Here is a 144,179-nt window from a genome sequence, read left to right as displayed (position 1 = left end):
GACCAAGAGCAGTTTGTGGGGAAAAAAAAAGAAAAAAAAGTGTTTATTTTGGCTTACAGACTCGAGGGGGAAGCTCCTTGATGTCAGGGAAAACCATGACATGAGCAGAGGGTGGACATCACCCCTTGGCCAACATAAGGTGGACAACAGCAACAGAAGAATGTGCCAAACACTGGCAAAGGGAAACTGGCTATAACACCCATAATCCTGCCCCCAACAATGCACTTCCTCTAGGAAGCTTTAATTTCCAACTGCCATCAACTGGGGACCTGTATTCAGAACACCTAAGTTTATGTGGGACACCTGAATCAAACGACCGCAGGGAGCAATTGTGACGTTTCTCTTTCTTGTAATGTTACCAGGGAAGTAAGAGGCTGGTCCTATCCTTCAGTGACTACCAGGCCTAAAGTCTGCCTAGACACTTACAACCAGGAACGGAATCCAAGGCCTTATACTTGCTAGGTAAGTGCTCTACCTCTGAGCTAAATCCCCCACCCTAAAGACGACTGCTGACTAATGACCAGAACTGGAGAAAGGGTTAGCTAAGCAGAGAGAAGAAAAAGGACATGCATGTTGGAGTCTTATTTCAAGTCTACTATGAACTATTTCTTTGTACTGGGAGATCACATGAATGGAGTCATCAATGACAAAAATGTGAAGTATGTACTTTTTGTTTTTAGTGAAAAACAACTAAAAGCCATATAGAAGTCTTAGTGTAATGGAGAAATTGAGAATTCTTGGGTGCTTCCTGGAACCCCAAGCCCTGAGTTCATACTGCAAGAAACCACAAAATTGGCAATTCCAGATTTGGGAAATGACTTTCAAATCACCACATCTAGCCGGGTGTGGTGGCGCACGCCTTTAATCTCAGCACTCGGGAGGCAGACATAGGAGGATCACCATGAGTTCGAGGCCACCCTGAGAATACATAGTGAATTCCAGATTAGCCTGGGCTAGAGTGAGACCCTACCTCGAAATACCAACCCCCCCCCCAATAAAAACACCACATCTTATTCAGATATTGCAAAGATGTGAGGAAGGGAAGGTGAAGTGGGAAGAAGAGAAATACAACACATGGAGCCCATGTAAATGAACATGGATTTTAGATTTAAAAAGAATAAATGTGAGCTGGAGAGATGGCTTAGCAGTTAAGCGCTTGCCTGTGAAGCCTGAGGATCCCAGTTCGAGGCTCGATTCCCCAGGACCCACGTAAGCCAGATGCACAAGGGGGCACATGCATTTGGAGTTCGTTTGCAGTGGCTGGAGGCCCTGATGTGCCTATTCTCTCTCTCTCTCTCTATCTGCCTCTTTCTCTCTCTGTCACTCTCAAATAACTAAATACAAATAAACAAAAAGTTTTAATTTAAAAACAAAGAATAAATGAGGCTGAGTGTGGTAGAGCACACCTTTAATCCCAGTACTTGGGAGGCAGAGGCAGGAGGATTTCTGTGGGTCCAAGGCCACCCTGAGACCACATAGTGAATTCCCAGTCAGCCTGGGATAGAGTGAAACCCTACCTTGAAAAACAAAAACAAAAACAAACAAACAAAGTATATATATAAAAGAAAAAGGATTTTATTTTTCTAAGATTATATTTATTTATTTACTGGAGAAAGAGAGGCAGAGAGCAAGAGAGAGGGAGAAAGAGAGATAATGGGCACGCCAGAGCCTCCAGCCACTGCCAACAAACTCCAGATGCATGTTCTAGCTTGTGCATCTGCCTTATGTGAGGGAATCGAATCTAGGCCCTTAGGCTTTGCAGGAAAGTGCCTTAACTGCTGTTGCAGTCCGGTCCGCATTGCTGGTAGAAATCACCCAACCAAGCGCAGCTTCTGGGAAAAAGAGATTTATTTTGGCTTACAGGCTCGAGGGGAAGCTCCACGATGGCAGGGAAAAACGATGGCATGCGCAGAGGGTGGACATCACCCCCTGGCTAACATAAGGTGGACTACAGCAACAGGAGGGTGTGCCAAACACTGGCATGGGGAAACTGGCTATAAAGCCCATAAGCCCACCCCCAAAAATACACCCCTTCCAGGAGGCATTAATTCCCAAATATCCATCAGCTGGGAACCTAGCATTCAGAACACCTACGTTTATGGGGGACACCTGAATCAAACCACCACAACTGCTAAGCCATCTCTTGAGCCCTGAAAAAGGATTAAAAAAAAAACAACGTGCATTTCCAAAACGATTAAAGGTGAAGAAGTAATGAAAGGTAAAGTGTCTCTTTTTTGGGTGCAAGGACCCAGAGCATTGCTGCCACAGTTCTGGAAAGAGAGAGCACCCCTGTCTTTCTGTGGGATAGAGAAAATATACTTTAGAATTTGTTTGCCAGCACTCCTGGACACAGCTACCCCAGGCGTCCCAGCCAATTGACCTGGGCTCAGAGAGAAACCCACCCATACCTGGGCAAGGTGGCCACTCAAAAGAGATCTGATTGGGTGAGATGGAGGTACACGCAGCTGTTTTTTGGGAACTTTAGTTCACAATGTTTTACTCAAGAATTGCGGCGGAGGTGGGTGGGGAGGGCTGGAGAGATGGCTTAGGTGCTTGCCTGCAAATCCTAAGGACCCAGGCTCAATTCCCCAGTACCCACCTAAGCCAGATGCACAAGGTGGCACGTGTGTCTAGGGTTTGTTTGCATAGGCTAGAAGCCCTGGCATGCCCATTCTCTCTCTCTCTCTCTCTCTCAGTACTGATACTGAAAACCTACAAGAGGGGTACTCATGAGCACTAGGGGTGTAATGTCTGCTGGTGTCTGGATAAATGCATATATTATGCTCACCAAACTGCCCAGTAAGCACTTTTCTTAATGTTCATACCCATATATTAACACGACTCTCACTTTTGGTTAGAGAAGCTTCTCTTTTCAAATGGCAGTGACCTTAGAATGACTCAGAAGGCACCATGGTGCTGAGAAGTGGCAAAGGAGTGCTCAGCACTGAAACATCTCTATCACATCTTCCAGGGCTCAGGGTCCATTGTGGAAGAGGTGGCAAGAAGAGTGTAAGAGCCAAAGGAAGGATAGGACTCCTTACAGTGTGCTCTTCCAGACACAAAATGGTTTGGATACATGACCTCACAGCACCTACCTACACAAGACCAGCATAACAGGAGGAAAAGATGGTGACATCAAAATAAAAGACTTATTGAGAGGGGAGGGAATAATGAAGGAGATTGGAGCTATGGAGGGGAAAAGGGGGGAATTATTATGGTTTATTATGTATAATTATGGAAGTTGACAATAATAAAAATAAACAACATTGCTTACAAGGGAGTAGAGCTGTTGTCTCAGAGCCACTGGAAGCACCATCAGCTAGAATAGCAGTGAGGATACTGTGGTGGGCACAAAGCAATCTTTTTTTTTTTAAAGATTTTTTTTAGGGCTGGAGAGATGGCTTAGCGGTTAAATGCTTGCCTGTGAAGCCTGAGGATCCCGGTTCCAGGCTTGATTCCCCAGGACCCACGTTAGCCAGATGCACAAGGGGGCGCACGCGTCTGGAATTCATTTGCAGTGGCTGGAAGCCCTGGCGCGCCCATTCTCTCTCTCTCTGTCTATTTGCCTCTCTCTCTCTCTCTCTCTCTGTCACTCTCAAATAAATAAATAAAAAAGAACAAAAAAGATTAAAAAAAAATTTTTTTTTAATTTATTTATTTGAGAGTGACAGAGAGAGAAAGAGGCAGATAGAGAGCGAGAGAGAGAATGGGCGCACCAGGGCTTCCAGCCACTGCAAACAAACTCCAGACACGTGCGCCCCCTTGTGCATCTGGCTAACGTGGGTCCTGGGGAATCAAGCCTCGAACCAGGGTCCTTAGGCTTCACAGGCAAGCACTTAACCGCTACGCCATCTCTCCAGCCCCAACGCAATCTTTGTAGGAGTTTAGTATCTTACACGTTACTGTGACTCATGCTGGTAATCACAGCATCTGGCAAGTGTAGGTAGAAGACTCACCATGAGTGAGGTCAGGGCTGCAGAGTGAGCCTGGGCTGGAGTGATAATCTACTTTGAGAACAATAAACATAAAGCCACAAGAAAAAAGAAGAGTAAAAGTGGACTCATTTATTTAATATCATTTTGTATATATGGACCTTTGCAGTTAATTTTCTCACCATGCACTATACCATTTCTTCCTTCCTTCCTTTTTACTTCCTTCCTTCTTTCCTTTCACCTTTTCTTTTTCCCTCCATCCCTCCCTCCTTCCCTCGGTCTTTCTTTCTTTTTTTAATTTTTTAAAATTTATTTGAGAGAGAGGGGGGCAGATTGAGAGAGAGAATGGGTGTGCCAGGACCTTTAGCCACTGTAAACGAACTGCAGACACATGTGTCCCCTTGTGCATTTGGCTTATGTGGGTCCTGGGGAATCAAACCAGGGTCTTTAGGCTTCACAGACAAATGCCTTAACTGCTAAGCCATCTCTCCAGCCCTTTTCCTTCCTTCCTCCCTCCCATCCTCCTTTCTTTCTCTCTCTTTTTCTTTCTTTCTTTCAACAGGGTCTGTTTTGTATCTCAGGCTTGTCTTGACCTTACAGTATAGCTGAGGAAAACTTTAAGTTTCCGGTCCACCTCCCAAGTGTTAGGATTACAGGCATATGCCACTATGCCAGCTAATTGTATTATGTGTGGAGCTGGAAATCAAGCCCAGGACCTCATGCATGCGAGGGAGGTGCACTGCCACATCTCTAGCTTTATTTTCATTCTAATCTTCAAGATTTACCACAAACGCTCATCACATGCACACACACACACACACACACACACACACACACACACACACACACGTCCCATGGCATGCATGTGGTCCATGCATGGACCACTTCAGAGTATTTCACTCCTCCTTCCACATTCTTGAGATCTCTTGCCACTACTGTTTGTGAGCTTCTGAATTCTCCTGACTCCGTTATAGAAAGCTGCAGTTTGCTCCATTTCAAGTGCAAATGCCAAGGCAGAAGATGCAGGATGACTCTGTACCATGCTTGTGCAGGTAGCCAGCCACCATGTATCTAGCATAAACCACAGCATAGACTGATAAATAACTTATTTACACGAATAAGAAATTACCACTGATGAAACCATCAAACTAAATCAGGAATATATGGTCATATGAATATAACAAAACCATATCAGAGCCTGGAATGGTGGCCATGCCTTCAATCCCAGATCTCTGGAGGTAGAGGTGGAAGAATTGATGTAAATTTGAGGCCAGCCTGAGACTACATAGTGAATTCCAGGTCAGCCTGGGCTAGAGCGAGATCCTACCTCAAAAACAAAAGCAGCTGGGAGTGGTGGCTTATGCCTTTAATCCCAGCACTTGGGAAGCAGAGGTAGGAGAATCGCTGTGAGTTCAAGGCCAGAGTTAGACTACATAGTGAATTTCAGGTCAGTTTGGGCTCAAGCAAGACCAAAAAACCCACAGAAAACCCAGGGGCTTATCATACACACCAGACCACAAACAATGGAAGCCCTCCCATGGGCTGTATGAAAGGAAGGTGCCTCTTGTAGTTGCCTTTGCACCATGGGGACAAAACACTTGACCAAAAGCAGCTGATGGGAGGAAAAGGTTTCCTTTCGATTGCAGTCTTGAGGGGAAGTTCATGCACCTCACAAGCAGTGGTGGGACGTCCCCAGCGGGCGGACAACAGCAGGCAAGTGAGCCGAGCTCTGGCTGGCAAGGGGGGGTGCTGGCTATAATACCTCAATGCCCACCCTCACCATCATACCTACTCCTGCTCCAGCCAGGGTTTACCTCCCAAAGTGCCAGCAGCTGGGCACCAAGCATTCAGAACACATGGTTTTATGGAGGATATCAGATTGAGACCACCACAGTAATTAACATTTTGGTATGGCAATACCCATCCAACTCACTATTGGGCTGCCTGGTGGATGTCTTGGGGTCACTGAATTGCCCACTCTGCCTTGGGGCTTCAGCTCAGCCTGCTGCTTGGTGGAACTGTCCTGTGTCTGAACTCACTGTGCCTTGAGCCAACTTTGCACCCATGCGGCCCTGTTCCTGGTCTGCTTTGTGGCTGGGTTCATTATGTGAGTATCTTATCCAGCTACCTGCAATGACTGTGTGTGTGTGTCAGCTTGTGCCTCTGCCTGCAGTGAGGCCCCTTTGAACCCTGCAGCTACTTTGAACCTTTTATGGCCATTCAATAATGTGTGCAGGTGCATGCTTATGCATGTGCGCATGTGTGTTCTAATATTAGTGATTAATATTGGAAGGGATGAAAGAACCCGTGTTGAGCAATGGCCACAAGCACCAAATGAAATCAAGAGTACTTGCTGAAGCCGGGCGTGGTGGCATGCGTCTTGAATCCCAGCACTCGGGAATCAGAGGTAGGAATATTGCCATGAGTTCGAGGCCACCCCAGACAATGTAGTGAATTCCACGTCAGCCTGGACTAGTGCCAGACACCCTTGGGGGGGAGGGAAGGTGGAGAGCTACAGAGAAAGACACATACATACATGTACAAACATACACATGTATTCATACATGTGAACATGCACACCACACATGTTATACATCAGAAATGTTCTAGTGACTATAAGCCAACAAAATTGGCATCGCCTTTTTTTTTTTTTCATAAAGTAGGGTCTCACTCTAGCTCAGGCTGACCTGGATTTCACTATGTAGTTTCAGGGTGGTCTTGAACTCATGGTGATCCTTCTACCTCTGCCTCCCAGCTGCTTTCATATTTTTAGAACATGTGTTTCAGAAAGAAACAAATGATAAAATCAACAAATGATAAAAATCTATATGTATTGTCAGTAAATAGTATAAGTTAAGTGTGCTCTACTCTTTTATAAAACATTATTTCAAAAAGCCTTTTAAAGACAAAAAACCACCTAAATGGTCATATTAAAAGGTCTTGTGATAAGGGTTAGAAGTTTTGCTTGTCATTATAATGAGATAAACTAGATAAAAGATAAAAAACTTCAAATGTTAGATATTAAATATTTGATAAAAATTGTTACAAAATGGCTACAGAGATTGTAAGGTAAAAGTATGTAGATAAAGGTATGAGTAAACAAATAAAAAGACTTAAAGACAAAGTTGATTAAGTCTTAAAGTGCATGATCAGATTACAGACTACTTGGGGTTAAGATAACTATTAGCCTAGAATTTATATCAGACTAACAAAAAGTGGCCTTAACTGGCTACAAGCTGTTATGATATTCAAGTTGTAAATTTAAAACTTTACTGATGGGCTGGAGAGATGGCTTAGCGGTTAAGTGCTTGCCTGTGAAGCCTAAGGAACCTGGTTTGAGGCTCGATTCCCCAGGACCCACGTTAGCCAGATGCACAAGGGGGCGCACGCATCTGGAAATCGTCTGCAGTGGCTGGAAGCCCTGGCGTGCCCATTTTCTCTCTCTCTCTGCCTCTTTGTCTGTCACTCTCAAATAAATAAATAAAAAAAAACCAAAAAAAAAAAAAAAACCAAAAAAACTTTACTGATGTGAATCTGGTCATAATAATAGTTCTAAGGTTGTAAAAGACTAAACGTTAAAATGCTCAACCAGGGGCTGGAGAGATGGCTTAGCAGTTAAGATGCTTGCCTGCAAGTCCAAAGGGCTTCAGTTCCATTCCCCAGGACCCAGATGCACAAAGGGGCGCAAGCGTGTGGAGTTCTTTGGCAGTGGTTGGAGACCCTGGAGTGTGCATTCTCTCTCTCACTCTCACTCTCTCTCTCAAATAAATAAAAATAAAATGCTCAACCAAATTATGTTTTCCTATTTGTCAACCTTTTAGTATTTAGTAAGGTTATTATAACTAAAAAAAAAAAAAAAAAAAAAAAACTAATCTTTTTTTTTTTTTTTTTTTTGGTTTTTCGAGTTAGGGTCTCACTCTGGCTCAGGCTGACCTGGAATTCACTATGTAGTCTCAGGGTGGCCTCGAACTCTTGGTGATCCTCCTACCTCTGCTTCCCGAGTGCTGGGATTAAAGGCGTGCGCCACCACGCCCGGCTCCAAACACTAATCTTAAACTGGTTCTTGTATCTGGGTGTGATGCATGCCTTTAATCCCAGCACTCAGGAGGCAGAGGCAGTAGGATCACTGAGTTTGAGGTCCCCTGAGACTACATAGAGGATTTTAGGTCAGCTTGAGCTAGAGTGAGACCCTACCTCGAAAAACAAACAAACAAGAAAAGATGGTTCCTGTCTTGTTCATGCTATTTTACTGGGTGATTATCACTAAAATTATTGTCTATGTTTTATGAAAGGTCGTTTAGTCATTGTGACTTTGTTCTTAAGAAACTAAGAAAGGGTCTGGAGAAATGGCTTAGTGGTTAAGCGCTTGCCTGTGAAGCCTAAGGACCCCAGTTCAAGGCTCCATTCCCCAAGACCCATGTAAGCCAGATGCGTTAGCAGTGGCTAGAAGCCCTGGCATGCCTATTCTCTCTCTCTCCATCTGCCACTTTCCTTCTCTCAAATAAATGAATAAAATTAAACAAATTTTTTTTAAAAACTGAGAAAGCACCTCATATCTTAAAAAAAACAGCTACATACAAATAATGTAAATATAGCGTATCTAAGCTTCATATATTCTAACAGTTGTAAATACTGCATTGTAAATATTTATGTTAAACTTAAAAATGGTTCAATGAAGCTGGGTGTGGTGGTGCATGCCTTTAATCCCAGCACTCAGGAGGCAGAGCTAGGAGGATCATTATGAGTTTGTGGCCACCCTGAGACTACACAGTGAATTCCAGGTCAGCCTAGATTAGAGTTAGATCCTGCCACAGAAAACTAAATAAATAAACAAATAAATACATAAATAAAGTCCCTTTAAACTTTATTCTCTGGTCTGTGAATTTCAATTCTTTGAATTCATTAGACAAGCATTGGGAAAACCCTAAAACTTATTGGTGCATTGGTGTATGTTGGTGCATTGGTGAAGACCCCCCCCATTCTAGTTTTATATTGGTGCATTGGCATATATAGATGCATTGGCAATGGACCCCAAAATTCTGGATTCACTGGGGAGATGGCTCAGCAAAGCCTGCTGGCCTGGGTTCAATTCTCTAGCCACTGTTATAAAGCTGGATAGATATTTTTTTGCAGCAGCAAGAGACCTTGGTACACACACTCATGCACACACACACACACACACACACACAGTTTTAAAAAGTGAACAGGAAGTTGCACCAACCCAAATAACCTCAAAGCCCAGTGAGCCATTCCTATACTGTGTCTCCACCTCCTAAAGGTTCTGTTGACTTCCAGAATAGTGCCCCAGCTCAGAAACAAGCATTCAAATTCGTGATACTATGGGGACAGTTTACATTCAAACCATAACACAACACCCTTTAAGTGAGTTGTTTCTTTTTCTTTTCTTTTTTAGGCAGGCTCTTACACTAGCCCAGGCTGACTGACCTGCAACTCACTGTGTAGCTCGAAGATGGCCTCAAACTCACAATTTCTCCTCCCTTAGAGTGTTGGAATTATAGATATGAGCCACCATACCTGCAAGTGAGCTTTCTCTCTCTCTCTCTCTCTTTTTCTGAGGTAGTCTGCTCTAGTCCAGGCTGACCTGGAATTCACTATGTAGTTTCAGGGTGGCCTCGAACTCATGGCAATTTTCCTATCTCTGCCTCCCGAGTGCTGGGATTAAAGGCGTGCCAAACCACTCCTGGCTTTGTGTGTGTGTGTGCAATCCTCCTACCTCTGCCTCTGGAGTACAGAATTAAAGATGTGTGCCACTATACCCGGCTTTTGTGAGATTTTTCTTTCTTTCTGTTTTTAAATTATTTATTTATTCATTTGAGGTGGGGAGAAGGAGGAAGAGAGAAAGAGGCAGATAGAGAGAGAATGGGCCTACCATGTCCTCTAGACACTGCAAATGAATTCTAGATGCATCCACCACCTTGTGCATCTAGTTTTTTTATTTTTTTAATTTTTTAAATTTTTATTAACATTTTCCATGATTATAAAATATATCCCATGGTAATTCCATCCCTCCCCACCCCCACACTTTCCCATTTGAAATTCCATTCTCCATCATATTACCTCCCCATTACAATCATTGTAATTACATATATACAATATCAACCTATTAAGTATCCTCCTCCCTTCCTTTCTCTACCCTTTATGTCTCCTTTTTAACTTACTGGCCTCTGCTACTAAGTATTTTCATTCTCACACAGAAGCCCAGTCATCTGTAGCTAGTATCCACATATGAGAGAGAACATGTGGCGCTTGGCTTTCTGGGTCTGGGTTACCTCACTTAGTATAATCCTTTCCAGGTCCATCCATTTTTCTGCAAATTTCATAACTTCATTTTTCTTTACCGCTGAGTAGAACTCCATTGTATAAATGTGCCACATCTTCATTATCCACTCATCTGTTGAGGGACATCTAGGCTGGTTCCATTTCCCAGCTATTATAAATTGAGCAGCAATAAACATGGTTGAGCACGTACTTCTAAGGAAATGAGATGAGTCCTTTGGATACATGCCTAGGAGTGCTATAGCTGGGTCATATGATAGATCAATCTCTAGCTGTTTTAGGAACCTCCACACTGTTTTCCACAATGGCTGGACCAGATTGCATTCCCACCAGCAGTGCAGAAGGGTTCCTTTTTTTCCACATCCCCGCCAACATTTATGATCATTTGTTTTCATGATGGTGGCCCAATCTGACAGGAGTGAGATGGAATCTCAAAGTAGTTTTAATCTGCATTTCCCTGATGACTAGTGTCGTAGAACATTTTTTTAGATGCTTATATGCCATTCGTATTTCTTCCTTTGAGAACTCTCTATTTAGCTCCATAGCCCATTTTTGATTGGCTTGTTTGATTCCTTATTATTTAACTTTTTGAGTTCTTTGTATATCCTAGATATTAATCCTCTATCAGATATATAGCTGGCGAAGATTTTTTCCCATTCTGTAGGTTGCCTCTTTGCTTTTTTCACTGTGTCCTTTGTGGTGCAAAATCTTTGTAATTTCATTAGGTCCCAGTGGTTAATCTGTGGTTTTATTGCCTGAGCAATTGGGGTTGTATTCAGAAAGTCTTTGCCAAGACCAATATGTTGAAGGGCTTCCCCTACTTTTTCCTCTAGCAGTTTCAGAGTTTCTGGTCTGATGTTAAGGTCTTTAATCCATTTGGACTTAATTCTTGTGCATGGCGAGAGAGAAGAATCTATTTTCATCTTTCTGCAGATATATATCCAGTTTTCAAAACACCATTTGCTGAAGAGGCTGTCTCTTCTCCAATGAGTACTTTTGGCATTTTTATCGAATATCAGGTGGCTATAGCTACTTGGGCTTACATCTGGGTCCTCTATTCTGTTCCACTGATCTACATGTCTGTTTTTGTGCCAGTACCATGCTGTTTTTGTTACTATGGCTCTGTAGTATAGGTTAAAATCAGGTATGGTGATACCACCAGCCTCTTTTTTGTTGCTCAGTATTATTTTAGAGATTCGAGGTTTTTTGTGATTCCAAATGAATTTTTGGATTGTTTTTTCTATTTCCATGAAGAAAGCCTTTGGAATTTTGATAGGGATTGCATTAAATGTGTAGATTGCTTTAGGTAAGATCGCCATTTTCACAATATTGATTCTTCCAATCCAGGAACAAGGGATGTTTCTCCACTTTCTAGTGTCTTCTGCAATTTCTCGCTTGAGTGTTTTAAAGATCTCATTGTATAGATTCTTTACTTCCTTGGTTAGGTTTATTCCAAGGTACTTTATTTTTTTTTGATGCAATTGTGAATGGGAGTGATTCTCTGATTTCATCCTCTCTGTGTTTGTTGTTAGCATATATGAAGGCTACTGATTTCTGTGTATTTATTTTGTATCCTGCTACATTGCTGTAGGTTTTGATCAGCTCTAACAGCTTGCTAGTAGAGTCCTTAGGGTCCTTTATGTATAGAATCATGTCATCTGCAAATAATGATAACTTGATTTCTTCCTTTCCAATTTGTATCCCTTTTATGTGTGTCTCTTGCCTTATTGCTATGGCTAAGACTTCCAATACTATATTAAATAAAAGTGGGGACAGTGGACACCCTTATCTTGTTCCTGATTTTAGTGGAAAAGCTTCCAGTTTTTCCCCATTTAGTAATATGTTGGCTGTAGGCTTGTCATAAATAGCCTTTATTATATTGAGATTTGTTCCTTCTATTCCCAGTCTCTGTAGGACTTTTATCATGAAGGGATGTTGGATTTTGTCAAATGCTTTCTCTGCGTCTAATGAGATGATCATGTGATTTTTGTCCTTCAACCCGTTTATGTAATGTATTACATTTATAGATTTGCGTATGTTGAACCATCCCTGCATCTCTGGGATAAAGCCTACTTGGTCAGGGTGAATGATCTTTTTGATATACTCTTGTATTCTGTTTGCCAATATTTTGTTGAGAATTTTTGCATCTATGTTCATGAGGGAGATTGGTCTGTAATTTTCTTTTTTTGTTCTATCTTTGCCTGGTTTTCGTATCAGGGTGATGCTGGCCTCATAGAAGGAGTTTGGTAGAATTCCTTCTTTTTCTATTTCTTGGAAAAGCTTAAGAAGTAATGGTGTTAGCTCTTCCTTAAAAGTCTGGTAAAATTCAGCAGTGAATCCGTCCGGGCCTGGGCTTTTTTTAGTTGGGAGATTATTGATAACTGTTCGGATCTCCATGTTTGTTATAGGTCTATTTAAGTGATTAATCTCATTTTGATTTAATTTAGGTAGGTCATATAGATCAAGGAAATCATCCATTTCTTTCAGATTTTCATACTTTGTGGAGTATATGCTTTTATAGTATGTCCCTATGATTTTTTGAATTTCTCTGGAATCTGTTGTGATGTTACCTTGTTCATCTCTGATTTTATTAATTTGTGTCTCTTCTCTCTTTCTTTTGGTCAGATTTGCTAAGGGTTTATCAATCTTGTTTATCCTTTCAAAGAACCAACTCTTTGTTTCATTAATTCTTTGGATTGTTCTTTTTGTTTCTATTTCATTAATTTCTGCCCTAATCTTTATTATTTCTTCCCGTCTACTGATTTTTGGTTTGCCTTTTTCTTCTTTTTCCAAGGCTTTAAGGAGAAGCATTAGGTCGTTTACTTGTGACCTTTCTAATTTCTTAATATAGGCGCTCAAGGCTATAAATTTATCTCTTAGAACTACCTTCATTGTGTCCCAGAGATTTTGGTATGTTGTGTTCTCATTATCATTTGACTCTATAAATTTTTTGATTTCCTTTTTGATTTCTTCATTGACCCATTCATCATTTAGTAGTGTATCATTTAGTTTCCATGATTTTGTGTATGCTCTATAGCCTTTCTTGCTACTGATTTGTAGTTTAATTCCATTGTGGTCAGATAGAATGCAAGGAATTATTTCAATTTTCCTGAATTTGTTAAGATTTGCTTTGTGTCCTAATATATGGTCTTTTAGAGAATGTTCCATGTGCTGCTGAAAAGAATGTATATTCTGCAGCCTTTGGATGAAATGTCCTGTATATATCTGTTAAGTCCATTCCTTCTATGACCTCATTTAGTCCAGAGTGCATCTAGTTTTCATGGGTCCTGGGGAAGGGAACCTGGGTCCTTTGGCTTGGCAGGCAAGTGCTTTCACTGCTCATCCATCTTTCCAGCCCAGTAAGCTTTTGCTTAATAGACATTTTTGCCACTGCAAACAAAATCAAGTTGCATCCACCACTTTGTGCTCTGGCTTTATGTGTGTACTGGGAACTCAACCCAGGCCATCAAGTTTGCAGTGGCAAGTGACCCTGGTGTACCCATTCTTTCTCCTTTTCCCCTTTCTCTGATTACAAGTAAATAAAAACATTTAAGGGTTGGAGGGATGGCTCAGCAGTTAAAGGCCCTTGCTTGCAAAGCCTAAAGGCCTGGGTTCAATCCCCCAATACCCATATAAAGCTAGATGTGGCACATGTGTCTGGAATTCATTTCCAGTGGCACTAGGACTTGGCACACCTGCCCTCATTCCCGCTTTCTGCTAGCAAATAATAAATAAAATAAAATTTGGGCTGGAGAGATTACTCAGTGGTTAAGGTGCTTGTCTGTAATATCTAACAACCCAGGTTCAATTCACTAGTATCCACATAAAGCCAGATGCATAAATGTATCTGGAGTTTGTTTGCAGTGGCTAGAGGCCCTGCTGTACGCCTTCTCTCTTGCTCTCCTTGCAAGTAAATAAAATATTTAAAATGATTTATTTATTTATAATAAAATAAAATAATTTATCAATCTTTACTCAGTTTTCCTCCAACTTATATAAAATATTAAGAATTTGGAAGCTGGGAGTGGTGGCACATGCCTTTAATCCCAGCACTTGGGAGGAAGAGATAGAAGGATCACCATGAGTTCAAGGCCACCCAGAGACTACATAGTGAATTCCAGGTCAGCCTGGAATACAGTAAAATCCTACTTCAAAAAAAAAAAAAAAAATTAGGGCTGCATCAGAAGTAGATGTTAGGGTTTTATTGCTGAAAACATCATGTGCTTGGGCTGCAGGTCACTGAGAAATCAAGCTGGAACTGAGCTGGAAACCAACTTCCTCTGGACCAACTGTCAGAAAGCTGGAAAAAGCTATGTAGATGCAGCTCTGTGGGAGAGAGAAGTCATCACCAGACCCTGCAAGCCTTACGACTGGCCAGCCAGGCCAAATGTACCAACTGGTGCGATAGTGGCATTTCTCTTATGTGGAAAAACAATTGCTTTCTGAGTAGAGGCCCACTCCACAGGAGGGAATACATGCCTGGTACTAAAACCCTAGTTAAAAGCCCATGGCTAGGAGCTGGAGTGATGGCTCAGTGGTTAAGGTGCTTGCCTGCCAATCCTAATGACTTGAGTTTGATTTCCCAGTACCCACATAAAGCCAGACGCACAAAGTGGCACATGCATCTGGAGTTTGTTTGCAGTGGCTAGAGGCCCTGGTGCACCCATTCTCTCTGTCTTTCCCTGCTTGCAAATAAATAAAATTTATCTATTTATTTATTTTACTTTTTTCTTTTTCAAGATAGGGTCTCTCGCTAGCCCAGGCTGACCTGGAATTCACTATGTAGTCTCAGGCTGGCCTCAAACACACAGTGATCCTCCTTCTTGAGTGCTGGGATTAAAGTTGTGTGGCACCATGTCTGGTTTATAATAAAAATTAAAACAAAAGCCCATGGCTAGGAAGGTCATAATCTCTGAGGGAGTAATAGTACTATTGTAAGATATACAAATAACTCAAAAAATTAAATAATAAGAAATCAAAAAAACCAATTAAAAATGGGCTATGGAACTAAGAAGAGAGTTCTGAAAAGAAGAAATACACAATGGAGTTCTACTCAGCAGTACAGAAAAATGAAGTTATGAAGTTTATGGGAAAATGGATGGATCTGGAAAGGATTATACTAAGTGAGGTAACCCAGGACCAAAAAGCCAAATGTCACATGCTGTCTCTCATATGTGGATCCTAGCTACACATGATTGGACTTCCATGTGAGTAGGAAGAAAACTCAGTAGCAGGGGCCAGTAAGCTAGAAAGGAGATATAAAGGGAATAGAAAGGAAGGGAGGGGGGACTTAATAAGACGGTATTGTATGTATGTCAGTAGAAGAACAGATTAATAGGGGTGGAAAGGCCTAAGTGAGGTCAGGGGAAGAGATTGAGTAAGGAAAGGTGGAGGGAGGGCTAATCAAAATCTACTTTTTTGGACAATGGAACACTCAGGAGCCACAGATTGTAGCTAGAAAGTTTTCAGAGCCAGGGATGGGATATTGCCCAGTGAGTTGTTGGCCAGGGAAGTCCCTGGTGCCCCAAAAACATTATAGTCCATTGCCAAGGCCCTTGGTTTCCCACCAGGAATAGATGGTAATCCCTTATTGATGATGACTCCACATACTTGGGCTACAAGGTCACTGAGAGTTCCTGCTGAAACTGAGCTGAAAACTTCCTCCATGTAGACCAGCTGACAGAAAGCTGGGAAAAGTCACACTGCATGCAGTTCAATGGGAGAGAGAGAAATCACCAGTGAAGATACTCAACAGTGACACTGCAAGCCTTAGACTTAGCCAGCCAGGCCAAATGAGTCAATGGGTGCAATAGTGACATGTCTATTATGGGAGAAACCAACTGCCCTCTAATATGACTTGAGGCTAGCCCATGGGTGGGAATATATCGCTGATACTGAAAATCTACAACAGGGGTAATCATGAGCCCTAGGGATGTAACGTCTGCTGCTGTCTGGCTAAAGGAATATACTGTGTTCACCATTCTGCCCAGTAAGCACTTATCCTAATGTTCATACCCATATATTAATGCTACTCTCAGTTTTGGTTAGAGAACCTTCTCTTTTCAGATGGCAGTGACCTTGGGATGACTCAGAAGGCCTCATGGTGCTGGGAAGAAGTGTCAGAGGAGTTCTCAGCACTTATGTCTCTATCACACCTTCCAAGGCTTAGGGTCCATTGTGGAAGAGGTGGCAGAAAGAATGTAAGAGCCAAAGGAAGGGTAGGACTCCTTACAACGTGCTCCCCCAGACACAAAATGGCCTGGATATCCATGGCCTCACAGTGTCTGACACTACCTACACAAGACCATCATAAGAGGAGGAAAAGATCGTGACATCAAAATAAAAGAGAGACTGATTGAGAGGGGTTGGGGATATGATGGAGAATGGAGTTTCAAAAGGGAAAGTGGGGGGAGGGAGGGACTTACCATGGGATGTTGTTTACAATCATACAAGTTGTCAATAAAAAATAAATTATTTTTTAAAAAGTGAGGAAGGAAGACAGGAAGGAAGGAAAGGAAACAGAAAGAAACACTTGCTTCTTGGTAGGATTTAGCTCTTAGGAATACTGAAAATCTAAAGCTTCCAAGTGGTAGGGTAACATGGCTCCAGTGACAGTTTCTGAAGTTTGTCAAAATTCCCATTCCAATGTCTAGAGAGAGTCAGGCATGGTGGCTCACAGCTGTAGTTGAGAGGCTTAAGGTGGAGGAATACTACGAGTTCAAGGCTGTTCTGAGACTACATAGTGAATTTCAGGTCAGCCTGGGCTAAGACAGACCCTACCTCAAAAAAAAACCCAACCAGACAAACAGAACAAATAAACAAACAATAGAAGCAGAAGGGACAGTTAGTGCTCATGTTGGTCCGCCGTGGTGGGCCCTGCTGGTTTGAGGTGGCATTGTGTCTTTTGTGTGTTTGTTTGTTTGTTTGTTTGTTTTTCGAGGTAGGGTCTCACTCTCGCTCAGGCTGACCTGGAATTCTCTATGTAGTCCAAGAGTGACTTCGAACTCATGGCAGTCCTCTTACCTCTGCCTCCCCAGTGCTGGGGTTAAAAGCATGTGCCACCATGCCTGGCTGGTACTGTGTCTTTACTGCTGGAGTGGTCACATGATATCCTGCCTTAATACAGATGCTCAGTTGCACCAGCCTATGGCCACTTTGCAGGTCGCCTGTTGTTCTCCAGATCCTACCTAGCTTACCTCGAAATGAGGAAGTAGCCTGTGGTGGAAAAAACCGTGATAAGTGTTGACGTACAAAGTACATATTGAAGGAGCACATATCCTTTTCCTCATAAGTCTCTTCACTGTAAGGAATGTATTAGTGTTAGGGGATGACAAAAGATTATGAGATGAATAAGAGAGGGAATGCTGGCCATTAAATCTCTTTTTTATTTTGCTGTTATCTTTTCCTCCTATTATGAGGGTTTTGTGAAGAGAGTGCTAGGCACTGTGAGGTCACGGGTATCAAGACCAACTCTGGTCGATTGCAATGTAAGCAGTCCCACCCTTCCTTTAGCTCATACATTCTTTCCAATCCTCTTCCACAATGGACCCTGAGCCTTGGAGGGTGTGATAGAGATATTTTTAGTGCTGAACATTCCTCTGTTACATCTTCTTAGCACTATGATGCCTTTTGGGTCATCCCAGTAGTCATCACCATCTGAAAAGAGAAGCTTCTCTAACCAAAAGTGAGAGTAGCATTAATATATAGGTATTAATATTAAATAAAGTGCTTACAGGGCAGTTTAGTGAGTACAATATATACATTTAGCCAGACAAAAGCAGGCGTTACACTCCCAGTGCTCATGACCTCCCCACAATAGCCTTTGATTAGGTTTTCAGTACCAGGCATGTATTTCCTCCCATAGAGCAGGTCTCCAGTCCAATTAGAGAGCAGTTGGTTTCTCCCATAACAGACATGCCACTATTACACCTGTTGGCTCATTTGCTGAGGCTTATAGTGTCCATTGCTTTTACCACTGTTGGCTTCTTTCTCCCATAAAGCTTCATGCAGTTCAGCTTTTCCAGCTTTCTGTCAGCTGGTCTACTGGGAAAAGGTTTTCAGCTCAGCTCCAATTTGATTTCTCAGTGACCTTGCAGCCCAGGCATGTGGAGTCTTCAGCAATAGTGTCTTACCATCTATTTCTGGTGGGGAACCAAGAGCCTTATCAATAGCCTGTAATATTTTGGGGGCATTAAGGACTTCCCTGGCCAACAACTCACTGGAAGATATCTCATTCCTGGCACTAAAAATGTTCTAGTAACAGTCTATAGCTTCTGGGTGACACACCCAGAAAAATGTAGGTTATCATGTGGTTTATACACAATATGCTGATTTTGATTACTCCTTCCCTTACATTCCTTTTACTCAATATCTTCCCCTGACCTCGTTTAGGCCATTCCACCTGCAGTAATCTGTCCAATATACTTACATATATAAAGTAGAATTCCCTTAAGTATACCTCTCTCCTTCCTCCCTTATTGCCCTTGTCTAGCTTACTGGCCTCTGCTACCAATTTTTACTCCAACTCACACACAAGTCTGAACATTTGTAACTAGGATCCACATATGAGAAAGAACATGCAATGTTTGGCTTTCTGGGCCTGGGTTACATCACTTAGTATAATCTTTTCCCAACCCATCTATTTCCCTGCAAATTTCATAAATTCATTTTTCTTTACCACTGAATAGAACTCCATTGTTTAAATGTATCACATCTTTATTATCCATTCATCTGTTGAAGGACATCTAGGCTGGTTCCATTTCCTAGCTATTGTGAATAGAACAGCAATAAACATGGTTGTGCAAGTATCTCTAAGGTAGTGAGAAGAGTCATTAGGATATATGCCTAGGAGTGCTGTAGCTGGGTCATATGGTAAATCTATTTTTAGCTGTCTCAGGAACCTCCACACTGATTTCCACAATGGCTGTACCAGAATACATTCCCACCAACAGTGTAGAAGGGTTCCCCTTTTTTCTGCATCCTTGCTAACATTTATTGACATTTTTTAAAAGCAATCAGTGTTTATAACTCATTGAAGCAATCAATTCATCACCTTCAAATGATCAATTAATCAACTTATTTACTCATTTTCTTTTTTTTACAGAGAGAAAGAGGGAGAGAGAGAGAGAGAGAGAGAGAGAGAGAGAGAGAGAGAGAGAGAGAGGGAGAGAATGGGTATGCCACGGCCTCCAACCACTGCAAATGAACTCTAGATGTATGCACCACCTTGTGCATCTGACTAACGTGGGTCCTGGGGAATCCAACCAGTGTCCTTTGGCTTTGCAGGGAAATGCCTTAACCACTAAGCCACCCCTCCAGTCCTCATTTTTTTTTTTGTTCAACTTAAAAAAAATTTTTTTTATTGACAACTTCTATATAATTTGTTTTCGTGATGATACCACTCTGACAAGAGTGAGATGGAATCTCAAAGGAGTTTCAATTTGCACTTCCCTGGTGGCTAAGGACATAGAACACTTTTAAAGATATTTGTATGCCGTCTGTATTTCTTCTTTTGAGAATTCTCTAATTCCATTTTTAAAAATTTTTAATGTTTTTTTAAAATTTTTTTAAATGGGTTGTTTGATTTCTTATTGTTTAGTCTTTTGGGTTCTTTGTATATCCTGGATATCAATCCTCTGTCAGATGTATAGCTGGCAAAGATTTTCTCCCATTCTGTAGGTTGCCTCTTTGCTTGATTCACAGTGTCCTTTGCTGTACAAAAACTTTGTAATATCAAAAGAAAAAAAAAAAAAAGCTTTGTAATCTCATGAGATCCCAGTGGTTGATTATTGGTTTTATTTCCTGAGCAACTGGGTTATATTCAGAAAGTCATTGCCTATGCCAGTATGTTGAAAGGATTTCCCCTACTTTTTCCTCTAGCAGTTTCAGAGTTTCAGGTCTGATATTAAGGTCTTTGATCCATTTGGACTTGATTCTTGTGCATGGAGAAAGACAAGGATCTATTTTCATCCTTCTACATATAGATATCCAGTTTTCCCAGCACTGCTTTTTGAAGAGGCTGTTTTTTCTCCAGTGAATGTTTTTTTTGGCATTTTTGTCAAAAATCAGATGGCTGTAGCTGCCTGGATTAACAGCTGTTTATCCAATTTTCTTACTATGAATATATATATGGAGACAGAGACACAGAGAGAGAAACAGAATGGCAGAATGGGCAGAATAGGGCTGCTTACCAACGCAAATGAAGCCCACAAACAGGCGGCAAGCAAGTCTGAGCCATCCCCCAGTACTCATGTAAGCCAGATGCATAAGGTAGCATATGTGTCTGGAGTTCATTTGCAGTGGCTGGAGGCTCTGGCATACCCACTCTCTCTCTTTCTCTCCCATTCTCTGTCTATCTACCTCTCTCTCAAATAAATAAATAAAAGATAAAGTGTAAGAGAAAAACAAAAGAGAACACCAGGTTTGATCTCTACAGAAAGACTGTTTATTGAGAGGAACAGTGAGAGGCAGCCGCCTTCCTGAGAGATGAAGGCTGAAGCACTGAGCCAGGCTGGGGTTCAAACTTATAAGGAGGATCCTAAGAAAAACAGACTATAAACCAGGCCTAGCTGCACACGCCTTTAATCCCAGCACTTGGGTGGCAGAGGTAGGAGGATCGCTGTGAGTCCAGGGCCACCCTGAGACTACATAGTGAATTCCAGGTCAGCCTGAGCTAGAGCGAGACACTACCTCGAAAAAAATCGAAAAACAAACAAATAACAAATACCAGACTGTACCTGGTGTATTAGATAAGGAACTTATAGCTGTTTATGTCCTTATTCAGAACAGGCTTCTTCAGCCAGGATTGTCTAGGGGAGGATACCTAGATGGTTTCTGGTCCTGTAAGGCCTTCTAAGCTAAGGGGAGTACATCAATCAGGGGCGGTGTCAGGCTTATCTGGGGCTTAAGGCTTCCGCTTTATCTTTATGGCCTTCTAGTCTTAGGGATAGTTATTAACTCTCTGGTTTTCAGGGAAAGCTATTATTAACCCTTCATTAACGCCATAAAGATAGTACAAACAGAATAATCCTTTCCTACTCTGGAGTGGGAAGAACACTTTCTTACCAGTATTGGGACCCCTGAGACTCGTGTGCTAAGGAATGAAGAACCAAGGAGCCCAAAAACGATTAGCCCATGTACACCCCGCCCACCATCTCTGTTCATTGGGGTCAGGACACTGTCTGCGAATGAGGTTGGCACATCTGGGCAAGGTGCGAGAGAGAAAGCTGACGGGGTGAGACCGGTGCAGCCTCTTCATTCCAGTTCTGCGGGTGCAGAGGGCTTGTGTGGCTGCAGCAGAGCTGGGTAATGTAGGGGGGAAGGAATGAGGAGCCGCTTGTGTTCCAAGCGGCAGGCAGAGAGATCAGCTTAAGATTTCTCTAATGAGCCTTGCCCTATCTGCCTAAAAAGAATGCTATCTAAGTCCCTCTTATTATGAGCCCAAACAAATCTTTCTTCTCTGGATTATTTTGTCACAGCGAGCAGGAGGCCAACTAACACACCAACTAAGTCAATATTGATCACTTGGCTGTAGCTGGGCAATCTTATTTGCCATAGCGTCTATTACTGGACTATTGCAATGGCTCGAAGCTTTTTAGCCTAAACTCTGCTTGCAGTTGTCACAAGTACTATCACAGCAGGAGCTTGAAGAAGATATGAATTCAGCACAGCAAGTTCACAGACCTGGTCTGGCTCTTTAGAACCAACTCCTCCTTTTACCACTTCTTGATTATTCTTCTTTTATTTTATTTATTTTATTTTTATTACTTTTTGGTTTTTCGAGGTAGGGTCTTGCCCTGGCCCGGGCTGACCTGGAATTCACTATGCAATCTCAGGCTGGCTTGAACTCATGGCAATCCTCCTACCCCTGCCTCCCGAGTGCTAGGATTAAAGGTGTGCGCCACCACGCCCGGTATTTTTTTGTTTTTGTTTTTTTGAAGTAAGGTTTCACTCTAGTCCAGGCTGACCTGGAATTTGCTATGTAGTCTCAGGGTGGCCTCAAACCCTTCTTGATTTTTGAAACTCATCTGGGACTTGGTAGCCTTTTTTTCTGGGGGGGGGGGTTGGTTTTTCGAGGTAGGGTCTCACTCTGGCCCAGACTGACCTGGAATTCACTATGGAGTCTCAGGGTGGCCTTGAACTCATGGCGATCCTCCTACCTCTGCCTCCCTAGTGCTGGGAATAAAGGCGTGCGCCACCATGCCTGGCTTGGTAACCTTTTGTTATCAATTTAATATGAGCCTGCAGCCACCTGGGCTTTTGTCAGAAATTCAGAATCTTGACCCCATCCAGCCTTTCTGGCTGAAAACCTGCATTTTAGCTAGAGCCTTAAGGAGTTTTGCATTAAAGTTTAAAGAAGACTTTCCGACCAGGTGAATTTCGTTCCTGCCCTTTGCTGCGGTTGGTGGCAGCCACTGAGCCAAGACGCTTGCAGAACCTGCTGGTCCTCGGTCAGGTTACGCAGAGGACCATCAGCACTGCCTCCCACAGGCATCTTGAAAACAAAGTTCCAGAGAAACAAAAGGCGTTTCAGGGGGATAATGGGCTCCGGAGCATCTGAAGGGTGGGTCATGGACGCCCTCCTGCAGAGAGCCACCGTGATTCTCACACTGGTGGAACAGTGCATGCCTCATACCTGTTGACTCTGGCTTCTTTCCCCAAGGGGCACGTTGACTTCAGTCATCCCAGCCATCACTGGGCCTTCGGCTTCATTCCGCTCTCTATGGACCAGTAATCCGATGAGTGACTGAGGTCTTCTTTTGGGATCAATATTTATTTCCTTGTACTAACTGCCACCAAGAAAGCAATCTTAAAAAATAACAAGAGCCAGGCATGGTGGTGCACTCGGGGAGGCAGAGGTAGGAGGATCACCATATGTTTGAGGCCACCCTGAGACTACATACCTTGAAAAAAAGAAAAATGTTTAGGGCTGGAGAGATAGCTTAGTAGTTAAGGCACATGATGGCTAAGCCTAAGGACCCAGGTTCAATTCCCCAGTACCCGCGTAAGCCAGATGCACAAGGTGGCACTTGTGTCTAGAGTTTGTTTGCAGTGGCTAGAGGCCCTGGCTTGCCCATTCTATGTGCCCCTCTGCCACCCCATCTGTCTTTCTTTCTCATAACTAAATAAATAAAATATTAAAAAAATGTTTAAACTGGGTGTGGTGGCACACACCTTTAATCCCAGCACTGGGGAGGCAGAGGTAGGATTGCCATGAGTTCAAGGCCACCCTGAGACTACATAGTGAATTCCAGGTCAGCCTCGGCTCCAAAAACGAAAAAATAAAAAATAATAAAAATTTAAAGAAGTGCCAGTCCCCATTTTCAGTCTTCTATACCATGCTATTTGGGTTCAGGTGTTGACAAGGGTCTCCAAATCCAACTTCAGTTTATTGAGAGGAGAGCAGTAACAAATTGGACAGTCTTCACTGTGAGTTTTGTCAAATAATCTAGTATTTTAGGGCTGGAAGGGATATTAGAAGCTATGAAAGCATCAAAAGAGTGATGGATTGCTGGGTGTAGTGGCGCACGCCTTTAATCCCAGAATTTAGGAGGCAGAGGTAGGAGGATTGCTGTGAGTTTGAGGCCAGCCTGAGACTACATAGTGAGTTCCTGGCCAGCCTGGGCTAGAGTGAGACCCTATCTCGAAAAACAAAAACAAACAAACAAACAACAACAAAGAGTGAAATGGAGTACCATTAAAGTATCTGGCTGGGGCTTGGAGATATGGCTCTATGGCTTAGTTGGCCAAGCAAGTACTCAGTTAGCATGCTTGAAGGTGTGAACAGCGAGCCCAGCACTGCATTCGAAACTGGGTGGGTACTGCCAGGTGTTTAGTCAGACATTAATTTGGAGGGCAGATTCAAAATTTTGGTTCCCATGAGTTGATAATGAAGATGTGGCACATTTATACAATGGAGTTCTAATCAGCGGTAAAGAAAAATGAAGTTATGAAATTTGCAGAAAGATGGATGGATCTGGAAAGGATTATACTAAGTGAGGTAACCCAGGCCCAGAAAGCCAAGCGCCACATGTTCTCTCTCATATGTGGATCCTATCTGCAGATGATTGGGCTTCTGCGTGAGAATGAAAATACTTAGTAGCAGAGGCCAGTAAGTTAAAAAGGAGACATAAAGGGAAGAGAAAGGAAGGGAGGAGGGTACTTACTAGGTTGATATTGTATATATGTAAGTACAATGATTGAGATGGGGAGGTAATATGATGGAGAATGGAATTTCAAAGGGGAAAGTGTGTGTGGGGGGAAGGGAATTAACATGGGATATTTTTTATAATCATGGAAAATGCTAATAAAAATTAAAAAAAATTTTGATTCCCTGCTAACATTAAAAAGGGAAACAAGCCGGGCGTGGTGGCGCACGCCTTTAATCCCAGCACTCGGGAGGCAGAGGTAGGAGGATCGCTGTGACTTCAAGGACACTCTGAGACTACAGAGTTAATTCCAGGTCAGCCTGGACCAGAGTGAGACCCTACCTCGAAAAACCAAAAAAATAAAATATAAAAAATAAAATAAAAAGATTTCAGACCCGTGAGAGGCTGGTCCAAGGCTACCTTGGGGCAGACATCGGGTCTGCGGAAAAAAAAAAAATAGGGAAACAAGGGCTGGAGAGATGGTTTAGCAGTTAAGGCACTTGCCTGCCAAGCCTAAGGACCTAAGTTCAATTCCCCAGAACCCATGTAAGCCAGATGTACAGGGTGGCGCATGGGTCTGGAGTTTGTTTGCCGTGGTTAGAGGCCCTGGTGCACCCATTCTCTCTCTCTCTCTCTCTGCCTCTTTCCCTCTCTCTAATAAAAAATAAATTATAAAAAAAGAAGAAAGGGAAACATCACAGTTGATTTTCCATAGGTTTAAAATATATTGTAGCTGGGTGTGGTGCATGGTGGCACATGCTTTTAATTCCAGCGTTTAGGAGGCAGAGGCAGGAGGATCGCTGTGAGTTGGAGGCTAGCCTGGGACTACAGAGTGAATTCCAGGTGAGCCTGGGGTATAATGAGACACTACCTCAAAATGAAATATAGAATATAATAAAATAATAAAAAAAATATATTGTAAGGCTGGGGAGGTGGCTCAGTAGTTAAAGGTGCTGGCCTGCAAAGCCTGCCAGCTCAGGGTCATTACTCCAGAGCCCACATAAATCCAAATGCACAAAGTGGCATATGTGTTCATTTGCATTGGCAAGAGGCCCCAGAATGCCATCTGGTCTGTCTTTCTTTCTCTTAAATAAATAAAGAAATGAATTCCTTATTATAAAGGAAGCTGGAAGTATCAGAGCTTTTGTTGAGGGAACATTCATTTTTTGTTGTTGTTGCTGTTTTTGTTTTTCGAGATGGGGTCTCACTCTAGCTCAGGCTGAGCTGGAAGTTACTATGAAGTCTTAAGGTGGCCTTGAACTCCTAGTGATCCTACCTCTGCCTCCTGAGTTCTGGGATTAAATGTGTGTGCCACCACAGCCATCTTTTTTTTTTTTTTTTGAGGTAGGTTTCACTCTAACCCAGGCTGACCTGGAATTCACTATGTAGTCTCAGGGTGACTTCGAACTCATGGTAATCCTCCTATCTCTGCCTCTCGAGTGCTGGGATTAAAGGTGTGCGCCACCATGCCTGGCTGGGAACACTAATTTGATTTTTATCTCTGGCCCTGGGTGGGGACATGATATTTGATACTTCTATTTATTTATTTATTTATTCTATATTTTTATTTATTTGAGAGAGAAAGAGAGAGAGAGGCAGATAGAGAGGGAGAGAGATTGGGCATACCAGGGCCTGTAGCCACTTCAAACAAACTCCAGATGCATGTGCCACCTTGTGCATCTGGCTTACATGGGTCCTGGGGAATCGAACCTGGGTCCTTTGGCTTTGTAGACAAGCACCTTAACCACTAAATCAACTCTGCAGCCCGGGACATGACATTTTAAATAACCCTGAACATAAGATTATGGGTCCCTTCCTCAAGAGTTAGTCTCAGCATTTAAAAGAACTTGCTTGCAAAGTATGTTGACCTGGGTTCAATTTCCTTGCCACCCACTCTTAGCTGGACACAAAAAGTGATGCAAGGGGCTGGTGTTTGTTTCAGCAAGAGGCCCTGGCACACCCATATGTAGACACACATATGTAACTAACTAACTAACTAGCTAACTAACTATTTTTATTTTATTTTTTGTTTTGTTTTTATTTTTTCAAGGTAGGGTCTCACTCTAGCCCAGGCTGACCTGGAATTCACTATGTAGCCTCAGGGTGGCCTCGAACTCATGGCAATCCTCCTACCTCTGCCTCCCAAGTGCTGGGATTAAAGGCGTGCGCCACCACGCCCGGCTCTAACTATTTTTAAAAAGGGAGGGTGGGGTTGGGGAGATGGTTCCAAGACACTTGCTTGCAAAGCCTGTTTGCCTGGGTTCTATTATCCAGTACCCTAGTAAAGCCAGATACCAAAAGTGGTGCAAGCATCTGATATTCCTTTGTACCAGCAAGAGAAACTGGTATGCTTATACATACGCATGTGTGTGTAAAAAAAATACGTGAATGAAATATTTTTATAAAAGGTTAATTCAACTGAGCCTCTCTATCACTTGGCTAAGAGAAGCCCACTCACCTATACACATGCTGAAGAGGCGGGAGGAATAGTTGTCCCTTTAATGAGACAAGATACTTAAATGTGCAGAACCACCCCCGCCCCCTACTTGGAGCAGTTGCTCATAGGCTTTCACTGTTGAGCCTGCTTTTCTGAGTTCTAACTTAAAAGCATAACGTTTCTCCTCCTCCCCTTTTCTTCGGATACTGGCTAATATCCTAAGCATGTTTACCCTGATACTCTGGGGTTTCTCCACCTTTTGCTCAAGACATCTTCTTTGCCTTACCTGTGCCTTGTTCATGTCCTAATTTCTTTGTGGATGAGATTTAAAAATAAAACACACACACACACACACACACACACACACACACAAAACTCTATTGTGTGAAAATCTGGACCAGTGGAGCACACTTGTAATCACAGCACTTGGAAGGTGGAGGCAGAAGAACCAAAAGTTCAAGAATATCTTCATTTTGTCTATATAGTGGGTTGAGGCCAGTCCGGGTTACATGACACACACTGTCTCTCTCTCTCTCATTCTCCTAAAATAGCAGGTGAAAAAAATAACTTTCCTATTGAGCATTTATGGTCACCTGAATTTTTTATTGTTGTTGTTTTTATTTATTTATTTGAGAGTGACAGACAGAGAAAGAGGCATATAGAAAGAGGGAGAGAGAATGGGTGTGCTGGGCCTCCAGCCATTGCAAACGAACTCCAGATGCGTGTGCCCCCTTGTGCATCTGGCTAACGTGGGTCCTGGGGAATTGAGCCTCCAACTGGGGTCCTTAGGCTTCACAGGCAAGCGCTTAACCGCTAAGCCATCTCTCTAGCCCATGAATTTTTTAAAAAATTATTTATTTATTTCAGAGAGAGAGAGAGAGAGAGAATGGGCACACCAGTGCATTGAGCCACTGCATACAAACTCCAGATGCATGCACTACCTTGTGCATCTGGCCTATGTGGGTCCTGGGGAATTGAATCCTGGGTTGGCAGGCTTTGCAAGCAAGTGCCTTTAATTACTGAGTCATTTCTTCAGGCCTGAGGTGTACATTTTATTTTATTTTGGTTTTTCGAGGTAATGTCTCACTCTAGCTCAAGCTGACCTGGATTTCTCAGGGTGACCTCAAACTCACTGTGATCCTCCTGCCTCTGCCTCATGAATGCTGGGATTAAAGGCGTGCACCACCACACCTGGCTTAAAAACATGCTTTTTTATTTTTACTTATTTGGGAGAAAGAAATAAGCAGATAGAGAGAGAGAGAATGGGCATGTATGGGCCTTTGGCTGTTGCAAACAAACTCCAGATGCATGTGCCCCCTTGTGCATATGGCTTATGTGGGTACTGAAGTATTGAACTTAGGTCCTTTGGCTTTACAGGCAAGTGCCTTAACTGCTAAGCCATCTCTCCAGCCCTGAAACATAAACTTTATTTATTTATTTATTTTTGAGAGAAAGAAAGAGAGAAAAATGCATGAACCATAACCTCTAAGCCCCTGCAAACAAACTCCAGATACGTGCCACCTTATGCATCTGGCTTTGCATGGGTACTTGGAAATCAAATGCAGGTCCTAAGGCTTTGCAGGCAAGTGCCTTAACCACTGGGAAATCTCTCCAGTGGTACCCCCACTTTTTTAAAATAAAAAAGCAGCCCTAAAGATGTAGACAGGCAACAGCAGGTTTGGAGTCGAATGAGGATGGACTCCTCCCTTATGATCAGCTTTGGACTCCACCTCTCCTTTTCCTGGTAAAGGAAGAAGGACCAGCTGACAGAAAGCTGGAAGAAGCCATTCTTACATGTAGTTCAATGGGAGAAAGAGATACCACCAGTGAAGATACTCAACAGTGGATACTGCAAGCCTTATAATTGGCCAACCAGCCCAAATGAGCGAATGGGTGCAATAGTGGCATGTCTGTCATGGTGGAAACCAACTGCCCTCCAATTGGACTGGAGGCCCCCTCCATGGGGAGTAACACATCCCTGATACTGAAACAGGGGTAGTCATGAGCCCTAGGTGTGTAACATCTGCTGATGTCTGGAAAAATGTATATACTATGTTTATCAAACTGCCCAGTAAGCACTTCTCTTAATATTTATACCCTTATATTAATGCTACTCTCACTTTGGGCAGAGAATCTTCTCTTTTTGGATGGTAGTGACTTTGGGATGACTCAGAAGGTATCATAGTGCTGGAAAGAAGTGACTGGAGTACTGAGTAACATCTCAATCACACCTTCCAAGGCTCAGGGTCTAATGCGGAAGAGCTGGCAGAAAGAATGTAAGAGCCAAAGGAAGGGTAGGACTCCTTACAATGTGCTCCCTCCAGACATACAATGACCTGGATATCCATGACCTCATAGTGCCTGACACTACCTACACAAGACCATCATAAAAGGAGGAAAAGATCATGACATCAAAATAAAAGAGAGACTGATTGAGATGGGGAGGGGATATGATGGAGAATGGAATTTCAAAGGGGAAAGTGTGGGGGGGAGGGGAAGAGAGGGTATTACCATGGGATACATTTTATAATCACAGAAAATGTTAATAAAAATTGAGAAAAAAGAAGGAAGAAGGAAGGTGGAGGTTCCAATTGTTGAGGTGGAAAGCTACTTTGTCTTGGTCAAAACAATAGAATTCAAGTTTTACCTCTGGCCTTTAGAGGAGACAGGGCATTCTAAACTACCCAAACCATTAAGAGTTAATCCAAACTGGGCGTGGTGGCGCACGCCTTTAATCCCAGCACTCGGGAGGCAGAGGTAGGAGGATCATTGTGAGTTCAAGGCCACTCTGAGACCACATAGTGAATTCCAGGTCAGCCTGAGCTAGTGTGAGACCCTACCTCCAAAAAAAAAAGACTTAATCCAATTGAGCCTGGGGCTCTCCCAGCCAAGAGAGCTGTGCCTCGCTTATAAGCAGACCAAGGAGGAAAGAATAGCTCTCTCCTTCATGAGACAGAAAACCTGCAGCAGGCCCTCTCTCCTGGCAGACCTTCACTGCCTGTCTACTTTCCTGAGTTCTAACTCAAATAAACGTGGCCTTTCCTTTCTGTCCCTCTCCTTTGTATCCTGGTCAAAATCCTAAGCATGCTTGCCAAGGCACTGGGATTTCTCACTTTCGCTGAAGACCGCCCTGCCCTGTGCAGCTGCTTGGTGACCTCCATTGCTGAGCCTGCCTCGTTTCTGAACCCTAACTCAACGGGCGCATCTTTCTCTCTTCCTATTCCCAACGTCTTTCTTTCCAGCAGCTGCAGAGGTTTACAGCTTGCCCACTCTGCTGTTTTCTCCCAACACTAAAAATCTTCTTCAGCTTTCATCTGAGTCAGTTCCTAATTTTTTTTTTTTTTTTTTTTTTTTTTTTTTTTTTTTTTGAGGTAGGGTCTTACTCTAGCCCAGGCTGACCTGGAATTCACTATGTAGTGTCAGGGTGGCCTCCAGCTCATGGTGATCCTTCTACCCAAGTGCTGGGATTAAAGGTATGCTCCACCACGCCTGGCTTTTAGTTTCTAAATTTTTAAATTTTATTTTATTTATTTAAGAGAAATAAAAAGAGGGAGGGAAGGGGAGAGAGAGAGAAAAAAAGAGAGTGAATGGGAGTCCCAGGGCCTTCATCCACTGCTAATGAACTCCAGATGCATGGGCCACCTTGTGCATCTGGCTTACATGGGTACTGGGGACTTGAACATGGATCCCTTTGGCTTTGTAAGCAAGCACCTTAATCAGTAAGCCATCCCTCCAGTCCCAATTTCTAATTATTTTTTAATTTTTATTTATTTATTTGAGAGAAAGAGGTAGATAGAAAGAATGGGCCCACCAGGTGCCTCCAGCCCAGCCTCAGCTCCAGCAAATGAACCCAGATGCATGCGCCACCTAGTGCATCTGGCTTGTGTGGGTCCTGGGGAATTGAACCAGGGTCCTTTGGCTTTGTAGGCAGAGTCTTAACTCCTAAGTCATTTCTCCAGCACAGTTTCTAAATTTTTGTGTTAATGAAACTAAGAACCCATGAAAGGGAATTGTGGTTACTTGCTAACACTAAGAAATAAATGAAGTGCCCGGCATGGTGGCACATGCCTTTAATCCCAGCACTTGAGAGGCAGAGGTAGGAGGATTGCTGTGAGTTTGAGGCCACCCTGAGACTACATAGAGTGAATTCCAGGTCAGCCTGGGCTAGAGTGAGCCCCTACCTCAAAACAAACAAACAAACAAAGAAATAAGTGAAGTAAATTGAGCGGAGTCCTGACAGCTGGAGGGGAGGGAAAGCAAAATAAGAGGGAGGACAAGTGAGAACTCCTCTCTCACCATTGCCATGGTGAGCCCATTTCCCTTGGGAGTGTATTTTGGCTCTTTGGTGTGTGTGTGTGTGTGTGTGTGTGTATTGAAGCATGGTCTCCCTGTAGCTCAGGCTGACCTGGAACTTACTCTGTAGCCTAGGTTGGCCTTGAACTCACGATGATCCTCCTACCTCAGCCTCCTCAGTGCTGGGATTAAAGGCGGGTGTTACCACATCTGTCCTGTATTTTAGGTGAGAAGGAGAACCTCTGTCCTTGAGCCAGGTCGCCTTCTATTCTCAGTATGGGGCTTTGTGGTTTGTAAAGACATTTCTAAACAAACTCAAAGCAAAGCCAGTTCACAGAGTTTGGTTATAAGCAATGAAAACTTCTGTGCACAGTAAGTGGCTCAGCAGAAATGCAGTCACCTGTCCAGTTGCCTCTGCAGGATGGACTTTGGTCCAGTCAGTCATTCAGCATTCCTCTGTCATTTAGCTCTGAAAAGATAAAGGAGGGTAAATGTTTTGCCTGAACATACAGTAGAGACCAATGCTCTGTGCTAAATATGTACTATACATATATACATACATGCACAAAGATCTTGGAGTGCTTTCAGCAATTGTATTGTTCTTTTTTCTTTATTTTCATTTATTGAAGTTTAGAAATATTTTAGAGTTTAATATTTATTATAGAGTTTCAGAGAAGGCAGGGCCTCCTGTGAAGCAGGAGGGTGTCCCTAGAAATGTGAAACCCTCTCTCTCTCTTTCTCTCTCTCCTCTCTTGACCACTTAAAAAATATATTTTATTGATTGATTGATTTGAGAAAGAAAGAGGCAGAAAGAAAGTGAGTGAAAGAGAATGGGCGCCCTAGGGCCTCCAGCCACTGCAAAAGAAAGTCCAGATGCATGTGCCTCCTTGTGCATCTGGCTTACATGGGTCCTTGAGAGTCGAACTTGGATCCTTTGGCTTTGCAGGCAAACACCTTAACCGCTAAGCCATCTCTCCTCCCCTCTTGGCCCGTTTTTTGACAGGATTTTACATAGCCCAGGCTGGCCTTGAATTCCTGATCTCTTGCCTCTATTTTCCAAACCATGGTCCCCCACCCTCTGTAGATGGTTCATTTTGAAAAACTTTCACTGATAGCTGATTTCCCTTTTCTTATTTGGGAGGAGTTTGGAACCTACCTGGTAGGAGGTGAAGAGGGAAAACTTATTCTTTGAAGATAGTTTTCCTTTCCTCTTCTTAAACTTCTCATTCTGTCCATACTCTTGGCAGGGCTAGTTTTGTCTGCCAAAAGTTTGTTTCCAACAGTTTCAGTTTGCTGGCCCTGCACTTTTACCTGAATACTCTCTGTAAGAGATTTTTCCTCCCATTTAGATTTAGAGCTGGCTCAATGGTAATCAGAGTGCCGCTCCTCAGCATTTTATAAAAGCTGAGGGCTGGAGAGATGGATGATGGGCTAGAGAGATGGCTTAGCAGTTAAGGCTATTGCCTGCAAAGCCAAAGGACCCAGGTCCAATTCTCCAGTACCCATGTAAAGCCAGATGCACAGGATGTCTGGAGTCTGCAGTGGCTAGGGGCTCTGGCGTGTCCATTCTCTCTCTCAAATAAATTATATGTATATATATTGGGTTTCAAGGTAAGGTCTCACTCTAGCTCAGGCTGACCTGGAATTCACTATGTAGTCTCAGGGTGGCCTCAAACTCATGGTGATCCTCCTACCTCTGCCTCTGGAGTTCTGCTATTAAAGGCTTGCACCACCACGCCTGGCTCAATGAAATTTATTTATTTATTTATATATATATTTATTTATTTTTTCGAGGTAGAGTCTCACTCTGGTCCAGGCTGACCTGGAATTAACTCTGTCATCTCAGGGTGGCCTTGAACTCATGGCAATCCTCCTACCTCTGCCTCCCGAGTGCTGGGATTAAAGGCATGCGCCACCACACCCGGCGAAATATATTTAAAAAGAAAGTTAAGGAGATGAGCTTTATTCTCCTCAGAGATTTCTTTCTCTCTTTTTCTTTCCTTTCTTTCTTTCTTTTTTTTTTCGGGGGGGGGGTATCGAGGTGGGGTCTTGCTCTAGCCCAGGCTGACCTGTAATTCATTATGTTGTCTTGGGCTGGCCTTGAACTCATAGGAATCTTCCTACCTTTGCCTTCTGAGTGCTGGGATTAAAGGCCTGCACCACCATGCCCAGGTTGTTTTTGAGGTAGAGTATCACTCTAACCCATGCTGGCCTTGAACTCATGGTGATCCTCCTACCTAGTCCATAATGTATTTTGAACAATCCAATCCTATTACTTTCTTCTGCTCCCTCCCCATCTGGTGAACCCCTCCCCCCTTTTTTTTTCCCAACTGGACCATCTATTAAAAAAAATTTTTTTTTTTTGAGGTAGGGTCTCACACTGGCCCAGGCTGACCTGGAATTCATTATGAAGTCTGAGGGTGGCCTTGAACTCACAGAGATCCTCCTACCTCTGCTTACTGAATGCTGGGATCAAAGGCTTGTGCCACCACGCCTGGCTTAAATATATATATACACACACGCTCACACACACACATATATATATACATATATATGTATTTATTTATTTATTTTTGGTTTTTTTTAATATATTTTATTTATTTATTTAAGAGCGACAGACACAGAGAGAAAGACAGATAGAGGGAGAGAGAGAGAATGGGCGCGCCAGGGCTTCCAGCCTCTGCAAACGAACTCCAGACGCGTGCGCCCCCTTGTGCATCTGGCTAACGTGGGACCTGGGGAACCGAGCCTCGAACCGGGGTCCTTAGGCTTCACAGGCAAGCGCTTAACCGCTAAGCCATCTCTCCAGCCCTATTTTTGGTTTTTTGAGGTAGAGTCTTACTCTGGTCCAGGCTGACCTGGAATTAACTATACAGTCTCAGGGTGGCCTCAAACTCATCGTGATCCGCCCGTCTCTGCCTCCTGAGTGCTGGGATTAAAGGCATGTGCCACCATGCCTGGCTAAAAATATTTTTAAGTTATTTGAGACACACACACATACACACACACACACACACACACACACACACACACACGGGAGGGTGGGAGGGGATGAATGAGCAGGTCAGGACCTCTTGCTATTGCAAATGAATTCCAGACACATAAGCCACTTTGTCTGGCTTTACATGGGTACTGGGAAATTGAACGTGGGTCAATAGGCTTTGCAAGCAAGTGCCTTTAACTTGTTTTGCCCCCCCCTTTCTATTTTGGGGGGGGGTAAGGTAAGGTCTCACTCTAGTCCAAGTTGACCTGGCATTTACTATGTAGTCTCAGGGTGACCTCAAACTCATGGTGATCCTCCTACCTCTGCCTCCCTGAGTGTTGGGACTAAAGACTAAAGGCGTGCACCACCACACCAGGCTCCCCTTCTATTTTATTTTATTTATTTATTTTTTTTGGTGTTTCTAGGTAGGGTCTCACTCTGGTCCAGGCTGATTGGAATTAACTCTATCATCTCAGGGTAGCCTTGATCTCATGGCAATCCTCCTACCTCTGCTAACTGAGTGCTGGGATTAAAGGCGTGCGCCACCACCAGCTGCCCCTTCTATTTTGATGTTACTCTTTTTTTTTTTTTTTTTTTTTGCCCTTCTCCATTATTCATGGCGGTGCAGGTCTTAGAGCACTGTGAGGTCATGGATGCATGTGGCTACTCCGTGTTCAGATGACAGTGTTCAAAGCACTCATGCCCATCCTTTGGCCCTTACATTCTTCCTGGCACTTTTGCAATGTCCCATCAGCCTTGGAGGGTGTGACAGGGAGGTCTCATTCAGTGTTGAGCATTCAACTGTCTAGTTTCAGCACTTTGACAAATTCTGAGGGTCTCCCGTAGTCACTGCCATCTGCAGATAGAAGTTTCTCCGACCTCAAGTGAGAGCTCCACTGATCCACGGTAGTAAACAGACTCATTCTTCCCCGCAGGCAGGCGAGCTGCCGCTGCACACCTTCACGCGCAGGGTTTTCTGGGCATCCCTCTAGAGAATGCGCGGGGACTGGACTCTTGCTCCTGCCAGCTGGGTGAAGGGTAACACTTGCCCAGCATTTTTTTTTTTTTTTTTTTGCAGCAATGCACTGAGTGTTGATGGACAGAGGAAAGATAGTGTTGGAATCTTCCCCCCAGGGAAAGGAGTGACAGATAATCTCTGGTTTCCTCCTTTACCTCTTCCCCCCCGCCCTTGTTTTTTTCAGACTGGGTCTAATTTAGGATCTCCTGGGTGGCACAGGCTGGCCCGTTGGGATTTCAGAATCCTCCTGCTTCAGCCTCCCAAGTGATGGGATTGCCGGAGTGGGCCACCGCTACTCCAGACCTCTGGGTTTAGTCGGGTGTCAGGCAGGTGGCGGCTCAGTGGCCTCGGTGACTTGCAGAGAGAACCTTCCTCGTTCCTGCCGGGGGAAGATCCAGGCCCGAAGCTCGGTAGGGGAGGGACCGGCGGCCTGGCTGCTGCCCCTCGCGCGGTTCTGATCCCCAGGTTCCTGGAAGCCCTTCCCAGGAGGCGTTTTCCTTCGCCAAGGTCCGGGCGCTGGACCTTTGCTGGGCGTGCGGTGGGGGGGGGGGGGGGGAGGAAGGAGGGGCGCAGGGAGGGGCGGGGAAGCGGGGTGGCTGCCGGGGAGGCTGCGGCGCCCGGGGACCAGGTCGCTGCCCCGGAGCTCCCCGCTGGGTGGAGAGGGAGGTGGGGCCTCGGGCGGCGCAGAAAAGGGCACCGGGCGCCCGCGCGCCTCCAGCCACCCGCGCAAGCCCTGCCGGCCGGGAGCGATCCGCGCTGCGGGAGGGCCTCGGTGAGTCACCGCGGGCTCGTCGCCGTCGTCACCCGCAGGAAATTAGGCGCGGGGTGGGGCGCATTGCATTCCCGGCCGCGTCCGTGCGCTCCGACCGCGGCCGGGGTGTCCCCATCGCCCGCCCTCGCCCCGCTCAGCTCTGCGCCCGGGTGGCTCCGGCGTCGCCTGGGCCTCTGGCCGAGGAGGGAGGGAGGAGGAAGGAACCCGCCGTAGTTCTAAAAGTTTTTCCCTTTCCGCCCCTTTTGCCCGCAGAGCCGAGGGCCATCGGGTGGCGCGGGAGCCCGGCTCCGGGCTGGCCAGAGCTGTGCGGGGACCGGGGACAGCTGTCGCTCTCGGACTCTACACCGCGGACCTCTGCCCGAGGGCGCGTCGAGCCATGGAGGGCGCAGACCTGGCGGTGAAGGTCCTGTCCACCTGGCTGACGCTGGTGCTCGGCCTCATCCTGCTGCCTTCGGCCTTCGGGGTGTCCCTGGGCATCTCCGAGATCTACCTGAAGATCCTGGTGAAAACCTTGGAGGTGAGCCCCAGGCAAGGTCACCCAGCGCACACGCCTGAACCTGGGGTCTAGTTCCCGAGGTCAGGGGTCGGGGGTGTGCGTTAGGGGGTGATGAGGATGTTGGTGGTGTTGAGGGGCTGCGGGGTGTTTCGTTTTCCGGTCCATTTAGCGTGGAAGGACAGCACCTCGGAAGGGTTTCCTGTTGAGACCCCTGGACCCCCCCTTACTGGAACCACTCCACCTGGGCTCTGGGCATTTTGACATTAACCAAATGAGTGTCGCATCAGAGATTTATTATCCAGGCTGCTGCTGTTGGGGCAGGCTCTTCACTCGGGTTTTATAGCCCCAAGTTTCAGAGGTCCTTTAAAGTGCGCTAAGGTTTCCTGGCCAGAAAGGCATGATGTTCTTTATGTCCAAGATAAGAACTCAATGGCCCCGTGATAGGCAAAGAATCTGATTTGATTTTCCTGGAAACATGGAAGTTTTATCTAGCTGGTTGCACTCGAATGCTGTTGCAAAGGTATCTCCTTTGAGCCCAGCTTGGCTTGTTTCCTGTCTCCAAATTCTGCAGACAAAGATATTAGATGCAAGTGAACCTAGTGCCGAAGTTTATGCTGGGCTCCCGGGATAAATTTCTAATGGCCTTGCCTGGTATGAAGGCTAGTCCTGTTTATCCTCATTAACATACCTGGAGGCTGAGACTCAGGCTCAGTGGTTTGTTTGGATTAAGCATGGGAAACTGTTTCAGCTGAACGGTGGCCTTGTTGGCTGTACAGGTTTGCCTAGATTTGGTACCAGAATCCTTGCTTCTCAATATGTGACCTTAGCCAGGTCACCAGCTCCTTTATTTTACTTATGTAGAGAATAGGGGTAAAGGGAAAGATGGTTCTGTAAAGGTGCTTGGGAAACTTGCTGGCCTGGGTTTGATTTTCCAGTACCCAGGGTACAGAGTGAGATCCTGACTCAATAATAAATAATAATGTGTATGTAAATAGATACTGTTATTCTTATTTCTCTATCTATCTATCTATCTATCTATATTTATTTATTCAGGTGGCGGATTTACCAGGGCCTCTTGCCACTGCAAATGAACTCCAGATGCACGCGCAGTTACCTTGTACATCTGGTTTACATGGGTAGTGGGGAACTGAACCTGGATCCTTAGGCTTTACCTTAACCATTAATCCATCTATCCAGCCCCCTAATTTTTTGTTTGTTTGTTTTGCGGTAGGGTCTTGCTGTAGCCCAGGCTGACCTGGAACACACTATGTAGTCTCAGGCTGTGAGTTCAAGGCCACCCTGGGCTACATAATGATTACAGGTCAGTCTGGGCTAGAGTGAGACCCTGCCTTAAAATGGAAAAGTTTAGGTAGGGGCTGGAGAGATTGCTCATGGGTTAAGGTGTTTCTCTGCAAAGCCTGGCGACCTGGGTTCTGTTTCCCAGTGTCCACATAAAGCCAGATGCACAAAGTAGACCATACATCTGGAGTTTGTTAGCAGCAGCTGAAGACCCTGGTGCACCCATTCTCTCTGTCCTCGTCTTTGCTTGCAAATAAATAAATACATAAATAAATACAATATTTTAAACACTGAAAAAGTATTTAAAAAAAAGTAAAAGCCAAAATAATATAGGAGTAACTCAGTGTGCTAGATGTTCTTCTCTGACCCCATCTTAGTTTATTTACCAGTGCATATGATATACTTATTAAGCACCTACTGCATAATACCGTCTCTGGTGCTGGGTGTCTCTAGATATGTACGTAATTCCCTGGTGTAGCAAATTGCTTAATAACAACTCTTGAGTACTTGGCTTAGGATAAGTATAGCGAGTCTCTAAACCAGGGATTTCCAAGGAGTATATAATGATTTGTTAGGCATTGTGTCAATATGATAAGTTAATATTGGGGGAAATTAATTTAGGAATACAAACTATGAAAAGTAACACTTCTGGCTGAATGAGTATATGTAGAAAAGTCCTCCTAGATGGTTGGGTGCATGGGTCACAATCCTGCAAGAGCATGTCTGAAGAATCCATGTTTATCTGACAGGAGTGTGGATTAAACACTGCAAGGTGTTGCCTTCAGTCCTGGAAGTTACCTGTAAGGTTAAGCATTAGGGTGTGAGCAGAGAGGTAATTTGTTGTTTGTTTGTTTTGTTTTTTGAGGTATTTGCAGCTCTTTATCTATCTTTAGTCAATTTTTTTTTTCCAAGATAGGGTCTCACTCTAACGCAGGCTGACCTGAAATTCACTATGGAGTCTCAGGGTGGCCTTGAACTCGCAGTAATCCTCCTACCTCTATTTCCTGAATGCTGGTATTAAAGGCGTGTACCACCACATTTGGCAACCTTTATTCTTTTCAAAATTTTTTTTTATTAACACCTTCCATGATTATAAAAAATATTCCATGGTAATGCCCTTCCTCTCCCCACTTTCCCTTATGAAACTCCAATCTCCATATCTCCTCTCTCTCTCAATCAGTCTCTCTCTTATTTTATTTTTTGGATTTTCGAGGTAGGGTCTCAGTCTTGCCTAAGCTGACCTGGAATTCACTATAGACTCTCAGGGTGGCCATGAACTCATGCAATCCTCCTACCTCTGTCTCCCGAGTGCTGGGATTAAAGGCGTACGCCACCATGCCTGGCTTCTCTTTTATTTTGATGTCATTATCTTTTCTTCCTATTATGATGGTCTTGTGTAGGTAGTGTCAGGCACTGTGAGGTCACGGATATCCAGGCCATTTTGTGTCTGGCGGTGGGGGGGGGAGCACGTTGTAAGGAGTCCTACCCTTCCTTTGGCTCTTACATTCTTTTCGCCACAGACTCTGAGCCTTGGAAGGTGTGATAGAGACATTGCAGTGCTGAGCACTCCTGTTACTTCTTTCCAGCACCATGATGCCTTCTGAGTCATCCTAAGGTCACTGCCATCTGAAAAGAGAAGATTCTCTACCAAAAGTGAGAGTAGCATTAATATAAGGGTATGAACATTAAGAGGAGTGCTTCTTGGGCAGTTTGATAAGCATAGTCTATACATTTAGCCAGACAACAGCAGATGTTACACCCCTAGGGCTCATGACTACTCTAAGTTTTCAGTATCAGGGATGTATTCCTTCCAATGGAGCGCACCTCCAGTCCAATTGGAGGGCAGTTGGTTTCCACCATGTCAGACATGCCACTATTGCACCCGTTGGCTCATTTGGCCTGTTTGGCCAAATATAAGGCTTGCAGTGTCCACTGTTGAGTATCTTCACTGGTGGTATCTTTCTCCCATTGAACTACATGTAGAATGGCTTCTTCCAGCTTTCTGTCAGTTGGTCTACATGGAGGAGGTTATCAACTCAGTTCCAGCAGGAGTTCTCAGTGGCCTTGCAGCCCAAGTATGTGGAGTCTTCAGCAATAGGGTCTTACCATCGATTCCTGGTGGGAAACCAAGGGTCTTGGTAATGGCCTATAATGTTTTGGGGGCATCAGGGACCTCCGTGGCCAACAACTCATTGGAGCTATCCCATCCCTGGCACTGAAAATTTTCTAACAACTATCTATGGCTCCTGAGTGTTCCATTGTCCCAAACCGGAGGATTTCCATATGATTTATTTGCATCCTCTTAGATTTTGATTAGCCTTCCCTCCACCTTTCCTTTACTCAGTCTCTTCCCCTGACCTCACTTTGGGCCTTTTCACCCCCGTTTATCTATTCTTCTAGTTACATATATACAATACCAACCTATATTTATGACAAGCCTATGCCAATACTAAATGGGGAAAAACTTGAAGCTTTTCCACTAAAATCAGGAAAAACACAAGGGTATCCACTGTCGCCACTTTTATTTAATATAGTTCTGGAAGTCTTAGCCATATCAAAAGGCAAGAGACACTCATAAAAGGCATACAAATTGGAAAGTAAGATATTAAAGTATCATTATTTGCAGATGACATGATTCTACACATAAAGGACCTTAAAGACTGTTTCTGCAAACTATTAGAGCTGATAAACACTTACAGCAATGTAGCAGGATACAAAATAAACACACAGAATTCAGTAGCTTTCTTTTTTTTCCTCAAATTTTATTAACATTTTCCATGATTATAAAAAATATCCCATGGCAATACCCCCCCCCGGCAATTTTTTTTTTTTTAAAGTAGGGTCTCATTTTAGCCCAGGCTGACCAGGAACTTACTCTGTAGCCCAGGCTGTTCTAGAACTAATAATCCTCCTACTTAAGCCTCTGGAGTGCTGGGATTAAAGGCATTCACCCTGCACATTCAGAGGTCTTGGTGCTATATCCTGTTTTCTTACTCTACATCTTTCACAGCCTTTTCAAAAATGGTTTTTTAGAGCACAGGTGTCTTTAGAGGGCATCATCAGTGACTATTGCAGCATCATGTATAGGACTGATAGATAATACTTCTACGTCAGATTCACTGGGGTTCTCAGAAAGGGCCAGGACCTTTCTTTCTTTTTTCTTTTTCTTTTGGTTTTTCAAGGTAGGGTCTCACTCTAGTCCAGACTGACCTGGAATTCACTATGTAGTCTCAGGCTGGCCTCGAACTCATGGTGATCCTCCTACCTCTGCCTCCCGAGTGCTGGGATTAAATGTTTATTTTCATTCTGTATAAGCATGGCTAAATATTTTACATTGTGTCAGGAAGAGTCTAAATGAATCTTTCTTGTTTTTGAACAGTGGGCCACCTTACGAATAGAAAAAGAAGCTCCAAAGGAGTTGGTTCTTAAAAACTCAGCCTCTGTGGGTAAGTCTTTCATTTTGTCGTGGTGGTTTGAAGATGCCAATTGCACTTGTTTATATCTGCCCACTTCTGAACTTCATGTATGCCGAACAGTGCCTTGTGTAGGCCTTGGATCACTCCTAATTGTGCCTTTCATGAAAATGAGCCTCTGCCTGGGTGTGCACTGACCTTTTCTCATGAAAGGTGGAACTCTGCACTCGTTCTGATGTGTGTTCGTACAAGTATTGGTCTACTTAGGGCCTGCATTGAAGATGGGCACCCATGGTTTTATGGATGTTGTCTATGGTTTAAAAGGCCAGGGAGCGGGGAAGGCAGGACTGTAGTTTTCAGTTTTCCATCATTGTAACAGGTTACTAGTTTTGGTGACATGGCTCAGCACTGGCTCAGCTCCGGTGAGGGACTGCTGGACGTTGGAACAGGAAGCTGATAGTGACTCACAGGTCAACCCCAAACTCTTATAACCACTCGTCCGTACAAGTGCTACCACAGGGCTACAGGGGCCTTACCTTAAGCTCTTCTGAGGACAGCACCTGCAAAACCCAGGACCTCAGTCTCGTGTCCACCTCCTGAAGGTCCTCAGCATTTCACCACCGAATCCAGGACCAAGCTTTAGGAAGATACATTTAAACCCTAAGCAAGCCATCGGAGGGGCTGATCAGTGTACCCGGGAGTTGAAGTCTGTAAGTGAGGTTTTCTATTTTTATATTTTATTTACTTATTTGAGAGAGAGAGAGAGAGAGAGAGAGAGAGAGAGAGAGAGAGAGAGAGAGAGAGCACCAGGGCCTCAAGCCAATGCAAACAAACTCTAGACACATGTGCCACTTTGTGCATCTGGCTTTACATGGGCACTGGGGAATCAAACTCAGGTCCTTTGGCTTTGCAGGCAAGTACCTTAACTGCTGAACCATCTTTCCAGGCCCTAGATGAGATTTTTTTTTTTTTTTTGAGTTTTTGAGTTTTTTTTGAGATAGGGTCTCACTCTAGCCCAGGCTGACCTGGAATTCACTATGGAGTCTCAGGGTGGCCTCGAACTCATGGCGATCCTCCTACCTCTGCCTCCTGAGTGCTGGGATTAAAGGTGTGCGCCACCACGCCCGGCTAGATGAGATTTTAATTAGCACTTCATCCTAGCTTCTAATTTGAGGTTCTCCAAGTATGCGCTTCAAAGTCTACTTTATTGTTGAGGGCTAATTGGTAATATTGTTCAACGGGGGTAAAAACCCCCTCTCACTGGCCTTGGAGGGAGTATCCCTCAGTGGAAGAGTCTGTATACATCATTATATGTGAAGCTCTTGGTTTCATGTCTAGAACTGAAAGTTCTGGGGCTGGAGAGATGGCTTAGCAGTTAAGTGCTTCCTGTGAAGCCTAAGGACCCCGGTTCGAGGCTTGGTTCCCCAGGTCCCACAGATGCACAAGGGGGCGCATGCGTCTGGAGTTCTTTTGCAGAGGCTGGAAGCCCTGGCGCGCCCATTCTCTCTCTCTCCCTCTATCTGTCTTTCTCTCTGTGTCTGTCGCTCTCAAATAAATAAATAAAATATTTAAAAAAAAAAAAAAAAGAACTGAAAGTTCTGCTACTACTACCACGGCCGGCCTGGGGGCCATCACAGAACATCTCTTTGTCGTGGAGAGTGACTGCACGGTGGTAATTGTCCAGAAAACTTGTTAGCTGGGCCTGGTGGCACATGCTTGTAACCCCAAGCCCAGATCTCTGGAAGCTGAGTCAGGATTATTACATGTTTGAGGCTACTCTGGCTTCATAGCTGATTTGAAATTAGTCTAGTTTGTGTTAGTGAGACTTTTTTTTTTTAAACTTGCCGGGCATGGTGGCACACGACTTTAATCCCAGCACTCGGAGGCAGAGGTAGGAGGATGGTCGTGAGTTCGAGGCCACCCTGAGACTCCATAGTGAATTCCAGGTCAGCCTGGGCTAGAGTGAGACCCTACCTTGAAAAAACAAACAAAAAAAATGTGCAAAAAAAGAAAAGAGCAAGAGAGAGATTTACTTTTCTTTTTCTTTCTTTTTTTTTTTTTTTTTTTTGTTTTTTGAGCTAGGGTCTCACTCTAGCCCAGGTTGACCTGGAATTCACAATGTAGTCTCAGAGTGGCCTTGAACTCATGGTGTTCCCTCCTACCTCTGCCTCATGAGTGCTATGATTAGAGGCATGTGCCATCATGCCTGGCAGAGATCTACTTTAATTATTAGTGTAGTGTTTTGCTGACATTATTTTCCATGATCTCCTTATTCTATGTAACATCTGTGATAGCTGTTAGTTTGGGTAGAAGTGAACTAACAGGTCAACTGAGTTAACTAGTACCCTTCTATTTGTGTGTTTTGACTTGGTCCAAAGAAACCTTTTCACTTGGATTTAGCATTTAGGATTAAAAAAAATTGTCCAACAGGACTGGGGAGATGGCTCAGTGGTTAAAGGTGCTTTCTTGAAAGCCTACCTGCCCTGGTTAGATTCCCCAGTATGCATGTAAAGTCAGATGTAGCAAAAGGACCCATCTTCTCTTTTACAGATGAATTTAAAAAATGGTCAAATGGTCAGAAATTTCACTAGTAGGGATTTCTTTCTGAATGTTTGTCTGAAAGGAATTGAAGAAATCATATGTTATTGTGAGTTTAGGAAATAACAAAGCAGCTAGTCCATTTTCATGGTCTATACTTAAAAACCAAAGAACTGTTACCAATAGCATTTAAAAATTTTTTTAATTAAAAAAGTATATATTTTTATAGCCAGGCATGGTGGCGCACGCCTTTAATCCTAGCACTCAGAAGGCAGAAGTAGGAGGATCACCATGAGTTTGAGGCCAGCCTGAGACTACATAGTGAATTCCAGGTCAGCCTGGGCTAGAGTGAGATCCTACCTCCAACCCCCCCCCTCCCAAAAAGAAGTATATATTTTTATTTGAGAGAGAAAGGTGGAGACATATATATATATATAGAGAGAGAGAGAGAGGGAGGGAGGGAGGGAGGGAGGGAGGGAGGGGGAGAAAATGGGTGTGCCAGTGCCTCCAGCCACTGCAAATGAATTCCTGATGCATGTGCCACCTTATGCATCTGAATTACATGGGTTCCTGGGGAATCTAACCTGGGTCCTTTGCCTTTGTAGGCAAATGCCTTAACCACTAAGCCATCTCTCCAGCCCCCCTTTTTTTAAAAAAAATATTTATTTATTTAAGAAAGAGAGGGGGGGGCAGGCATATAGAGAGAGCATTGTGCACCAGGGCCTCTAGACACTGCAACTGAACTCTAGATGCATGCACCACCTTGTACATCTGGCTTATGTGGGTCCTGTGGAATTGAACCTGTCCTTAAGCTTTATAGGCAAGTGCCTTAACCACTAAGCCATGTCTCCAGCTCCCCCTCACCTTTTTTTTTTTTGTTTATTCTTTCTTTCTTTTTTATTTTTATTAAATGTATTTTTTCCCAATTTTTATTAACATCTTCCATGATTATAAAACATATCCCATGGGAATACCCTCCCTGCCCCTACTTTCCCCTTTGAAATTCCATTCTCCATCATATCTCTCCCCCCCTTTTTTGTTTTTGTTTTTTCTTTTCTTTTTTTTTTAATTTTTATTAACATTTTCCATGATTATAAAATATATCCCATGGTAATTCCCTCCCTCCCCACCCCCACCCTTTCCCCTTTGAAATTCCATTTTCCATCATATTACCTCCCCATTTGTTTTTGTTTTTTCAAGGTAGAGTCTTCTAGCCCAGGCTGACCTGGAATTCACTATGTAGTCTCAGGGTGGCCTCGAACTCACAATGATCCTCCTACCTCTGTCTCCCGAGTGCTGGGACTAAAAGTAAGCGCCACCATACCCGGCTATCTTCCACCCTTTTTTAAAAAATATTTTTATTTATTTATTTAATATTGGCCATATTTCATTCAGAGTGACCGCTCTTCCTGCAGTCTGTGAAGTTGGAACTTGGCTCTCAGAGTTACTGATCATTTGTGGTATCTCATGTTGTCATAGGAGCCAAAGTTGATTCAGATGTGGTTTCTGTGGGGACAGTCACCAACAGGCCACTGTGATAACTGCTATAATAACTGAATAAGCAAAGGAAAGCATGGCATCAGGGCTGCATTCTGCCTACTTCCCCCCTTCATTCTCCGCACTGTGGTAGCCCTTGCTTTGGGGTGTATGCAGTACAGACACATCCTGGGTTTGGCGTCACTGGGGAAGTGGTGTCACAATCCTAGACAGATGACAGAGGGTGATGAAACACCAGGCTCTGTGTGCCTGGCTGGTGCAATCTTCTGCCTTCAGAGCATCATGCCTCTGTAGCTCAGCCAGTGATGGCACAAGTCAGGGTGAAGCCAGTCAGCTTAGGCAAGGGTCACGCGCAGCCCTGCAGCCCCAGGGGTGCGGTGTAATTCTGACATGTCTCTGAGTGACATCATCCTGACAAGAGAATTGAGAGCGCCTAGAGGCACAGACTGGCCAAGCAGGGATGATAACTATATTTTCTGCAAAGCACATAAAATTTCTTCTGCTGCCCTTTCACTCAGTGAAGCACATGTTATATAACACATTTCACATCTCTCTTCCCAGTTACATCCCTCTTGCATTACACTTTGGTGCTTTGATGAAATAAGCCCTCTACAAGCTGGACATAGGAAATTATCTCTGTGTTTACATAACTCCTAACTTTTTTTGTGTGTGCGTGTATATTGAGGTAGGCTCTCTCTCTGTAGCCCAGGATGACCTAGAATTCACTATGTAGTCTCAGGATGACCTCAAACTCACAATTGATCCTCCTACCTCAGCCTCCCGAGTGCTGGGATTAAAGGTGTGCACCACCACGCCTGGCTGTTAATATTTTTATTGGGGGCTGGAGAGATGGCTTAACAGTTAAAGTGCTTCCCTGTGAAACCTAAGGACCCAGGTTCAATCTCCCAGTACCCACATAAGCCAGATGCACAAGATGACACAGTGGTTGGAGGCCTTGGTGCACCCCTTCTCATTCTATCTGTCTCTCTTCTATGTCTCTCTGCTTGCAAGTAAATAAGTATTTTTTTAGTTTTTAAAAATATATTTTATTTATTTATTTGAGAGAGGTAGAGAGTGAGAATGGGCATGGCAGGGCGTCTAGCCACTGCAAATGATGCATGCACCACTTTCTGTATCTGGCTATATAGATGCTGGGGAATTAGACCTGGGTCCCTAAGCTTCATAGGCATGTGTCTGCCTTCACTGCCAAGCTACCTCTCCAGCCCCATAAATAGATATTTCAAAAATAATTTATTTATTTATTTGAGAGAGAGAGAGGGAGAGAATGGTCATGCCAGGGCTTCCTGCCACTGCAAATGAACTCCAGATGCATGTGCCATTTTTATGCATCTGGCTTTATGTGGGTACTGGGGAACTGAACGCAGGCCTTCAGGCTTTGCAAGCAAGTGCCTTTAATTTCTATGCCATCTCTTCAGCATACAAATGGTCTAATTTGTTTACGCTCTATTGTTGAACTTCATCGAGGGTTTTCCTTATTGCCAATATGTCGATGAAGGTAAGTTTCTCCTGTGCCTTTCAAGTCTCACTGTTATATTGTACATTAAGGTGCTATGGAACTGTAATTACCCTCCTACCCTTGTTCTTCACTAAGAACACATTTGCCGCAGCCACAGCATGGACAGGTAGGGTAGGGACAAGAGAGTGCTAATGGCGTCTTTGCTCCGTTTCTCAACTGTGGGACAAATGTTACCTTGGACTCTAGGGTGTAGTCTAAGAAGTTTTAGCAACTTTCTTTTTAGCTTGTAAATAGTGCATGAGGCCATTGGAAGAGGTTGAATATTTTTACTTGTTTCATTTTATTTATTTATTTGAGAGAGACAGAGAGAGACAGAGAGAATTGGGTGCTCGAGGGCTTCTAGCCACTGCAAATGAACTCCAGACACATACGCCACCTTGTGCACTGGGCTTATGTGGGTCCTGGAGAATCGAACCTGGGTCTTTGGTTTTGCAGGCAAGTGCCTGCGAACCGCTAAGCCATCCCTCCTGCCCTTACTTGTTTCTTATTAGCTGGTGCAGCATATTGTCAAATTAAGGTAGCATTGTCCATCTGACGCTGGACAGCCAACACTTTCCTCCAGTTCCAGGCATTTGAATGAGAAGGTCACTAAGTCTTTTGACTGAATTTGACATTATATAAACATGTTACAATATTATGAAGACTTATGATCAAAATGTTATCCTGAAATAATCAATTTGTGTAACCATTGTTTACCGCTGAGTACCACAGTTTAATATGCCTAGTCTAAATACCTCGTCTAGGGCTGGGGAGATGGTTCAGCACTTAATGGCACTTGCTTGCAAGCATCCAGCCAGGGTTCAATTCCCCAGTATTCATATAAAGCCAGACGCACAAAGTGGCTCTTGTGTCCAGAGTTCGTTTGCAGTCGCAAAAAGCACTGCTGTGTCCATATTTGCACTTTCTCAAATAAATAAATAAAATCCCTAGTCTGTGGTATCGTATTTATCTGTGACCATTAGGAAGTTGACGGGGCTTCTTCTGGTAGTTGTGTTGAATTATCTTTTTCTCTAGTATTGCTGTCAGGTATTTTAAGACTTCTGTCCACTAATTTAAGATAGCTAGGGTACAGGAAATTACTTTACACTAGTTTATTTGGGGTTGCCATGTTTACTCCTCAATGGACTTCATGCATTTCTCATACATTCCTTCCCTCATTAGCTCGTTCAGTTTGGAAGTGTTGCTCAGTATCATCATCGCGCCACCATTTGTTGACAAGATTTGTTGGCAGCCTTGGATTTCCCACAGGTGCTTTATCCAGCGACTTGCATGACCTCTCATGATGGAGAGCAGAGTTCACTCCCACTTTCCAAAGCTCTGACCTCATCTTGTGTTTTCTTATTTTTTTAAACTTTTTATTTTATTTTATTTGTTTTGAGGGGGGGGAGAGAGAGACAGAGAGAGACAGAGAGAGGGGGGAGAGGGAGGGAGGGGCAGGTCTTCAGCTGCTGCAAATGAACTCCAGATGCATGCACCACCTTTTGCATCTGGCTTACATGGATACTGGGTAATCAAACCTGGGTCCTTTGGTTTTGTAGGCAAGTGCCTTAACTGCTAAGCCTTCTCTCCAGCCCTCTTTTTCTTATTTCTTTCTTTTCCTTTTGGTTTTTCGAGGTAGGGTCTCACTCTAGCCCAGGCTGACCTGGAATTCACTATGGAGTCTGAGGGTGGCCTCGAACTCACAGCAGCCTCCTGAGTGCTGGGATTAAAGGTGTGTACCACCATACCCAGCTTCTTTTTCATTTTTTAAAAAAACATTTTTAAAAAATATATATTTTATTTGTTTGAGATGTAGAAAGACAGAGTCAGATAAATAGGGAGAATGGGTGCTCCAGGGCCTCTAAGCCACTGCAAATGAACTCCAGATGCTTGCGCCACCTAGTACATCTGGCCTTATGTGGGTACTGGGAAATGGAACCTGCTTTGGCTTTGCAGGCAGGTGCCTTAACCGCTAGTCCACCTATCCAGCCTTCATCTTGCTCTTTCAATTTTGTCCCAACTAAAGGCAGATTCCAGTAAATGACATCTTTCAAAGCTTCCTGTGCAAAGTTGATGGTTCCCACTGTTCCAATTATGTTTTCTGTTGATACCCATTCAGTTTTCTCTGAATTTACACTCTAGAGCAGACATTCCTGCCAGGGCCACGTGCTGGGCCAGGCTACATCCTGCACACTCCTCGTCTTTGTAGCACCATGCTCACCCATTTGACTTTTTGAAGTTTTATTTGAAAGGGAGAAAGAGAATGAGCACACCAGCCATCTTGCCACTGCAAGCAAACTCCAGACATGCACGCCTCTTTTGTATCTGGCTTTATGTGGTACTGTGGAATTGAACCCAGGCAGTCAGACTTTGCAAACAAATGCCTTTAATTGCTAAGCCTCTTCTCTGGCCTCTATTTGATTTTCTTTTTCTTTCTTTCTTTCTTTCTTTTTTTTTTCAAGGTAAGGTCTCACTCTAGCACAGGCTGACTTGGAATTCACTGTGTAGTCTCAGGGTGGCCTTGAACTGATCTCACGGTGATCCCCCTGCCTCTGCCTCCCAAGTGCCTGGCCCATTTGACTTTTTTAAAAAAATTCTTTATTTTGTTTTATTTATTTGTTGAGAGAGAGAGAGAGAGAGAGAGGAAGAGGCAGAGAGGAAGAGAGAATTGGCATTCCAGAGCCTCCAGCCACTGCAAACAAACTCCAGACACATGTACCCCTTGTGCATCTGGCTTACATGGGTCCTGGGGTTTTGAACCAGGGTCTTTAGGCTTCACAGGCAAATGCCTTAACCACTAAGCCATACCCCAGCCCCCATTTGATTTTTTTTTTTTTAATTTTTTTTGGTTTATTTTATTTTATTTTTTTTATTTTAAAGTGACACAGAGAGAGAGAGAGAATGGGTGAGCCAGGGCTTCCAGCCTCTGCAAACGAACTCCAGACGCGTGCGCCCCCTTGTGCATCTGGCTAACGTGGGTCCTGGGGAATCGAGCCTCGAACCGGGGTCCTTAGGCTTCACAGGCAAGTGCTTAACCGCTAGGCCATCTCTCCAGCCCCCCATTTGATTTTTAATAGCTGTTGTCCTTATCGTTAGGTTCTTTGACTGATTTCCAGGACGCTGCTAGGCTGGAGTCCGGAATTGTGGATTAATATAATTATGTAATTTTAGTGACTGCAGAGGGATTGCACTGTAATTGCTTGATAATACTTGGACACTGGAATGATTACCCGGAGAGGTGAACAGGCATGAAGACAGGCCTGCATTGCCCCGAGAATGAGTCATACTGTACATAAAGGCGGCTCGGCCATGCTGGCCTTGCTCCCTGAGCGCGCTTCTGGCCCGAGCCGGCCTTGCTGGCTGTGGGGAGTGGATGCTGTCTGTACAAAGCTGCCTTCAGATGGCACTGCTCGGGTCGTGTGGCTTGCTGCTGATTTAGCTGTGGGGATGTACTGCTCCAGGCCAAGTCCACGTCCCTTTGCCCATGCAAACACTCAGCAAGATCAAAGTGCTGAGGTGAAGCTTCTTGTTGTTCAGAGAGAACTCCTTACCTAGCATTTCCTTCTGATTTTATCTAGGAATTTTTGTTGTGAGCTATTTGACTATCTGCATTGATATCCTGATGCCAGGGGTTATTTCAACATTAATTAAAAAATTTTTTTTCGAGGTTAGGGTCTCACTCTAGCCCAGGCTGACCTGGGATTCACTATATAGCTTCAAGGTAGCCTTGAACTCATGGTAATCTTCCTATGTCTGCCTCCCAAGTGCTGGAATTAAAGGAGTGTGCCATCATGCCTGGCCTTGATGGCCTCAAACTCATAGTGATACTTTACCTCAGCCTCCCAAATGCTGGGACTTAAAGCATGTGCCACCATGACTAGCTTAATGAAATCTTTTTTAGAAAATATTTTTATTTATTTGAGAGAGGCAGATAGAGAGAAAGAGAATGGGCATGCCAGGGCCTCTATCCACTGCAGAGAAACTCCAGATGTGTGTGCCACCTTGTGCATCTGGCTTATGTGAGTACTGGGGAATTAAAGCTGGGTCCTTAGGCTTCATAGGCAAGTGCTTTAACCACTAAGCAACTTCCCTATCCCTTTTTATTTATTATCTGAGACAGGAGGGGGAGGGAGGGAGGGAGGGGCCTCCAGCCATTGCAAACAAACTCCAAATGCATGTGCCACCTTGTGCATCTGGCTTATGTGGGTCCTGGGGAATCAAACCTAGGTCCTATGGCTTTGCAGGCAAGTGCCTTAACTGCTCAGCCATCTCCCCAACCCCCTCCTATTTTTTTTTTTTAAATCTTTTAAACTCAGAAGATGTGGGGTATTTTGTTATTAAAAATTTTGAGCTGAAGGGGTATAAAGTAGTGGCAGAGTACTTGTCTAAGTTCAATTCCAAGCAACACACACACACACACACACACACACGAAAAGTTAAACTTTACCACCACGCAGTAAGTAAGTAAGAGTGAGCTGAGCTCTGGCAAGGGGGAGTTGGCCAAAACACCCCAAAGCCTGCCCCCATCAATACACCTCCAGCAAGGTACCTTCCCAAATTGCCCCCAGCTGGGGACCAAGCATTCAAAGCATGTGAGTTTATGGGAGACATCTCATTCAAACCACCCAGAATCACTGAATGGAAAATCTAGCTGGTTATTCTGTAAGCATCCCATTCTTCCATAGTTTTCTCACTATTATGTCCACCAGACAAAATCCCAAGAATCCCAGAGCTTCTCTATTTTGTCTCTATTTTATAGACAAGAACCTACTGTTGTTTATTTTAGTATTATTATTATTATTTTAAATAGGCAAGCCCAACAGACAGACTGGCTTTCTTTGGTTTTTCGAGGTAGGGTCTTGTTCTAGTCCAGGCTGACCTGGAATTCACTATGCAGTCTCAGGCTGGCCTCGAACTCACAGCAATCCTCCTACCTCTGCCTCCGGAATGCTGGGATTAAAGGTGTGTGCCACCATGCCCGGATTTTTTTTTTTTTTTTTTAATTAGAACGAGAGTGAGAGCTAGAATGTGAGAGAGTGAATTGGCATATAAGGGCCTCTAGCCACTGTAATTGAACGCTAGACAGATGCGCCACCTTGTGTGCATGTGCGACTTTACACTCACCTCACCTTGTGCATCGGCTTATGTGGGCACTGGGGAAATCAAACATGGATCTTTAGACTTTGCAGGCAAGCGCCTTAACTGCTACGCCATCTCTCCAGCCCTGTTGCAGGTTTTGAGAGCTATGGAGCCTTTCTCAGCTCTGGTTGGGCTTAGCTTAGGGGTCAGAATGCCAGACACTCAACGGTCACTAGTAGTCCCCAAGCCAGTGGATCTTATGAGTCGGTTGTCTTACAGAATTGGCAGGTGTAGACAAAGCAAAAGGGTGAGTTAGGCTGAGTTGTATTCTTTTTTTTTTTTAATAAATTTTTTTATTTATTTGTTTGAGAGAGACAGACACAGAGAGAAAGACAGATAGAGGGAGAAAGAGAGAATGGGCACGCCAGGGCTTCCAGCCTCTGCAAACGAACTCCAGACGCGTGCGCCCCCTTGTGCATCTGGCTAACGTGGGACCTGGGGAACCGAGCCTCGAACCGGGGTCCTTAGGCTTCACAGGCAAGCGCTTAACCGCTAAGCCGTCTCTCCAGCCCTGAGTTGTATTCTTGGAAAGTGAAGTACATAGGTTGGAGAGATGGCTCCATGGTTAAAAGCATGTGCTTGTAAATCCTGCCTGTCTGGATTCAGTTTCCCAGTGCTTACTTAAACCTGAATGCACAAAGTGGTACATGTGTCTGGAGTTCTGTTGCAGTCACAAGAGGACCCACTGTGCCCATTCTCTATTATAAATAAAAATTTAAAATATTTTTATTTTCAAGTAGAGAGAGAGAGAGAAAGAAAGAATGGGTACTCCAGGGCCTCTAGCCCCTGCAAACAAACTTCAAGTGCATGAGCCACTTTGCGTATCTGGTTTTATGTGGGTTCTGGGGACTTGAACCCAGGTCACAAGCGCCAGCCCCACTTGTACATCTTTAATAGAATAATTCTCTCCTTCTTGCATGTAGGGTCCTGGGTGTGTGTGTGTATAGATGCCTATGTATATGAGGGTCAAGTTAATGTGTGTGGGGATCAATTTAACCTACTCTACCTGGGAGGTGGATAAAAGTCTAACACTCTGGCCAGTTGGTCATCAAACTTATTCAGAGGCTATACAAAACCCACCAATCATCCCATCAGCATATCAAAGATATCTCATACCTAAGAGATTGCAAGAATTAATCATATGCTAAGTGTCAAGGGGTAGGGAAGCCAAATACATATTTCTATCAGGTCACAATGACAAAAGCAACACTTAGCAGAGGAGCTGCCATTATTCAACAAATCTATATATGGAAGAATGAGAAAGTGTTTCTGGGCATGTAATCCCAGCACTTAGGAGGCAGAGGTAGGAGGATCTGTGAATTTGAGGCCATCCTGGGACTACATAGTGAATTTCAGGTCAGCCTGGGCTAGAGTGAGACTGTATCTCAAAACAAACAAAAAACAAAACAAAACACACACACACACACACACACACACACACACACACACACACACACACACACAAAAGGGCAGGAGAGATGGCTTAGTAGTTTAGGTGCTTGCCTGCAAAGCCTAAGGACACATATTTGATTCCCCAGTTACCCATGTAAAGCCAGATGCACAAGGTGACACATGCATCTGGAATTCATTTGCAGTGGCTGAAGGCTTTGTGTTTGCAGTGGCTAGAGGCTCTGGCATGCCCATTCTCTCTATCTGGACCTTTCTCTCTCAAATAATAAATAAATCAAATATTAAATTTTTTTTTTACTGACAACTTCCATAATTATAGACAATATACCATTATAATTCCCTTTCTCCCTCACTTTCCCCTTTGCAATTGCACTCTTTATCAAATCCCCTCTCCCTCTTAGTCTTTATTTTGATGTCATCATCTTTTCCTCCTATTATGAGGGTCTTGTGTAGATAGTGCCAGACACTGGCAGGTCAGGGTATCCAGGCCATTTTGTGTCAGGAGGAGCACATTGTAAGAAGTCCCACCCTTCCTTTGGCTCTTACATTCTTTCTGCCACTCCTTCCACAATGGACCCTGAGCCTTGGAAGGTGTGATTGAGATATTAAAGTGCTGAGCACTCCTCTGTCACTTCTTAGCACTATGGTGCCTTCTGAGTCATCCCAAGGTCACTGCCATCTGAAAAGAGAGAGTTCACTAACCAAAAGTGAAAGTATCATTAATATATGGGTATAAGCATTAAGAGAAGTGCTTACTGGGCAGTTTGGAGAGCATAACATATGTACTTAGTCAGGCACCAGCGGGCGTTAGGTTCATGACTTTCCCTGTCATAGATTTTCAGTATCAGGCATGTATTCCCTCCCATGGAGTGGGCCTCTAGTCCCAATAGAGAGTGGATAATTTTCCCCATAACAGATATGCTGCTATTGCACCAGTTGGCTCATTGGGCCTGGCTGGCCCAACTTAAGGCTTGGAGTGTCCACTATTGTTATCTCCAATGATGACTTCTCCCTTTCCCATGGAGCTATAGGGTCTTACCATTTATTCTTGGTGGGAAACCAAGAGCCTCAGCAATGGCCTGCAATGTTTTGGGGGCATCATCAGGAAACTCCCTGGCCAGCTCACTGGAAAGTATCCCATCCCTGGCACTAAAAATTTTCTAGTAACAATCTATGGCTTCTAGGTGTGTCATTGCCCAAAAAAGTAAGTAACCATAAGGCTTATTCATTCCCTCTTATATTTTGATTGATCCTCCACCTACCTTTCCTTTATTCAATCTTTTCCCCTGACCTCATTTAGGTCTTTTCAGCCCCAGTAATCTCTCCATGTTCTTACATATATACAATACCATCCCCTTTTGTCCTCCCCTCTGCAACTGAATTTTATTCCAACTCACATACAAGTCCAATCATTTTTATCTAGGATCCATATGAGAGAGAACATGGGATGCTTGACCTTCTGGGCCTGGGTTCCCTTACTAAGTATAATGTTTTCAGGTCCACCCATTTCCTTGAAAATTTCATAACTCATCAGTTGAGGGACATCTAGGTTGGTTCTAGTTTCCTAGCTATTGTGAATAGAGTGGCAATACACATGGATATGCAAGTATCTATAAGGTACTGAGAAGAGTCCTTAAGATATATGCCTAGGAGTGGTAAAGCTGGGTCATATGGTAAATCTATTATTTTAGCTCTCAGGAACCTCCATACTGATTTCCACAGTGGCGGTACCAGTTTATATTCCCACCAGCAGTGTAGAAGTGTTCCTCTTTTTCTGCAGCCAGCATTTATTGTTATTTTATTTCCTTTTTTATTCTTATTTTTAAATTTTATTTGAAAGAGAGAGAGGAAGAGAGAAAGAGAACAAGCGTGTCAGGGCCTCTAGCCACTGCAAATGAACTCCAAATGCATGAGCCACCTTGTGAAACTGGCTTACGTGGTCCTGGGGAGTCAAACCAGGGTCCTTTGACTTTGCAGGCAAGTGCCTTAACCGCCAAGCCATCTCTCCAGCCACATTGTCATCTGATAGGTCTCACTCTGGATGATTTCTTGACAATAGCCATCTGATAGGAGTGAGATGGAGGTGGAATCTCAAAGTAGTTTTATTTGCATTTCCCTGATGGCTAAGGATATAGAACTTTTTTTTTTAGATGTTTATAGGCCATCTGTATTTCTTCCTTTGAGAAGTCCCTGTTTAGTTCCATAGTCCTTTTTTTTTTTTTTTTTTTTTTGGTTTTTTGAGGTAGGGTCTCACTGTAGCTCAGGCTGACCTGAAATTCACTATGTAGTCTCAGGGTAGCCTTGAACTCATGGCAATCCTCTTGCCTTTGCCTCTCAAGTGCTGGGCTTAAAAGTATGTGCCGCCATGCCCAGCTATAGTCCATTTGTTAATTGGGTTGTTTGATTTGGGGAGGTTTCAAGGTAGGGTCTCATTCTAGCACAGGCTGTCCTGGCATTCACTATGTAGTCTCAGGGTGACCTCGAACTCATGGTGATCCTCTCACTTCTGCCTCCCAGGTGTTGGGATTAAAGGTGTATACCACCATGCCCAGCTTGTTTTCTTATTATTTAGTTTATTTTTTTCCTTGAGGTAGGGTCTCACTCTAGCTCAGGCTGACCTGGAATTGACTCTGTAGTCTCAGGGTGGCCTTGAACTCACTGCAATCCTCCTACCTCTGCTTAGCAAGTGCTGGGATTAAGGGTGTGTGCCACCATGCCCTACTTATTTAGTTTTTTGAGTTTTTTGTGTGTCCTGGATATTAATCCTTTTTCAGATGTATAGCTCATAAAGATTTTCTTCTATTCTATAGGTTGTCTGTTTGCTCTATTCACAGTGTCCTTTGTCTATTTGGGGGAAATTTTCTTCTATGATTTTGTTGAAAATACCTACTATGTCTTTGGAGTGAAAATTTTCTACTATGCCCTGAAATTTTTTTATGGCTTTAAAAGAAATTTATTTCAAATTTTTATTAACAACTTCCATGATTATAAAAAGTATCCCATGGTATTACCCTCCCCCCCACTACTTTCCCCTTTGAAACTCCATCCTCCATCATATCCCCTTCCCATTTCAATCAGTCTCTCTTTTATTTTAATGTCATGATCTTTTCCTCCTCTTATGATGGTCTTGTGTAGGTAGTGTCAGGCACTGTGAGGTCATGGATATCCAGGCTATTTTGTGTTTGGGGGGAGCACATTGTAAGGAGTCCTACCCTTCCTTTGGCTCTTACATTCTTTCTGCCACCTCTTCCACATTAGACCCTGAGCCTTGGAAGGTGTGATAGAGATATTACAGTACTGAGCACTCCTCTGTCACTTCTTCCTAGCCCCATGATGCCTTGTGAGTCATCCCAAGGTCACTGCCATCTGAAAAGAGAAGATTCTCTACCAAAAATGAGAATAGCATTGATATAAGGGTATGAACATTAAGAGAGGTTCTTGGGCAGTATGATAAGCATAGTATATACATTTAGCTAGACAGCAGCAGACATTACACCCTTAGGGCTCATGACTACCCCTGTTTTAAGTTTTCAGTATCAGGGATGTATTCCCTTCCATGGAGCAGGCCTCCAGTCCAATTAGAGAGCAGATGGTTTCAACCATGAGAAATGTGCCACTATTGCACCCATTGGCTCATTTGGCCTGGCTGGCCAAATATAAGGCTACAGTATCCACTGTTCAGTATCTTTACTGGTGATTTCTCTTTCTCCAATTGAACTGCATGCAGAATGGCTTCTTCCAGCTTTCTGTCATCTGGTCTACATGAAGGAGGTTATCAGCTCAGTTCCAGCAGGATTTCTCAGTGGCCTTGCAGCCCAAGTATGTGGAGTCTTCAGCAATAGGATCTTACCATTGATTCCTGGTGGATGCCCTGAATTCTTATGTTTAATCTCTTTAGTGTCCTGAATGTCTTGAAATTCCCATTTATGCCTTCCTATTAGTTTGTCTTTCTCTTTGTTGAACTATATTAGATCTGCCACTTGGTCTTCAAGTTGATACATTCTGTTTTCTCCTTGATTTATTCTACTTGTGAGACTATCTAGTTTTCTATTTTACTTACTTTGTTTTTCATTTCTAGTATTTCTGATTGCTATTTTTTTCATTATTTCTGTTTCCTTACTCATGGCTTGTATTGACCTCCTTATTTCTTTAAGTTGGTTTCTTGTGTTTTCTTCTTCTTCTTCTTTTTTTTTTTTTTTTTTTTTTTGGTTTTTGGAGGTAGGGTCTCACTCTGGTCCAGGCTGACCTGGAATTAACTCTGTCATCTCAGGGTGGCCTTGAACTCATGGCAATCCTCCTACCTCTGCCTCCCAAGTGCTGGGATTAAAGGCGTGCGCCACCATGCCCAGCTTTTTTTTTTCAAGGTAGGGTCTCACTCTAGCTCAGGCTGACCTGGAATTCACTATGTAGTCTCAAACTCATGGTAATCCTCCTACCTCTTCCTCCAGTGTGGTGGGATTAAAGACATATACTACCACACCCAGCTTTGTTTTCTTCTGTGATTCCTTTGGTTTCCTCTTTGATTTCTTTGAGCATGGATATAACCATTTTTATAAAAATCTTTGTCAAGCATTTCATCTAAAACAGTCTCACTGGAAGTCATTTCTGATGGGTTAATAATTTTTGGTGGAATTGTCGATTTTTTTCTGTTTCTTGTATTATAATATAGAGACTTTTACATCTCGAGTTGATTTGATACTTGGGTTTCCAATTATCTGCAGTGTTCCTAGCTGTGTAAATCCGACTTTATATATTTTCAGTGTAGGAGTTTAATGTGTCAGATGTAGCTCTTATACTCCCAGAGTAACAACAGAAGTGACCCTAGGTGTTGAGTTTACCTGCAATTCAAGTATTCTAGTAGGCTGGTTGGAGCAAATTACTGGCAAATTCTAAAATACAGCTGAGCAACATACACATTCAATCAAAACCAGCAGAGTATTTACATAATAGTAGTGATTCAAACAAATGGATAATATAATAAAGCCAAAGTCTCTGTGGGTGTGTGTTGCCCCACATCCTTAATCTTGTCAACTGGGAGGTTGAGATTTCTGGTCTGAAATGGGTGCCAGGTCAGCCTGGGGGCAAATCAGACCCTGCTCCCCACCAGAATTACAGAAGAAAATACAAAGGCCCTATAAATCAGGAAAGCAGCAATAGTCAACACCAATATACAGCTTACTTGAGAATGGTAAAGCCGACCAAGAACACATAGCCTGCCTGACATGGAAGATGAGATTAGCACTTCCAGTGCAGGCCTGTGTACCTGGCTTTGTGTGAGTAGGCCCTGTTGTTACCTTTTGGGATAGCTTCCAATGTCATCAATGCTGAGTGCCCGCCTTGATCCCTCTCTGTTGCACTGTGGGCTTGGTTAGGCTGCTAGGGTTGCTGGGTCTGGTGTTTTGTTCAGCTGTGCTGGATGTTGTGTGGCCAGGGGGTAGATGAGTTCTTTGGTGGTTGGTGGCATTGGCGATTGAGGGAAGGGAGGCTGTGCCGGAAGCCTGGAGTTGTGCCAGAGCTGCTTAGCGGGTTCCATTTGTGTTCTCCTTCAGCAGCTGCTCAGCTGGTCCCTGCTGTCTTCCCCTTCAGGTTTCTTGACTTCGTGAGGAGGCTAGTGTGAGTGGAAAATCCCTCTACTTGGCTTCTGCAGCTCTGTGCCTGGTGGGCAGGCAGGAGGATTGGGGCCACAGGCACCTCGGTGGAATTCTGGCTGGTTTTTTGCTAGCTAGAAGACTTGAGTCTCTCGTGCTTCTCTACTGTGGTTGATAATAACTTACACACCTTCACTTTTCAGTAGAAGAGTATATTTTTCTGTTTTCCTGCTTATTTCTCTCCCCAGGCTGCTTTTGGGTGGCTATTATGCTCCCATCTTACCCAAAACTTAAATAAAATATTTTATTTATTTATTTATTTGAGAGGGAGAAAGAAGTGGGGAGAAGCCGGGCGTGGTGGTGCACGCCTTTAATCCCAGCACTCGGGAGGCAGAGGTAGGAGGATCACCGTGAGTTCGAGGCCACCCTGAGACTACATAGTGAATTCCAGGTCAGCCTGAGCCAGAGTGAGAGCCTACCTTGAAAAACCAAAAAAAAAAAAAAAAAAGAAGTGGGGAGGGAGAGAGAGAATGCACACCAGCGCCTTAGCCACTGTAAATGAACTTCAGACTACTGCACCCCCTTGTGCATCTGGCTTACGTGGGTCCTGGAGAGCAGGACGGGATCCTCTGGCCTTGCAGGCAAGCGCCTTAACAGCTAAGCCAGCTCTCCAGCCCCAAATAAAGTATTTTTTTTAAAGTTTTAAATAATGAGAAAATATTTACCATGAAGAAAGAAGGTAGGGTTATAGAGTAAGACATGGTGACAGGGTCTTTTGCATAGAACAGAATTTCCTTTTCAGACTGCCCTTGATAGGTAATATGATCTGAACCAAGTTACTTGAACTTCCTCTCTCAGTTTTCTCATCAATAAGTAGAATTAATAGGATGATTTATTTATTTATTTATTTATTTATTATTTATTTATTTATTTATGAGGGGGTGGGGGATAGGTGTATCAGGGCATCCTGCCACTACAAATGAATGTGAAGGCCAGAGGTCAACCTTGGCTGTTATTCCTTAAGGAATACCACTTACCGTTTTTTAATTTTTTTAAAAAATATTTTATTATTTATTTGTTTGTTTATTTTTTGGTTTTTCAAAGTAGGGTCTCACTCTGGCCCAGGCTGACTTGGAGTTAACTTTGTAGTCTCAGGGTGGCCTTGAACTCATGGCGATCCTCCTACCTCTGCCTACTGAGTGCACCACCATGCCCGGTTTTTATTTTCTTTTTTAAGAGAGAGGAGAGAGAGAGAGAAAGAGAAAGAGAGAAAGAGAGAGAGAGAGAGAAATAGGCATAGCAGGGCCTCCACCTATTGCAAACAAACTCCAGATGCATGCACCACCATGTGCATCTTGTTGACATGGGTTCTGGGGAGTCAAACCTGGGTCCTCAGGCTTCGCAGGCAAGTGCCTTAACCACTAAGCAACCTCTCCAGCCCACCACTTGCACTTTTTAGTGACAGTGTCTCTCATTGACCTGGAACTCACCAATTAGGCTAGACTGTCTGGTCAGGGAGCCATAGGAATCCACTCATTTCTGCCTTCCTGGCTGTGTTACAAGCACACGCACAGGGCCCTACCCAGCATTTCTATGAGAGTTATGGCGATGAAACTCAGGCAGGCCATTTACCAAGGGAGCTATCTCCCCAGCACAAGATCTCTATCATATAATTTTTTTTTTTTAGAAAGAGAGGGAGAGAGACAGGGGAGAGAGAAATGGAGAACTGGCATGCCATGGCAAAAGCTCGGTGTTAAAATTAGTGATTATTATTAGTGATAATGATAGGAATTAGGAGTAGTTAGTCCCCATTTTGTAGGTAGGTGGTTAGGGTTACAGCCCAAAAGGAATATTACTAATGACAAGCCCAGAGAACAGAGTCCAAAGACTGAATTCCAAAAGGCCCTGATTCATCATGACTCACCAAGAAGTTGGCTTACCACCAGCCCTTGTGCCCTTGCTCCTTTTTTATCACAAGCTCCCATGTACATATTCATTCAGAACAACCAATCCAGCCCACCCTGACCTGATACCTAATTTACATCACTCCATGCACATTCAAAGTAACCAAGCTACCTGGCCCTGCCCTGATGCCTAATTTAGATCCCTGAAGGTATAAGAACCCCTGGTCCCGATGACCAAGTGGGTTATTTATTCACTTGGAGCCTCTCCCACTTTGGGAGCTTTCTGCTTGTCTTAAACAAAACAAAACAAAACAAAACAAAACAAAACAAAACAAAACAAACACCAGAGGAACTGGAGAGCTGTTGGGATTAAAAGTATGCTCTACCATGTCCGGCTTCGAATAGGGATTTAGAGGGACATTTATTAAAGTAAAGAATTTACTTCTATCTTTACCAGATAGTAGGGATGACAAAGCCTCTTACTTGACAGACATTGCTAGTTAGTGCTTGGGAGATGGGGAGTGCTAGAGGGCCTGATTTTTACAAAGTTTGGCTCCTCAGAATGACACAAAAGGGTGTGGGTGGCTATGCACCCCTATAACCACAGTCTTGTGGGGAGCAGAGACTAGAGAATTCCTGGGGCTCATCTGTTAGTCAATCTGACCAAAAACGTCAGTTCCGGGGTCAGCGAGAGACTTCATCTCAAGGAAACGTGTGTAGGACATTGGCATTTTCCTCTGACTTCCACTTGCCCCAATTGTTTAATTTCAACTTAAGCCAATCATTTTATTTCATCTTTTAGGGATGTGAAAAAAACATGAAGTTCACTTCCTCTAATAACCATTTTTTAATGAGTCATCCTTTATTTTTCTCCTGAATTTGACAAATAGCCCTCAAAGGTCTTGTTTCTTGCTGTATTAAATATTTTAACAGGGTTCAGAATCCTTTCTAGGAACAGTATGCCTGAGCTTGTCAACACCTTTCATCAAATCTCAGCTGTTGCTTTTCTCAAAATTTAGGTTTGGGTCTATCAGCGTTTCATTTATGGCCCGTTCCCTTTCTCGTCTGCAGTGACGTTGGCACAAACCTGCTTAGCCAAGTGCACTTCCTCTTGCATTTAGTCACTAAGGTGTGGCTCAGGCCACGTGCCCCTCGGCAGCAGCCGTGATGCTGGTAGGTCTTGCGAAATCTCAGCCTGTGAGACTGCGGCCTTTGATGCCCACCTGGCTTTCTGTTCCGTGAATCAATGTCCAAGATTGCTAAGTGCAAGAGAAGCACGGGTGTCAGGGCTTTTGTGCAAGGAGGAAGACAGGTGATGGGTGATGATAACAATTAGTAACTTTCAGCTTTTGTAAATTTACAAAAAGGAGGGCATTGTTTTGCTTCTCCCCTCTTACCCACATGACGCACATAGCAGAAGTCAACCCTTATGTCTTTTAGTCAGTCTTGATTTAACTTGAGATTGTGAACTAATACTTCATAATTTCATATAACTTGGCCTTTTTTGTTGTTGTTGTTGGTGGTGTTTTTTGAGGCAGGGTCTCACTCTAGCTCAGGCTAACCTGGAATTCACTATGTAGTCTCAGGGTGGTCTCGAACTCATGGCGATCCACCTACCTCTGCCTTCCAAGTGCTGGGATTAAAGGCGTGCGCCACCATGCCCACCCCTTCTTTTTGTCTTTGGTTTTAATCAGCTAAATTAACCCACCCCCAAGGCAATGAGTGGATGATGTTTCATAACCTCCAAGAGAAAAAGGAGTGGAGTACTGTTAATGTGCCTTTAGGAAAAGGGCTGTCAGGGAGATGAAACTAAGCAAAGGCAGGAGAGGAGGATTGCTCAGGAAGACGACGTGCCCAGTGGCTGATTTAGTTTGGCTGGAGGGAGGGTGAGGGAAGATGAATTGGGGGTGCTAGGACTTGACAATGGGTATTCAAGGCCGTGAATGAATACTAGGCTCAGGCATTGGTTTTCCAGGTGGCGGGATCCTGAAGCTTTGAGGGGAGTCTGAAAGTGTTATAGAAAGTGGGATTAGCCAGGGTGGAACCATTGACAAGGTGGTAGGGGAGGATCTGTTGTGGAACATCGTAGAGGCTTGGGCCTGAGCACTGGGGCTGCTGGAGTTTCCAATAGCAGAATGGAAGTGGGAGCCTTGGGAAGCCAGGACTATGGATGTGCCTTCAGGAGTTACCTGCAGAGGGGAAACGTGGAATAAATGGTACCTCTCTCTCCTTTCTTTCAATTGAACTTAAGAATGTCTTGCCTACTAGGAAATCCCTCTGTCTATTCCTGGGCTACAGGTACAGCCCAAATGGTGCATTTAATGAAGTCCAGGGAAGGTGAATGAAATTTACATAGGCTGAGAAAGCAGTTATGGAAAAGGAGCAAGAACAATGTGTATGTGTTTGTGTGTGGTGTGGTGTGTGGTGTATGCATGCATGTGTGCCCTTGCAGCATCCATACGCTTGCCTGTAGAGGCTGGGACTGAGCATCCCATGTCCCCCGCCCCCAACACTCATCTGCCTGTTCTTATGTGAGCTGGAGTTCCTTTCTGCTTGCTGTTTTTGGTGTGGTTGGGCAGTTACCTGGTCTCTGCTCCCCTTTGCAGGACATGGGATCTGGACATTCAAACTATGGCCACTTTTAGACCCTTCAGGTCCTCATGTTTGCAAAGAAACCGCTGAGCCATTCCCATTTCCAGCTGTTTTCTCTTTCATTTTTTATCATTTTCTTTTATTATTATTATTAAAACATATTTTGTATGGGTATATCATGTGTTTTGATCCTCTTTTCCCTCATCCCTGCCTCCATTCCACTGGGGGCCCTCCTTAGTAGGGTTGCAGGTATTCCCTATGGGGTTGTAGGTTATGCATTGTGGGGACAGCAGTCAGTTATTGTTTGGGGGAGGGAATGCCTCAGGGCATGACGTCTCTATCTGTAGCTCTTATTTTTTTTTATTTTTTTTTTTTTTTGCTTTTTGAGGTAGGGTTTCACTCCAGCTCAGGTTGTCCTGGAAGTAACTATGTAGAGTGTGGCCTCGAACTCATGGAGATTCTCCTACCTTTGCCTCCTGAGTGCTGGGATTAAAGGCATGCTTCACCATGCCCAGCTCTTACAATCTTTCTACCCACTCTTCCACAAAATTCCCTGAGCTGTGGCGGGTGAGTTTTAAGTCTACTTTACTGAGAGCTCTTAGGAGCCTCTGGATCTCTGTTTTGGTAAGTGTTGAATATCTTCAGAGTCTGTCTCTTTCACCCTGGCACTGATTATCAGGTTCAGCATGGAAGCAGCATTCTTTTTTTTTTTTTTTTCAATTACATTTGAGAATTTATTGTCTTTTCTTTTAAAAAACAGGGTTAGTTCTTCAAGACAGGTTTGACTCAAACTCCTGGAGGCAAGTGACACTTCCACCTCAGTTGTTCTAGAAGCTTGGCTTACAGGCCTGGGCCAATGTGCCCACCTCTTGTGCAGTTCTTCCTTTGTTTCTTGGTTTCCTGAGTTGTTTCTTCAGAAATTAAATGCCTTAGTCAACTCTTCAGGGGGCACGGGGCACCATTCAAGTGATCCAAGCGGGCCTTCAGAACGTGTCAGTTCCGACTTGCACCAGACACATGAATCCTCCTCCCCTGGGTACAACTCAGGGTCCTCATCAGTCTCCAGATCAGAACCATCAGGCTCACTTCCTGTCAGAGGTGGATCCTCAGAAGAGCTCACGGCACATGGAGTTCCGTTTTCAAATCTGGATGCCAGGCCATCCTTCATCACCACCGTCAATTTCATCTGGCATGTGCTGCATGTTCCTGCACAGTCCTCCTTCCCCTTCACTCCTGAGTCTCCAGGGGTGTCCTGCAAAGCACTTCTCTGCCCCTATAGGAATGGGACTGGGGACTCCATCTCCATTCTGTTGGAACACGCCCTGCGTGGAAGGCTGAGTAGTGTTGTTTCCAATGACGCACGGGTTCATTTCTGCAGATGTTTTCTCTTCCAGGCTGATGTCTGCTCAGAACTGGGAAGATACTCAGTGGCTTGTGGTGCAGACCTGTGAACTCTGAGGCAGAAGCGGAAGCAGCATTCTTGTTCATCTTCCCAATTCCTCTGTGGTTTCAGCTGTAGTTTGGTTGAAGTGTGAGATGTGGTGCATCTCTATGGTGGTTTGATTCAGGTGTCCCCCATAAACTTAGGTGTTCTGAATGCTAGGTTCACAATAGAAATTTGGGATTTTTGCAGTATATTATTGGGGGTGGGCTTATGGTTATTATAGCTACTTTCCCCTTGCCAGTGTTTAGCAAACTCTCTTGTTGCTATTGTCTACCTTATGTTGGCTAGGGGGTGATGTCCACCCTCTGTTCATGCCATTGTTTTCCCTGCCATCATGGAGCTTTCCATCGAGTCTGTAAGCCAAAATAAACCTTTCATCTCCACAAGCTGCTCTTGGTTGAGTGATTTCTGGCAGCAATGAGAACCTGACTACAATAGTAAAGTTGGTGCTGGAGTGGTGTCATTGTTGCTAGACACCTGACTGTGTGGCTTTGGCCTTTTGGAGCTGCTTTTCAGGAGGAATGTGGAGGGATTTGAAATCTTGGCCTCAGAAATGCTTTGCATTGCCATAAGTACAGCTTGATGGACTATCCTGGTCAGAGTTGAAAGACCTGAATGCAGTAAGAACTATGGACTGTGAGGTTTGGCTTGTGAGGAGAAAGAGCTTTGCCTGCACTAGGCTAGAAGCAGTTTGTGTGAGAGGCTTTTTGTTATGCATGTGTCCTGATAACTTGTGTGGGATTGCTTTCCATAGAAATGAACTGGTGTGAGCAAAGGGGTATGGCACAGGAATGGAATCTTTGGGCAAAAACTTGTCTGTTTAGCTGCAATTGTATGAGAGATTACAACCATTGAGATAGGACCACCTGACCTGCATTGGAACAACAGGAAAAATCAGTCTTTTGAAGGGATGTGAATGCTGAAGGAGTGTCCTGTTCTTCAGTCTGCTTTATTCCCCCCTGGATTAACAAATTGGCACCCTACCTGTATTATGGAGTATAAGAAATGCAGGAAAGAGAAGGTCATTGAGTTTGCAACATGGTCTTGTATTTTGGAAACGACCATGGGCAGTGTGAAGCAGGTTTGCTGGATGCCTGAATGGAGACCCAATGGAGCTGTGAGGATGGTCTGTGGGTTGTAGTGGAGACCTATTGGAGATGCTGGGACCATGAGACAGCTGCTAAGGAGAGCTGCTGGTCCCAGATGAAGTTTCCCAGGGCTGTGAGTAGCCTAGCTGGAGGGGCAGAATTAGAACTTCAGAGGCTTGTTGCTGGTTAGAATGATCAGACTTGGAGATTTGTCACTGACTAGAGTTGTTGGATTTGGAGCTACGGAGTTTGAAATTTGTCCTGTTTAGATCTTGTATTGGTTGAATATTTCTTTGCTATGCCTAATGCTATCTTTTGCAGTGTGAGTGTTTATTCTGTGCCATTATGGGCTTTGGGGGGAGTTTTTCTTTTCTTTTCTTTTCTTTTTTGGTATTATGGTTCAGTTAAAAGATCTCAGACTATGGAAATGTTTGAATATAATTAGGATTGATAAAAACTATGGGACCTTTTAAAGTTGGACTGAATGTATTGCATTTTACATCATAGATGGTTTTCAGTTTATGGGGGCCGGGGCAGAATGTGGTGGTTTGATTCAGGTGTTCCTCATAAATGTAGGTGTTCTGAATGCTGGGTTCCTAGCTGATGGAAATTTGGAAATTAATGCTTCCTGGAGACAGTGTATTGTTGGGGATGGGCTTATGGGTGTTATAGCCAGCTTCCCCTTGCCAGTGATTGGCACACTCTCCTATTACTATTGTCTACCTTATGTTGGCCAGGGGGTGATGTTCACCCTCTGCTCATGCCATCATTTTCCCCTGCCATGATGGAGCTTTTCCTTGAGTCTGTAAGCCTAAATAAATCTTTTTTCTTTTTTTCCCCACAAGCTGCTCTTGGTTGAGTGATTTCTGGCAGCAATGTGAACCTGACTGCAACAATCTCCTTGGGTCTTGCCACCTTCAGAAAATGAATAGATTCTCCAATGGAGAATGAAGTCAGCATAGTTTAAATGGGATATGATTTATTAATTTAGGGAGAATTTGATGTATGTAACCCCTATTTTTGCCAAAGACTAGTGAGAGCTTGACACTGGAGAGTATAATCTTTGTCTGTGTTGCCGTCCGGTTCTCATTGCTGGTAGAAATCACCCAACCAAGAGCAGCTTCTGGGAAAAAGAGATTTATTTTGGCTTACAGGCTCGAGGGGAAGCTCCACGATGGCAGGGAAAAATGATGGCATGAGCAGAGGGTGGACATCACCCCCTGGCCAACATAAGGTGGGACACAACAGGACGGTGTGCCAAACACTGGCATGGGAACCTGGCTATAAAGCCCTTAAGCCCGCCCCCAACAATACACTCCCTCCAGGAGGATTAATTCCCAAATATCCATCAGCTGGGAACCTAGCATTCAGAACACCTAAGTTTATGGGGGACACCTGAATCAAACCACCACAGTCTGTATGGGATTCTGACCTAGTTCTCAATTCCAGATATGAATTCCTTTACGTTGAGTGGATCTCTTGGCCAATCAGAAATCTATTGGTTACCCACCAAGGCTGTGTTTCACCATTGCACTGGTTTGTACATCCTGTCAGGGTGTTTGCTTCTGAGTAGCTTAGACCTCTGGGTGCTCAGACCATTGTTGGTCACTTTCTCCTAGTAGCTCGTGTAGCATTTTCCAGCACTAGACAGGCTCTCTGGGGACTGGCTCTCTTCTGGCTTCCAGCCAGCTCTCTCCATGCTCTGTGTCAGCAGAATATGGTGTCTTCAGCAATAGGGTCTTACCTTTTACCTCATGCTGGTAACCAAGTGCTTTGACTGAAACCTGTCTTGTTTTGGGGACCTCGTAGGTCTCTAGGATCAACAGCTCATTGGGTAGCAACCGATTTCTAGTACTGGGAGTTACAAGCCAGAGACAAAAAAAAAATTTTTTTTTCTTTTAATTTAGGCTTCATCCCACCCTCTCCAGGGCTCTTCTTTTCAGGTGCTCCCCCCTTACTTCTCTTAAGGGTTATATCTTTTAGTCTATCTCCAAGGATAAAGGTTTCTTTGATACTAGTTCATTTTGAATTTAGTTTTGTGTTTGTTTCCCCCCACTCTCTCTTCCCCTCCCCCAAACCCTTCATCCCTATTGTCTGGTCCTTGAGTTGCCTAACAGGTATGTCAGCAACTTGAGCTGGTTAGGAAAGGCAGTGTTTTCTCTTTCTCTTTCTTCTGCCCACTGATTCTCTTTCGTGTTACATTTTCCTTTCAAGAGTAATAGATGCTGTCTGCCAACTCCCAGAAATGAAGATATCGAATGCCTTATCTGAGACAAGGGATTACTAGGGATATGTAATGTTAACTCAGAAATTAGGTATTGTTTATTACAATTTGTGCAATATGGAAGGTTGTCATAATACAGTTTCACAGTGTTCTTTTTGTACAATCCTGAGGATGTACTAAGCCATCTACACATCCTTTAAATTTTTATTGTATTTATTCTGTATATCTGTCTATAATTTATATATCATCTATTTGTCTATCAATGTATATGTCTGCCTGTCTGCCTGCCTGCCTGCCTGCCTGCCTATCTATCTATCTATCTATCTATCTATCTATCTATCTATCTATCTATGTATCTATCTACCTACCTACCTACCTACCTACCTGACTGTCTGCGTGAATGAGTATGTGTGCATGCCAAGGCCTCTTCCACTATAAATGAACGCCAGACACATGCACTACTTTTTAAAAAAAAACTAAATAAGTCAGTTTATTAAAATAATTGACTTAGGCATCTGCAGTGGTGACTTCAACCTCCACTCCTGGCTCAATGCTGATGGAAGTAATCTGCTTAACAATCTCAGAAGGACTGTGTAAATCAATGAGTCGCTTGTGGATTCTCATCTGGAAGCGATCGCATGTCTTGGAATCTTTACCACAAGGTGTTTTCCTTGCAGTCATTTTCAGTGTCTTGGCGGACATGCGAGCTGGTCCTTTCCCTTTGATGAGGCTCTTGTCCTTGGCTCCTGTGACAAGTCAGCACACACCCTCTCCAGGGACTCCACTTCCTGACTGACTTGTTCCTTGGTGACAGCAAGCAGTGGTGAGCCAGGAGCAGGAGTGACAGAACCTCTGCAGCACCCGCAGCCACATCTCAGAAAGCACATGCACTATTTTTGTGTCTGTCTTACTTAGGTGGCTTGGAAATAGAATCCTGGCTGTCAGGCTTTGCAGGCAATGAATATTAAACTGTCTGCCCAGCTCCATATACATTATTTTAAGTATGTGTGTGTGTGTGTGTGTGTGTGTGTGTGTGTGTATGTAATTTTTTTTGCATAAAACTTGTTGGGGCCAAGTCATATCAACATAAAAAATAACACGTTGATGATATACCCTTTATAGGGTTTCTACCTCTGACCCATGTTAGTTTTCTTATTAATCTTTTCAGTGTTTTATTTTATTTTATTATTATTATTTTTTGGTTTTTCAAGGTAGGGTCTTGCTCTAGCCCAGGCTGACCTGGAATTCCCTATGGAGTCTCAGGGTGGCCTTCTATTCACACCAATCCTTCTACGTCTGCCTCCTGAGTGCTGGGATTAGGCATGCGCCACCATACCCCACACCTGGCTTCAGCGTTTTTTTTTTCTTTTAATTTAATTTTAATTTATTTATTTGATTGGGGGAAGAGAATGAGTACACCAGGACCTCTAGCCACTGCAAATGAACTCCAGATGCATGTGCCACCTTGTGCATCTGGCTTACTTAGGTCCTGAGGAATTGAACCTGGAGTCTTTTGGCTTTGTAGGCAAACACCTTAACCACTACACCATCTCTCCCTTTTCAGTTTTTCTTTTTTTTTTTTTTTTCTTTTTGAGGAAAGGTCTCAGTCTAGCTCAGGCTGACCTGGATTTCACTATGTAGTCTCAGGGTGGCCTCAAACGATCTCCCTACCTTTGCCTCCGAGTGCTATGATTAAAGGTGTATGCCACCACCCGGCTTTTCAGTGTTTTTTAAATGCTATTATGAGCAGGCTATAGTAATGTAGATTTTCTTTTCTTTTTAAAAATTATTTTATTTGCAAGCACAGAGAGAGATAGAAGAGAGACAGAGAGAATACGCATACCCTAGCATGCGCATGCACTTTGTGCATCTGGCTTTATGTGGGTACTGGGGAATTGAATTCGGGTGGTCAGCCTTTGCAGACAAGTGCCTTAACCATGCCCTAACCACTAAGCCATCTCTCCAGCCCGTAGATTTTATTTTCTTGACTGGCCATTACCAAACGTAACCTAATATAGATGCTGAGTCTTGTGCTTATCACTTATGACATATTTATTGTATAGACCTTTCCATCTTACTAGTTTCTTCTTCTTCTTTTATTTTTATTTTTAAAAAATATTTTATTTTTAAACTGGGTGTGGTGGCATACACCTTTAATCCCAGAATTTGGGAGGCAGAGGTAGGAGGGTCACCACAAGTTTGAGGCCACCCTGTGGATAAATAGTGAATTCCAGGTCAGCCTGGGCTAGAGTGAGACCCTACCTTGAAAAACCAAAAAAAAAAAAAAAAAAAAAAAAATTATTTATTTGACAGAGAAGAGAGAGAGAATGGGCAGGCTAGGGCCTCCAGCCACTGCAAACGAACTCCAGAGGTGTGCGCCCCCTTGTGCATCTGGCTAACATGGGTCCTGGGGAAATCGAACCTGGGTCTTTTGGCTTTGCAGGCAAATGCCTTAATCAGTAAGCCATCCCTCCAGCCCGTCTTCCTTTTTTTTAAATTGACAACTTCCATAATTGTATTTTTTTAACTAGGCACTTTGCATATCTTTGTTTATTTTTATTTATTTATTTGAGAGTGACAGACAGAGAGAGAAAGAGGCAGATAGATAGAGATTGGGCACACCAGGGCCTCCAGCCACTGCCAACAAACTCCAGATGCATGCACCCCCTTGTGTATCTGGCTTACATGGGTCCTGGGTAATCAAACCTCGAACCAAGGTCCTTAGGCTTCACAGGCAAGCGCTTAACCACTAAGCCATCTCTCCAGTCTGTATTTTTTTTGTTGTTGTGAGGTAGGGTCTCACTCTAGCCCAGGCTGATCTGGTACTCATTCTGTAGTCCCAGGTTGGCCTTGAACTCACAGCGATCCTCCTACCTTTGCCTCCTGAGTGCTGAGATTACAGGCATGCACCACCATGCCCAGCTTAATTTCTTTTTATATGAGTATAAACAAATTCATCATGAGCAAATTGTTTTTTTATCTATAGTTCCCAAAATTTTGCTGCTAAAACAATGCTGCAACGAATGTACTTGTCACATGAACTCCTGTTCGGCCTAATGATTTTGACCAACAGTGTCGGTTTGCTCTTCATAAAGGTTGTCCTCAAGGGGTGTGGTGGCGTATGCGTTTAATAGCAGCACTTGGGAGGAGACATAGGAGGGTGGCTGTGAGGTCGCCCTGAGACTACAGAGTGAGTTCCAGGCCAGCCTGGTCCAGAGTGAGACCCTACCTTGGAAGAGAAAAGGCTTGTCCTTGAGGAGCGACGGGGCCTGTCTCCACAGCCAACACAGTGGTGTCAACGTGTCAGATACTGGGTTTGTGTCCATCTGATAGGAAAGGAGAGGTGGCTCAGGCTCGTAGTAAATGCATATTTCTCCTGCAGAGTCTGATTTTGTGCACGTCTTCATGTTTCCACTCCGGCTGTGTTTCTTTCCTGGAACTTAATGCTTCACATCCTTAAAGCACTGCGGTATCAGGCTGGTTTGGTTCTCTTTGTTTCCGAGGGCCTTTTCATGGATATCAAAAGTGATTAGCTTGGAAATTGTCTTGAGATACACAGTTTTCTGTCAGTCTGTGATTTGCATTTTGCTCTTTGCTTCATAATGTATTTTTATTTTATTCATTATTCTTCATCATCATCATCATCATTATTTTTTTTATTTGTTTTAATTTTTTTTTTACTTTTATTTATTTGAGAGCTACAGACAGAGAGAGAGAGAATGGGTACACCAGGGCCTTCAGCCACTGCAAACGAATTCCAGATGCATGCACCAACGTGTGCACCTGGCTTATGTGGGTCCTGGGGAATCAAGCCTCGAACTGGGGTCCTTAGGCTTTACAAGCAAGCGCTTAACCGCTAAGCCATCTCTCCGGCCCTGTTATTATTATTTTTGAGGCAGGGTCTCACTCTAGCTCAGGCTGACCTGGAATTCACTATGTATTCTCAGGCTGGTCTCAAACTCACCGTGATCGTTCTACCTCTGCCTTCTGAGTGCTGGAATTAAAGGCATATGCCACAACTCCTGCTATTCAGTAATTTTTATAGCTTCTGTATTTTAAGTAGAAACTTTTTTTTTCTTTTCTGAGGTAGGATCTCACACTAGCTCAGGCTGACCTGTAACTCACTATGTAGTCTCAGGGTAGCCTCGAACTCATGGCGATCCTCCTACCCCTGCCTCCCAAGTGCTAGGATTAAAGGCGTGCACCCCTATGCCCAACAAGTAGAAACATTTTAAAAATATTTTATTTATTTATTTGAGAAAGAGTGAGTATGGGTGCACCAGGGCCTCCTGCCACTGCAAACGAACTTCAGATGCATGCGACACTTAGTGCATCTGACTTTATGTAGGTTCTGGGGAACTGGACCCAGGCTGTCAGAGTTTGCAAGTAAGTGCCTTTAATCACTGAGCCATCTCATTTCTCCAGGACTATTTAATGTTTTTGTATAGGGTGGTCTGTAGTTTTTTCTTCTGTCTTGCTTCTTTTTCACTTACATATTTTTATTTTGTTTTGTATGTGGCTTTTCTCTTCTGCTCCCTGTATCTATGTGTTTAAAGTAAACTTTACCCTTTTTATATAAAAAAAGTTGATTATAATTCTTAAATGTGCCAACTGGGTCAACATTAAAAGGGGGAGTACTGCAGTTTCATAACTGTAATGCATTTTCGAAAGTAGGCAATCTCGATTGAGCCATCATGATTGAGAAGAACTTGGAACACTCAGTACTTTGAGCATGCTTCCTGGACGGGGAAGATCACGGCGGCTATGCTGACTTCTTGCCCTGTCCTTTTCCTGGATCTGCACTAAGGTGCATCTGAATCTAGCTCTCCCGAAGCAGCCTTGCTGATGCACCAAACTCGCGACTCTCACCTGCTGACGTCTTTCTACATTCTGAGGTGTGCTCTTCAAGACAGAGTCTTGCTCTGGCCAGGCTGACCTGGAACTCACTCTGTAGTCCCAGGCTGACCTTGAACTCATGACAATCTTCCTCCCTCTGCCTCCCAAGTGCTGGGATAAAAGGCGTGTGCCACCATGCCTGCAGGGCTCGGCAATATACTGATATGTGTAATTAGGCAGAAAGATATGTGAGTAGCCTCTCATTGCTCCAATGGTTATTTGTATATAATATTTGTAATTTCTTTTTAAAATATTTTTATTTATTTGAGAGAGAGAGAGAGGGAGAGACACAGAGAGTGTGTATGGGCATAGCAGGGCCTCCTGCTACTGAAAACAAACTCCAGATGAATGTGCTACTTTGCGTGTCTGGCTCTATGTGGGTACTGGAGAAGTGAACTTTGGACATCAGGCTTTGCAAGCAAGTACTGTTAACCACTGAGCTATCTTTCCAGCCCCAAAATTTGTAATTTTTTTTGTTGGTTTTTTTTGAGGTAGGGTCTTACTCTAGCCCAGGTTGACCTGGAATTTACTCTGTAGTCTCAGGCTGGCCTTGAACTCACAGTGATCCTCCTACCTCTGCTTTCCAAATGCTGGGATTAAAGATGTGTATTACCATGCCTGGCTTTGAAATGTTTTATTTATGTATTTCTCCTTCTAAAATCATGAACAGACCTCTTGCTTTAGTGATAATGTGACTTAGAGATATGGTCAAATCCAGGTTTTGTGGGAGATAGATGCTTATGTAATTTGGAGGCATGCTTTAGCAAGAAATACCAAGTGACCAATACAAAATTAGTTTCAGAACCATAGAAGGAGCACATGCAGCTTGGATATGTATGTATGTATGTATGTATGTATATATGAATGTATGTAGGTATGTTCCATTACTTATCACCTGGGACCAAAAATATAGGCTGTTTCCTGTGAGCTTTGAGTAATAGAAAAGGAGGAAGAAAAAAGGAAAAAAAGAAAAGAAGAGAGGTTTGAGATATTAACAATGGCAATACTAACAAGAAGTTAGGTGTGGTGGTTGGTGCCTGTAATCTCAGCACTTGTGAGGCAGAAGCAGGAGGATCATCACAAGTTCAAGGCCAGCCTGGTATATGTAGTGAGTTCCTGACCAGCTAGGGCTGTATACTGAAACCAGCAGCAAGTCAGGGGTTATCCCTTTTCAGCTGACTTACCTGCAAGATGCTCCGGGAGGCCGCTTTGCCTTGGAGTAATCTTGAGGAGCAAAGACACTGACAGGGTGTCTGAACACTGTTATAGACTCCTAACTTGGGTGGGACAGTTTACTTCAACAACTCAGACCAGGATGAACCAAAGAATTGAGGGAGTTTGGATGAACCATTGTGCAAGGCTATATTTATTTATCTATTTACTTAATTTTTTCTTTCTTGACTTCGTATGGGAAGGCCCAGAGACCCACCTAAGTAAGAGGAATTGAAATGTGTTTTGGGCTACCAAAGCTTGATTTCCAGTGAAGACTGTGGTTTATGCTTTTATTTTGTTATTATTTATTTGAGAGGGAGGGAGGGAGAGAGAGAAAGAGAGAGACTGGGCGAACTAGGGCCTCCAGCAATTGCAAACGAACTCCAGATGCATGCACCTCCTTGTGCATCTGGTTTATGTAGGTACTGGAGAATCAAACCTGGGTCCTTAGGCTTGGCAACAAGCATCTTAACTGCTGAGCCATCTCTCCAGCCCTGTTTATGCCTTTAATCCCTGCACTTTGAGAGGCTTACAGTGAGTTCCAGGTCAGCCTGGGCTAGAGTGAGACTCTGATTTACAAACAAAACAAAATAGACCTGGTGTGTTTGTGCACCCCTTTAATCCCAGCACTTGGGAGGCAGAGGTAGGAGGATTCCTGTGATTTTGAGGCTAACCTAAGACCACTGAGTGGGCTAGAAATAAAAATAAAAACAAAAAATAAAAAAATCCCCCCCCCCAAAGAACGGAACAAACAGAAGAAAGCAAAACGCAAGACACTGAAAAATAAAAGATTCCTTTCCCAATAAAAGTAAAATTAAGTAATGTAAGACATGACTTGAACTTAAGTTATAGTTTCCTGGGACAAACGGTCAAGTCTGGTCAGTTACTACTGATAGGTGAGTATTCAGATTCATGTTAGATGTGGGCCACAGGAAAGTTCTCCTATCTATTAACATTTTCTTTCTTCCTCCATGAGTAGAAGTAATAGAGTGAAGGGCCATAGGGGTCTTCTATTTGACAAGTAAGAACTGGGGATATTTTGAAGTTGATGGAAATCATCCTGCATATTTGGGGTTTTTCAAAAAGCAAGTTCTGACTAGCTAGGTGTGGTAGAGCATGCCTGTAATCACAGCACTTGGGAAGCCGAGGCTGGAGGATCAATAGTTCAAAGTCATCCTTGGCTACATAGTGAGCTCAAGGTCAGTCTGGGCTACATGAGATCCTGTCCCTCCCCTGGTACCTTCCCCAAAGCCAACCAAACAAACAAAAACCCCAGCAGGTATTGGAATGAAGTAGAACTTGGAGCTTTGTGATGAGAGGAATTATTTGGGAGCCGCTGTCAGATCCTGGCTTGGCTCTGCATTCTCTTTCACCTGAGCCATTGACCAAGGCTCTGCATTCTCTTTGGCTGTAGGATATTGATTATCTCGTTTTGAATTTTTTTTAAAAAGTCACTTTTATTTATTTATTTATTTATTTATTTGAGGGGGGGGGTGCATGCGGGCACGTGCTAGAGAGCGCCAGTCCTCCAGCTACTGCAAATGAACTCCAGACACTTGTGCCCCCTTGTGCATCTGGCTAACGTGGTTCTGGGGAATTGAACCTGGGTCCTTTGGCTTTGCAGGCAAATGCCTTAACCACTAAGCCATTCCTCTAGTCCCCCTTTTAAAAAATATTTTATAAAATATTTATTTATTTGAGAGAGAGAGAGAGGGAGGGAGGGGTAGATAGAGAATGGGCATGCCAGAGCCTTCAGCCACTGTAAACAAACTCCAGATGCATGTACCTGCCACCTTGTGCATCTGTCTTACATGGATCCTGGGGAATTGAACCTGGGTCCTTTGGCTTCACAGGTAAACACCTTAACCACTAAGCCATCTCTCCAGGTCTGATTATCTCCAGTTTTTAATCTCCACAGAACTCCTCCATTTTACTTCCCCAATCCTAACATTATAACTGTTCTAGGCCAACCATGTATTTTTTTTTTTTTTTCTTTTTCGAGGTACGGTCTTACTCTAGCCCAAGCTGACCTGGAATTCACTGTGTAGTCTCAGGGTGGCCTTGAACTCACGGCGATCCTCCTACTTCTGCCTCCCAAGTACTGGGATTAAAGGCATTTGCCACCATGCATGGCTCATGTTTTTGAGCTGGAAAGGAAATTGGTATGGTAGGGAAGATTCCAGACCTTGTGTCAATACCAAGGCCCTAGGCCCCTCTGAGGAGCTCCTCATGTCAGGAAAAGGACCTTACTACCAGTTGTGAAGGAACACTTTAGTCCTCCCCATCCACTTGCTTAGCAATTGTGGCAGGGAGCAGAAGACAGCGTGCACAGAGAGGAGTCTGAAGCAAGAAATGCACAAGACCATGTGGTTTCCAAAGTGAAGCGTAGTCACCTTTCTTCTCTGGGTCATGAAACAGTTCATTTCCTGTTCCCCAGAATGTTCCTCTGATGCCCTCCTTCTCATCACTGTGGAAATGGATTGTGCACTTGTGTAAATCCAACCCAGATTTCACTTTAAGTCCGGTCATAGGAATGGTGTTAGGACAGATGGCTGTGCCATGCCTCTACTACTGTATGCTGCCCATGCCTGAGAAGGGCTCATGACTAAGCTGGGCCCTTGCTCAATAGATCAGTTCAAACAAGGTTTCCACTAGAGTGTGTTTGGAACCAGGGACTTCTGACTTTTGGAACACTGGTAGATTGAGTCTACTTTTTTTTTTTTTTTTTAATTTATTTGAGTGCAACAGACAGAAAAAGAGGGAGAGAGAGAGAGAGAATGGGCACACCAGGGCCTCCAGCCACTGCAAACGAACTCCAGACATGTGCGTCCCCTTGTACATCTGGTTAACATGGGTCCTGGGGAATCAAGCCTCGAACTGGGGTCCTTAGGCTTAACTGGCAAGTGCTTACTGCTCAGCCATCTCTCCAGCCTGAGTCTACTTTTTTTTTTTTTGTTTTTTCGAGGTAGGGTCTCACTCTAGCTCAGGCTGACCTGGAATGTAGTCTTAGGGTGGCCTTGAACTCTACTTTTTTAAAAAAAACAAAACAATATTTATTTACTTATTTATTAGAGAGAGGAAGAGAGAGGGAGGGAGAGGGAGGGAGGGAGAGAAACATGCTAGGGTCTCTAACCGCTGCAAACAAAACTCCGCATGTATGTGCTACCTTGTGCATCTGGCTTATGTGGATACTGGGGAATCAAACCTGGGTCCTTAGGCTTCGCAGGCAAGATCCTTAACTGCTAAGCAATCTTTCCAGGCCAAGATTCTAGTTTTTTTAAAAAAAATATTTTATTTTTATTTATTTATTTGACAGAGAAAAAGGGAGAGATAGAGAAAGAAAGAGAAAGAGAGAGAGAATGGGCACGCCAGGGCCTCCAGCCACTGTAAACGTACTCCAGATGTGTGTGCCCCTAGGGCATCTAGCTAACGTGGGTCCTGGGGAATCAAACCTGGGTTCTTTGGCTTTGTAGGCAAATGCCTTACCCACTAAGCCATCCCTACAGCCCCTTTTTTTAATTTTTAAAAATTATTTATTTATATGCAAGCAGAGAGAGAAATAGAGAGGAGCTAGAGAGAGAATTGACATGCCAGGGCCTGTAGCCACTGCAAAGGAACTCCATATACATGTGCCCCCTTGTGCAGCTGGCTTATGTGAGTACTGGGGAAATGACCCTGGGTCCTTTGGCTTTGCAGGCAAGCGCCTGCCCTGGAGTCTAGTTTTTACACATAAGCTACCATGTCTGTTTTTGGTCTATAATAGGCCTGGTTTTTTAAATTGCTTGTCTTAGAAATCTTGTTTTATGATTGCAGAACATAAAACCTAGTATAATTTATGAATGGGCAGTTATTGTAAGAGCTCACCCATCGAATTCAGAGTTAGTTATGCTGGAGATGGTGTTAACTTCTGCCTCATTTTTACAAGCCTTTCCTATCAGGCATTATTTATGCACCAGTACCTTGCTGAGGGCACAGGGCCACAGGGCAGCTTATGCAATTAATCTCTTGCACGAGATGGACAGCTAGTTCTAATTTCCTTTTCATCCAAGCCTGGCCTGTGTTGGCTTGTCCAAAGCGTTTATGTGAGGGCAAAGTTCAAATGTTTATGGTCTTACTTTTTTAAGCTCACTTGTGAAATAAGAGGAACTTTTCCTTAGAATCAGTGTTGGATCAATATAAGAAATGTGGTCTGTGCTGAGAAACCAGTATTAATACTTGCCTTTAGCATAAGTAATACCAGATATGAAAGGCTTGTTGGTTGTCTTAGTGATAGTTAAGTTGGTATAAAAAGTATAGTGCTGGGCATGGTGGCTCACTTCTTTAATTTCCACACTTGGGAGGCAAAGGTAGGATTACTGTGAGTTCAAGACCAGCCTGGGACTACAGAGTGAGTGCCAGTTCAGCCTGGGCTAGAGTGAGACCCTACCTTGGAACCCTCCCCCACAAATGCATCTAGTTAATCCGATATGTGTATGTGTTTATTTGTGTGTTTGTACTAGACACACACAGTCTTAAGATTTTTGTTTTCAATGAACTTTTTTTTTTTTTTTTTTGGTTTTTCAAGGTAGGGTCTCACTCTGGTCCACGCTGACCTGGAATCAACTCTGTAGTCTCAGGGTGGCCTTGAACTCACGGCGATCCTCCTACCTCTGCCTCCCGAGTGCTGGGATTAAAGGCGTGCACCACCACGCCCGGATCTAACCTGTAATTTTTTTTAAAACAATATTTTATTTATTTATTTGACAGAGAGAAAGAATGGGCACGCTAGGGTCTCCAGCCACTGCAAACGAACACTAGATGTGTGCACCCCCTTGTGCATCTTGGCTAATGTGGGTCCTGGGGAATCGAACCTGAGTCCTTTGGCTTTGCAGGCAAATGCCTTAACCACTAAGCCATCTCTCCAGCCCAAGGTCTCTCATTTTTCACTGCTCTGTTGTTGAGCTTCCAGGAGCCTCTCCTGGTTCTGCCTCTCTTCCTGCTGTAGGCACACTGGGACTGTGGAAGCCCAGCACAGCTTCTGGCTTTCACATGGGTCTGGGGATATGAACTGAGGTACTCAGAGTTGTTTGGCAAGTGCTTTTTCCATTGAGCCATCTCCTGAGCCCTAGCGCTTATTTTTCCTGTCAGTTTGTTTTGTTGAACTGGATCTGTTACTAACCCCCAATAGTTAACGTGTCTCAGGAGGGAAGTGACATATTTTCAGTACTATTTTTTTTGTTTTTTACATGTGTGTGTGTTTCTCAAGGTAGGATCTCACTCTAGTGCAGGCTGACCTGACACTCATTCTGTAATCCCAGGCTGGCCTCAAACTCACGGAGTCCCCTCTATCTGCCTCCTGTGTGCTGGGGTTAAAGATGTGCACCATCACACCAGACAATTGTAACATTTCTGTACATTTGATATTTTATTTAAAAAGACCTTCCATGAAGCATACGTGGGGGTGGAGTTGCCAAGTCCGTCTTGGAAGACCTGTGCATCCATAGTGCCAAAATTGTTTCTGGCTTGGTTGTACTAGTGACATTGTTATTTCTTTCTCATTTGCGTGGCACTTGATTTTATCAGAATGATGCACTGGTATGAAATAGTATTTTATTGTGGTTAGCCTACTTTTTTTTTTTTTTTTTTTTTTGGCTATAGGGAAGCTGCATATCTTTTCAAAATGTTTAATCATGGGACTGGAGAGATAGATTAGTGGCTAAAGGTGCCTGATTTTAAGGCATAATGCCCAGAGTTTGATTCCCCATTGGACTTCCTGGTAGCAAAGTAAAATATACAAAGTGGCATTAGTTTCTGAAGTTTGTTTGCAGTGGCAGGAGGCCCTGGCATGCCCATACTCTCTCCCTCTGTCTGTCACTCTCTCTAAAATAAATAAAATGCATTTAAAAATGTTTAATCATAAAGATGTGCTCTTTATAATTTGGTGAGTCTTTAGCCATTTTTATTAATTTGTTTTTTAGAAAATATTTTTACTTATTTATGAGAGAGAGTGTATGGATGTTTCAGGACCTCTTGCCGCTGCAAACAAGCTCTAAAAACATGTACCACTTTGTATATCTGAATATATGGGTATGGGAAATTGAACCCGAGCCAGCAGACTTTGCAAGCAAGTGCTTTTAACTGCTGAGCCATCTTTCCAGTCTCCTTGGCCATTTTAAAAACTAAATTAAAAAAATATTTAACTATCGAGCCATCTTTCCAGTCCCCTTTGGCCATTTTAAAAACTAAATTAAAAACATTTTTTTTCCTGGGCTTGAGAGATGGCTCAGCAGTTAAGGCGCTCGTCTGCAAAAACCTAAGGACCGAGGCTCCATTCTCCAGTACTCACGCACAAAGTGGTACTTGTACGGGGTACTCATTTGCAGTGGCCGGAGGCCCTGGTGTGTCCATTCTCTCTCTCTCTCTTTGTCTGTATGTAAACTTTATATAAGTAACAGTTTTCCTAATTTTTTTTTAAAATACATTTTATTTATTTATTTAAGAGAGAGAGGGAGAGGGAGTGAGGGAGAAAGAATGGGCGCACCAGGGCCTCCAGCCACCGCAAACGAACTCCAGATGCGTGCGCCCCCTTGTGCATCTGGTTTACTTGGGTCCTGGAGAGTCGAACCGGGATTCTTTGGCTTTGCAGGCAAATGCCTTAACCACTAAGCCAACTCTCCAGCCTAGTTTTCCTAATTTTTAATGTCCTAATATATTTTAGAAATTCATCCACCAGTTTCATAATTGCAGTTATCCATGTAACTTTTGAAAAAAGATGCTTAACTAAAACTCTCAAATTGTGTTAAATTTTATTCGAGTTGCACAGAATAAACTGGATCAGAGAGCAAAGGAAATATTTCCCATTGACTGTGTGGGGCTGGGGAGTTGTGTTCTGTTTGCAGGCTCTTCTCTCTTGGCTCGGTTACATATTATGAACCAATTTAATGCTGCATCCTCATTTCTAGACCTTTTGAAAAAGATCCTTTTTAGGTCTGTCCATTATCCCTAGTGTATTTCATCCAGAGATTTATTGAGCAACTTGGACTTTCTTCTCCCTGTAGACATTAAAACATCCATATGTTGCTAAATAATGAAATTGTTGCACTGTTAAGTATTGGCCAGTGATTGGCTGAGTGGTTCTGCAATGCGTATAGTGTTAGAGGGCAGGTAATTCAATAAGGACACTATCCTAGAAAGGCAAGAAAGGTTTGAATTTTCTCAGAAAGATAATCTAATGAGCATTCCAGACCTTACTTTATTGTTGTAATTATTAAAAAAATTTTTTAACTTTAGACAGAGTGAGAGAGACAGAGAGAGGAGGAGAAAGAATTGGCATGCCAGGGCCTTAGCCACTGAAGTTGAAATCCACATGTTTCTGCCACTTAGTGGGCATGTGTGACCTTGCGTTTGCCTCACCTTTGTACCTACGTGGGATCTGGAGAGTTGAATGTGGGTCCTTAGGCTTCGCAGGCAAGTGCCTTAATGGCTAAGCCATCTCTCCAGCCCGGTTTCTTGTCTTTTCTTTCCTTTCCTTTCCTTTCCTTTTCTTTTCTTTTCTTTTCTTTTCTTTTCTTTTCTTTTCTTTTCTTTTCTTTTCTTTTCTTTTCTTTTCTTTTCTTTTCTTTTCTTTTCTTTTCTCTTCTCTTCTCTTCTCTTCTCTTCTCTTCTCTTCTCTTCTCTCCTTTTCCCTTCCTTCCTTCCTTCCTTCCTTCCTTCCTTCCTTCCTTCCTTCCTTCCTTCCTTCCTTCCTTCTTTTGTTCTTTCTTTTTAAATAATTTAAACTGTTATTGTTCTGGCCTGGAGTGGTGGTTCATGCCTTTAATCCCAGCAGTCAGGAGCCAGAGGTAGGAGGATCACTGTGAGTTTGAGGCTACTCTGAGACTACATAGTGAATTCCAGGTCAGCCTGGGCTAGTGCAAGACCCTACCTCAAGAAAAAATGTTATTTTAATTAAGGAATTACATATTAACTTTGCATGTGGGGCAAAACGAGTCCCCCTTCCCCCCGCACACACATACATACCACTACCACCAATGATTCCTGAAATCACAGCTGTTAGCTATGTAAGGAAACTAAATGTTCCTACTTGTGGGCTGGAGAGATGGCTGATTTTTCTTTTTTGTAAACTGGAAAGAGAAAATTAAAAGGAATCTTCTTTCATTGATTTAACATTTCCATGTTCAGTGTAAGATTTTTTTTTTTTTTTTGTAGCCTAATGTAGAAAGTGAATTCCTTTGTGACACACCTAAAGGAACAAATGAATAGTCATACTGGGTTAAGAGCTACTCTTCATTATTTTAAAAAATATTTTATTTTTTATTTAAAAAATATTTATTTCAGAGAGAGAGAGGGAGAAAGAGGCAGAGAGAATGAGAAAATGGGCATTCCAGGGCCTCCAGCCACTGCATACAAGCTCCAGACATATGTGCTACCTTTTGCATCTGGCTTATGTGGGTCCTGGGGAATCGAACCTGGGTCCTTAGACTTCGCAGGCAAATGCCTTAACTGCTAAGCCATTTCCCCAGTCCTATTTTATTTTTATTTATTTATTTGAATGAGAGAAAGAGAGAGAAAGAGGCAGATAGAATGGGTGTGTCAGGGACTGTACCTGCTGTAAACAAACTTCAGAGGCATGTGTCACCTTGTGCATCTGGCTTTTATGTGGGTCCTGGGGAATCAAAACCTGGTCATTGGGCCTTGCAGGCAAGTGCTTTAGGCACTAAGCCATCTCTTCAGCCCTACTCTTTGCTATTTGAGGATATATTTATCTATTTTACATTGAATAGTTAGTACTGGGAGCCAGTAATCATTTTCCTTTTGAAATTTTTTTTATAATTAACAACTAACATGCTTATAAACAATATCCCATGGTAATTCCCTCCCTCCCCCCACTTTCCCCTTTGAAATTCCATTCTCTATCATATCCCCTCCCCATCTCAATCAGTCTCTCTTTTATTTTGATATCATTATCTTTTCCTCCTTTTATGATGGTCTTGTGAGGGTAGTGTCAGGCACTGTGAGGTCATGGATATCTAGGCCATTTTGGGTCTGAAGGAGCACATTGTAAGGAGCCTTACCCTTCCTTTGTCTCTTACATTCTTTCCTCTACCTCCTCCGCATTAGACACTGAGCCTTGGAAGGTGTGATAGAGATATTGCAGTGCTGAGCACTCCTCTGTCACTTCTTCTCACCATCATGATGCCTTCTGAGTCATACCAGTCACTGCCATTTGAAAAGAGAAGGTTCTCTAACCAAAACTGAGAGTGGCATTAATATATGGGTATGAACATTAAGATAAGTGCTTACTAGGCAGATTGGTGAACATAGTCTATACATTTAGTCAGACAGCAGCAGATGTTACACCCCTAGGGCTCATGGCTACCCCTATTGTAAGTTTTCAGTATCAGGGATGTATTCCCTCCCATGGAGCGGGCTTCCAGTCCAGTTAGAGGGCAGTTGGTTTCCCCCATAACAGATGTGCCACTATTGCACCTGTTGCAGTAACCATTTTTCAACCTAAAAAATATTATGTTCCTTTGACAGTCTTTAAAGGATTATTATTATTGTTGTTGTTGTTTATCAAGGCAGGGTCTCACTCTAGTTCAGGTTGACCTGGAATTCACTAAGTATTCTCAGGGTGGCCTCAAACTCATGGAGATCCTCCTACCTTTGCCTCCTTTTCTTTTCTTTTCTTTTTTTTTTTTTTTTTTTTTTGGTTTTTCAAGATAGGGTCTCACTCTGGTCCAGGCTGACCTGGAATTAACTCTGTCATCTCAGGGTGACCTTGAACTCATGGCAATCCTCCTACCTCTGCCTCCCGAGTGCTGGGATTAAAGGTGTGCGCCACCACGCCCAGCTACCTTTGCCTCCTGAGTGCTGGGATCAAAGGCATGCACCACCAGGCTGGGGTGAATTATTTTCTTTATGAAAAATACAATATCACTATGGAGAAGAAAATCGAATGCCACTGTCCAAAGTTAACCTCTTAAGGGTTTCCTTGACAGTTTTCATATATAGAGATATATAAATATCTATCTATCTCTATATATCTTTCATAGCAGAAGACTACACTTTAGGATTCCACCCTTTCCCATTTAACATTGGAGTCTTATTTAAAAAAAAAATTTATTTCAGAGGGGTTGCAAATAGAGAATGGACACAACAGGACCTCTAGCCATCTCTAGCATTCAAACTCCAGGTACATGTGCCACCTTGTGTATCTGGCTTACATGGGTCCTGGGGAACTGAATCTGGGTCCTTAGGCTTTGGAGGCAAGCATCTTAACTGCTAAGCCATCTCTCCAGCCCTGGAGTCTTATTAATAGATGTATTATATATCATTGTTTGGACAATGCTATAATGAATATTCTTCCTTCCATTTCTTGAATTGTTACTTTGGACATCCTGTCTATGTGGGTACGGGGAAATCGAACCTGGGCTTGCAGACTTGCAAGCAAGTGCCTTTAACCACTGAGCCATCTCCCCAGTCTGGAATTATTATTGATAATTAGGAAACTAATTTAAGACTTTTCATAATGAATGAATTTTTAAATCCACTGCCAGCAGTTTCACAATTACTCAAGTGGCATGTAAGAACACTTAGGTCATTTCTATTATCAAACCAGGTTGGCTTGACCTCTTTGTAGCTGAGGATGACCTTGAACTTCTGATCCTCCTTATCCACCTGCCAAGTGCTGGGATTACAGGTGTGGGCCACCTTGCTGCATTGATTCAGTGCTGAGGAATGGACCTGGAGCTTCATGAATGCTAGCTAGACAAACTCTCTACATTGAACTAAAGCCTTAACTCTATGAAACAGAAGTGTTGTTGATTTGATAATATTGATAAGCCAATTGTTATCGAGTTCACATTTCCTTGATTACTTGTGAATGTTTTGGTGCATTTACCAACAATGTTGCTTCTGTCAATCCAGTTATGCTATGTTTAATTGTCTGCAGGAGACTGTGTTTTTGTTTTCTTTTGTCTTCTCATTTCCTTTCCTCCCCCCCCCCCTTTTTTCAAGGTAGACTCACTCTATTCCAGACTAGCCTCGAACTCATGAACTCTCTAGTGCTGGGATTAAAAGTGTGCACCACCATGCCCAGCCCAAAAGCCTGATGCTTTTCTTATTAAATGTTTTATTTATTGTTTGTTTGTTTTTGTTATTAAGTGTTTTACTTATTTATTTGAGGCAGGGTCTCAGCTCTAGCCCAGACTGACCTGGAAGTCACTCTGTAGACCCAGGCTGGCTTCTAGCTCACAGTGATCTTTCTACTTCTGCCTCCCAAGTGCTAGAATTAAAGGGGTGTGCCACCACATTTTATTATTTTTATTTATTTATTTCCAAGGAGAGAGAGAGAGAGAGAGAGAGAGAGAGAGAGAGAGGGAGAGGGAGAGAGGGAGAGGGAGGGAGGGAGGGAAGCAGGGAGGGAGGGTGGGAGAAGAATGGCATGTCAGGACCTCTAGCTGCTATAAACAAACTCCAGATGCATGTGCCACTGTGCATCTGGCTTTACATTGGTTCTGGGAAATTAAATGAACCTGTGTCCTTTGGCTTTGCAGGCAAGTGCCTTAACTATTGAGCCATCTCTCCAGCCCTGTTTTGATTTTTAAAACAATATTTTAATTTATTTATTTGCAAAGAGAGATAGAAAGAGCATTCCAGGGTCTCTTGCTAGTGTAAACAAACTACAGGCACATGTGCCCCATTTGTATCTGGCTTTCTGTGGCAAGTGGGAAATAGAACCCCAGACCATCACGTTTTGCAAGCAAGTACCTTTAACTGCTGAGCCATCTCTTTAGCTCCTTAAAGGCTTTTAATATATATTTTACTTTTATTTATTTGAGAGTGAGAAAGAGAGAAAGATTGAGAGAGAGAGAAAGAGAGAGAGAGAGAGAGAGAGTGAAAGAGGGGGGGAGGGAGGAAGAAAGAGAGGGAGAGAGAATGGGCATGTCAGGGCCTTCAGCTGCTGAAAACAAACTTCAGATGCATATGCTACCTTGTGCATTTGGCCTCCATGGGTCTTGGGAATTTGAACCTGGTCCTTTGACTTTACAAGCAAGCACCTTAGCCTCTAAGCCATCTTTTCAGCCCCTTAAATAAAGTTGCATTATATATTTATTTGAGGAACGAGAGAATGAGAGTGCATGCTAGGGCCTCTTGTTGCTGCAAATTAACTCTAAATATTCCATTTTGTGTATCTGGCTTTATGTGCGTTCTGAGGAATTTAATCGAGGCCATCAGACTTTGCAAGGAAACACCTTTTATTGCTGAGCCATCTCCCCAGCCATCACTAAATATTTTTTAATGGCACTAGCGATTGATTTCAGGGCCTTGTACATGCTAGGCAAGTGGTCTACCACCTAACTATATTCTCAGCCTCTTATTAAATAACTTCTATATATTAAGAACATTAACTTCTACCCGTAATGGTAAATATATTTTTCTATTTTGTTTGGGTTTTAACTTTGGTTAAACTGAACTGTTTCACACAGCTCAGATCTATGTTCATGGATAAGTGGTTTCTGTGAGTTCTTTCATTGGTAGTGTAGGGAAGGAAGCCAAGAAGAGGGTTACAGAGAAAAGCAATTTCTTCAACATCAGTTTAAAATCACTGGGTGGAAGCCACTTTCTGGAGACACAGTGACTGCCCCTCTTTCTCCAGAAGTTGCTGGTGTTCTGAAATCTTCATGCCACCTGTTAGACTTGATTTCTGTATTGGTAGATTTGCTTCTTTGGCCAGTTGTCCTGGCGTGCCATGTTCCCTCATTTCCTGATGCTTTCTTTCAAGGTATCATCCAAAGAGATGAGTCCCCCATGGAAAAGGGGCTCTCTGGTCTTCGAGGGAAGGACTTTGAGCTGTCTGACGTGTTCTATTTCTCCAAGAAGGGACTGGAAGCCATCGTGGAAGACGAAGTGACCCAGAGGTTCTCCTCAGAGGAGCTGGTGTCATGGAATCTCCTCACGAGAACCAATGTCAACTTCCAGTACATCAGTCTGCGGCTCACTATGGTGTGGGTGCTGGGTGTCCTAATACGTTATTGTGTTCTGCTTCCTCTGAGGTGAGTACAATCAGTTCAGCTTTCCTCTTTCTTTCTTTCTTTTTTTTTTTGAGGTAGGGTCTCACTGGCTCAGGCTGACCAGTTCACTATGTGGTCTCAGGGTGGCCTCGAACTCACAGCAGTTCTCCTACTTCTGCCTCCCAAGTGCTGGGATTAAAGGCGTGCGCCACCATGTCCATCCAGCTTTCCTTTTCATTACGTGTGTGATGAATGGCCTTATAAGAGTATTGTGGTATAAATTCCACCACTTTCCCATTTAGGAAAAGCCTTCAAATGTTACCTCTGCAAGAATGTGTTAAATATCTTTCACAATTTTTCCCCTTTCAAATGACGATGTATATTCAAAAATTTGAAATATACAATCTTGGTCCATGTGTTCTTACAGTCATAGTTAATTTGAGAGAAAGTCAGAAAGAAGAGAGATGTCTTACAGTTTCACATCGGCCACAGTGTCAACCAAAGTGTCAGGGCTGAGTGTGTGAGGGGCTGCCTCTGTTTGATGGCGTTAGCATGTCATGGAGGCATTAAGAGAGAGAAAGTCCCAGAGAGTGGGCACCACATAGAAAGAGCCGCTCCATCCAATTCCACTGGCATCACATCTGTCTGTTAGTAAAAACTCCCCACCTGGGTCCCCTTCTGCTTCTAAGCTTGAATGTTCCTGAGCAGGAGGCAACCTCGTGCCCAGTTTTCTGAAAGTCTAGTGTACAGCCTAAGAGTGGAAGACACAGCACAGAGAGATGAAGGTAGATGGCCAGGAGCTCTCTAGCACGGTGATGGCAGTGTGTGTGTGTACCAGCCACAGTGTTGTTGTGGGGAGTCTTGCTTCATTTCCCTGGAAATAGCTTTGGCATCCTTCTGTAGAGCTTTCCAGGCAGTTGCTACCAGCCAGCTACGAGCTGGCACATGAGTTGATAGCATCCGCAGGATGGCTTATACTTGCCTCATGCAACTCTCTCACAGGGGACAGCATTGCTCAAGTGCAGGCAGATGCAGATCTCCAAGAAGTTCTTCCTGGTGTTTTTTTTTTTTCCCCCCCCTCATGTTGCCAGTGTCCTGACTCTGGGGAATAGAATGTCTTTTGGAAATGATTGCAGCTGTGATAGCAAAATGAAATTCAAGGTTTCACATATACTTTTGCTGGAACCTTAAGCCAGTTCTCCCAGTGTAAGGTTCATATAGTCTGGGCATGCATAGAACTGTCCTCTGGCATGCAGGAAACAAATATCAGAACACTTATTTATTTATTTATTTTTAAAAAGTTATTTATTTGACAGAGAAAGAGGGAGAGAGAGAGAGAGTGAGAGAGAATGGGGGTGCCAGGGCCTCCAGCCCCCCGCAAATGAGCTCTAAATGCTGTGCCCCCTTGTGCATCTGGCTAATGTGGGTCCTGGGAATTCAAACCTGGGTGTTTTGGCTTTGCAGGCAAACACCTTAATCACTAAGCCATCCCTCTAGCCCTAGAGCATTTATTTTAATTGCTTTTGGGGGGTGTTTTTAGAAATGTTTTATTTATTTGAAAAGAGAGAGAGAGAAAATGGGCATACCAGGGCCTTGAGCCACTGCGAACGAACTCCAAACACTTGTGCATTTGGCTTTAAGTGGGTACTGGGGAATTGCAAGCAAGTGCCTTAACCTCTGAGCCATTTCTCCAGCCCCTGGGGTGGTTTTTTCTTTAATATTTGTATTTATTTGCAGAAAGAGAGAGAGGGATACAGTGGGCTTGCCAGGGCCTCTAGCCACTGCAAATGAACTGTAGACATATGTGCCACCATTCCAGCCCGTTTCATTTGTGTGTGTGTGTTTACTCGCATGTAGTCTACTTGTCTTAAATTTGCTATATAGCTGTTGATGTCTTGAACTCCTGATTCATCTGCTTCTGTCTCCCAAGTGCTGGAATTATGGAATGTACTGTCAAAGAGGTTTTATGTATTAGAGACTTTTAGAAATTGTTGCTGTTTCAAGGTAGGGTTTCCCTCTAGCCCAGGTTGACCTGTAGTCCCGGGCTGGCGTTAATTAAACTCACGGTGAGATCCTTCTCCCTCTTGTCTCCTGAGTGCTGGGATTAAACGTGTGACTTTTTTTTGGCTTTTTGAGATAAGGTCTCACTGTAGCCCAGGCTGACCTGGAATTCACTATGTAGTCTCAGGGTGGTTGCTTTTAGATGACACCTCCCTCAACACTGGTCAGATTGCCCCATCATAGTTGTTTACCACTCTTTGGTGAGTGGTTGTGCGACTTTTTTCTTTTTTTTTTCTTTTGAGGTAGGGTCTTGCTCTATCTCAGGCTGACCTAGAATTCACTCTGTAGACTCAGGATGGCCCTGAACTCACGGCGATCCTCTTACCTCTGCCTCCTAAGTACTAGGATTAAAGGCATGCATCACCACGCCCGGCTACACATGAGCTTTTAAGTTTCTGCTCTCCCAGACTTGACCTCCTGAGTGTCCTGGATCTTCCTCTTGCCTCCAGGAGAGAATATTTCAATTCTGAGGAATTTGATGGACAACAGTGACATAAGATATTTTTGTAAAGAAAAACTAGATTTAAGCTAAGCCCAGAATGTAACTATCTAAGAACAAAATAAGATGGCAGAATTATCACTCCTACTCCCAGCACATAGTCTCTCTCTATATAATATATATATATTTAATATAATATATGATATATTTTATTTATAATATTAATATGAGACATTGTATTTAATTATATATTATATATTATATATTATATATATACATATTTGATATATAGATTGTGAAATGATTCTCAACAATGTTTCATAGTAGATTTTGAGAGAAAAAAGCATGATGGAGAAAAATTGCTTATTTCATTCACAGTGTCTGGGAAGCAAAAAGAGATAGGAAGGGATGAAGGCTTCAAGAGCCTCTATGAAAGCATGCCCTTAAAGGCCCAACTTCCTTCCACTAGCCCTGCCTCTAAAGGTTCCCCCCACCCAGGAGTGTCTTAGGTTGGTAATGAAGCTATCAGCATTGGGGTCTTTGGGGAGAACAATTAAGATCTAAAGTCTAGCAGGTGTCTTTTTATTTAAACATATGCATGGTACATACTCAGATATGCTACCATTGGTTGAGATAGGTTTTCTGCATTAAATAATCTTAAAATACTGTGCATCATCATCATGTGCAGTGGTTAGGTTCAAATGCTGCCTCTGCTGGTCACTGCTTTGTAACCTTGGGCAAGCTAACCTTCCTATGCGTTGTCCGTGCAAGGGGGTGAGGGAGGTGTTGGTAACACAGTTACCTCATACAGTTTGGGGAGATGAGTAAATGCCTTGAACTCACAGTGATCCGCCTTCCTTTGCTTCCTAAGAGCTGTGAGTTCAAGGCCATTTGGGGACTACAGAGTTCTGTGTGAGCCTGGGCTAATATGAGGTCGTAATTTGAAAAACAAAACAAAACAAATGGAGACTGGGGCTACAGCTGAGTAACTCCTCGATGTCGCATAGAATCGTGTCAGACCTCTAAGCAGCTGTGCTGTGTTTTATTATGTCGTGTACAACCTAGTTTCGTTATTTATGAATAGCTAAGTGGCTTCTTCCCTTCGGGTTATTTCCTTAGTACTTGGCAGTGTTTACATGAGCTTTTCTTTTCCTTTTCAGGGTTACCCTGGCTTTCATTGGGATCAGCTTGCTGATTATCGGAACTACGCTAGTTGGACAGCTGCCAGACAGCGGGTGAAGTGTTTGCTTCCATCCAGCCATGAGGAGGACTGTCCTTTTCCCTAGCTGTTTTTTTCTTTCTCTTTATTTTATTTTAATTTTTTTTTATTAATTAAAGACAGTATTTGTTTACTTCCTAGCTATTATGTTGATTTCTGGTCCCAATCCACTGTTTAGAATTCTCATCTTCATAGTCTTTATTTGGTTGTCTATCATATTTCCATAGAAGTTGAAAGTTGGTTTTCTTTTTTTAAATGTTTATTTTTCAAAGAGAGCGAGAATATGAATATGGGCATACCAGGGTCTCTTGCTTCTGCAAATGAACTCCAGTTGTATGTACCACTGGGGAATTGAACCAAACTGGTAGTCCTTGCAAGGAAGTGGCTTTAACCATTGGACCATCTCCCTTGCTCTTAAAAAATTTTGTTTTTTATAAAAAGTTTATTTTGTGTATGTATGGGTGGACATGCCATGGATTCTTGCCACTGCAAATTAACAACAGATGCAGATGCTAGCTCCACTTTTTGTTTCCAGCTTATGTGGGTAGCTTGGGAAATAAACCCTGGGTAGGCAGGCTTTGCAAGCAAGTGGCTTTAACCCCTAAGCCATCTTTCCAATCCTGAAAGTTTTTTTTGTTGTTTATTTATTTATCTCAGAGAGACAGAGAGGGAAAGAGGCAGAGAGAGAGAGAGAGAGAGAATGGGCACACTAGGGCCTCCAGCCACTGCAAATGAACTCCAGATACATACATCACCTTGTGCATCTGGCCTTCGTGGGTCCTTGGGAATCGAGCCTTGAACTGGGGTCCTTAGGCTTCATAGTCAAGTGCTTAACCACTAAACCATCTCTCTAGCCCCAGTTTTTTTTCTTTTTAAGAGACTTGAAGGGGAAAATGATGGACCAAGGAACTCAAAGGAAGTAGAGACAGTCTTATATGTCGGCAGGCGACGGCCTTGCTCATTTCTCTAGATAAACTTCTGGCCTTTAATACCAGACACATCAATGAGGCTGTAAGAATGTAACTGTGGGGCTGAAGAGATGGCTTAACAGTTAAGGTGTTTGCCAGCAAAGCCAAAGGATTCAAGTTCGCTTCCTCAGTACCCACATAAAGCCAGAGGCACAGGTGGAGCATGTGTCTGGAATTGGTTTACAGTGGCTGGCGGCTCTGGTGTGCCCTTTCTCTATCTGCCCCACCGTCTCTCTCAAATAAGTAAATAAATAAAAATTAAAAAAAAAACCAAAATGTAAGAGTGGAATTGTGCACATTCAGTAGAACAGATCACAGGATGCTGCTATGAGCTGAGCACATGAAAGCTTTTATTGTATTGTCCCTTAGGAGTGCTCAGAACCACACCATAAGTGAAATGATAAATGATTTCTTTTTCTTTTCTCTTCTTCTTTTTTTTTTGGTTTTTCCAGATAAGGTCTCACTCTCTCAATTTCTTTTTTGCTTTAGCATCAAAAACTGGCTGAGTGAAATGGTACATCTGACCTGCTGCCGGATCTGTGTGCGGTCGCTCTCTGGTGCCATTCGTTACCATAACAAGTTAGTATCTGGGGTCCTGCACCGCCCTGCCCTTAAGGAAGCGAGAGACCAAGGAAGATGATTGGAAGCCAGCTGGTGCTGGCTTAATTCTAACAATGTATCCCTCCGACCTTCTTCAAGTGTCACAGACATAACAGAGTGGTCTATTTGTAGGACACAAACATGAACATGTAGCCTTGCTTCCTAAGTGGGCATTTATGTTGTGGAGCCCAGGGCGTGCACCTTCTAGGTTCTTCCTGTGGGATGGGCCCGGCTGTACCATTGACAGTCCAAGCAGTGGACTTGCCGGTCTGGTTGTTGAGGGACATTCAGTGAGTAAGTTTCAAAGTCCGGTTTGGGCCAGGCCCGTCTGCTTTAGAAATGATGACGCTGGCAAGCCTGAGGTCTGGTGGAGGCTGGGGGCTGCTTTGCTGCCTCAGGCTGCCACTTCGCAAATTCTCTACCTGATCCTTAAAAATCACATGCTCTCTTCACTCCTCATCTTAGGGAATAAAAGTAGCTAGGGAATGTCACTAGCTAATTAAAAATGAGTGTGATTGCTTTTGAATTACTATTGTTAATTCACCTTTATTTTTATGTGGGTTTTTTTTGTTGTTGTTGTTTTGTTTTGTTTTTGTGCTGACCTGGAATTCACTATGAAGTCTCAGGATGGCCTCAAACTCATGGCTCTCCTCCCTCCTCTGCCTCCTGAGTGCTGCAATTAAAGGCATGCGCCACCACGCCCAGCTTCACCTTTATTTTTAAAACTATTATTATTAATAGTAGGAGTAGTATTGGTAGTGGTATTAGTAGTGGTGCTGCTGGTGGCATTTGAGATGGGGTCTTACTGTGTAACCCCATTTGGTCTGGAACTTTCTGTCCTCTTGCCTTAGATTTCCATGTGCAGGAGTTACACATGTGAGTCACCACACCCAGCTGGTATTACAGGTATGAGCCAGCAACATCATTATTGTAAGAGCTCTTAGAGTCAGCCCTTTTTTCACCCTGATTGGGTCTTTCTGTCTTATTCTTGGAAGGAAAACATTTTGTCTTTTGGCTTTACCAGGTGTTACCAATGAAAAGTTCGAATAAAAATTTTTCACACTGGAAGCCAAGCACCACATGTTCTCTCTCATATGGGGATCCTAGCTACAGAGGACTGGGCTTCTGTGTGAGAATGAAAATACTTAGTAGCAGAGGCCAGTAAGTTGAAAAGGAGACATAAAGGGTGGAGAAAGGAAGGGAGGAGGATACTTAATAGGTTGATATTGTATATATGTAATTACAATGATTGTAATGGGGAGGTAATATGATGGAGAATGGAATTTCAAACGGGAAAGTGTGGGGGTGGGGAGGGAGGGAATTACCATGGGATATATTTTATAATCATGGAAAATGTTAATAAAAATTTAAAAAAAAAAAATTTTCACACTGGGCTGGAGAGATGGCTTAGCTGTTAAGCGCTTGCCTGTGAAGCCTAAGGACCCTGGTTCGAGGCTCGATTTCCCAGGACCCGCATTAGCCAGATGCACAAGGGGGCGCATACATCTGGAGTTTGTTTGCAGTGGCTGGAGGCCCTGGTGCGTCCATTCTCTCTCTCACTGCCTTTCCCTCTGTGTCTGTTGCTCTCAAATAAATAAATAAATAAATGGAAAAAAAATTCACATTGGCTGGGTTTGGTAGCTCAGATAGGAAGAGCTAGAGTTCAAGGCCATAAGACCTTGTCTCAAAAACAAACAGAAAACACAAGAAAAAAAATGTAAATTATGTGATTTTGCAACTGTCCTCTCTCTGGGTTTTAGGTATAGGGCAGAAAAATTTATCTGGTAGAAGTGTGATCATAGAAAACACCTTCCAAAGTGTTTTAAGGACATAGCTTTTTCTAGAAGCATTTCAAATTTTCAGGAGACTGTGCTGAAGCCAGTATTCCTTCCCCTTACGTAGGCCTGAGCAAAAGTTCTTTGCCTTATGGGTATCAAGTATTAGTTTTCTTTTAGGGCACAGTTGGCCAAACTAAACTGTGGTCCTGGAGGCCGCATCTGGCCCTTCATCTGGTTTAAATAAAATTTTATCAGAACAGAGCCCTCCTTATTCATTTACATATTGTCTGTGGTCACCCTTGTCCCACAACAGTAGAATTCTTTAGTCCTGACATTAGGAATGGTGTGGCTAGCAAAGCTAAAATATTTGCCATCTGGCCCTTGACGGGAAATTTTCCCCGTTGACCTCTGGTGCAGGAGGGTAAGAAGGAAGCTCTGGTAAGTCAGTCTGTGTGTGTGGAGTTGATACTTATGATAATGAAAATGATATCAAAATAGCTCTGACTGAACAAGCAAAACATGAATTATAAAGAGAGTCCTAGCCCCTCACCCCAGTCATTACATGGAGAACATATTTCAAAGATGGCCTTATATGTCTGTAAACTTCAAAAAATACATATACTTAAAAAATTAAGCATCTTTGCTGGGTGTGGTGGCACACGCCTTTAATCCCAGCACCAGGGAGGCAGGGGTAAGAGGATAAACATGAGTTCAAGGTCACCCTGAGACTAAAGAGGTAATTCCAGGTCAGCCTGGGCTAGAACGAGAACCTACCTTGAAAAAAAAACAAACAACAAGAAAGTGTCTACATGGTGTTCTGTGAGACCGTGGGCATTTCCTGAGTGCTGATGGTCACCGTTGTTTGTAATTGCAGGCAGTACCGACCCCAGAAAGGTGGCATTTGTGTTGCTAACCATACTTCTCCCATAGATGTTTTGATCTTGACAACGGATGGATGTTATGCCATGGTAAGTGTCACTCATGGCTATTCCAAGTATGTGCTCCATGGATTGATCTAATTTTAATTTATTCAGGCAAGTGAGAAAGTTAGTTTCAGGTTAGAAAATTGGCCAGGTCGTTATTGTAGCTATAGGTGTTACATAGTATAAATACATAAGGAACAGATGGTGCAAGAAAAAGAAAGAAAACCATGGTTGAGGTGGCAACAGATTTCCTTATTGAAATATAAACATGCTTGAGTTTAATGGGGATTCAGTTCTCTTTTCAAAAACATTTATTTGCAAATAGAGAGAGAGCAGAGAGAAAGGACATGCCAGGGTGTCTTGCCACTGTAAATGAACTCCAGACACATACACCACTTCGTGGGTACTGGGGAATCAAACGTGGGCCATCAGGCTTGGCAAGCAAGCACCTTATCTGCTGAGCCATCACCCCTCAGTTCACTTTTCAAATCCCTTCTGGTCTTTAATTAAACTGTGCAATGTTAAAGTCATCTTCCTTAAAGTTGTACAAGCCCCGAGCCAACCAATTAGTCTCCCTTCAGGAACATAAATACAATTTAAAAAAGGAATCTGTTTCTTTAATGACGATCTAGCAAGGAAGGCAAATATTTATACCAAAGTACATTTCTCAGATCTTCTCCACAGCCTCCAAAGAAAAGAAAACAAAATCTAGCACAAAACCACAAAGCCCACAGAAAGGCAAATCTCAACATACCTTTTTGTGGGTGTGAACAGGTACCACATTGTGGCAATTAAAAAAAAAAAAAAAACTCTTTTGTTTCTATTGCTGTTGCACATTTGTCAAGACTGTCAGCATTGGCTCTGTGCCAGGTAAATTCTAGAAGGAAACCAAGCAGTCTTTGTCCGTGCTATGGTTAAACGTGCCCTAAACTGTCTGTGGAATGGGATGACTGGGATCTTTCCATTCCCTCGCAGGAATGGTTTGTGCTATGCAGAGAGCAGTGGGTTTTAGTTCACTTATAGCTCCGATGACTGATGGTCAAGTGTGTTTTCCTGAGGAAGTCTGTGAAGGAAGCCTGTTGCAGTCAGGTTCGTGTTGCTGGCAGAAAACACCCAACTGAGAGTAGCTTGTGGGAGGAAAGGATTTGTTTTGGCTTACAGACTTAAGGGGAAGCTCCATGATGACAGGCGAAAATGATGGCATGAGCAGAGGGTGGACATCACCTCCTGGCCAACATCAGGTGAACAGCAGCAGCAGGAGAGGAAGCTGGCTATGACACCCAGAAACCTGCCCCTAAAAAGACATTGTCTCCATGAAGCTCCAATTCCCAAAATGCCACCATCTGGGGACCTAGCATTCAGAACCCATATGTTTGTGTGGGACACCTGAATCAAACCACCGCAGAGTCCTTGCTTAGTATCTGCTGCAAGTGGGTGAGTGGGGTGTGGTGGCACACCCGCCAGTATTTCATTGTAAAAGAACCCCATTTCACAAAGAAGTTTTGACGGCCTTTGCAAAAATTTCTGTACATTGCTATATATTTATTTATTTTTATTTTTATCTTTTGGTTGTTTTTGAGGCAGGGTCTCACTCTAACCCAGTTTGACCTAGCACTAACTTTGTAGTCCCAGGCTGGCCTCAGACTCACAGTGATCTGCCTCCCCAAGTGCTGGGATGAAAGGTGTCACCACCATGCCTGACTTTTATCTATTTATTTATTTAGTTTTGGTTTTTCAAGGTAGGGTCTCACTCTAGCCCAGGCTTACATGAAATTCACTATGTAGCCTCAAGATGGCCTCGAACTCATGGTGATCCTCCTACCTCTGCCTCCTGAGTGCTGGGATGAAGGCGTGCACCACCATGCCCGGCTGCTTTATTTATTTTGAAATAACCTTATGGGCCGGGCAAACAAAACAACAACAACAAAAAAAAAAAAACTATGGGAAAAAATAACTTCATGGGCTGGAGAGATGGCTTAGCAGTTAAGGTGCTTGCCTGCAAAACCCAATGACCTGAATTTGATTCCCCAGTACCCAAGTAAACCAGATGCACAAAGTGGTGCATGCTTCTGGAGTTCATTTGCAATGGCTAGAGGCCCTGGCAAACCTATTCTCTCTCTCTCTACCTGCCTTTTTCTCACTCAAATGAATACATAAATAAAGTATTTTAAAAAGTAACTTCATTCATTTATTTAGTTTTTCTTTTTCTTTTTTTAACATATTTTATTTTTATTTATTGGAAAGAGAGAAGAGAATATGAGTGTGCCAGGGCCTCTAGCTACTGCAAACAAACTATGCCACCTGTGCACCTGACTTATGTGGGTACTGGGTAGTTGAACCTGGGTCCCTAGGCCTTGCAGGCAAGCCCTTTGACTGCTAAGCCATCTCTCTAGCCCCTATTTAGCCCCTATTATATACATATATACATGGCATATTGCCCATGGCAGTGCCAGAGGTGAAAGCCCAAGGCCTCATAGCCTGTGCTTCTCATCACTCCTCTTCTTCGCTTCCCTCCCTCTCTCCTCCCTTCCCTCTTCCTCTTCCTTCTGCTCTTTCCCCTCCTCCTCCTCCTTCTCTTCTTTTTCCTTGAGGTAGGGTCTCAGTGTAGCTCAGGCTGACCTGGAACTCACTCTGTAGCTCCAGGCTGGCCTCGAACTCATAGTGATCCTCCTACTTCAGGCTCCTGAGCTGGGATTAAAAGCGTGCTCCACCATGCCAGGCCTCTCCTCTCTTCTTACTACACTAGGCTTTTCCTCTCTTCCTAATAGGACAACGAGTTTGCTGAAATAGCGTGCCAGATGCTCGAGGCTACTCCACGGTTCTTAGTCTTATCAGATCCTGGAGGCCATTTCTTCTTCAGGTTCAAGATTAAGTTCGTCATGACACAGGTGTGGTGCGGAAGACATGGCAGTAGGAGAGAGGATAGACCTGAAAGTTGTTCTCTGACCTCCTCATGTGTGCTGCGACATGCACGTGTCTGTACTCACATGCATACACATGTGCGCGCGCACACGCGTGCACACACACACACACACACACACACACACACTAAGGTGAAGGGGTTCTTGAAGCCTCATCTCCTCCCTGAGGAATATTGGCAGATAATGGTTGCAGGACGTGGGAAAGTAATTTTTTTTTTCCAGTTGGCTAGCCACTGGTAAGTTGCCTTTAGGGCTTTGTCCATGTTCATAGATCTAACCCTAATCAAGTTCATTGACTCACAAAACAAAGTAGAAGGGCATTAGTTGGGAAGAGAAAGGATTCAGAGGAGGTAGGAGAGGGTTAGGGTTACTATAACCAAAATATATGCATGTGTGAAATAGTAAAAAATAGGTAAATAAAAATATTAGACATTACAGTGGCTGGAGGCCCTGGTGCTCCCATTCTTTCTGTTTCTCTCTCTCTCTCTCTGCCCCTCTCTCAAATAAATAAATAAAAATTTAAAAGCTACATATAACTACATCGGTGAATCTCAGAAAGCATTATGCTAAGTAGAAAATTCCAGATGCATAGGACATAATATCTGGTTTATATTCAAACAGAATTATGAAAAGATACATCTAAGGTGGAATAAAGCAGAACTGTGTCAGGGATGGGGGTATACAGAAGGGACTGATTGTAAAGGGACATGTGATGTGAGAGATGTGGTGTGGGAAATAAAAACTTTTCTACATCTTAAAAAAAAATATTAGACATAAAATTATTGAGAGGAAGTAGTAATCCCATTGTTAGATATTTTCTAAGGGAAATGAAAAACATACTTTCATGCAAAAAAATTGTGTGCATATACTCACAATAGCATTGCTCATATGGCCAAACAGTAGAAATAACCCAAATGAGTAACAACTGATGAATAAAATGTGGTGTATGAAAATAACTCAGGGGGGCTGGGGAGATTGTTTAGTTGTGAGAGGCACTTGCTTGCAAAGCCTGTGGCCTGGCTCCAGTTCCCCAGTACCTATGTGAAGCTAGGTGCACGAAGTGGCACATGTGTCTGGAGTTCATTTGCAATAGCAAAAATCCTTGCCGGGAGTGTTGGTGCATGACTTTAATCCCAGCACTCGGGAGGCAAAGGTAGGAGGATTGCCATGAATTTGAGACCACCTTGAGGATACAGAGTAAATTCCAGGTCAGCCTGGGCTAGAGTGAGACTCTACCTGGAAAACCCAAAAAAAAAAAGTGTTGATACACCCATATTCTCTCCAAGCAGGGTTTTAAAAGTCCCAGACCCTCCCCAAGCAGTTTTCTTTGGGTAGCTGTGTCTTTATGGTCTCTGTTTTTCCCCCAGGTTGGCCAGGCTCACAGTGGGTTGATGGGAATTATGCAGAGAGCTATGGTCAAGGCTTGTCCACATGTCTGGTTTGAACGTTCAGAAATGAAGGATCGACATCTGGTCACTAAGAGGTAAACACTGCGATTACTCATCATGCTAGCAGAAAATTTGCGGGGGGAGAGAGTCATCATTTTTCTCAGTCCATAGTCCCCTGGTCCTCATGCTTGGGCACGTGACACAGTGCATCATGTCACAAGTATGTGGTAGAGGAGGTTTGTTCACCTCATGGGGGCCAGGAAGCAAGAGAATGGAAGGACAACTGTCCCAGCATCTTTTTTTTGTTTGTTTTTGTTTTTGTTTTTTTGTTTTTCGAGGTAGTGTCTCACTCTGGTCCAGGCTAACCTGGAATTAACTCTGTAGTCTCAGGGTGGCCTTGAACTCATGGTGATCCTCCTACCTCTGCCTCCCGAGTGCTGGGATTAAAGGCGTGCGCCACCACGCCCAGCTTGTCCCAGCATCTTTTTTTTAAAAAATTTATTTATGTATTTATTTATTTGAGAGCGACAGACACAGAGAGAAAGACAGATAGAGGGAGAGAGAGAGAATGGGCGTGCCAGGGCTTCCAGCCCCTGCAAACGAACTCCAGACGCGTGCGCCCCCTTGTGCATCTGGCTAACGTGGGACCTGGGGAACCGAGTCTCGAACCGGGGTCCTTAGGCTTCACAGGCAAGCGCTTAACCGCTAAGCCATCTCTCCAGCCCTTGTCCCAGCATCTTTAAAGGAATGCGACGAGGGACTGACTTCCTTCCCCTGAGCCCCACCTCCCAAAGGCTCTGTCCACTTCCAGCAGTGCCACAGGGCGGCTCCTTGGAGGACACGCATCCAGGCTCTGGCAGAGCTTGCTTCATAGACAGTGAGGGAAGGCTTGCTAAGAAAGTACCTCCCAATTCACGGAATGGGTTCCAAAAGTCACCTGGTGAGAGAAACCTCCCATGGTTCACTTGTCTCTGACACTTTCATCACAGTTACTTAGTTTCTCTTTCCCTGAAAGATAGGTGCTCAGCTCTCCTAGTTTCTCGTCACTAATCCTCATCTTATGTCAAACTTAGGGTAGCCTAAAGGAGGCTAAGGATGGGGTTCCCATAAAAATGTCCAAGCTGGGCTGGAGAGATGGCTTAGAGTTTAAGGCACTTGCCTGCAAAGCCAAAGGACCCTGGTTTAAATCCCCAGGACCCGTGTAAGCCAGATGCACAAGGCGGCACATGTGTCTGGAGTTGGTTTGCAGCAGCTGAAAGCCCTGGTGCTCTCATTCTTTGTATCTGCTTCTCTCTCTCAAATAAATAAAATAAAAATAAAAATGCCCCCCACTCCCAATAAAAAGGAAAGAAAGTGAGGGAAGGAACCTCGTGGGCTCTGTAGAGATAAGCTTTGAGAAACTGTTGTTGGAAAACAGCTTTTCCCAGAGGTCTTTCACTGAAGGCACCAGGGTCCCTTCTATTGCAAAGGTGGCCCATATTTCTAATGAGATGTCCCCTTTCCTTCCTCTCTTCTCTCCTCTCTCCCCCTCCCCCACTTCCTTCCCTGACCTCCCCTTTTTTCCCCCATCCCTTTCTTCTCTAAAATATTTCTCTGTAGACCAGGCTGTCCTTGAACTTGTGATCCTCCTGCCTCATCCATCTAGTGCTGAGATTGCTCCACCTGGCTTACGGTGTTTATTTCACAGGAATGTTCAGCTTGACTCACTTGAGTCTTTTACTCAAGGGCCATAATGCGGACAAGTCCTGCATGTGATGAGTGTCCCCATTTTTCACAAAAGGAAACTTAAAGATGTCCTCAGAGCTCATGTCATGACTGTGTAGACTCTGAGTAAGCAAAAGGACTGGACATGGTGGTGCACCTATAACCCCAGCCCTTAGGTAGAAGCAGGAAGATCAGAAGTTCAAAGTCATTCTTGCCTATATAGCAAATTGAAAGCCAGTCTGAGTTATGCACAAGAGCTGCTCTCAAAAAATCAAAAGTATGTAAGAAAAAAAGAGAGGCAGAGGCACCAAAATCACTCACTTTAGAAGTAAAAGGGAGCAACTTGAGATATTTCCTTGTTTCTTTTCTAACAGCTTTATAAATACATTGTACCAATGGAGTATAAAGTATAAAGAATCTCACAAAGGACTTAGACCTCTTCCTTTGGAAAGGTAGACCTTTGATCTTTTGTTTTTCCTTATAGATTAAGAGAACACATTGCTGATAAGAAGAAGTTACCCATATTAATCTTTCCTGAAGGTAAGACCAGAGGTTGCCTACCAAGCCAAGCTAGAGTTGATGACAATGAACCCTTGGAAGTATATGGTAATACTGTTCTGGAGGAATGGGGTGCATCTCTGAGCTATTAATTTCCTACTTTCTGAAGAGATTTGGTGGAAGTCATGATACTTATCTGATTTTAAAGTCTTTTATTTATTTATTTATTTGAGAGCAACAGACAGAGAGAAAGAGGCACGGGGGTGGGGGGAGAGAGAGAATGGGCGCACCAGGGCCTCCAGCCACTGCACACGAACTCCAGATGCATGCGGCCCCTTGTGCATTGGTTTAAGTGGGTCCTGGGGAATCGAGCCTTGAACCAGGGTCCTTAGGTTCACATGCAAGCGCTTAACCACTAAGCCATCTCTCTAGCCCAAGTCTTTCTTTGTTTGTTTTTTCAAGGTAGGGTTTCACTCTAGCTCAAGCTGACTTCGAATTCACTATGTAGTCTCAGGGTGGCCTTGAACTCGCAGCTATCCATCCTCTTTTTTTTTTTTTTTTTTTTTTTTGGTTTTTCGAAGTAGGGTCTCGCTCTGGCCCAGGCTGACGTGGAATTCACTATGCAATCTCAGGCTGGCCTCAAACTCATGGCAATCCTCCTATCTCTGCCTCTCGAGTGCTGGGATTAAAGGCATGTACCACCTTACCTTTGCCTCCCAAGTGCTGTGATTAAAGGTGTGTGCCACCATTCCCAGCTAGTTTTAAAAGTCTTTTTTGTTTGTTAGTTTGTTTCAAGGTAGGGTCTCACTCTAGCCCAGACTGACTTGGCACTCACTCTGTAGTTCCAGACTGGCCTCAAACTCATAGCAATTCTCCTACCTCTGCCTCCTGAATGCCGAGATTAAAAGCCTCATGTCACCATGTCTAGGTAAAAGTCATTTTTACATAATAATATTAGATAGTGTCTATGACTTTTGAAGGGTTATATTTTAAATGTATTGAAATTGTCAACTGTCATGATGGAGTTTTAGCCAGTGAGTTATAGTAATGTGAAAATTTGCTATTAAAAGTGCTTAAGGGGGGCTGGAGAGATGGCTTAGCGGTTAAGCACTTGCCTGTGAAGCCTAAGGACCCTGGTTCGAGGCTCGGTTCCCCAGGTCCCACGTTAGCCAGATGCACAAGGGGGCGCACGCGTCTGGAGTTCGTTTGCAGAGGCTGGAAGCCTTGGCGCGCCCATTCTCTCTCTCTCCCTCTATCTGTCTTTCTCTCTATGTCTGTCACTCTCAAATAAATAAATAAAAAATGAACCAAAAAAAATTTAAAAAAAAAAGTGCTTTAGGGGGCTGGAGAGATGGCTTCATGGTTAAGGCACATGCCAGTGTAGCCTAAGGACCCAGGTTTGATTCTCTAGGTCCCACGTAAACCTCTCTTCCTAACTATAATAAATAAAAATAAAATCTTTTTTAAAAATAGTACTTAAGGGCTGGAAACATGCTGCAGTAGTTAAAGGAACTAGCTTTCAAAGCTTGATTGTTCCTGTTTTATTCCCCAGCATTAAAGAACTTAAAAACTGGGTATAGTGGTACTTGGGATGCTGATGTAGGAGGATTGTCATGAGTTCTGGGGCAACCTGGGGATACAAATTGAGTTCTAGGTTCTCCTGAGCTACAGTGAGACACAACTTTGATTAAAAAAAAAAAAAAAAAGCCAGGCATGGGTGTACATACTCAGCACTTGGGAAGCAGAGGTAAAAGGATACCTAAGAGCTCAAGGCCAACCTGAGACTACAGAGTGAGCTCCAGGTCAGTCTTTTTGGAGAGATTGCTCAGTGGTTAAGGTGTTTGCCTGTGAAGCCTAAGGATCCAGGTTTGATTTCTGAGGACCCACATAAATCAGATGCACATGGTGGCACATGTGTCTGGCGTTTGTTTGCAGTGGCTGGAGACTTTTGCATACCCATTCTCTTTATCTACCTCTTTTCCTTCTCTCTCTCAAATAAATAAAACAATGAATAAAATATTTTTAAAAATTAAAAAATGAGGAAATAAATAGTCTAATTAATGTTGCTGGGTTTTGGCTTAGTGTGCTTGCAAAGCATGCCAGACTGGGTTTAATTCTCCAGACCCATGTAAATCCAGATGCACACAGTGGTGTCTGGAGTTCATTTGCAGAGGCAAGAGGCCCAGAGAGCCTGGTACACCTATTTTCTCTCTCTGCTTGCAAATAAATAAATACAAATAATTTTAAGTGTTTAAAAGGGCTGGAGCAGTGGATCAGTGGTTAAGGCACTTACCTGCAAAGCCTAACAACCTAGGTTCAATTCCTCAGTGTCTACATAAAGCCAGATGTACAAAGTGGCACATCCATCTGGAATTTATTTGCAGCCCTGGTGCACCCATTCTCTATCTCTCACTGCTTACAAATAAATTTTAAAAAGTATATAAAACTTTTTAATTACTCTGTAAGCAGGGATTAACTTGTGAAATGATAGTCAAATATCAAATATCAAAAATAACTCATTTTAAATTTGTTTAATGACTCACTTTCCCACTCCTACCTTCCTGCAGGAACCTGCATTAACAATACTTCAGTCATGATGTTTAAAAAGGGAAGCTTTGAAATCGGGGGAACCATATATCCAGTGGCAATAAAGGTAAATGTAACATTTTTTTAAAAAGGGAAAAGTTTGGATTAGTAACTTATTTTTATATAATTACAAATTTAAAAAATGGAAGATAAGGAACATTTGCATACTTAGACTTACCAGTTCTGGGCTGAGAAGATGGCTCAGAAGTTAAAGGCAGTTGCTTGCAAAGCCTGTCAGTTCAGCTTCAGCTCCCCAGTATCCATGTAAAGCTGAGTGCACAAAGTAGTGTGTGCATCTGGAGTTTAACTGCAGTGCCAAGAGGCATTGGAGTGCCCATTCTCTCTCTCTGCTTCCAAATAGATAAATAAAAATATTTCTTCTTAATGTATTTTTATTTATTTGAGAGAGAACAAATAGGCTTGTGTTGCAATCAGGTTCACATTACTGGCAGAAAACACCCATCCAAGAGCAGCTTGTGGGAAAAAGGGTTTATTTTGGCCTATACACTCGAGGGGAAACTCCATGATGGCATGAGCAGAGGGTGGATATAATCTCCTGGCCAACATCAGGTGGACAATAGCAACAGGAGAGTGTGTCAAACACTGGCAAGGGTAAGCTGGCTGTAATACCCATAAGCCTGCCCCTAACAATACACTGCCTCCAGGAGGGTTTAATTCCCAAATTCCCATCAGCTGGGGACATGGCATTCTGAACACCTAAGTTTATGGGGGGCACTTGGATCAAACCACCACAACATGCTAGTGCCTTCAACCACTGAGCCATTTTCCCAGTATGGTAAAAATATTTTATTTTAGAGAAAGCGAGCAAGAGAGAGAGGGATAGAGAATTGGCGTGCCAGGGCCTCAGCCACTAAAGTTGAACTCCAGACACTGTGCCACCTACTGGGCATGTGTGACCTTGCACTTGCCTCACTTTTGTGCATTTGGCTTAGGTGGAATCTGGAGACTGGTATGTGGGTCCTTAGGCTTTACAGGGAAGCACCTTAACTGCTAAGCCATCTCTTCCGCCTAGCAAAAATATTTGTTAAAGGTTTATTAGTTCTTTATAATTTGCCTTATTTGTATTTGTTCTGTCTGTCATCTGTCTCTTCACCAATAGACAGAACTATATTGGAGTATAAGGTTCCAGAGGTTCTATTAAGTACTAAGGATATGGAAATAAGCAAAAGACAGATAAGACTCCCCACTTTCACTGACCTTCCAATTAAACCTGAAGACAAATATTTAATAGTTATATGAATAATCCTCATTTGAGTACTCTGGGGCTCTATTTAGCAAAGTAGTTGACTCTAATTGGAGAAACTAGCTGGCCTGGTTTATACATTTTATAATTCAGTTCTATCAAATGAAATGCCTTTTCTTCTCATTCATTAAAAACTGATATGGGGCTGGGGAGTTAGCTGAGTGGTTAAAGGCACTTGCTTGCAAAGCCTGCTAGCCTGGTTTCATTTCTCCAGTACCCATGTAAAGCCAGTTGCACAAAGTGATGCATGTGTCTGGCATTTGTTTGCAGTGCCAAGAGGCCTGGCTATGTCTTCTCTCTCTTCCGTGCATATAAGTAAATGAAGAAAAATAACAACAAAGCACCATTGACATGAGGAGGAGAAGCCATCACTTAACTCATAACTGAGATGTGTTTTCTTTTCCTTAGTACAACCCTCAGTTTGGTGATGCATTTTGGAACAGTAGTAAATACGGCGCTGTGAGCTACTTGCTTCGGATTATGACCAGCTGGGCCATCGTCTGTGATGTGTGGTACATGCCCCCCATGACCAGAGAGGTATTACTTAGATCAGACTGGTCTTTGGTGCTTTATTTAGCCTGATAAAGGCAAGAAAACCTTTGCTTAAAAATCTGGGTGTGTCCTTTCTTAGCATGTCTTTCTGCTTTCTCATTAAAGAATTATTTCTTAGTAATGCATTTAGTGTTATAAAGTAAATAACAATGAATATGAGACATCAAGTATTTAAATATTATACCCACAGTGTGCTATATTTCATTTAACCAGGAAGGAGAAGATGCGGTTCAGTTTGCTAACAGGGTTAAATCCGCTATTGCTGTCCAAGGAGGCTTGACTGCACTTCCCTGGTAAGAAAGTCTTCAGAAATACTTTTGTTATTTTAATTAAAAAAACACACTTAAGATTGTTAATTACAGCTGGGGAGATTGCTCAGTGGTTAAAGGTGCTTGCTTGCAAAGCCTGTTGGCCTCAGTTTGACTCCCCAGTACCCACGTAAAGGCAGATGCACAAAGTAGTGCATGGGCCTGAGTTCATTTGCAGTGGCTAGAGGTCCTGGTGTGCCCATACTCTTGTCTCTCTCTCTCAAATGAATAAAATATATATATATATTTTTTTTTATTAAGATTGTTGTTACCAGCCAGGCATGGTGGCGCACGCCTTTAATCCCAGCTCGTGGGAGGCAGAGGTAGGAGGGTCGCCGTGAGTTTGAGGCCACTCTGAGACTACATAGTGAATTCCAGGTCAGGGTGGGCTACAGTGAGACCCTACCTCAAAACAAACAAACAAACAAACAAACAACAAACAAAGATTGCTGTTTATTATGCTGGTTAGCTGAGCAAACAAACAATAGTGGTTTATAGAAGGTAGCAATGGCTTAAATGGCTTTTCTCTTGCACCTGTACATAAACCTCTTTTCCATCTCTTCTTCTTACCTGACATTCCAACCCTGTTAAGACAAACAAAAAAAACGTAGATTTTTTTTTTCTTTTCTTTGTATTGGGCCATGTACAACAATTTCTAACATAAGATTACTGTTGGGTTTTTTTTTTCCCCCCTTTTGGTTCTTCAAGGTAAAGTCTCACTCTCGCCCAGGCTGACCTCAAACTCACAGCAATCCTCCCACATCAGCACCCCACCCTCTACCCCCCCCCCCAGGTCTGGGATTAAAGGTGTGTGCCACTGTGCCTGGCAAGATTACCTTTACCTACTTGGTTTCTTTCAAAAAGAACAACAGCTCCACTGCCTTTCCACATATATGTCATCTATCTGTTGGTTATGAATGAACACATTTAGAGTGATTTCTTTGCGCATGAAGTGAGAACTGCTGAGTGAACTCAGATTGGCTTTTTTTTTTTTAAATTTTTATTTATTTATTTATTTATTTATTTATTTATTTATTTGAGAGTGACAGACACAGAGAGAAAGACAGATAGAGGGAGAGAGAGAATGGGCGCGCCAGGGCTTCCAGCCTCTGCAAACGAACTCCAGACGCGTGCGCCCCCTTGTGCATCTGGCCAACGTGGGACCTGGGGAACTGAGCCTCGAACTGGGGTCCTTAGGCTTCACAGGCACGTGCTTAACCGCTAAGCCATCTCTCCAGCCCTCAGATTGGCTTTTATATGTAGCTATTGCCTTTTCAAAGAATTCAGCTCTGTCGTCAGTGCGCAGGGCGGCAGAGTAATGTTTAAGACTCTGGAGGAGGGCTGGAGAGATGGCTTAGTGGTTAAGCGCTTGCCTGTGAAGCCTAAGGACCCAGGTTCGAGGCTCGGTTCCCCAGGTCCCACGTTAGCCAGATGCACAAAGGGGAGCACGCGTCTGGAGTTCGTCTGCAGAGGCTGGAAGCCCTGGCGTGCCCATTCTCTCTCTCCCTCTATCTGTCTTTCTCTCTGTGTCTGTCACTCTCAAATAAATAAAAAATTAAAAAAAAAAAAAAAGACTCTGGAGGAGAGAGATCACAGCTGGGATGGGCAGCAAAGCAGAGAGGTTTGCAGGGTACCTGTGAAGAGAATGTACAGAACAGCTCCAGGATGCTCAAGGACAAATTGCTCACTCCACCCCCTCTTTTTGGTCTGGTCCTTGCAAAAGGAAAAAGGCTTTTCTTATTTTCCCTTCCATTGGTAATTTCTCACTAATCAGAATTCATGTACAAGCCAGAGAATTGCACTGGTCTCAGGCAAGGCGGGTATCTATATTCAGGTCAAGTTCTGGCCCCAGGACACTGAGTTTGCTGCATCATGTATGGTTGCTCTGCTCACCAGAAAGCACTTGTAAACATGCGTCCTTAGCTGGGTTCAAATTAAACAGTCATACTATAGAGTAGCAGGTTCTCAGTGCACACTCTCCTAGGAGTTCAAATCTAAAACATTAGCATAGGGAGGAATAGTGACCACTGGTAGCCTACTCTCCCCCAGGCTCTTCCAGTGTAACCTCAACAGCCCTGCGAGTTGCCACCGTGAATCTGGTTGAACCATTCACAGGCTCTGAATGCAGGCATGCTGTCTACTCCAGCACTGACTTCCGGTCAAATGCAAGTTATGGTTTTATTTTCTGTCTTGAGTCTGTTCTGGAGTGTGGAGGAGTATAAATACAGGAGATGTAGTGGTTTGAACAAAAATCAGCCTTAGAAACATAGAGTTAGATTTGAATAATGCTTACTTATTTATAGTTGAGGAATTTGCCCACACTAATAATTTGCCCTGCACGTATAGCACTCTCACCATTTCTTTTTTTTTTTTCGAGGTAGGGTCTCACTCTAGCCCAGGCTGACCTGGAACTCACTATGGAGTCTCAGGGTGGCCTCGAACTCTCAGCGATCCTCCTACCTCTGCCTCCCGAGTGCTGGGATTAAAGGCGTGCGCCACCACGCCCAGCACTCTCACCATTTCTTGAGGGTATATTTAACTTTTTTTCATAGGGCTTCTGAGTAAAGCATAAATAGATGAAAAACAACTTTTTTTTTTTGGTAGGGAAAAGTCTAGGGATACAATCTTGGTTTTAATCTTTGTTTTAATTCAGACATTGAATACAGCAGCCTAACCTCTAAAAGAAACTGGGTGGAGGTGATATTACTGTTTTAAGCAAACATCATAAAGAGTGGTCTTTCCTCAAAGTGACATAAATTTGGTCCTCGTACTGCCTCACTGTGAACCAGCTGCTTAAGTGTTCTGATACCACAAGGCATGGCTTAACATCTAGTCTTGTTATATTGCTGGAGAAGAGCTCTCATGTTTACCTTTTCTTTTCTTCTCTTTTCCTTTCCTTTCCTTTCTTTCTTTGTATTTATTTATTTATTTATTTGAGAGCGACAGACACAGAGAGAAAGACAGATAGAGGGAGAGAGAGAGAATGGGCGCGCCAGGGCTTCCAGCCTCTGCAAACGAACTCCAGACGCGTGCGCCCCCTTGTGCATCTGGCTAACGTGGGACCTGGGGAACCGAGCCTCGAACCGGGGTCCTTAGGCTTCACAGGCAAGCGCTTAACCGCTAAGCCATCTCTCCAGCCCCTTTTTTTGTATTTTTAACGTAGGGTCTTGCTTTAGCCCAGGCTGACCTGGAACTCACTATGTAGTCTCAGGGTGGCCTCGAACTCATGTTGCTCTACTTCTGTCTCCTGAGTATTGGGATTAAAGATGTACACCAGCATGCTTGGCTATTTACCTTTTCAAAAAATATTTATTTGGACAGAGAGAGAAAAAGAGAGAGAGACAGAGAGAGGGAGAGAGAGAGTGAGTGAGCATGGGTGCACCAGGGTCTTCTGCCACTCTAAACGAACTCCAGACGCATGCGCCACTCTGTGCATCTGGCTTTATGTGTGTGCTAAGTCGTAACTGGGCTTTTGGAGTTTTCAAGCAAGAGCCCTTGACCTCTGAGCCATCTCTGCAGCCCCCTTGTATTTCCTTTCTGTTCCCAGGGATGGAGGGCTGAAGAGAGCAAAGGTGAAGGACACCTTTAAGGAAGAGCAGCAGAAGAATTACAGCAAGATGATTGTGGGAAATGGCTCTCCCCAGGTAGAAGGGGACTGAAGCACTCATTGCTAAGCTTGACTTTTCAGAACTGGCCTCCAGAAGTGAACTGATTGTTATTTTTTATTGTTAGTCTTTTCTATAGGATGAATGTGTCTCCTTGTATGCCAGAGGCAGAAGCTACCAGTGGCCTTTCTGACCCCTATGGCTACAGCATTAACTCCATGAACTGTGAGGTAGAATTTCTGAGTTGAAAGAAATTCTGCCTTATTTAAAATGATGGTGTCATTGGTGATTGACTGAAATATTTGTATGGAAAAGGTGCTTCTGGAATGTGTTTGGAACTTGTTAATAGGGTAATCCTCAAACAGTTCTAGAATTGACTTTTCCTCTTTCCTTTAATGCCTTTCAGTTTTATTTTTCTCATTTAGATAGTTTGATGCAGTCAGGCTTGCCTTGAACTCCTGATCATCCTGCCTCCAACTCCCAAGTGTTGGCATCACAGGCACGCATCACCATGCCCAGGGTTTCCCTTCAGTAGCTTGAATGGTGAGATTACCTGTCAGTTAAATTCTACTAGAAGGTTGAGAAGAAAAATGGAGGATTGTATTTAGGGGAAAGGATGAGTTTGTGATCACCTGATCTGAAAGGGAAGGAAATGGAAATTTTCTTAACCAGTGTGTAAGAAGAGAAGTACTAATTGATAAGCTTCTTGAGAGGAAAGAGACTAGAAGCAGCCAGGTCTGGTGGCGCACGCCTGTAATACAGCACTCAGGAGGCAGAGGTAGGAGGATCATTGTGAGGTTGAGGCCAGCCTGGAGTACATGGTGAATTCCAGGTCAGCCTGGGCTAGAGCGAAACTCTACCTCAAAAAGAGAGAGAGAATAGAAGCAAATTTGTGTGTGTGTTTACGTATAGGCAACACATTTCAGTCTGCAATGGCAGTGAAAAGAGTAGTTAGTTTTCCTTGTTTGTACATTAAAAAGCCTCTTTCATCTAATGATTTGTTTTTGAAACCAAATATGTTTTCAAGTAGGAGGAGTCTTTAAAATAAAGTCACTTTGAATATCTTCAGTATGAATGAGTGAAGTGTGCGGAGCTGCCCTCACTGCTCACGCTCATCTTCACTCCACGCCTTTACTTTGGCGGTTTATTCCCAAATGTTCCCAGTCTCCTAAGCAGAGAAGTAAATGGTATAATTACCTTTTGGAAACTGAGCCTTAAATCTTTTTAAAGGGGAGAAATAAGCTTTCTCCTGTTCAAATGGCATAAGCAATATTTGATAGCAATATGTAAACTCTGGAGAGTGTTATCTCTGGTGACCATGTGCAGAATGTGAACTATCTTATTACGGCATAAATAAATTTTATATTTTTAAATGTGTGTCACGTTATTTCCTCCTCCTCTCGCTTCCTTCTGGCTTTGAGTAAGTTAAGTTCCTATTGCAAAACAAGGATTGTTTTCATTTCTGTGACATACTTAAGATGTTACCGGACCAGAACACCTGGGGAACTTGGACATCAATCATTGGTCTTATTTCCACTTTCTTTTTCAATCTATTTTAAAAAACAATATTTATTTTAGAGAAAGAAAGACAGAGAGAGAATGGGCATGCCAGGGTATGCAGCAGCTATGACTGAACTGCAGATACGTGCACCAACTTGTGCATCTGGCTTATGTGAGTCCTGGCGCGGGGGGGTTGAACCTGGGTCCTTAGGCTTTACTAAGCCATCTCCACAGCCCTTACATACACTTTAGAAATACACACACATGCTAACTAACTAACTAAATAAATAAATAATACCACTTATAAAGACAACCTTAAGAGACAGTTACTGGCTGGGGAGATGGCTCAGCAGGTAAAGGCACTACCATGCAAAGCATGCTGGCTGGGGTTCAAGTCCCCTGTGCCCATAGGACAACCCAGCTCTGTGGAGGCTGAAGCAGGAGGATTGCCATAGATTTGAGGCCATCTGGGCTATAGGGTAAATTCCAGTTCAGCCTGTGCTACAGTGCAAAACCTTGTCTCAGGGATGAAAGAAAGAAAAAGAAATGAACAGTCTGGTATTCAGTATTTCCAAGTCTTTGACACAATAGTTGTGATGGGATATCAAGGAGTTAGTAGAAAAATCCTGTTAGTTGTGACCATTCATCTAACCCTCATGAGATTCATTCACTGAAGCCCGAGTTGCCCCCCCCCAATACTGTGCCCATATTGACAGATGGCAGATGTGGTGGTGTGAATGGATGTTCCCCAATAGACTCAGTTTTAGTAAGGCTTTAGATCTCCTGGAGAAGGTGTCACTGTTGGGGGTGGATTTGGAATTTCCAGCCAAAGATATGCAAAGTGCCTGAACTTGGCCTAGAGCTCCTGAAGTGTGCTTACTAGTGCTGGTGGTGGTTACTTCTCCCTCTCCCTCTCCCTCCCCTCCCCTCCCCTCCCTTCTCTCCTCTCTCCTCTCTCCTCTCTCCTCTCTCCTCTCTCCTCTCTCCTCTCTCCTCTCTCCTCTCTCTCTCTCTTCCCTCTCTCTCTCTCTCTCTCTCTCTCTCTCTCTCTCTCTCTCTCTCTCTCTCTCTCTCTCTCGGCTTGGACCTGTGACAACATGCCAGCTTCTTTCACCATTATGGAACTTCCTCTCAATCTGTTAGCTTCAAATAAATTCCTTATTCCTCTCACAAACTGTATCTGGTCTGGAAGTTTATCCCAGCAGTGTGAGGAGGCTGTCTACTACAGCAGGTCTCAAGGAATGCCGGGGGTTCTGAAATAGCATGGCACACCCTGTAGTTGGATGAGTGGCTGTATGTAACGCACGTGAAATGGTCCTTTCTGGCAGTCTGCAAAGGACATTCTCCAGGAGGCCCTGTATAATCAGACCGCCGAGGTGTGAGCAGCATCATGATGACTCATCCTCTCCTGAGTGAGCATGTGGAACTTTGGCCTTTCGGTACATATCTGCCCATTGAAGACGGTGTTGTTTGTTTCCTGTGATTACAGCTGCTCTTCTTGGTTTTTTGAGGTAGGGTCTCACTGTAGCCCAGGCTGACCTGGAATTCACTCTGTAGTCTCAGGGTGGCCTCGAACTCACAGTGATCCTCCTACCTCTGCCTACCGAGTGCTGGGATTAAAGGTGTGCGCCACCACGCCCGGCTCATACAGCTGCTCTTGACTCTGTTTTGCTGACCTGAATTTGTGTCACTGATCTAAATTGCCTCCTGACTAGATAGAGAAGGTTGTGATAAGTGAGGGCAAGGAGAGGTTCTGGGGTTGGTACTGTAGGTGAGAGGCTCTAGAAAGTGTACTTGATTTTTTAAAAATTTTATTTGTGTATGTGTGACTATGTAATTATTTTGTGGAGTTTATTGTCTTTGGAATAATGATGAGATGTAGGATAAAAAGTTGTAGGGTTTTTTTTTTTTTTTTTAAACTGTAGCTCTGGTACTTACTGGCTTGATAGCTGTTTGCAGTTCTGATCCTAACTCTGTTCCTCTCCCTCTTACTCCTTCCCTGCCTCAATCACCTTTGATTGTTTTTTTTTTTTTTTTTTTTTTGTTTGTTTTTCAAGGTAGGGTCTCACTCTAGCTCAGGCTGACCTGGAATTCACTATGTAGTCTCAGGGTGACCTTGAACTCACAGTGATCCTCCTACCTCTGCCTCCCAAGTGCTGGAATTGAAGCCAGCACCACCTCTCTCCCAAATAAATAAAAAATTTAAAGAAAAGATAATAACTATAATTCCATACTTGGGAAGCAGAGGCAGGAGGATCAGGAGCTCAAGGTCACCCTTGGGTACACATTGAGTTTAAAGCTAGCCCTGGCTACATGAGATTCAATCTCAAAAGAACAAAAACTACAAAATGAAAGAAACAAAACTCCCAGTGCGTCTGAAAGAAAGATAAAACACTCACATTCATGGCAAACCTCCAGAGCCATGGGAAATATGAGCCAAGTTGGTTGAAATCATCATAAGGGATTGACTGGCTTTTTATTTATTTATTTATTTATTTATTTTGGTTTTTTGAGGTAGGGTCTCACTCTGGTCCAGGCTGACCTGGAATTAACTCTGTATTCTCAGGGTGGCCTTGAACTCACGGTGATCCTCCTACCTCTGCCTCCCGAGTGCTGGGATTAAAGGCATGCACCACCACGCCCGGCTCAGCTTTTGATTTTTTAAAACATTTTCTTTTATTCATTTGAGAGAGAAAGAGGCAGAGAGAGAGGGAGAGAGAGATGCAGAGAGAGAGCCGGGCGTGATGGCGAACGCCTCTAATCGCAGAACTCGGGAGGCAGAAGTAGGAGGATTGATGTGACTTTGAGGCCACCCTGAGACATCATAGTGAATTCCAGGTCAGCCTGAGCTACAGTGAAACCCTACCTTGAAAAATCAAAAAAGAAAGAAAGAAAAAGAGAGATTGGACACATGCCAGGGTCTCTAGCGAGTGTAAACAAACTCCAGATGCATGCTCCATCTTGTGCATCAGGCTTTACATGGGTATTGAGGAATCAAATCTGGTTGGTTAGGCTTTGCAGGCAAGTGCCTTTACCACCATGCCATCTCTCCAGCCCATTCTGATTTCTGAAAATGAAATTATGGGATAGCGAATATTTTCATTTTCTTTCTGAAGAGTTGGGAGAAAAACATTCTCTCTGGCCAGTATGAGCACAGTGTGCAGCATTAACAGCTCCAGCTGTGACCAGAAGTGGGGAGTAAACTTGGTCTCTGGGGACACTCCTGTGCTGCGTCGCCTGTGGATCTGGCCGTGTTGGCAGAACGTTTATTACGACAACCGTCACACCTGGCTCTTGCTGAATCAGGCACACCGTGGCCTTCAGACCTTGCAAGACGGGATCCTCAGCACCGCTGTTTGTAAGGAAGTTCGGAAATGGTTCCTTTGGTTCTGCTGTTCTAGGCAGAGACCTGCTCTTAGAAACCAATGACTCCATTTCTGACTCAAGGCATGACACTTGTACTTCAGCCAGGAAGGATCTTGGAGGTATTTTCAGAACTCTCATTGTGTGCATGAATGCCTTCCCTGGTGATTCAGCCCCAAATAGCAGCCCCTGTCACTCTATATAGCCCCTTATTCTCTTATCTATTATCAGCCACTGTAAGTCTATTTGTTTTTAGTGCGTGTGTGAGTTACCATGCCCCATATAATCTCCTGTGTGGTAGGCACTGGAATGCTGGGTGTCTTGCTCCATCCCTCTTCCAGCCTGGTCTTGTTCTGAACCTGAGCCTGTACCGTCTCCCAGTTGCTGTCCTGTAGGACTGGAGCTGGGCATGGCCTCATCAGCTGAATGTGAGGGATCTGGGGACTCGGCCCCTCAAGGCCCTCGTGCTTATGCAGGAAGTGCACTAAACTGTGGAGCCATCTCTCCAGCCCGGTCTGTTAACCGCATCCCCCAACACACTGTATGCTGCGTTATTATTTTGCTAAAAGGGATAAATTTACAATCATTCCTCTACTCTGCATTGACGCTCGTTGATCCTGACAATTTTGAGAATTACAGACTCATTGCTTTTTAGTGTTTTTCATAACTTGGACGCTTCCCATGTGCTCACACGGTTCCCTGCGGGGGTGAGGGGTGTGTCTTTGGTAGCAACCACACACAGGCACCTGCATCCTTCCCACTGCATTCCCTCAGTGGTCCTGGCTCAGATTCATCCCATCGCCGAGGGCGTTCACTTTGAATATTTGTTTTATTGTGTTGGAGTGGCTTTAAAAGGAAATTATTTTTTCCTCAGGTCTGCAGGCTGCCTTCCTAGTCACAGGGCTTTTCGCTGATGTCTTTTGTGTCCTAATTTCCTTTTCAAAATTTCATTTGTGTAAATTCTCTCTCTCTCTCTCTCTCTCTCTCTCTCTCTCTGTGTGTGTGTGTGTGTGTGTGTGTGTGTGTGTGTGTGTGTTGTGTGTATGCATGTGCCAAAGCTTCTTCTGTCAAGGAATGCCAGATATGCCACTGCATACGTGGATGGCTTGGGAATTGAACCAGGTCCTCAAGCTTTGCAAGCAAGTGCTTTAACCACTAAGCCATTTCTCCAGTGCTCTCAAGCCTTTTTCTTTCTTCCTTTCTTTCGTTCTTTCTTTCTTTCTTTTTGGGACGGGGGGTTTCAAGATAGGGTTTCACTCTAGCCTAGGCTGACCTGGAATTCGCTATGTAGTCTCAGGCTGGCCTCAAACTCACAGTGATTCTTCTACCTCTGCCTCCCGAGTGCTGCGATTAAAGGCGTGCACTATCATGCCTGGCAGAGAGAGAGAGGGCATGCATGGGCATGCCAGGACCTGTGGCCACTGCAAGAGAAGTCCAGATGCATGTGGCACTTTATGCATCTGGCTTTACATGGGTACTAGGGAATTGAACTCAGGTTGTTAGGCTTTGCAGGTAAGTGCCCTAACCTCTGAACCATCTCTCCAGCCCTAAAATATGGTACTTTTTGTTTTGTTTCTAGACAAGGTCTCTATCCTGTGCTGGCCTCAAGTTTGAAGGTCTGATCTTCCCACCTCCACCTCTAGAGAGGATCTCTCTGATCCAGAGCTTTGTGCATACCAGGCAAATCTTTTAGACCAACTGAGCTATATCCCCAGCTTTGCCCTCACACTTTGGAGACAGGGTCTCATGTAGCCCAGGCTGGTTTAAACTCGCTATATAGCTGATGATGACTTTGCACTCCTGATCCTCCTGCCTCTACCTCATGAGAGCTGGGATTACAGACATGTGCTACCAGGCTGGGTTTAGAAAATATCATACTTTGAACGGATCCAGGATGGACTTCCAAAAGCCTAGTGCCCATCCACTCAGTCTCTCTTTGACTACTTTGATACTCTGATGCTCTGGTAAATACCCTAGGAAACTATTGTTCTGAAAAATAAAATTAAAGTATAGCCTTTTAGGAATAAATATACAATTTGTAGGAACTTTCTTTTGCATTTTGAGGCCCAATTCAAATTGTTTAAATACAAGATAGCCACAACAGAATTTATTGAATGTTTACAGATTCTAAGTAGCTCCCTCAAAGTAATTTTGGGGGAATCTGGAAGTATTAAACTCAATTGAGTATTAACCCAGTTAAACTACACTCTAGCTAAAATAGGTAATTGTGCCCAGGAGCTTCTGGAAGTTTCCTCTGTGGTGCAGAAAGGCCAGCAGAGGTATTTACCTGACAATGGAGGCTGTATGGATTCTTGGGGAGCTGTGAAGCACAAGTTCTGTGTTCAGGGCCAGGGCACACAGCCAGGGAGAGTTACTGCAAACTCATGGTGACTGGAGGAAGACTTTCAGAAGTCTTTGTTCCACTTTATAAGAAAGGATCCAGAAAAGCAGACATGTTGAGGCCCTGAACATCTTTCACTGCTGATGCATGGCTAATCCAGCCCTTTGTAGCCCAAGGGAAACCCACACATTCAACACTAAACACACACATCTGTTCCGTGTAGCACCGTGGTTATTTCTGGCATATGACACAGCACTCATATCTGGACCTAAAAGGGGCAACTAAATCTAACAGATACGCAAAGGGACTTTTTAGTTTTGGCAATGGGAGATTACATAATGCTATCGTTCTGCTTAGTGGGGAAGGTGAGAAGGCAAAAATGTCAGAAAGTGCATATTTTTAATAGCTATCTCCCTGTTATCAGGAAGGCCCTTGGTCTCACAGAACCAGTGTCCAGGAGGTATAAGCCAGAGCAGCCTTCAATACGATGATGTAAGAAGCAGCCATTTTCTCACTGTGCCTTGCGACTTGCTCTGCAGTAGGTCAAGCATTTTGTCTGTCTTTGCCCTTGTTTTCTCTCCATCATCTTTCTTTCTCCTATTTATAGTGTGACTCCTTCAGCACACGTCTGGCTCAGGTTGCTGTGCTCAGCTCTTTCTGGCTTGCTATTTTAAACGGTGTATGGAGGTAATCTTGGATCAAAGTCATGTGTCTTGGCAGCAACAGCCACTCAGCTAAGAAAGGCATAATAATCACTGAAGTGGTATCCAAATGAGATGTTTATTTAAAGTGTAGATTTTCCAACTAGATCTGAGAATTTTTATCAGATTTGTTTTGAATAAGAAGCATTTATTTCCTTGTACCGATCACATTTCCTTCTAAAATGTTCTCACGAAATAGTTGAAGTGATCAGAAGTGATCTCAGGGTCATAGACATAAGCCCAAGTCCTCAGGCCTAAAGTTCAACTTCTACTAAGACAGCAAATCATATCACATTAGTAGCTTTTCTTTACAATGGGAAGTTAATTGTCACATGACCACATCTTCAGATGTACTTATTTCTGTACTTTTTAGAAAAATATTTCATTTATTTATTTATTTTTTGAGGAAGGGTACCACTCTAGCTCAGGCTGACCTGGAATTCACTATGTAGTTTCAGGGTTGCCTCGAACCCATAGTGATCTACCTACCCCTGCTTTCCAAGTGCTGGAATTAAAGGCGTGTACCACCATGCCTGACTCAGAAACATGTTTTATTTTTATTTAGTTATTAGAAAGAGGGAAAAAGAGAGAGAATGGGTACACCAGGGCCTCTAGCCACTGCAAATGAACTCCAGATGCATATGCCACCATGTGCATCTGGCTTACGTGGGTTCTGGGGAGTCGAACCTAGATCTTTGGGCTTCACAGACAAGCTCCCAAGCCATCTCTCCAGCTCTATTTCTGCACTTTTTAATAAATTCCAAGAACAAGACTTTGTTCTACAGTTGTTATATTTGTGTGTGAAATTAAATTAACAGTGGATCTTTTGCCCATGAATCAAAATAATTTTTAGATTAATCACCTGTTCTGAGTGTATCTTTCTGAACAGACATTGTATTCATTCATTTGTTACTTGCCATTGAAGAAAACTTTTTTGGGGCTGGAGACATGGCTTAGAAGTGAAAAGTACGTGCTTTCAAGCCAGGTGTGGTGGTACATGCCTTTAATCCTAGCACGTGGGAGGCAGAGGTAGGAGGATCACTGAGTTCGAGGCCACCCTGACTACTTAGTGAATTTCAAGTCAGCCTGGGCTAGAGTGAGACCCTACCTTGGCGGGGGGTGGGGGGGGCTTGCTTTCAAAGCCTGATGGCCCAGGTTCAAATCCCCAGTACCCACATACAGTCAGATGCACAGGGTGGCACATTCATCTGGAATTCATTTGCAGTGGCAGTTTGCCTTGGTGCTCCCATTCTCTCCCTCTCCCTCTCCCTCTCTTTGCTTACAAATAAACAAATAAAAGTGTTAAAGAAAAAAAAAAAAAAAAACCACAGGAAAAGCTTTCCTGACAATGCTCTGGGCAAGATCCATGGTTGTTCTATGTTGAGTGTTTTGACTATCTGCTTGTCTGCTCCATCATAGGCAGCCTCAGTTCAGGTTGTTTCTGGTGTTGTCTTGAGTGTTAGTCAGAGCTGCTCAGGATCTTTTTCTCTAGTCTTAGGCTAGATGTCTTTGGTCTGGAGGTAGGGGATTAGGCCAGGGCCAAAAATAGTGAGTGAGGGTTTTGAGACCTGAGGTTGACTACTGATGTTTCTCTTTTTTAAAATTTATTTGTTTTGGGAGATAGGGTCTCACTATAGACCAGGCTAATCTGGATCTCACTACATAGTTCCAGGTTGACCTTGAACTCACAGCGATCCTCCTACCTCTGCCTCCTAAATACTGGGATTAAAGGTGTGCACCACCACGCCCTGCGGGGCAGCTACTGATATTTCTCGTGGGCCTGGCTGTGACCCCTGCTTTGTGCATGTGTGGGGGTAAATGGGCAGAAAAGATGATTTTAAGAATTCTGAGATCAAATAGTAGAGACTGGTTTTCGTTGCTTATTCTCTAGCACTGGGCTTTTTACTAATGCCAATAGATTTGTGGAATTTCCTGGAAGAGAAAGGAGTTTCAGCAGCTGCTGATTTAACAGACTGTTAAACCACATAGATGGGCTTGAGGCCACTGCCTTGTATGCCTCTCACCCTTTTGAGGTGCAAAACTCAATGTAATTGCTTACCCCCGCCCAAGTTGAGTCTCACTCTAGCCCAGGCTGACCCTGGAATTCACTCTGTAGTCTCAAAGTGGCCTCGAACTCACAGCAATCCTCCTACCACTGCCTCCCAAGTTCTGGATTTAAAGACTTGAGCCACCACGTCCAGCATAATTGCTACTTCTTGTTCTGCATGCAAGGAATCCTAATCTTGCAAGTCATAAATGTCTTTAATCCTAGCACTCGGAATAAATGAAGAAAAGAGGAGTTCACAGAATCTGGGTGAGATATATAGGATAGCTGGAGTACATTTTAGCTTTGTTCCTTATAATATTTCATTGCTTAAACCGGGCGTGGTGGCACACGCCTTTAATCCCAGCACTCAGAGGTAGGAGGATTGTCATGAGTTTGAGGCCACCCTGAGACTCCATAGTGAATTCCAGGTCAGCCTGGGCTAGAGTGAGACCCTACCTTGAAAAACAAAACAAAAAACAAAACAAACAAACAAAAATTTCATTGCTGTATAGTGCTCAGGTTTGCTGCCATTCATTTTCTATTTTTATTTTTACTTATTTTTTTTTATTTATTTGAGAGCAACAGAGAGAAGGAGGCAAAGAGAGAGAGAGAGAAAGAATGGGCACGCCAGGGCTTCCAGCCACTGAAAACGAATTCCAGAAGTGTGGCCCTTTGTGCATCTGGCTAACGTGGGACCTGGGGAATTGAGCCTCCAACCGGGGTCCTTAGGCTTCACAGGCAAGCACTTAACCGCTAAGCCATCTCTCCAGCCCTCTCTTTTTTTTTTTTTTTTTTTTTTTTGAGGTAGGGTCTCTCTCTAGCCCAGGCTGACCTGAAATTCGTTATGTAGTCTCAAGGTGGCCTCAAACTCAAGGCAATCCTCCTACCTCTGCCTCCCGAGCGAAGGTGAAGACAGATGCCTAGTGACTTATAAGAGAAGAAAACAGTAAAGGTGAATAGGAGGGAGAGACACAGAGGAGCAGACTCTCCAGTGAGTTGGCTAGAAAAACTGAGTGACAGGACTGGAGCGAGGGCTTAGCGGTTAAGGTGCTTGCCGGCAAAGCCAAAGGACCCAGGTTCAATTCCCCAGGACCCACATAAGCCAGATGGGCAAGGTGGCACATACGTCTGGAGTTCGTTTGCAGTGGCTGGGGGCCCTGGCACACCCATTCTTTCTCTCTCTCTCTCTCTCAAGTAAATAAATAAATAAATATAATAATAGAATAAATTAAATATTTATTTTTATTTATTTATTTGAGAGAGAGAGAAAGAGGCAGACAGAGAATGGGTGAGTCAGGCCTCCAGCCACTGCAAACGAACTCCAGACGCCTGCGCCCCCTTGTGCTTCTGGCTTACGTGGGTCCTGGGGAATCGAACCTACTTCCTTAGGCTTTGCGGGCAAGCGCCTTAAGCACTGAGCCCGCTCCCCAGCGCCGCCACTCGGGCTTTCTAGCCAACTCACTGGAGCGTCTCTGCTCGTCTGGGTCTCTCGCCCCTTGGCTGCTGCGGCAGGGGCAGCTGTCATGGCCGATTCTTCCCTCGCGGAGCCTCCTGGTGAGCCCTGAGCCCAGAGCAACACCTTGACGGCGGCTTCGTGAGCCCCACGCAGAGAACACAGCTGACCGCGGGACTGGGAGAGAGCCGTGTCTGTTGTTTTCCTGGCGGTCTGGCGAGGGCCCAGCCCGGTGGTCGTCGGCTGCCGCAGCCCGGCTGCTGCTTCCACAGACTGGTATTGTCCCGGGGAAGCAGTTGCCCGGCGAGCGGCCACGGCTCCCACACGTGGCTTTCTATCTCTATCTGAATGGAGCCATTGGCTGATTCTCACCGAGGAGACGTGGACGGAAGCCGAGTGGGCCACTTCTGGCCGGAGGCGGCTTAAGAAGCAAGTGTGTCTTCTCCGCGTTCTCTGCCTGCTGCCAGCTGGAGGCAGAGGGCCAAGGCCCGAGGGCCTGTTGGGACAACATGACAGAGGAGCCTGGACTCATCTGTCACCTCACAGAGGACAGTTTCTCACCGACCAAGGACACCTGTCACATTTACATGTGTGAGAAATAAACCTTGTTGCATTGAGCCACTCGTTTCTTGGAGTTTGTATGTTGTAGTAACTAGTTTCCTTAATACTTTATCAATTCTCGTTTCTAAAATGGAGATAAAGTTGTTATAGAATGAACTGACCTATTTAAACATTTATTAAGTTGTAAATGATGATCTTCATACGAGGTGCTAACAGTATCTGCTCAAAGACCTTGTGATGGAACCTGAGAAGGAATTGTTTCTCCATTTGGTGGGGGCTAAAACTACATAGAATGGCCAGGTGATGGGGTCAGCCTCCGAATTAGTGATGGCGTATGAGTTAGTGATGGAGTACGTCTGAACTTTCCAGCCCCTGCTTCATTGTCTTTCAGGACATCATGCCAAGGCTTCAGGGAAGGGGCTGAGCAAAGGCAGGGAGAGTGCTGGAGGACATATTTCTTTAAACGTGAGCAGGTGACCAAGGGGTACACACATCTGCAGCTCCTTTTGCAGCGGCGAGTAGCCTTGCCAGGGCCATTCTCTCCCTCTGCTCATAAATAGATAGATAAATAAACTATTTAAAGCTGAGCATGTAAGCACAGGGGTTTAAAGTCATCGCTCCCATGGACTTGAGCCAAATGCTTCTTTCTGCAGAGGTTTTATATTTAACTGTCAGTGCACAAAAAGGAACCCAGCTACAGTTTACACATGCTTGAGTTAAGTTAAATGATTGATAGGTATTTATGTGGAGGTGATGGTTGAAATGCCTTCCTGGTGTGTCATGGAATTCTCTCCTCTTGGCAATGCCAAAGACAGTTCATTTAGCTACATATGTTGTCAGTAAAATTGTCCACATACTTTCACAAATCATTTATCTTCTCCAGATGGCCTGTGTAAAGCCCAGTTGTTCTTCCACGTAAATTTACAGATATGACAAATGTGCTCTCTCCAGAGCAGATGAGACTTCCTTATTGAAAGAAAGAAAGAGGACACAGGTATGCAACTATAAAGCTGGCACTTGGAAGTAGAGGAGTGGATTGTGTGCTTGAGGCCAGCTTGGGCTACAGAAAGTAGCCCTGTCCCAAAAAGACCAAAACAGGGCTGGAGAGATGGCCTAATGGTTAAGGCACTTGCCTGTGAAGCCTAAGGACCCAGGTTCAACTCCCCAGATGCATTTGGTGGCACATGCATCTGGAGTTCATTTGCAGTGGCACACCCATTCTCTCTCTCTCTCTGGCTCTTTCTCTCTCTGTAATAAATAAATAAAATATTTTTTAAATGAACAAAACAATCTGAACAGCAAATTAAAAAAAATGTTCTAAGCTGGGCGTGGTGGCGCACGCCTTTAATCCCAGCACTTGGGAGGCAGAGGTAGGAGGATCGCTGTGAGTTCAAGGCCACCCTGAGACTCCATAGTGAATTCCAGGTCAGCCTGGGCTAGAGTGAGACCCTACCTCGAAAAAAAACCAAAAAAAAAAAAAAAAAAAAGTTCTAAAGCTTACATTTGATAGGATCCGAGTTAAAAAAAATTGATAGGTTATATCTGTTGCCTTTATTCCTCCTCTGTCTATAAAATCTACATGGCCATACACTCCATTAAAAGAAGCCCAAACACAAACATTCAACTGAAGAGATTATATGTTTGTAACTTTCTTTTGGTGGGCGGGTTCGAGGTAGGGTCTCACTCTAGTCCAAGCTGATCTGGAATTCACTATGTAGTCTCAGGCTGGCCTTGAACTCACGGCAATCCCCCTACCTCTGCCTCCCGAGTGCTGAGATTAAAGGTATGCGCCACCATGCCTGGCTCTGTTTCTAACTTTTGACTAAAGCACTTGCTTTATAGATTTTTCTCCAGAAATTCCTTTCTCTGTTAAGTAACCCAAAGGGTCATTATTCAACTATAGGAAAAATGTTACTTTTTAAAATATTTATTTATTTTTATTTTAGAGAGAGAGAGCCTGAGGGAGAGAGAGAGGCTGAGAGAGAGAGAGAGAGAGAGAGAGAATTGGAATGTTAGTTACACACACAGTTGATGACGAACTGATACAGAACATCCTGCCTTTTGGGAGCCAGAACAGTAGCATTGTGTTGACATGATCCTGTCTTTCCCAGCTGTTCCCCTTCACATGCTAATTGTCAGCATTTATAAGCTGGTTTGAAAACAGCAGAATATATAATGTGGTGTCAGGTTGGTGTTACTATAACATTCTATCAACAGCTTTCAAGTCTGTGTTGTTTTTATTGTTTGAGACAGGGTCTCATGCAACTCAGGCTGGCCTCAAATTCAAAGTATGTAGCTGAGAATAACCTTGAACTTCTGATCTTTCTGTCTGTCACCTGGGCGCTGGAGTTACAGATGCGCATCACCACACCCAGTTTATTGGTGGGTATCAAACTCAGGACTTTGTGCACGCTCAGCAGACATTCCAGCCTCTGAGCCACATCCCCAGACCTGATTTTCAAATCTATGAAATTCACACCATTCCTGTGAGCTGACTGTTAGAGTTTGGGGACTGAGAGCACACCATTTCTGGGAATAGGGAGTCTATTAGCTGCTCAGAATGGGAGTTTTGGGGAAGGGGGGAGGGGCAAGAAAACAGAAAACTGCAGTGGATTGCAGTGCTGTCAGCCAGGTATGAGCAGGGAAGCAAGGGCAGAGATAGAGGATACATAGATAGATACCTAGAACGGCAGGGAGAGGCAGAGATGGTGAGACACAAAGAGATACAGTACAATTAGAAATGGAAGCTGGGCATGGTGGCTTATGCCTTTAATCCCAGCACTTGGGAGGCAGAGGTAGGAGGATCGCCATGAGTTCGAGACTGCCTTGAGACTACAGAGTGAATTCCAGGTCAGCCTGGGTTAGAGTGAGACCCTACCTTGAAAAACAAAAAACAAAAATAAAATAAAATAGCTGGGCGTGGTGGCGCACGCCTTTAATCCCAGCATTTGGGAGGCAGAGGTAGGAGGATTATCATGAGTTCGAGGCCACCCTGAAACTCCATAGTGAATTCCAGGTCAGCCTGGGCTAGAGTGAGACCGTACCTGGAAAAACAAAAACAAAAACAAAATTAAATAAAATAAAAGAAAGAAAGAAATGGAGAAACATGCACATTACTTCAGGAATGAGGGCCAGAGGAAAAAAAAGAGAAAGCCAGCCAGTGGCACCTGGCTTTTTATGCCCTTGCCTTTAACGTGTGGCGATTAGCCCAGTGGGAGGAGGGCCCTTGTGGAGGTGTGGGGCTGGTACTAAGGAAAGGAGCCAGTTGGTTAGATCCCCTGTTGAGTTTTGGCTGGGCTGTAGAGGGGACCGCAGTGGGTTGAGAGCTCTGAGACCTTAACACTAACCAGGGATTACATTTTCTCCTTTATTTTATTATTTATTTATTTATTTGAGAGCAACAGAGACAGAGAGAAAGACAGATAGAGGGAGAGAGAGAGAATGGGCGTGCCAGGGCTTCCAGCCTCTGCAAACGAACTCCAGACGCGTGCGCCCCCTTGTGCATCAGGCTAACGTGGGACCTGGGGAACCGAGCCTCGAACCGGGGTCCTTAGGCTTCACAGGCAAGCGCTTAACCGCTAAGCCATCTCTCCAGCCCTTCTCCTCTTTCAATAAGAAGGGAGGTAACTCTGAATTCATAACTCAACAGGCTAGAACCAGTCTTCACGTTAAGTCCTGCCAGCTGTGGTAGCACACACCTGTACTCCCAGCACTTGGAAGGTGAGAGGAGGAGAATCAGTAGTCCAAGGCCAGCCTTGGCTATACAAGTTTGAGGCTAGCCTGAACTACAAGACGCCCTGTCTCAAAACAAATACAGAAAACGCCCAATTTGGAATCTTTGCAGTGAATGCAGTCACCACCGGGTGATGATCGAAGTGGAATGATCCTTGTTTCTAATCTAGTAGAACTCTCACTGCAGGGTACCTATCCAGGATAATATAGGTTGGTTTCAATTTTAATTTATTTTTTATTATTTAAGTTCAGTGCTGGAGGTTGAATCCCTAATGGTAGTTTGTATTATGAGCAGACTCAGCAACTCAAGGCCAGACCTCACCTTTCCTCATCTTCCAGCACTTGGAATGGTGTTTGACACACAAGGGTTCCATATACTGAGGCTGGACTCAAGCACCAGACAGCATGGGGTTGAGAACTAGCCTTCCATTAGGCAAATCAGGTAACCTGTGTGAGGGCCTCTTACTCTCCTGTGAAGTGATCCTAGCCATCCATTCTCAGGTATGCTGGGAGGAGTCCATAAGACAATGACTGAGTAGTGACTGGTGGTGCAGCGTCACCACAGAAATGTGCGAGTCATGGCGAACGGATTTGGGATGAGTCATCTTTTTCTTCCTCTCTCTCTTCTGCTTCCACCCATCGGATGATGCAGTACAGAGACCTACCAAAATCGGCCACCTTCTCAGCATCCAGAACTATGAGACAAACTTTTTATTTATTTATTTGAGAGAGAGAGAGAGAGGGAGAGCGCATTAGGACCTCTAACCACTGCAAATGAACTCTAGACACATGTGTCACCTTGTGCATCTGGCTTATGTGGGTCCTGGGGAATTGAATGTGGGTCCCCGGACTTTGCAGGCAAGTGTCCTAACCACTAAGCCAGCTCCAAATAAAATTTTATTAGGAGAATCGCTATGAGTTCAAGGCCAGCTTGAGACTACATACTGAATTCCAGGTCAGCTTGTGCTACAGTAAGACCCTATCTTACAAATCCAAACTAAAGCAAATCTAAACAGAACAAAATAATAAAAACAATAACAAAAAATTCCCAAACTTTTACTGTTCATGTTTATCCAGTCTGTGGCATACTGTTGTAGTAACACAAAATGGACCAAGTCAGCTGGGCTCGGTGGCTCATGCCTTTATTCCCAGCACTTCGACGTTAAGGTAGAAGGAACATTGTGCATTCAAGGCCAGCCTGGACTACAGAATGAGCTCCAGGTTAGCCTCGGTTAGAGTGAGACCCTCAAAAAATAACAACAAAAACAGATAAAAGAACCCCAAGGGCTGGAGAGATGGCTTAGGGGTTAAGGCGCTTGCCTACAAAGCCAAAGGACCTAGGTTTGACTCCCCAGGACCCACGTAAGCCAGAAGCCCAAGGGGGCGCATGTACCTGGAGTTCATTTGCGTGACTGGAGGCCCTGGTGTGCCCATTCTCTCTCTCTTGCTACCTGCTTATTTCTGTACCTCTCTCACATAAATAAATAAAAATAAAATATATAAAGAAAAAGAACTCCAAATGTACTAAGTCAGTGCATATATGGCTAAAACAGCTTAGTGGGACCTCTAGCTAGGGTAAGCATAGACCTAGGACTTGAGTCGAGGAGAGTGTGAGCTTCACACAAGTTGGGTCTGGGTCTGGTGTAGATCCTCAGATTCTCTTTCAGAATACAGTCAGCCTGCAGTGCCGTCACGTCAAAGCTCCCTATCATGGCCAAGCTCACCAAGTCCCTATTACGTAGCTTTTCTCTCATCCTGGATGGCAGGGGACACTGGGACTGATCTGGGTGCCTACTGCTGTTTATCAGGATGAAGACTGCATCTTGAGAATTAACGGCACTGCTGTTTTAAAGACTTAAGGAGATTTGATTAGATTAAGAGAAGAAAAGTACCCAGAGCTCCTGCCATGTGGGGGGCAGGAAGGGGGTAGATCCCACATGGAAGATAGGGGTCCCTCCCGGCTGGGCTGAGATGAGGGGGGTTCACCAGAACAGGGACTTGGAAGTTCAGGAAAGGGAAAAAGAGAGCAAAAAGAGCAATGGCACCTGTTTTATAAAAACTCTAGGTATTCAGAAAATTGACACTCATTTGTTTATTCATCCAACAAATATCTCTTGAGTGCTGGTGTTTGTCACAGGTGCTAAGTATGTAGTGATAGGAAACAGCTCCTTCCTCACAGAGAGATAACTACAGAATAGGAGACAAACATTAAATCATGAATTAAATAGAACTGTATAATTACAAATTATGTAAAGTGGCCAAAAGGAAAATTGCAGGTTGTGATCAGAATATAACATGGCATCTTATTATCAAAGGGTGGGGGGGATAAGAAGGAGGAGGAAGGAGCCTTGTATTTTTTTTTTTTTTTTTTTTTTTGAGGTAGGGTCTCATTCTAGCCCAGGCTGACCTGGAATTCACTATGTAGTCTCAGGGTGGCCTGAACTTGAACTGTGATCCTTTTATCTCTGACTTCCAAGTGCTGGGAATAAAGGTAGGCAACACCACGTCTGGCCTAAGCCTTGTATTTTACAAAGAAGCTTGTCTCCTTCATGTTCATAAACTCACATTACAACATGACTTAAGGGCTGGAGAGATGGCTTAGCTTATAATGTTCCTGCCTGCGAAGCCTAAGGACCTAGGTTTGGTTTCCCAGCACTCACATAAACCAGATGGAGGCACAAGAGTCGAGTTCATTTGCAGTGGCTAGAGGCCCTGGCATGACCATTCTCTCTCTCAAATAACTAATAAAATGTTGAGTGAATGAATTTGTTAGATTTATTAAAAAATGACAAAGATAGAGTCTGTAAGATATAGTATATTTTGGTGTTGAATTTATGTATAATAATTTAAGGAAATTATGGAAATTTGAGGCAAGCATTAAGGAAACTATATTTTAAGGGATTGGAGATGTTTGAGGCAGGGATTCACTCTAGTCCAGTCTGACTCAGAAGTCACTCTGTAGTCCCAGGCTGGCCTCAAATGCGCATTAATCTTCCTACCTCAGCCTCCAAATTTCCAGTATAAGAAAATTTCTAAGGCCACTTGCTATACTAAGTCTGGGTTGGAAACAGACATAAACACTTGCGTTTAAGAGGTCAACAGGTAAAACAATTTAAAAATCATTTGAAGTTCTGTCTGGCTGTGAAGGACAGGAAGCTCACAAGGCTAGTGTAAAGGTACGTAATAGGGACTTGGTGACCTTGGCCGTGGTAGGGAGCTTTGACCTGACGGCACTGCAGGCTGCCTGTATTCTGAAAGACGTAGCCACACCTCACCTCTTTCCATCTGCTCATCTTGGTGTTGGACCATTCACCAAGACCATATGTAAAGGATGCCCCGTGAGACACAGGAATTACCAGAGTGCAAGGAACCATCTAGTATGGAAGGTTTTTGCTAACTCATAGGATTTATGTAGGGTGTATTTGGCCTCCAGGTTGATTGACTGGCTGAAAAACTATTGAAAGAATGCTTTAGGTGCCATCTTGTGGATCCTCTGGTCAGCAGGAAGATTGATTTTAAACCTTGAACACTAACCCTATTTCCAGGTCCAACAGGAAGAAAGGTTATCCCGCAGCCATGAACAAACTGTTGTGAGCACTGAGGCCTTGGAAGGCAGAACTAGGACTCTGTCAGCCACGACCTGCAGTCTCTTGCTCATTTCTGCCTGGATTTATTCCTTTCTCTTTAGGGAGGATGGTTGCCAGAAATCCACATTTCAAATAGTTTTTCACATCATCACTCAACTATCAATAGAAATATTTTGTAGACAGACTCCGGCCTGATGGGGTCACATGCCAATCATACGAAAAGGGCAATGAGACACAGTGGTCTGCCAGCTTGAACCCAGTGATCATCCCTGTGGTTGGGAGTGGCAGCAGGGGAGGGGGAGACACTATAGTGTCCGGGTTATCTGTGGGTGAAATGCATGTGGGGAAAACATGAATGCTCCAAAGAGCAAACATTCCCACTGTGTTGCAGGGCTCAAATACACTACAGGAGTGCTGCTCCCAAAGGGCTTGAGTTCTATGTCTTCTCTGAGCACAACAGATTTACATCATTCACAAAGATGGCCGACGCAGGGCCATGGGCCAGCCCCAGTCGCTCTTGTTCAAATTGAGCAATTTCTGCGGGTTCAGCCCCTCCCTTACAAGTGGTGAGCCTACTGTCATGGGGCTGTCTGCAATGCGAGCGAGCAGGGCGCGGAGGCTGTGTTTCTCTGGCAATGAGACAGCTCCAGAAAGTCTCCGTTAATTGGCTAGAGGAGGAGGGCCTCCCCGAGCGCCAAGCCAGCTGATGGAGCAAGAGAGCCTGCCTCACATATCACACATACAGAGATGAGAAAACCCTCGAGAACGTCTGAGTCCACTTCTGTGGACTGCTCACTTACCCTGGTCACTGGTGATGATGAGGTGTCACCTCTTCTGAAACGTGCAGGGATGCTGGTGCAGGTTTCTTGAGAGAGAGCCTGGCAACTCCGGGACTTGTCAGGAGCGCTGTTTTCTTTCCACCCAATGACAGAGGCGCTAGGACTCTTGCTTGTGTGTTGAATGCCACTCCCATAGGTTCTTGAATTCAATCTGGACTTGTCTTGAGTAGAAATTGATCTGCTCACCTTCTATCAGAATCAAATTGCCAAGTACACAGGACAGGTGCTGGCCAAGGAGGCGCTGTCTCTTCAGAAACCGGTGTTGAGCACGTTTTCATCGCCCCCCCAACCCCACACAAGGGGGGTGGTAAAGTATTTTACTTATTTAACTAGGAGAGAGCAAGGGAGAGATCGAGAAGAGTTAAAAGGACACATGCAGGATATGGGCACACCAGGTGCCCTAGCACACACAAGCGCCCCCTTGTGTCTCAGGCCTGCTTACGGCCCAGCGCTTTGAACTGGGGTTCTGTGGCTTGAGAGTCAAAAGAACTAACCTCTGCGCCATTTCCCGCTTGCCACGCCTCCCGCGGCTTGTTCCCTTTGTCCTTTCTACCTCCAGGTGGGCTTGAATTCTACCACCGGGTGTCCTCTTATTCAGCACGTAGCCTCAGGCTGGCTGCAATGTCAGGTTCATCCTTTTTTTTTTTTTTTTTTTTGTATGTTCATCCTCTTATCTCTGCTGGCACTACAGGTGACTGCCATGACTTCCAGCTCCCTGTGTTTATGATACTCAACTGCTCTGACCTTTGAAAATCAGAGATGAAATGAAAACTATGCAAGATGTGTCAATGGTGACACACGGGCCTAAATGTTTGTCCTTCAACGGGGACATCTTTGAAAGAACTGTGAACGTGACTTCCATTTGCCCCAAAGACATTGCTATCATTTTCTGGCAATTAAAGATATCATTCCAGTGCCATACCCAAGAACCTGTTTGGAGCACTGGAGACACTGGTGTGCAGTGTCGTGTACAATGTCACCATACAGTAGAGTCCTGCCTGCTCTTTTCTTTCCATGTCACCTGGGAATTTCTCATGATGGGAGGAGCATGCAAGGCCACAACAAATCCTAACTGTGTTCACAGAGGACCGTGTGCCATGTACTCACCGTATTTCCCTTGATATCTGTGGGCGTGACTCAATGAAGGAGGGGCACGCCTGTGATGATCCAATCCTTAGCCTTCTGCTCCTTCATTCCACCTGCATGCATTGTCGGGTCAGGATGGTTCTCCAGAGCCTGTGCGTGGGGGTACCCAAACCCTCAGAATACACGTTTGGACCGCGACGCTCCTAATTCTTTCTGGCCTGGCTTCAGCAATTTTGCCCTGGGCCTCTAAGGCATAAAGGATATGGATTCTTGCGGATGGGTTTGACGGGACTCACATTTTCGGGAGACTCCTGTGTGCCTGCTGCCTCAAACAGACATCGGTGCTCCTGCTAGACAGGGGCTCAGGACTCACTGGGAGGTTCTCTCTTCACTGGAAGCTCTGCGTGTCCCATGCGGATGTGACCACTTGAGTCCCATGGGGGTCAGGGGCCCCCTTTCCCTAGCACGCAGAGAGTCCCTGCATCTTCGAGGCCTTCTCTTTGACCAAAAAGCTCCCGATTCTCTCCTAGGGTGAGAGCGAATGCTATCACCCTAGGTTAGAGAATCGGCTCTCTTCAGAAAAAGGGTCAGATTGACATCATTCACAAAGATGGCCGACGCAGGGCCATGGGCCAGCCCCAGTCACTCTTGTTCAAATTGAGCAATTTCTGCGGGTTCAGCCCCTCCCTTACAAGTGGTGAGCCTACTGTCATGGGGCTGTCTGAAATGCGAGGGAGCAGGGCGCGGAGGCTGTGTTTCTCTGGCAATGAGACAGCTCCAGAAAGTCTCCGTTAACTGGCTGGAGGAGGAGGGCCTCCCCGAGTGCCAAGCCAGCTGATGGAGCACGAGAGCCTGCCTCACACATCACACATACAGAGATGAGAAAACCGTCGAGAACGTCTGAGTCCACTTCCGTGGACTGCTCACTTACCCTTGTCACTGGTGATGATGAGGTGTCACCTCTTCTGAAACGTGCAGAGATTCTGGTGCAGGTTTCTTGAGAGAGAGTCTGGCAACTCCGGGACTTGTCAGGAGCGCTGTTTTCTTTCCACCCAATGACAGAGGCGCTAGGACTCTTGCTTGTGTGTTGAATGCCACTCCCATAGGTTCTTGAATTCAATCTGGACTTGTCTTGAGTAGAAATTGATCTGCTCACCTTCTATCAGAATCAAATTGCCAAGTACACATGACAGGTGCTGGCCAAGGAGGCGCTGTCTCTTCAGAAACCGGTGTTGAGCACGTTTTCATCGCCCCCCCCCACCCTCACACAAGGGGGTGGCAAAGGATTTTACTTATTTAACTAGGAGAGAACAAGGGAGAGATCGAGCAGAATTAAAAGGACACATGCAGGATATGGGCACACCAGGTGCCCTAGCACACATGAGCGCCCCCTTGTGTCTCAGGCCTGCTTATGGCCCAGAGCTTCGAACCGGCGTCCTGGGGTTTGAGAGTCAAAAGAACTAACCTCTGCGCCACTTACCGCTTGTTATGTCGCCCGCGGTTTGTTCCCTTTGTCCTTTCTACCTCCAGGTGGGCTTGAATTCTACCACCGGGTGTCCTGCGATTCAGCACGTAGCCTCAGGCTGGCTGCAATGTCAGGTTCATCCTTTTTTTTTTTTTTTTGGACGTTCATCCTCTTATCTCTGCTGGCACTATAGGTTACTGCCATGATTTCCTCCTCCCTGTGTTTATGATCCTCAACTGCTCTGACCTTTGAAAATCAGAGATGACATGAAAACTATGCAAGATGTGTCAATGGTGACACACGGGCCTAAATGTTTGTCCTTCAACAGGGACATCTTTGAAAGAACTGTGAACGTGACTTCCATTTGCCCCAAAGACATTGCTATCATTTTCTGGCAATTAAAGATATCATTCCAGTGCCATACCCAAGAACCTGTTTGGTGCGCTGGTGACACTGGTGTGCAGTGTCGTGTACAATGTCACCATACAGTAGAGTCCTGCCTGCTCTTTTCTTTCCATGTCACCGGGGAATTTCTCATGATGGGAGGAGCATGCTAGGCCACAACAAAACCTAAGTGTATTCACAGAGGACCATGTGCCATGTACTCACCGTAATTCCCTTGATATCTGTGGGCGTGACTCAGTGAAGAAGGGGCACGCCCGTGATGATCCAATCCTTAGCCTTCTGCTCCTTCATTCCACCTGCATGCATTGTCGGGTCAGGATGGTTCTCCAGAGCCTGTGCGTGGGGGTACCCAAACCCTCAGAATACACGTTTGGACCGCGACCCTCCTAATTCTTTCTGGCCTGGCTTCAGCAATTTTGCCCTGGGCCTCTAAGGCATAAAGGATATGGATTCTTGCGGATGGGTTTGACGTGACTCACATTTTCGGGAGACTCCTGTGTGCCTGCTGCCTCAAACAGACGTCGGTGCTCCTGCTAGACAGGGGCTCAGGACTCACTGGGAGGTTCTCTCTTCACTGGAAGCTCTGCGTTTCCCATGCGCATGGGACCGCTTGAGTCCCATGGGGGTCAGGGGCCCCCTTTCCCTAGCACGCAGAGAGTCCCTGCATCTACGAGTCCTTCTCTTTGACCAAAAAGCTCCCGATTCTCTAACCTAGGGTGAGAGTGAATGCTATCACCCTAGGTTAGAGAATCGGCTCTCTTCAGAAAAAGGGTCAGATTGACATCATTCACAAAGATGGCCGACGCAGGGCCATGGGCCAGCCCCAGTTGCTCTTGTTCAAATTGAGCAATTTCTGCGGGTTCAGCCCCTCCCTTACAAGTGGTGAGCCTACTGTCATGGGGCTGTCTGAAGTGCGAGGGAGCAGGGCGCGGAGGCTGTGTTTCTCTGGCAATGAGACTGCTCCAGAAAGTCTCCGTTAACTGGCTGGAGGAAGAGGGCCTCCTCGAGCGCCAAGCCAGCTGATGGAGCACGAGAGCCTGCCTCACACATCACACATACAGAGATGAGAAAACCGTCGAGAACGTCTGAGTCCACTTCCGTGGACCGCTCACTTACCCTTGTCACTGGTGATGATGAGGTGTCACCTCTTCCGAAACGTGCAGGGATGCTGGTGCAGGTTTCTTGAGAGAGAGCCTGGCAACTCCGGGACATGTAAGGAGCGCTGTTTTCTTTCCACCCAATGCCAGAGGTGCTAGGACTCTTGCTTGTGTGTTGAATGCCACTCCCATAGGTTCTTGAATTCCTTCTGAACTTGTCTTGAGTAGGAATTGATCTGCTCACCTTCTATCAGAATCAAATTGCCAAGTACACAGGACAGGTGCTGGCCAGGGAGGCGCTGTCTCTTCAGAAACCGGTGTTGAGCACGTTTTCATCGCCCCCCCCCCACACACAAGAGGGGTGGCAAAGTGTTTTACTTTTTTTTTTTTTAATTTTTATTAACATTTTCCATGATTATAAAATATATCCCATGGTAATTCCCTCCCTCCCCACCCCCACACATTCCCGTTTGAAATTCCATTCTCAATCATATTACCTCCCCATTACAATCATTGTAATTACATATATACAATATCAACCTATTAAGTAGCCTCCTCCCTTCCTTTCTCCACCCTTTATGTCTCCTTTTCAACTTACTGGCCTCTGCTACTAAGTATTTTCATTCTCACGCAGAAGCCCAGTCATCTGTAGCTAGGATCCACATATGAGAGAGAACATGTGGCGCTTGGCTTTCTAGGCCTGGGTTATCTGACTTAGTATAATACTTTCCAGGTCCATCCATTTTTCTGCAAATTTCATAACTTCATTTTTCTTTACCGCTGAGTAGAACTCCATTGTATAAATGTACCGCATCTTCATTATCCACTCATCTGTTGAGGGACATCTAGGCTGGTTCCATTTCCCAGCTATTATAAATTGAGCAGCAATAAACATGGTTGAGCATGTACTTCTAAGGAAATGAGATGAGTCCTTTGGATATATGCCTAGGAGCACTATAGCTGGGTCATATGGTAGATCAATCTCTATCTGCTTTAGGAACCTCCACACTGTTTTCCACAATGGCTGGACCAGATTGCATTCCCACCAGCAGTGCAGAAGGGTTCCTTTTTTGCCACATCCCCGCCAACATTTATGATCATTTGTTTTCATGATGGTGGCCAATCTGACAGGAGTGAGATGGAATCTCAATGTAGTTTTAATCTGCATTTCCCTGATGACTAGTGACGTAGAACATTTTTTAAGATGCTTATATGCCATTCATATTTCTTCCTTTGAGAACTCTCTATTTAGCTCAATAGCCCATTTTTTGATTGGCTTGTTTGATTCCTTATTATTTAACTTTTTGAGTTCTTTGTATATCCTAGATATTAATCCTCTATCAGATATATAGCTGGCGAAGATTTTTTCCCATTCTGTAGGTTGCCTCTTTGCTTTTTTCACTGTGTCCTTTGCGGTGCAAAATCTTTGTAATTTCATTAGGTCCCAGTGGTTAATCTGTGGTTTTATTGTCTGAGCAATTGGGGTTGTATTCAGAAAGTCTTTGCCAAGACCAATATGATGAAGGGTTTCCCCTACTTATTCCTCTAACAGTTTCAAAGTTTCTGGTCTGATGTTAGGGTCTTTAATCCATTTGGACTTAATTCTTGTGCATGGCGAGAGAGAAGAATCTATTTTCATCCTTCTGCAGATATTTATCCAGTTTTCAAAACACCATTTGCTGAAGGGGCTGTCTCTTCTCCAATGAGTATTTTTGGCATTTTTATCGAATATCAGGTGGCTATAGCCACTTGGGCTTACATCTGGGTCCTCTATTCTGTTCCACTGATCTACATGTCTGTTTTTGTGCCAGTACCATGCTGTTTTTGTTACTATGGCTCTGTAGTATAGGGTAAAATCAGGTATGGTGATACCACCAGCCTCTTTTTTGTTGCTCAGTATTATTTTAGATATTCAAGGTTTTTTGTGATTCCAAATGAAGTTTTGGATTGTTTTTTCTATTTCCATGAAGAAAGCCTTTGGAATTTTGATGGGTATTGCATTAAATGTGTAGATTGCTTTAGGTAAGATTGCCATTTTCACAATATTGATTCTTCCAATCCAGGAACAAGGGATGTTTCTCCACTTTCTAGTGTCTTCTGCAATTTCTCGCTTGAGTGTTTTAAAGTTCTCATTGTATAGATTCTTTACTTCCTTGGTTAGGTTTATTCCAAGGTATTTTATTTTTTTTGATGCAATTGTGAATGGGAGTGATTCTCTGATTTCATCCTCTGTGTGTTTGTTGTTAGCATATATGAAGGCTACTGATTTCTGTGTATTTATTTTGTATCCTGCTACATTGCTGTAGGTTTTGATCAGCTCTAACAGCTTGCTAGTAGACTCTTTAGGTTCCTTTATGTATAGAATCATGTCATCTGCAAATAATGATAACTTGATTTCTTCCTTTCCAATTTGCATCCCTTTTATGTGTGTCTCTTGCCTTATTGCTATAACCAAGACTTCCAAAACTATATTAAATAGAAGTGGGGACAGTGGACACCCTTGTCTTGTTCCTGATTTTAGTGGAAAAGCTTCCAGTTTTTCCCCATTTAGTAATATGTTGGCTGTAGGCTTGTCATAAATAGCCTTTATTATATTGAGATATGTTCCTTCTATTCCCAATCTCTGTAGGACTTTTATCATGAAGGGATGTTGGATTTTGTCAAATGCTTTCTCTGCATCTAATGAGATGATCATGTGATTTTTGTCCTTCAACCCGTTTATGTAATGTATTACATTTATAGATTTGCGTATGTTGAACCATCCCTGGATCTCTGGGATAAAGCCTACTTGGTCAGGGTGAATGATCTTTTTGATATACTCTTGTATTCTGTTTGCCAATATTTTGTTGAGAATTTTTGCATCTATGTTCATGAGGGAGATTGGTCTGTAATTCCCTTTTTTTGTTCTATCTTTGCCTGGTTTTGGTATCAGGGTGATGCTGGCCTCATAGAAGGAGTTTGGTAGAATTCCTTCTTTTTCTATTTCCTGGAAAAGCTTAAGAAGCAATGGTGTTAGCTCTTCCTTAAAAGTCTGGTAAAATTCAGCAGTGAATCCATCCGGGCCTGGGCTTTTTTAGTTGGGAGATTATTGATAACTGTTCGGATCTCCATGTTTGTTATAGGTCTATTTAAGTGATTAATCTCATTTTGATTTAATTTAGGTAGGTCATATAGATCAAGGAAATCATCCATTTCTTTCAGATTTTCATACTTTGTGGAGTATATGCTTTTGTAGTATGTCCCTATGATTTTTTGAATTTCTCTGGAATCTGTTGTGATGTTGCCTTGTTCATCTCTGATTTTATTAATTTGTGTCTCTTCTCTCTTTCTTTTGGTCAGATTTGCTAAGGGTTTATCAATCTTGTTTATCCTTTCAAAGAACCAACTCTTTGTTTCATTAATTCTTTGGATTGTTCTTTTTGTTTCTATCTCATTAATTTCTGCCCTAATCTTTATTATTTCTTCCCGTCTACTAATTTTTGGTTTGCCTTGTTCTTCTTTTTCCAAGGCTTTAAGGTGAAGCATTAGGTCGTTTACTTGCGACCTTTCTAATTTCTTAATATAGGCACTTAAGGCTATAAATTTACCTCTTAGAACTGCCTTCATTATGTCCCAGAGATTTTGGTATGTTGTGTTCTCATTATCATTTGACTCTATAAATTTTTTGATTTCCTTTTTGATTTCTTCATTGACCCACTCATCATTTAGTAGTGTATTGTTTAGTTTCCATGATTTTGTGTATGCTCTATAGGCTTTCTTGCTACTGATTTGTAGTTTAATTCCATTGTGGTCAGATAGAATGCAAGGAATTATTTCAATTTTCCTGAATTTGTTAAGATTTGCTTTGTGTCCTAATATATGGTCTATTTTAGAGCATGTTCCATGTGCTGCTGAAAAGAATGTATATTCTGCAGCCTTTGGATGAAATGTCCTGTATATATCTGTTAGGTCCATTCCTTCTATGACCTCATTTAGTCCAGATGCCTCTCTGTTTATTCTTTCCCTGGATTACCTGTCAATTGATGAGAGTGGGGTGTTAAAGTCACCCACCACCACTGTGTTTGGTGTTATCTGTGACCTTAGTTCTAATAGTGTTTGTTTGACGAATTTGGGAGCCCCCATGTTAGGTGCATATATGTTTAGGATTGTAATGTCCTCCTGTTGGACTGTGCCCTTAATCAATATAAAGTGACCTTTCTTATCTTTCTTGACTAACGTCGGACTAAAGTCTACCCTGTCTGATATTAGGATAGCAACCCCTGCTTGTTTTCTAGGCCCATTTGCTTGAAACACCGTCTTCCAACCTTTCACCCTAAGATAATGTCTATCCTTTGTAGAAAGGTGAGTTTCTTGGAGACAACAAATTGTAGGATCCTGCTTTTTAACCCAGTCTGCAAATCTATGTCTTTTCGTTGGGGCATTGAGACCGTTGATATTAAGAGATATTATTGAAAGGTGTGTATTTATGTTTGCCATTTGTGTGTGTGTGTGTGTGTGTGTGTTACTGGTTCTACCTGTGCTCTCTTCTGTTAACTGGTATTTGAGTATAGCTTGTTTTTTTCTAGGTTCTTTATATGTGTGCTTTTCCTTTTGTTCAGCATGGAGGATTCTATCAAGTATTTTCTGTAGAGCTGGTTTTGTCTTCAAATACTCCTTTAACCTGCTTTTGTCATGGAATGTCTTTATTTCTCCATCTATTTGAATGGATAACTTTGCAGGATAAAGTAACCTTGGTTGACAGTTGTTATCTTTCAGAACTTGGAATATATCACTCCAAGCCCTTCTGGCTTTAAAAGTTTGTGTTGAATAATCTGCTGTAATCCTGATGGGCTTGCTTTTGTAGGTAACTTGATTTTTCTCTCTAACTGCTTTCAATATTTTTTCTTTGGTTTGTGTGTTTGGAAGTTTGATTATAATATGGCGAGGAGAGGTTCTTTCTGGGTTTTGTCTGGCTGGGGTTCTAAAGGCTTCCTGTATCTGTATTGGCATCTCTTTCCCAATTTGGGGGAAATTTTCCTCTATGATTTTGTTGAAGATGCCTACTATGCCTCTGGAGTGGAGTTCTTCTCCTTCTACTATCCCCTGAATTCTTATATTGGATCTTTTCATAGTGTCCCGAATATCTTGAAATTCCCACTCATACTTTTCTATAAGTTTGTCTTTCTCTTTGTTGGACTGCATTAGGTCTGCCACCTGGTCTTCTAGCTTAGATATTCTGTCCTCTCCCTCATCCATCCTACTGGTGAGATTTTCTACAGAGTTTTTTATTTCATTAACTGTGCTCTTCATTGCTAGTAATTCTGACTGGTTTTTTTTTTATTATTTCTATTTCCCTATTTATGTCTTGTATTGCCTTCTTTATTTCATTAAATTGGTGTCCTGCCTCTTCTTTGATTCCTTTGATTTCCTCTTTGATTTCTTCTTTGATTGTTTTCATGTGTTCTTTGACCTCTTTGAACATATTTATAATTATTCTTTTGAACTCTTTCTCAGGCATTTCCTCTAACTCTTTCTCACTGGAGGACCTTTCTGATGCATTAATACTTTTAGGTGGATTTATATCGTCTTGCTTTTTAGTGTTTCTTGTGTTATAATGTATATATTTTTGCATCCTGGATTAAGTTAATGCTTGGATTTTCTAGCTAGCTGTGTATTCTTAGCTGTATCAATTGATTTGATGTAATATATTTTCAGGGTAGGACCTTAAGGTATTAGGTGTGGCTCTTAAGACTCTCAGAGTATCTACACAGATGTTCTTAGGGGTTGAGTTTCCCTGCTTTAGGAGTATTCAAGCAGGCTGAGTGGAATAAAATACAGGTAGATTCTAAAATTTAACTAAACACTGTACACATTCAATCAAAAACAGCCCTGAGTATGTATGCAAGAGTAGTTATTATAATGACCAGATCCTCTATCAGCAAAGAGGTTTAGATTTCTGGTCTGTTGAGGGATCCAAGTCAGCTTGTGACCAAGTGAGACCCTTCCCTGGTGCAATCCCAGTTACCTTGGGTGATTTTGGTCTCAGTCAAGTTGCTGCCTGGGTCGTCGGCTGCTGTTCTGATTTCTGGAGCTGGGCACTTGCTTTTCCTATGGGGCAAACCAAGTCTCTGCTGCTGCCTCTGCTGCTGCTGTAGCTGCCACCACCGGAGCCACCACCGCTGCTGAAGCTGCTGTTGCCGTGTCCACCGCCGCTGCTCCCCCCCCCCCCGAAGCCGCTGCTGCGGGATCTGCCGCCGCTGCCGCTCCTGGGTCCGCTGCTGCTGGGGCCGCTGGTACCGGTGCTGGAGCCGCTGAAGTTGCTGCCGAACTCTGCTCCTGCTTGGGTCCCGCTGTCAGCCCAAGTTGGCGTGGCCGGTCCCGGGCCGCTGCTGTGTTCGCTGGAGCTGGGCTCAGGCGTTGGGGGAGGGGAGGGGAGGGAGCCGCGGCTGTTCTGGTTGTCTTGCTGATCCACGTGTGCTTCTACCTCATGGTCTTCTCCTCCGCTGCTCGCTGCCGCTCTCCCCTCACGTTTCCCGAGTTGTGGAGAGCGCGGTGTGAGGGGAAAATCCCGCACCTGGCTTTTCCTGTGGCTCGAGCCGAGAGTCTGGCGGCTTTCTGCTGTGCCGCGGCCGAGCTGCTGGAGCCGCTTTTCCACCTGTGCAGGCTCTGGATGCTCTGGAACTCTTCTACTTCTCCGCTGCCGCCTCAATTTCCTATACACCTCACTTTTTAGTAAAAGTGTGTATTTTGCTGAGTTTTTTTGGTCTTTTTCCCCCCTAGGTTGCTTTGGCGTGGTACCTACGCCGCCATCTTAACCAGAAGTCCCGTTTTACTTATTTTAATAGGAGAGAGAAAGGGAGAGATTGAGAAGAGTTAAAAGGACACATACAGGATATGGGCACACCAGGTGCCCTAGCACACACGAGCGCCCCCTTGTGTCTCATGCCTGCTTATGGCCCAGCACTTCGAACCGGCGTCCTGGGGTTTGAGAGTCAAAAGAACTAACCTCTGCGCCACTTACCGCTTGTTATGTCGCCCGCGGTTTGTTCCCTTTGTCCTTTCTACCTCCAGGTGGGCTTGAATTCTACCACCGGGTGTCCTGCGATTCAGCACGTAGCCTCAGGCTGGCTGCAATGTCAGGTTCATCCTTTTTTTTTTTTTGTATGTTCATCCTCTTATCTCTGCTGGCACTATAGGTGACTGCCATGACTTCCAGCTCCCTGTGTTTATGATACTCAATTGCTCTGACCTTTGAAAATCAGAGATGAAATGAAAACTATGCAAGATGTGTCAATGGTGACACACGGGCCTAAATGTTTGTCCTTCAACGGGGACATCTTTGAAAGAACTATGAACGTTACTTCCATTTGCCCCAAAGACATTGCTATCATTTTCTGGCAATTAAAGATATCATTCCAGTGCCATACCCAAGAACCTGTTTGGAGCACTGGAGACACTGGTGTGCAGTGTCGTGTACAATGTCACCATACAGTAGAGTCCTGCCTGCTCTTTTCTTTCCATGTCACCTGGGAATTTCTCATGATGGGAGGAGCATGCAAGGCCACAACAAATCCTAACTGTGCTCACAGAGGACCGTGTGTCATGTACTCACTGTAATTCCCTTGATATCTGTGGGCGTGACTCAATGAAGGAGGGGCATGTCCGTGATGATCCAATCCTTAGCCTTCTGTTCCTTCATTCCACCTGCATGCATTGTCGGGTCAGGATGGTTCTCCAGAGCCTGTGCGTGGGGGTACCCAAACCCTCAGAATACACGTTTGGACCGCGACCCTCCTAATTCTTTCTGGCCTGGCTTCAGCAATTTTGCCCTGGGCCTCTAAGGCATAAAGGATATGGATTCTTGCGGATGGGTTTGACGTGACTCACATTTTCGGGAGACTCCTGTGTGCCTGCTGCCTCAAACAGACGTCGGTGCTCCTGCTAGACAGGGGCTCAGGACTCACTGGGAGGTTCTCTCTTCACTGGAAGCTCTGCGTTTCCCATGCGGATGGGACCGCTTGAGTCCCATGGGGGTCAGGGGCCCCCTTTCCCTAGCACGCAGAGAGTCCCTGCATCTTCGAGGCCTCTCTTTGACCAAAAAGCTCCCGATTCTCTAACCTAGGGTGAGAGCGAATGCTATCACCCTAGGTTAGAGAATCGGCTCTCTTCAGAAAAAGGGTCAGATTGACATCATTCACAAAGATGGCCGACGCAGGGCCATGGGCCAGCCCCAGTGGCTCTTGTTCAAATTCAGCAATTTCTGCGGGTTCAGCCCCTCACTTACAAGTGGTGAGCCTACTGTCATGGGGCTGTCTGCAATGCGAGGGAGCAGGGCGCGGAGGCTGTGTTTCTCTAGCAATGAGACAGCTCCAGAAAGTCTCCGTTAACTGGCTGGAGGAGGAGGGCCTCCCTGAGCACAAAGCCAGCTGATGGAGCACGAGAGCCTGCCTCACACATCACACATACAGAGATGAGAAAACCGTCGAGAACGTCTGAGTCCACTTCCGTGGACCGCTCACTTACCCTTGTCACTGGTGATGATGAGGTGTCACCTCTTCTGAAACGTGCAGGGATGCTGGTGCAGGTTTCTTGAGAGAGAGCCTGGCAACTCCGGGACATGTCAGGAGCGCTGTTTTCTTTCCACCCAATGCCAGAGGTGCTAGGACTCTTGCTTGTGTGTTGAATGCCACTCCCATAGGTTCTTGAATTCCTTCTTGACTTGTCTTGAGTAGGAATTGATCTGCTTACCTTCTATCAGAATCAAATTGCCAAGTACACAGGACAGGTGCTGGCCAAGGAGGCGCTGTCTCTTCAGAAACTGGTGTTGAGCACGTTTTCATCGCCCCCCCCCCCACAATAGGGGGGTTGCCAAGTGTTTTACTTATTTAACTAGGAGAGAGTAAGGGAGAGATCGAGAAGAGTTAAAAGGACACATGGAGGATATGGGCACACTAGGTGCCCTAGCACACACGAGCGCCCCCTTGTTTCTCAGGCCTGCTTATGGCCCAGCCCTTTGAACCGGGCTCCTGTGCCTTGAGAGTCAACAGAACTAACCTCTGTGCCACTTCCCGCTTGTCATGCTGCAGGCGGTTTGTTCCCTTTGTCCTTTCTACCTCCAGGTGGGCCTGAATTCTACCACGGGGTGTCCTGCGATTCAGTATGTAGCGTTGGGGTGTCTGCAATGTCATGTTCATTCTCTCTCTCTCTGTCTCTTTTTTTTTTTTGTATGTTCATCCCCTTATCTCTGCTGGCACTTTCAGTTCCTCCTATGACTTCCATCTCCCTGTGTTTATTATACTCAAATGCTCTGATTATTGAAAACCCGAGATTCAATGAAAACTATGCAGATTTTCAAAGTTTACAAACAGCCCTAAATGTTTGTCCTTCAACGTGGATATGCTAGAAAGAAATATGTATGTTACTTATATTTGACCCAAAGACATTGCTATCATTTTCTGGCAAGTAAAGATAGCATTGCAGTGCAATACCCAAAAACCTGTTTGGTGCACTGGAGATGCTGGTGTGCAGTGTCTTATACACTGTCACCATAAAGCATAGTCATGTGTGCTTTTTTTGTCCCATGTTACATGGGATTTGTCATGATTTCGAGGAGCATGTGAGGCTGCAACAAATTCTAACTGTGTTCACAGTGGACCCTTTGTTATGTACTTACCGTATTTCCCTAGATATATGTGAAAGCTAGTCAATGAACCAGAAGCACGTCCGTGATTATCCAATACTTACCGTTCTTATGCTGCAATCCACCTGCATCCATTGTCAGGTCAGGATTGTTCTAGGGTGCCTGTGAGTTTGTACCCTGCTGGAGCCTGCTAGCTGAAACATTTTGAGCCTGTTGGGGAGTGAGGATTAAGGAAAGACAGAAGAAAGACTGAAAGGATTCACTCAGTTCAGGGCTGAAGCAAGGCCTCAAGCCAGTGCTGGAAACAGGGTTTATTTCACAGCATTCCATTTTATATCTTTTTACAAACTGTTTTTCCATAGACAATGATCATATGAGCTTCACAAGTTTCTATCAAAAAAACCCTTCCTGTTACAGAGTTTTTGCACTTCAATCACTT

General features: G+C 43.9%; 1 protein-coding gene and 1 pseudogene across 1 annotated transcript; both read left to right on the top strand.

Annotated features, from left to right (window-relative positions):
- The first annotated feature begins 6,981 nt into the window (after window positions 1-6,981).
- On the top strand, window positions 6,982-22,962 carry LOC101593379 (annotated as a pseudogene).
- A 12,384-nt stretch (window positions 22,963-35,346) lies between these two features.
- On the top strand, window positions 35,347-111,317 carry Gpat3 (glycerol-3-phosphate acyltransferase 3). The gene is made up of 13 exons (XM_004653489.2): window positions 35,347-35,614; window positions 36,132-36,396; window positions 41,054-41,120; window positions 86,902-87,172; window positions 90,791-90,865; window positions 92,307-92,396; window positions 95,070-95,163; window positions 99,407-99,522; window positions 101,616-101,671; window positions 104,197-104,282; window positions 105,888-106,016; window positions 106,245-106,324; window positions 109,887-111,317. The coding sequence occupies exons 2-13, from the start codon at window positions 36,256-36,258 to the stop codon at window positions 109,996-109,998; spliced, it is 1,317 nt and encodes a 438-aa protein (XP_004653546.2). The 5' UTR covers window positions 35,347-35,614; window positions 36,132-36,255; the 3' UTR covers window positions 109,999-111,317.
- The last annotated feature ends 32,862 nt before the right edge of the window (window positions 111,318-144,179 follow it).

The sequence above is a fragment of the Jaculus jaculus genome, chromosome 2 (genome assembly GCF_020740685.1).
Source record: "Jaculus jaculus isolate mJacJac1 chromosome 2, mJacJac1.mat.Y.cur, whole genome shotgun sequence".
NCBI lineage: Eukaryota > Metazoa > Chordata > Mammalia > Rodentia > Dipodidae > Jaculus > Jaculus jaculus.
The sequence above is the reverse complement of the archived record's forward strand: the minus strand, read 5'-3'. Positions and strand labels throughout refer to the sequence as shown.

What these genes read in the sequence shown, in the direction of transcription:
- Gpat3 (XM_004653489.2), top strand. Translation starts at nt 36,256, where the DNA reads ATGGAGGGCGCAGACCTGGCGGTGAAGGTCCTGTCCACCTGGCTGACG. An exon ending in CGGATGGATGTTATGCCATG is followed by an intron (nt 95,164 to 99,406) that starts GTAAGTGTCACT and finishes TTTTTCCCCCAG; the next exon opens with GTTGGCCAGGCTCACAGTGG. An exon ending in GGCTTGACTGCACTTCCCTG is followed by an intron (nt 106,325 to 109,886) that starts GTAAGAAAGTCT and finishes TTCTGTTCCCAG; the next exon opens with GGATGGAGGGCTGAAGAGAG.